This window comes from Podarcis muralis, chromosome 9, assembly GCF_964188315.1.
Source record: "Podarcis muralis chromosome 9, rPodMur119.hap1.1, whole genome shotgun sequence".
Lineage (NCBI taxonomy): Eukaryota > Metazoa > Chordata > Lepidosauria > Squamata > Lacertidae > Podarcis > Podarcis muralis.
Window position 1 is genome coordinate 2,509,937 of NC_135663.1, and position 121,887 is coordinate 2,631,823.

At 48.3% G+C, this 121,887-nt stretch overlaps 2 protein-coding genes and 1 long non-coding RNA gene across 5 annotated transcripts; 2 read left to right on the forward strand and 1 right to left on the reverse strand.

Annotated features, from left to right (window-relative positions):
* The first annotated feature begins 2,954 nt into the window (after positions 1–2,954).
* Positions 2,955–45,938, forward strand: HSPA12B (heat shock protein family A (Hsp70) member 12B). 2 transcript variants are annotated; one of them, XM_028744464.2, is made up of 13 exons: positions 2,955–3,215; positions 14,342–14,403; positions 22,062–22,162; positions 22,850–22,974; positions 24,852–25,038; positions 27,558–27,662; positions 29,958–30,074; positions 33,127–33,298; positions 37,499–37,585; positions 38,483–38,587; positions 40,246–40,504; positions 41,914–42,017; positions 44,489–45,938. In XM_028744464.2, the coding sequence occupies exons 1-13, from the start codon at positions 3,088–3,090 to the stop codon at positions 45,130–45,132; spliced, it is 2,196 nt and encodes a 731-aa protein (XP_028600297.2). In that variant the 5' UTR covers positions 2,955–3,087; the 3' UTR covers positions 45,133–45,938. The 2 variants fall into 2 exon arrangements, with proteins under 2 accessions (XP_028600297.2, XP_028600298.2); XM_028744465.2 differs by having other exon boundaries at positions 3,149–3,246.
* Positions 45,939–46,281: 343 nt separating this feature from the next.
* LOC144328828 (uncharacterized) lies at positions 46,282–52,728 on the forward strand. The gene is made up of 2 exons (XR_013394113.1): positions 46,282–48,442; positions 48,818–52,728. It is a non-coding gene; the product is annotated as an uncharacterized LOC144328828 (long non-coding RNA).
* Positions 49,823–117,471, reverse strand: ADISSP (adipose secreted signaling protein). Of its 2 annotated transcripts, XM_028744442.2 has the most exons (7): positions 117,338–117,471; positions 90,599–90,715; positions 82,071–82,213; positions 69,755–69,893; positions 54,097–54,219; positions 51,870–51,947; positions 49,823–50,585 (listed from the first exon to the last, which is right to left on the reverse strand). In XM_028744442.2, the coding sequence occupies exons 2-7, from the start codon at positions 90,615–90,617 to the stop codon at positions 50,551–50,553; spliced, it is 537 nt and encodes a 178-aa protein (XP_028600275.2). In that variant the 5' UTR covers positions 90,618–90,715; positions 117,338–117,471; the 3' UTR covers positions 49,823–50,550. The 2 variants fall into 2 exon arrangements, with proteins under 2 accessions (XP_028600275.2, XP_028600277.1); XM_028744444.2 differs by lacking the exon at positions 49,823–50,585 and having other exon boundaries at positions 51,727–51,947.
* Positions 117,472–121,887: the final 4,416 nt, after the last annotated feature.

Below are 121,887 nucleotides of genomic sequence, written 5' to 3' on the forward strand. Positions count from 1 at the left end.
CATTGGTCCTAACCGGCTATATCCGACTCCAGCCCGTGTGCTTGAAGTCCGGGAAGGGTTAACCACCAGTAGGGGGAGTCCTGCTGTTGCACATCAACTAGGAACTCCCCCGGGGTCACCGCTTGGGGGCGTGCCTTAGGCCCTCACCTCCTTAGGCTTTGGACAGGGCCACGCCCCCGGAATCCTTTACCAGACTACCCTTCAATATGCAGGGCAGGTGATAGCGCTTCCTCCCCTCTTCCATCTACAGACAATACCAATACCAATGCCTAATTACCAATACCCAGAAAGTTGTGACGATTTGCTACGAGGTAGGTGAAAACCAAGTGGCTGGTGCCAATTTGCCAAGTGGAAAAATTCCTACCAGGCCCCTAAATGGCGACCAACCAAGGTCCATAGCAAGGTCAAGGAACAAAAACCTTAAAGGGCGGGAGGATGGGAAAACAGGAACAGCTGATAGGTGGGAAAAGAGGGAGATCCCCAGCTGTGCCTGAGTTTAAATCAGGCAGGCCATGCCCCCAAAGCCAGACGATTGGCTGGCCAGGGGGTGACGCGGTCAGGGATTCCCCCAATCGCGTGGGGGCTGGATTCTGTGGTGGGACCGTGACACCCGCAATCCCACCTCCTCTGCAGGGCGTAAGTGGCTTTCTTGGAAGCCCTGATGAAACACTCTCCCAATTTGTTGAGTCTTTCGTGACATGATGACCTCAACGTTTTGCTCTCTTGGAAGCATGCCACTGGAATCTGTCCTAGAATCATAGAAGCATAGGACCTCCAGTGAATTGGGGAGGGGATCCCACGACATTCTAAGGTCGTTCATTCCATGGTCAAACAGGAGCTTCAACCTGGATTGGTCGTAAGTGGGCAGCCAATGCAACTGTTATCATAATGCTATCACATGATCTCGGTTCGGATGCTCCCGTCAGCAATCTGACTGCAGCATTCTGCACCAAACGAGGCCCACATGGAGTACCTTGCAGCAAACTGATCTTTGTTTGTATTTTTAATGAAAAACTAACTCCTTCTTACATCTTAGATCGAGACGTGACCTGAAACGCAATTATCCTGCAAAATTCACACATCTCTGAATTTTGTGATGCGGTTCTCTAATGCACAAAAACGCATATGTGTTAAGGGGTGTGCATAGATAATGCCTATATGAGTGAAAATAACAGACAGAAATGCATTCTATTGTGGGACAGTGCTTGTAAAATGCATGTATATTAGTTAAAACAGTATCCAAAAATTCAGAATTTTCACACAGACTTTAAAAAATGCACATGTGGAGAACTGAGAAAACTATGAACTGAGAAAGAAAAAACCTGACAGGTTTGCCCATCCTTAACACAGTGGTCTCACTTTCACCTCCGGTAAACAGGTAATATGAGTTCCAGCCTTGTTCTGAAAGTCTGCCGAATCTGTTTGGCCAGATGTGACAATGGAACAAAACACAGGAGTTCATATACACACCATGGGGCAAACAATGCTTCTCTTCAACTATTTTGTTTCAGCCCTGTAAGAACAGAAGAAGAACCTTGCAGGATCAGGCCAAAGGGGGACCCATCTGGTCCAGCAATCTCACAGGGGCCAATCAGATGGCCCGACGGACAGCCTGTAAGCTGAACCTAAGTTCAGCAGCAACACTCCCCTTCTGTGGGTTCCAGCAAACTGCTTCTGACAGTGACATCCTGGCTAGTAGCCATCAAAAGCCTTCTCCTCCACTGATTTATCCAATCCTCTTCTAAAGCCATCGGCTCAGTAGACCTGTAGGAGCGTCTCCATACCCATCGTCCAGCCCGGGCACTGAGGTCCAGCTTCTGGCAGTTCCCTTTCTGCAAGAAGTGAGGTTACAGAGAACCAGGCAGAGGGCCTTCTCGGTGGTGGCACCCGCCCGAACGCCCTCTCACCAGATGTCAAGGAAATAAACAATCTGACTTTCAGAAGACATCTGAAGGCAGCCCTGTTTAGGGAATGTTTGATGTTTTATTGCGTTTTTAATAAAGTGGTACCTCGGGTTACAGACGCTTCAGGTTACATACGCTTCACGTTACAGACTCCCCTAACGCAGAAATAGTACCTCGGGTTAAGAACTTTGCTTCAGGATGAGAACAGAAATCGTGCTCCAGCGGCGCGGCAGCAGCGGGAGGCCCTATTAGCTAAAGAGGTGCTTCAGGTTAAGAACAGTTTCAGGTTAAGAACGGACTTCCGGAACAAATCAAGTTCTTAACCCGAGGTACCACTGCATTCTGTTGGGTGCTGCCCAGAGTGGCTGGGGAAACCTAGCCAGATGGATGGGGTATAAATAATATATTATTATTATTATTATTATTATTATTATTATTATTATTGCCCTCTCCGCTCCTGCAATTTCCAGCAACTGGGATTCAAAAGCGTTCCTGCCTCCGACTAGCCATTGTGCTTAGTAACCCTCCATTGCCCATGGGCTTAGGTGATAAGACTCTGGCTGGGTGATGCAGAAGATGCTCTCTGTGGTTCTGTCTGTTGCTTCCTATGCACGTTTGAAACCCCCCCCCTCCAAAAAGGAAAAGAAAACAGATCTTGAAAGGCGGGCTATATATGAGACGCAGTTAACCTTTCCCCTCTTTCCTCGCTCTATTTTTCTTGGCCTCCTGCAATTCTCCACCCCAGGCCTCTCTCTCGAAGAATCTGCACTGGGGAAGGGGAGGGTCTTTCCTCCCCGCCCTCCCCACATGTTGTGTCTGCCCTCCACATCTTGCACATTCCTGCAAAGGAATCCAGGGGGGAGAGCCTCCCTATGTTTGGAAGGGGGTGGTATGTTTCGGCAAGGGCTCCCGCGCTGCCCAGGCAAAGGAGAGAGGAGGAGGAGGGAGGTGTTGGGGGTCTCTGTCCCGCAGGGGTGGGGTAGGCTGAGCCTGGCCCCCCCTTCTTCCTCCCACCCCACCGTCCCATGCAGCACATCTGCAGCTGGGCTTGCAATTTGAACGAGAGCCAGGTCTGGGCTGGGCCAGGATAAGGGGGTGGGGAGGAGAGGGAGGCCTGGAGGAAACCGGGAGGAGAGGCAGAGAGAGACTGAGGACCAAGCGGACCAAAGGACTCTCTCTGGGCATGGTCTTCAGCTTGCGAGGTCCAGAAGAAGAGGTGGCCTCAGGGGAAGCAGGAAGGTCAGCTGGACTTGGGGGGCTTTGTCCCGGCCGCGCCATCTGTGGTTCGCTGGCACCGCCCGTGAAGAAGAGGTGAGGCTCCCTTCTCGGCAAATCCTTTCGGGCGAGAAGAGTTTTGGAAGAAGGAGACAGGCAGTTCTAGAAAGCCATGGGCAATGCCAAGGTTGGGGTCGGGGGTGGTGGCTTGTGGCGAACGAAGGATGCAGGGTGGAAGGAGGTTGGAGATTAGGTGGCATCTCTCCTAGCCCTTCATGCCAGGGGAGGGGAGGGTGGGGTGGTGAGTGGGGTGGCCTTGGAGTCAGGGAGGAAAAAGGAGTTGGGTCTCATGCGACCCAGAAGCTTGGGTGCTCATGCGACCCAGAAGCTTGCTTGCTGGCTGGCTGGCTGGCTGGCTGGCTGGCTGGCTGGCTGGCTCCCGGCCTCTAAGCCAGACTTTCTGGGCGAGAGACCACCTCGTAAGGTTGTTGTGAAGATAAACGGAGATACGGGTAGGTTGTAGGTTACCCAAGACTGCAAAAACCACCCCAAGTCCGGGGGACTAGCTTGGGATAAGACTGCAGGTCTTCTTTGACTTACGTATGGATTATCAGGTGCATTAAAAATAAATAAATCTGTTTAACAAAGTTTATACCCCACTTGACTGTAAGAACAAAAAGCTATTTTGGTTTTTTTAAAAATAAAATAATTGAAATTGTCAATAAAGACGGTTAGAACAGGATTTGGAAACATCCAAAAGATGATTAAACAGTAGCTAAAACAGGATAAAATGCATGTAATAATAATGGTGATGGTGATGATGATGATGATAATAATAATAATAATAATAATAATAATAATAATAATAATAATATATTATTTATACCCCGCCCATCTGGCTGGGTTTCCCCAGCCACTCTGGGCGGCTTCCAACAAAATTTTAATATACAGTGGTACCTCGGGTTAAGTACTTAATTCGTTCTGGAGGTCCGTTCTTACCCTGAAACTGTTCTTGACCTGAAGCACCACTTTAGCTAATGGGGCCTCCTGCTGCTGCCGCGCCGCCGGAGCACGATTTCTGTTCTCATCCTGAAGCAAAGTTCTTAACCCGAGGTAATATTTCTGGGTTAGCGGAGTCTGTAACCTGAAGCGTATGTAACCTGAAGTGTATGTAACCCGAGGTACCACTGTACAATAGTCTATTAAACATTAAAAGCTTCCCTAAACAGGGCTGCCTTCAGGTGTCTTCTAAAAGCCTGGTAGTTGTTGTTCTCTTTGACATCTGGTGGGAGGGCGTTCCACAGGGTGGGTGCCACCACTGAGAAGGCCCCCTGCCTGGTTCCCTGTAACTTGGCTTCTCGCAGGGAGGGAACTACCAGAAGGACCTCAGTGTCCAGAAAAATAGGGGTGGGACGATAGGAGTGGAGATGCTCCTTCAGGTATACTGGGCCTTTGAGGCTGTTAAGTTGTTTATGTTTGGGCCGGCTTGCCTAAACAAAAATGTTTTCAGCAGATGCCTTAGAGTGGCTGGACAAACCCAGCCAGATGGGTGGGGTATATTATTATTATTATTATTATTATTATTATTATTATTATTATTATTAAAGAGTACAGTAAAGGCACCAGCCTGGCGTCAACAGGCCGTGAGTTCCAAAGTGTATGTAGGTGCTGCCTTGCTGAAATATTGATTTCTTACAAGTGTGGGTGAGTGTGACATGGCCTTTGTAGCAGGGCTGGTTCTGCAGTTCAGAGATGTCACAGAGTAATAGAATTGTCAAATTGGAAGGGACCCTGAGGATCACCTAGTCCAGCCTGCCCAATGCAGGAATATGCAGCATTGCAGGACTGTGCATCTGTCTCATATGGGGCTCAAACCTGCAACCTTGGTGTTATCAGCACCTCTCTCTATCCAACTGAGCTACCCAGGCCGTATCAAGTGGGCCTATTTGGGGTAAGGCAATCCCATAAGTATTTAGGATTTGAACCCAGGCCTCCCATTCCCCCAGTTCAACACTCTTCTCTCTCCTTCAAGATGCTGAACGCAGCTCCCCAGCTCTGCATTTTATACCCTTAGCAACAATGTGAGGTAATAAGGCCCAGGGTCATCCTATGAGTTTCACAGCAGAAGAGGAATTTGAACCCGGACCCTCTCAAGTCCCAAGTCCAGCCCTCTAGCCAGCACATTTTATTGTTATCTGCTTATTTGTTTTACGTAAACCACTTGAGATTTTTTTTTAAAATACATTAAATAAGGAATAAAGAATAAATACACCACACTGGCTCTCGTGAGGTCTGAGCCCCCAGTCCCAATTCCAGGAGTAGACACCTGAAACACCTGGAGTTTCCAGGTTTGCTTAGCTACAAAATATTGGAGGAAACCTTGGACTTGCAGTGGGATCGTAACTCTTCTTACCTGGGGATCAAAATGTTCTACACCTGCTCTTTAACAGTGGCATGAAAGTTTCTTCGAATCACGACTTCTCAGTACTGGGCAAAAGCTTTTCCTGTTGAATATTTGCTGGTCAGCAACTGGAAAGGGAACCAGTCAGAGGGCCTTCTCAGTGGTGGCTCCCACCAATGTCAAGGAGATGAGTAACTATACAGCTTTTAGAAGACATCTGAAGGCAGCCCAGTCAGATGGATGGGGAATAATAATAATAATAATAATAATAATAATAATAATAATAGGCAGAGGACCCTTGCAGAAACATGGGCCTAGAACAGTTTAAGTTCCCATCTGGAAAATAGTTAAGGGTTGCCCTGGGTATTGGCTGAGCTCTACAGGTCCTCTTGGAACAGGTGAACTTGTGAATGTGTGAGAGGGGTCATGGTGGGGCTTTTTTGTTGACTATGATTCCCAAAATTTCTGAGTCTCATCCCTGCATTTGGAGAAGAGTATAAGGGAAGTCCAGTAGGTAAAAAGGGTGGGAACAGCTCTAGGAAGCAAATAAGTGTATACAGGGAAGAATATTGGCCTGAGACAACAGGGACTGATGTATAATTCCCCACCTTCTTTAATATTCAGAATCAGGGTTTGGGAAGGGTTTATTTCTCCCCACTCACCTTTTCAAGAAGACACACTTTTGTCTAACAGGGAAGATAGTTGTGAAACGAGTAACATCCTGGAAAGTACATTGTAAACACTCCGTATCCCATGGTGCAGTGCTCCCTGACAAATGTCCATGTCCCTGTAGGTTGCTAAAATTTCTTGGTTTAGACTCAAAAGTCTCAAAGAAAAACTTCTTTCTGGGCTCCTGATCTCCATACCTAAACTTGTCCCAAGATGAGAAAATAAGAAGCCAAACTCATTTTAACCATTCAGGGACTTTGAGTGTGGAACATGGTGGTGGTAGTTCTTTGAAATTAATTTCCCATGAACTGTGCGAGAAGAGGAAGATGGAAGGAGAGCCTGATGAGGAGGATATCTGGAGGTGCAGACCTTTCTTTTCTTCCTCTTTCCTCCTGTAAACAGAACAGCCAAAAGATGGACCAAGACCATGAACTGCAAATCTCTAAGCTTCTATTAGCACTTAAGATTGTGATGTCAAACAGTGGAAGAGAGATCCTGTTTGCAGGTTTCCCACGGTCATCTGGCTGTCCGCTGTGAAAAGAGGATGCTGGACTAGATGGGCCATTGGCCTCATCCAGCAGCCAGTTGTTCTTACATTCTACCACCTTAAACAACTGTATGGATAAGCCCTCAATTTCAGCTTAAACTAGGCTTCTCCAACCTAGCACTCTCCAGACATTTAGGACTACAACTCCCATGAGGCTGCGTTGGCAGGGTCTAATGAAAATTGTAGTCCAAGGCATCGCGTTGGGAGAGGCTTGGTCTGATCCTGCAAACAGCCCTTGGTTCGTTTTCACAACAGACTTTAACCATTAGCAAAGTTGGAAAGAAATGCTCTTGAATTCCTGTTCTGCAGAAGTGTTTATTCTGGAATCTAACAAAGAGAGGGTCCCCTGTTCTAAGAATTTGCTATGTTTCTCTCCACCTGCCTCCCCTCAGTCTCTCAGAAGGAACCAACTGGCTGTCCACTTTGGTGACCATGTCTCAATGGGCAGAGCAACCCTGGGAGATTTCCTGCACTTAGTGTCTCTTGATCTGTTGCCGAAAAATGTGCCACCAGACCCTCCCTCTTGACTAGTCAACAACAAACGCTTTCAGTGCTCCTTTATCCAGAAAGCAGGCCGAGTGAGCCAACAGTTTCTCAAGGCTGATTGTGAGAAAAGGCACAATGCTTTGCAGAGCCCTTTTTGCACGCTGAAAACTGCTTCGGAAGCAAATTATGATCGCATCTTGGTGGTTGCTCTCGCTTGGCTTCTGCTCAAAGTTGTATTTTTTTTCTCTCTCTCTCTTTTTTGCAAGAGGAGGTGCGTGCGGGGACAACGCCGCTGCAGCCAATCAAACGCTTGTGGTTCTTTCTGTAGCAGTGCCCTTTGATCCCACAGATGGAAATTATAATCTTATGTATGCTTTGCCTTTTACATCATAGGAAACAAAATACTTTCACTACCAGAAGTCAGGGCAGAGAAGCAAACATATGCAAGGCAGGAGAGAGGGAGAATTCTTGGTACAATCGCTGGATCGGATGTTCTCTCCGTGTTTTAGAAATACTTAAACCCAAATACTGTGTTGAGACTGGTGTGTAGACCGCATACCTTAAATTATTCCTGCATCAGAGGGGGTTGGACTTGATGATCCTTGGGGTCCCCATTCCAATACTACAATTCTATGATTCTGTAAGCCCAGAGAAGGATCTCCAGCAATTCCTAAAATGAAAGGTGCCAGTTCTACTTGAGACTCAACGCTCCTTCCGTGCCTATGAATCCAACTGTGTCAGGGTAATTCTTGTTGAAGAAAAGGCACTCTGTATATGCTCAGGGGCCCTTTTCTTCTTATAACCCATGCTCTGGCACTCATAAGTGGTTTGAGGGCCACACCTGCCTATACCTTTTGTAATAATATCTTTGTCTGTCATCCTGATGGCTCTCCTTTCGTTGTTGTTGTTTAGTCGTTTAGTCGTGTTTGACTCATCATGACCCCCTGGACCAGAGCACGCCAGGCACTTCTGTCTTCCACTGCCTCCCAAAGTTTGGTCAAACTCATGCTGGTAGCTTCCAGAACACTGTCCCACCATCTCGTCCTCTGTCGTCCCCTTCTCCTTGTGCCCTCCATCTTTCCCAACATCAGGGTCTTTTCCAAGGGAGTCTTCTCATGAGGTGGCCAAAGTATTGGAGCCTCAGTATCAGGATCTGTCCTTCCAGTGAGCACTCAGGGCTGATTTCCTTCAGAATGGATCAGTTTGATCTTCTTGCAGTTCATGGGACTCTCAAGAGTCTCCTTTTTTTAGTGATCTATTATTGGATGACTAGTTCTGAAGAAGTAAAAAATATGAGCACCTGAGGATGCTTTGTAAAAGGAAAACCAGGGTCCCAAAGTTTCTTCTCCCCCAACTTTGCCACCTGATACGTAGCAACACACATTCCCATCTAAAAAGTGGGGTGGGGTGGAAATAAGATGGTTAAATCCAGAGTCTAAAAGTAGCATTGCAGAGTACTCCAAACCTCCATGTCCATGAGTTCAGTAATCTTTATGATTGAATTCAGATAAACAATTTATCAAGAAAACCCAAACAATTGCCCGGTCCTTCCATTCAAAAGAAAACCCCCAAAGCAGCTTGCAAATTAAAACCCACACACCGCCCTGTATGAAATACCGGCAGCTCTGTAAATAAATTGCCCTTGGTGAGGATGATAATCTTAAGACTGCTCAGCTGCAAGCTGAGACAAGCCTTGCAGAATCTGAATTACAACAGCTTAGCTCCAATGGCATACCTGCAATTGCTTTGCTCCTGAACTGCTAGAAACTGCCTGGAAACTCAGATCTAAGGCTTTGTAAGCAAAATGGCCAGCAAGCCTTTCGGGAGATGACTACCATGGTGAAATCCAAACCATCCGTTTCAATCTATTTCTATAACCACTTTAGCAGTCATGGAGAATCCTGGGAACTGCTGTTTGTTAAGGCTGCTGACTGATCTCATGGAGCTGCAGTTTCTGGCACCCACCAGCAAACTACAATTCCCAGGGTGCTCCCTGACTGTTCAGTAGTAAAGGTAAAGTTAAAGGGACCCCTGACCGTTAGGTCCAGTCATGGCCGACTCTGGGGTTGCGGCGCTCATCTCGTTTTATTGGCCGAGGGAGCCGGTGCACAGCTTCCGGGTCATGTGGCCAGCAGGACTAAGCCACTCCTGGCGAACCAGAGCAGCGCACGGAAACACCGTTTACCTTCCCGCTGGAGCGGTACCTATTTATCTCAGTGGCGTAGCGTGGGTTGTCAGCACCCGGGGCAAGGCAAGTAATTTGTGCCCCCTAACCCGTGGATTTGCGCCCCCTAACCTGTGGATTTGCCCTAACCCCAGGTGTTGCGCCCGGTGCGGCCGGCCCCCCCTGCACCCCCCACGCTACGCCACTGATTTATCTACTTGCACTTTGATGTGCTTTCAAACTGCTTGGTTGGCAGCAGCAGGGACCGAGCAACGGGAGCTCACCCCGTTGCGGGGATTCGAACCGCCGACCTTCTGATCGGCAAGTCCTAGGCTCTGTGGTTTAACCCGCGTCCCATAATGATACTTTAAATGGAGAATAGCAAATTTAGAACAGAATAGTGAAAAAAACTAGTAAAAAGGTGAACCAGGGCACTATGAACCATATATTTCACAAATTGGTTTGGTTCCCTTTATTCTACTCTGAATAGAGAGCTAATGTCGACACTGCGCTGTGAATCAGGAGGCCTTTGGTTCAAATCTTGCACCTGCCATGAACTCACTAGGTAGTGTTAGTCAAACCCACTCTCAGCCTTGATCCTTCCATCCACAAAATGGGAATAATAATCCCGGTTTACTTTATAGGGCTGTTGTTTGGATTAAAGCTATAAATGCACTGGAAGCACTTTTAAGATGATGCCTCAAATAGTGGAGGCAGACAGGATGTGTTCAGATGTGAACGGGGATCGCCCCAAAGCCCAAAGTTGGTGGGTTGACAGACCGCCAAATTATGCACCACCTTTAACTTCTCTGCATAAGAACATAATCAGAGGCTGCTGGATCGGGCCAGCATCCCGTCTTGCCCTACATCCTGTTCTCACAAGGCCCAGGCAGACGAGGCCCTGGCATCAGTTTGATTGGCGCCCCTGGTCTCTAATGCAGAGGGTGTGCTCTTTAAACCAGCTTTAGAGATCTCCGCAGCTGATATCACTGGAGTCATTCTCCATCCCCTTCCCACCCATTCCTGCGTCTCTATTTATAGGTGGTGCAGCTACGGAAATGTGTTCCTGATCAGGAAGAGCTTGGCAGCTGCAGTTTCAGAATGAGATCTTTCCTCTCGGGACTTCCGGGGTTTGGAGCAGCCCGTTTGGAACACAGGGTGTGGCCCCTCCTCAGATAGCCTGCTCCTGTTGTTTGTGCCCAGTATCTGGCGATCGTTGGCATATCGATTCTGATCATTGAGGCGTGTTTGGTGATAGATCAGCTCCTAGCCAGGGAGGAGCGGAGGGCTGTGTTGATTTCAATTTCTCTCACAGCTGACCTACACCATGAATTTAAGGCACATCTGATGATGATGGTGATGGTGATGATGATGATGATGATGATGATGATAATTTATTATTTGTACCCTGCCCATCTGGCTGGGTTTCCCCAGCCACTCTGGACGGCTTCCAACAAAGATTAAAAATACATTAAAATGTCACACATTAAAAACTGATGCACATTTAAAACACACAACTTTCCCCCATAGAATCCTGGAAACTGTAGTTTCAGTCACACAGTCACAAACTACAGTTCCCAGGATACTTGGAGGGGTGTGTGCTTTAAATGTGTGGCTCTGCTGCCTCGTTTTTCAACTCTTCAGTTTGGCTTGCCACAAATTCAAGTGGACTTGAACGTTCACACACATTCTTGTTCCTACTTTGGCAAGCAATTTCCCCAAAGGGTATGCATTGTATGCTCGAACTCGGGACAAAAGGGGGAAACGTACTAAGAGGAAGGCACACTTGGCAAATCCACACCATGGTCAGCTCCTGCCCAGAAACCAATGTCCTCACTGTGGAAGGACGTGTGGATCCAGAACTGGCCTCCACAGTCACTTACGGACTCACTGTTAACCAGGGGTCAGCAAACTTTTTCAGCAGGGGGCCGGTCCACTGTCCCTCAGACCTTGTGGGGGGCCGGACTATATTTTGAAGGGGGTGAAAAAGAACGAATTCCTATGCCCCACAAATAACCCAGAGATGCATTTTAAATAAAAGGACACATTCTACTCATGTAAAAACACGCTATTTCCCGGACCGTCCACAGGTCGGACTGAGAAGGTGATTGGGCCGCATCCGGCCCCCGAGCCTTAGGTTGCCTACCCATGGTTAAGACCATGTTCATGGAAGACAATCTTACTCAGTTACGAGTGATTGCCAAAGAAGGAGAAGGACCAAATTTTGCAGTCAATGCACATCCCCGCCTGAGACAGATGTTCAATACCACATCTCACCTGCCTTTCGCAATGGCTGCTAATCACTAAAGCTCTTTCCGGTGTGCGTCATATTCTGTTAGACTTCAGTTTATTACATTTTATATGTTGTTAAAAATATGTACCGTATTTTTTCCTCTATAAGACTCACTTTTTCCCTCCTAAAAAGTAAGGGGAAATGTGTGTGCGTCTTATGTAGTGAATGCAGGCTGTGCAGCTATCCCAGAAGCCAGAACAGCAAGAGGGATTGCTGCTTTCGCTGCACAGCAATCCCTCTTGCTGTTCTGGCTTCTGAGATTCAGAATATTTTTTTTCTTGTTTTTCGCCTCCAAAAACTAGGTGCGTCTTATGATCTGGTGCATCTTATATAGTGAAAAATACAGTATTTCATAAACAATAAGCCAAAGCTCTTCACAACAAAAATACATAAAACCACGTGATAAAAACATATTTTAGAAGTTAAAAACAGACGTCAATTAGCCTTTGTGGAAATATGTTTCCTTAATTGCCTACATAGGCCTGGCAGAATAGAAAAATTGTCAGCAGGCATTTAGAATTTAAAACAGAAGGTCCCTTCCAAATCTCTATTTGCAGAGTATTCCACAACTCTGAGGTGATGGCACTAAAGCCTTGATTTTTTCTTGCTGTCAAACGAGCCTCGCTTGAGGGATGGGCAGTGACGCTCCTGCAGAGAATCTCAGGAATTGAGCTGGGATGAAAAGGCTCAGGAAATCCCTGGACCCAAGTTGTTCAGGGCTTTGTAAATTAAGAGAAGGACCTTGAACCTGGCATGACTGGAAGTGGGCAGCTGTTTTCACAATGGCAACACATTCTGTTGGACAGGTGCCCCTGTCAGCAATTTGGCTGCAGCATTCTGCACCAGTTGGAGCTTCCGAACCAAACCCAAGGACAGCCCCACATAGACCGCCTTGAGGTTACCAACACAAGGAGTCTTCAGACCATTGCAGCGTGAATAGAGCGTTCTGAAATATGCAGTGTATGGAGTTCATGGGCTGTGAGCAAACATAATACGCATTTGCCAGCAAGCGACACATATTGATGGGCTTGGCATGATGTTGCCTTCTGAGGGCGGGCAGTGGGGTGTTCAGAGAGTTCTGCCAGCATAATGGCATCTCAGAAACGTTACCATCCTGAAGGAGCGTCTCCACCCCCATAGTTCAGCCCAGACACTGAGGTTCAGCGCTGAGGGCCTTCTGGTGGTTCCCTCATTGCAAGAAGTGAAGCTACAGGGAACCAGGCAGAGGGCCTTCTTGGTGGTGGCACCTGCCCTGTGGAACGCGCTCCCAGCAGATGTCAAGGCAATAAACAACTATCTGACGTTTGGAAGACATCTGAAGGCAGCCGTGTTTAGGGAATTTTCTAATGTTTGGTGTTTTATTGTGTTTTTAATATTCTGTTGGGAGCCACATAGAGGGGATGGGGAAACCCAGCCAGATCGGCAGGGTATGTATGTATGTATGTATGTATGTATGTATGTATGTATGTATTTCATCATCATCAGATGCCATGGACTGTTTGGACACAGATGAATGGTGGGAAGAAGGAACCAGCTGAGGAACCACCAAGGGAACAAGGCTCAGAGCCTGGGGATTGGTAGTGGGACGATGATGAGTGGTCAGATGGAGATGAGAGAGAAGAAGAGAGGGAAGAGGAGGTACTGGAAACTGAAGGGATAACAGGGCTCTGTGAGCAGGGAGACTCTGTGGCAGAGAGAAGTACAGAACCAGAAGCAGAAGCTGAAGCCGGAGAGGAGGGAGACCCAGAGGCAGAGAGGAGTCAGGCTGCTGAAGAAGTCAAGGTGTCTCCCCCTCTCTTGTGACCAGCTCCCCTGCCTCTTGGTCTCCCAGAACCAGGAGAGGTGTGAAGAGGGTGGAGGAGAGGTTGGCTGCACACAGGCTTGGAAAAAACCCTGGAAAGGAGGGGAGTTAGTGGGGAGGCGAGGACTTTCAGTCTGGGCAACTGATGCATGGTAAAAAGGTAAAGGTACCCCTGCCCGTACGGGCCAGTCTTGCCAGACTCTAGGGTTGTGCGCCCATCTCACTCTATAGGCCGGGGGCCAGCGCTGTCCGGAGACACTTCCGGGTCACGTGGCCAGCGTGACAAGCTGCATCTGGTGAGCCAGCGCAGCACACGGAAACATCGTTTACCTTCCCGCTAGTAAGCGGTCCCTATTTATCTACTTGCACCCGAAGGTGCTTTCGAACTGCTAGGTTGGCAGGCGCTGGGACCGAGCAACGGGAGCGCACCCCACCGTGGGGATTCGAACTGCCGACCTTTCGATCGGCAAGCCCTAGGCGCTGAGGCTTTTACCCACAGCGCCACCCGCGTCCCTCTGATGCATGGTAAACTGATGTAAAAATGTGTGGAGTTTAGCATTAGCTAGAAAAATAAAGGCTTGGAGAACCCTGAAAAATTCATTGCTGCTTGTTGGGATTTTATCTTATCTACAAGAAGTAAACACAGGACAGCCTCTCCACAGCACAACATGAAATTTGGCTTCCTTGATGGTTTCAAGTACTTTACCCACCTAATATTAAATCATTTTTGTATATGCTGTGCTGCCTTTTTGTACTTCTATTGTTTTTATTAAATTGGTTTGCTTTATTTACTTGAATAAAATCTTTTAAAATAAATAAATCAGAGGGCAATTTGATTGGGATGTTCTGTCTGTCTTTCAGCCAGAAAAGTGATGTGAAGATGTCAACGCTTGTGGAACCAGCAATGCACACTCTCCAGATTGGTAAGAAATACAGGAAGATAATCAGTGATATGGGAAAACGGGGCATATTCAGCCTGGAAAAATAAAAGAAGGTGGTTGGTGGGCGGATGACCTGGGTACCACTTTCCAAATCTCTGAAGAGGGTGAAGACAATTTCTCTGCTGCCTCAGAGGGGAGTAGACACTAGACCTGGTCATCTTACATTACCTCGCTGTTATTTCCAATGCACTGGGTGGGAGTTCTGTCCAAGGCCAAGGGAAAAGGAAAAATAACACGTTGTTTCAAACATGTTTTGAATTGGCAGCCTTAGCTGTGTTGCGTTCCTGAACTTTCTGAGGAATTGATAAGTGTCACTTCTACAACGATGCTGGGCTTGGGGATTTCTGCAGAATAAGGTAAAGGTAAAGGTACCCCTGCCCGTACAGGCCAGTCTTGACAGACTTTAGGGTTGTGCGCCCATCTCACTCTATAGGCCGAGAGCCAGCGCTGTCCGCAGACACTTCCGGGTCACGTGGCCAGCGTGACAAGCTGCATTTGGCGAGCCAGCGCAGCACACGGAACGCCGTTTACCTTCCCGCCAGTAAGCGGTCCCTATTTATCTACTTGCACCCGGAGGTGCTTTCGAACTGCTAGGTTGGCAGGCGCTGGGACCGAGCGACAGGAGCGCACCCCGCCACGGGGATTCGAACCGCCGACCTTTCAATCAGCAAGTCCTAGGTGCTGAGGCTTTTACCCACAGCGCCACCCGCGTCCCGAATAGCCAGAGGCAAAACAGAGAAGTTGCTTAGGAGGCGGCACTTCAGAATGTGTTGAGAGAATATCAACCCACCTTCCCACTTACTTATCAGGCTCCTTTCCTAAAAAACACACACACAACTCCAGGCATTTCAATTTGACCTTTTTGCTGGGTGAGCAAAGATGGACAAAGGTGCAAAGCCCTTCTATCTACACCTAGGGTCTTGATCCAGATTGTGGTCTTTGTGTTGGCAGTGTGTGTGAGAGTGAGACAGACAGAGAGAGAGCAAACCTGCACTCTTGCAGAACTACACAATCCAAATCAGAATTCATGTTGTTGTTGTTCAGTCATTTAGTCGTGTCCGACTCTTCGTGACCCCCTGGACCAGAGCACGCCAGGCCCTCCTGTCTTCCACTGCCTCCCGCAGTTTGGTCAAACTCATGCTGGTAGCTCCGAGAACACTGTCCCACCATCTCGTCCTCTGTCGTCCCCTTCTCCTTGTGCCCTCCATCTTTCCCAACATCAGAGTCTTTTCCAGGGAGTCTTCTCTTCTCATGAGGTGGCCAAAGTCTTGGAGCCTCAGCTTCAGGATCTGTCCTTCCAGTGAGCACTCAGGGCTGATTTCCTTCAGAATGGAGAGGTTTGATCTTCTTGCAGTCCATGGGACTCTCAAGAGTCTCCTCCAGCACCAGAATTCAAAAGCATCAATTCTTCGGCAATCAACCTTCTTTATGGTCCAGCTCTCACTTCCATATATCACTACAAGGAAAACCATAGTTTTAACTATACAGACCTTTGTTAGAATTCATATGTTTTTTTTAAAATCCTTTTTTATATTCTAGCCTATATAAAAGCTCAGATTTGCTCAGAAAGTGTGCAGGAAGCCCATGCTGATATCTCAGAAGTCAAAGAGGCGTCAAAAATGGATTTCCATGGGTCAGAGAGTATAAGGCAATAAGCGCTCTGACCTTGCCCCCTCCCCATGATCCGCAAAAGCAGAAAAAAATATCCAAAAGTAAAGAAGTGACACTTATTTGCATATTTTAGGCACCTTATGGAATTCCTGTGGAAGCAGAGTGCTTCTGGATCATGTAATCTAGTCTAGCCTCCTGTTCTCACTGTGGGAAAAGGGACACGGGTGGCGTTGTGGTCTAAACCACAGAGCCTCTTGGGCTTGCTGATCAGAAGATCGGCGGTTTGAATCCATGCAACGGGGTGAGCTCCCATTGCCCTGTCCCAGCTCCTGCCAACCTAGCAGTTTGAAAGCACACCAGTGCAAGTAGATAAATAGGTACCGCTGTGGTGGGAAGGTAAACGGCATCTCCGTGCGCTCTGGCACTCATCATGGTGATCCATTGCACCAGAAGCGGTTTAGTCCTGCTGGCTACATGTCCCAGAAAGCTGTCTGTGGACAAGCGCTGGTTCCCTTGGCCTGAAAGCGAGATGAGTTCCACAACCCCAAATTTAGTTGGTCTCTAAGGTGTTTCGACTATTATTTTGTTTCGACTATGGCAGACCAACACAGCTACCTACCTGTAACTACAACCCCATAGTTGCCTTTGATGGGACTTAGCCACCCAGGGGTCCTTTACCTCCTCACTGTGGCCAAAAAGCTGCCCCAATGGGAAGCCCAGATCCTCTGACACGAGACGCAGAGTGTAGCCACCGTTCTTCATGCAGCACATCGTTAAACTGTGGAACTCCCTGCCACAGGATGCAGGGATGGCTGTCAACTGGGATGGCTTTTGAAGAGGATTAGACATATTCATGAAGGAGGAGAGGGCAATGGATGGTTATTAACCATAATGGCTCTGCTGTGCCGCCACAGCTGGAGGTAGCAGGGCTAGAAACCACCAGAGGGGAGAGTGGCGCTTGCGTTCGAATCCTGCTTGCAGGTTTCCCACAGGCATCTGTGAGGTCAGAATGCTGGACTAGAAGAGCCATTGGCCTGATTCTGCAGGCTCTTCTTATGCCAGTGGTCATTCCACTTTTCTTGGGGATGTATTTGGATTGTCTGTGTACGTAATTGCCATTCCTTTCGCACAGAGGGCACACTCCTGAGTGTTTCAACTTACCTGCGGCATGATTTATAATTTACACCCGTGATGTTATTGTTTCCTAAGAGTTTGTGTACCGTTTTGCGAGGCATCCTGTTTGCTGCGTGAGCTCAGTTCCAGCGGCTTTGATCCCAAAGCAGCTATTTGTTTTCATTTCGGCAGAGTGCCTCTTTCATTTCTTCCCTTCCACCCCCCCAATACGCTCAAGTAAGAAGATCTGGGTAAAGAGCCTTCTCTGAGAACATGCTGGTTTCATTTCAAAATCCTGGCTGGTTTCTGTCTATTTTTTGTACCAGATGAAATATTAACATGACAGGCACCCGAGACAGAAAAAGCCACTTAGGGAATCGGAGAGAAGGGTCTGGTGTCGTGTCTCTCCAGTCGCTGATTCTTCACAGCGAGAGTTGCTGAGACTAATCTCTGGAGCTGTATTTGGAAGGGGACAAAAAAAACAAAAACCATCTTTGACAGGCTCATAAAACCCAAGCCTTTTAAAACAACTTGCTTCTCCAGGCGTTCAGCCAGGAGCTGCGATGGAGTAACTCTCTCAAAACTTGTCCTTCTCGGGACGTTGGTGGTCTGGGAAGGATAAGAGGGGCCTACTTTAAAGGGATGGTAATCTTTGGTAATACCGTATATAAAGAAAATACTGTCTGTCTCTGCCTTTGTCAACCTGGGGCAACCAGAAAGATCAAAGAAATGGAACTACTCCTGTAGGGCGAAAGGTTGAAGTTTGGGGACTTTTGGGAGAAAAAGCGAGTGAGAGGTGACATCATAATAATAATAATAATAATAATAATAATAATAATAATAATAATAATAATAATAATAATTTATTATTTATACCCCGCCCATCTGGCTGGGCTTCCCCAGCCACTCTGGGAAGCTTCCAACAAAATATTAAAATACAGTAATGCATCAAACATTGAAAGCTTCCCTAAACAGGGCTGCTTTCAGATTTCTTCTAATAGTCTGGTAGTTGTTTATTTCCTTGACATCTGACGGGAGGGTGTTCCTCAGGGCGGGCGCCACCACTGAGAAGGCCCTCTGCCTGGTTCCCTGTAACTTGGCTTCTCGCAGTGAGGGAACCGCCAGAAGGCCCTCAGAGCTGGACCTCAGTGTCCGGGCTGGATGATGGGGGTGGAGATGCTCCTTCACGTATACTGGGCCTTTGAGGCCGTTTAGGGCTTTCAAGGTCAGCACCAACACTTTGACTTGTGCTCAGAAACGTACTGGGAGCCAATGTAGGTCTTTTAGGACCAGTGTTATGTGGTCTCGGTGGCTGCTCCCAGTCACCAGTCTAGCTGCCGCATATACGTGTCTGGAGGAAGTTGGACAGCAAAGGAGTTTTCTCCCTCTCTCATAACACAGGAACTCATGGGCATCAGATGGAGCTGAATGTTGGGAGATTCAGGGCAGACCAAATGAAATACGTGCTCACTCAGAGCAGATAGACTGTGGAACTCCCTGCCACAGGAGGGAGTGATGGCCACCAACTTGGATGGCTTTAGAAGAGGATTAGAGAAATCTATGGAGGAGGAGAGGGCTATCAATGGCTCCTAGCCATGATGGCTCCGTTCTGCCTCCACAGAGACAGCAATGCTCCTGAACTCCAGTTGCTGGAAGCCATGGGAGGTTAGAGGGCTCTTGTGTTCGAATCCTGGTTGCGGGTTTCCCTTTGAGGCACGTGGTTGGTGTCCCTATTTCCCAGGGACAGTCCTGGATTTACAGAAGCAGTTTCTGAATGTCCCACTTTTCCTTCAGACGTCCCTTTTGTCATCGGAGAAATGTTGGAGGGATGCGGAATTAGATAGGCCATTGGCTTGAACTTGCAGGCTCTTCTCGCATAGTTTTAGGCTACAGACCCCGTGGCCACTGCCAGGAGAGGATGCCAGGCGAGATGGGCGCTTGGCCTGATCCAGCCGCGCTCCTCTTAGGGTGCTGTTTGGCAAGTGCCTGGGCAGACCAGCCTTGCTCAAAGCAGGCCTTGAGATCTGAACCAGCGCCCCCAGCCCCCTTCCAGCTCTGAGAGAGGCCCTCGCTGCTAGGGGTCTCAGATGCCTTGCAGATAAAGTGACTCTCCTCCACCACCTCCTCCTCCTCCTCCTCTCCCCTGAACCAACAGCTGGATCCTGTCAGCCAAGAAGCCATACTTCTGGCCTGGAACGGGGCAGCAGTGATGGGGGGGAGCAATTAACTCCATCCCCTAATTGGAACCATCTGCGGCGCAGGGGAGTGTGGTCTATGCGCCGACGGGACGGAGACATGTCTGCCTCATTAAGTGCGCATTGCGTGGGCGAGACGAGGCGTCCAGCACACTCAGGGCTCCAATCTGCACGAACACCACACATAGCTGTCAACGTTTCCCCTTTTTTTAAGGGAATTCCCTTATTCCGAATAGGATTCCTCACAAGAAAAGGGAAAAGTTGACAGCAAAGCCAGAGGCGTGTTTGTTTCAGATAGCGTAGAGAATGACACCCGCCTCTCTTGGGCTGGAGCAGAGTCCCCTTCTTGGAAAATTGCAGTCTGCAACACACGAACACACACACACACCTCCTTTTTTCAAGGCTTGAGGTTTCTTATTTGCAGCTTGAGTCTTATTGATTTCAACAGAGCAAAAGAACCAGTTTGCACATTTGGGGCAACCAAGTGGCAAAGACATCCCCGGCTTGAGGGTTTTCTTAATAATAATAATAATAATAATAATAATAATAATAATAGATTTTTATTTATATCCCACCCTTCCCAGCCGAAGCCGGGCTCACAGCGGCTAACAACAATAAAAGTAACACAGTTTACATAAAATCACAATCAATTAATTGAAATGCACTCTAAAACCAATTCATTCTAAAATCAATTCAGAATCAAATTCATGGCAACCTTTGGTCTAGAGTTCTGTGAGGATTACAGAAGGAGGGGGTCAGACTGTGCCTTGGCCAAAGGCCTGGTGGAACAGCTCTGTCTTGCAGGCCCTGTGGAAAGATGTCAAGTCCCGCAGGGCCCTGGTCTCTTGTGGCAGAGCGTTCCACCAGATCGGGGCCACAGCCAAAAAAGCCCTGGCTCTGGTTGAGGCCAGCCTAACCTCCCTGTGGCCCGGGACCTCCAAGATGTTTTTGTTTGAAGACCATAAGGTCCTCCGTGGGACATACCAGGAGAGGCGGTCCCGTAGGTATGAGGGTCCTAGGCCGTATAGGTGGTTCCAGGTCAGGCTTTGCCGGCAGGGTAGGTTGAGGACCAGAGTCTTCTTTCTCCTAGGTGCATGACTTCCCAGGTGGACGAGCCCCATCTGCCCCTCACTTCCCTCTACAGCAGCCTTTCTCAACCTGTGGGTCCCCAGATGTTGTTGGACTACAACTCCCATCACCCCTAGCTAGCAAGGCCAGAGCTCAGGGATGATGGGAGTTGTAGTCCAACATCATCTGGGGATCCACAGGTTGAGAACCGCTGCTCTACAGCATGTGCAGAAACCATCTTCTTGGCTGTTGGACCCGCTATTGGTCTTGTCTGCTCAATCCTCAGGAGCCTGTCTTTGCATGCATGTCTTTGCATCCCTAACGCATCTAAGGCAGAAGTTTCCAACCTTTTTGAGCCCACGGCTCCCTTGAGTTCTGTGGCTCTGCTGTGGGGCTCAGGAGCCCAGTTATGTCACCCCTTGCCTGCAGAGCTGGCAACCTCTCACCCTTTTTTGAACACCTTCCTTTGCGGAGTATGCCCTCCTCTCCTCTCCCTTCTTGGGAGTCCTCTGGGCAGCCGCTCCTGCTGTCCCTGGTCTCTGAGCTGCCCCCCACCCTGCCCCAAAGAGAGGTGCTTCTCACAGGCACCATTCACCTGCAGAGCTTATAGCCAGGGCTGCTGCAGTAAATGTCTGTGCAAGTCTTTGGGAGGCAGAGATGCAAGAGGGCACCAGAGGAGGGAGGGAAGGAAAGAGGGACAGAGGCCAGTGTTGCCCGTGGCACCCCTGGCCAGCATTCAAGGCACCCCAGGGGGCCACAGGACACTGATTGGAATCCACTGCTTTAGATATTTGAAGATAGCTATCCTATCTCCTCTGTCTCTCCTTTACCAGGCTAAACATACCCAATTCCTTCAACTGTTCCTCATATGACTTGGTCTCCAGGCCCTTGATCATCATGGTTGCCTTCCTCTGTACATATTCCAGTCTTTCAGTAGCCTTATATTGTGGTGCCCAGAACTGGACACTGGACTTCAGGTGTGGTCTGACCAGGGCAGAATAGAGCAGGATTATGACTGCCTGCGGGATGCAGGTGGCGCTGTGGTCTAGACCACAGAGCCTAGGGCTTGCCAATCAGAAGGTCAGCGGTTCAAATCCCCGTGATGGGGTGAGCTCCCGTTGCTCGGTCCCAGCTCCTGCCAACCTAGCAGTTCGAAAGCACGTCACAGTGCAAGTAGATAAATAGGTACCGCTCCGGTGGGAAGGTAAACGGCATTTCCGTGCACTGCTCTGGTTCACCAGTTACAACTTCCTCCCAAAGAATCCTGGAAGCTGTAGTTTGCTAATGCTGGAAGGAACTGTAACTCTGCCAGGGTCAAACTACCCAGATTAAGGGTAGTTTTTAATAAGGGTTAAATTCCCTGGATTCTTTGGAGGAAGATCGTGTGCTTTAAATTGGCATCAAATGTGCTTTAAACGGTGTGGTTCTTCCTAATCGACCAATGGGGCTGGCTCTGTATCTAAGGCAGCTTCCTTTATTCCTTTCACACTTCCCTTTCAGCCCTGCAAATGAGGAGCCTGAAAGAAAGCAAAGAGCTGATACAATTAAAAATAAATACTTCCCTTCCTAGTCACCTTGAGGGAGATTCCCACTCATTCTTGGTGACCAGGACAGGGGCTTTCGCAAACCTACCTATCTCTTCTTATCCGCCAGGTGCAAACAGAGAGCGATCCCGCACCCCATCTCCCCAAAACTCTCCCCGACTCCACAACGAAAGCTGCAGCATCGCCCCTCTGACGCCGTCCCAGTCGCCGGTAAGCAGGGAGAATGGCATGCGAACCAAAAACCTACCAAATTCAGAGCAGTGCCCTGGGGAGGTTCACAGGCAGGGTGTGAGGGTGATAACCCCTGTTCCCCCTATCCAAAATAGCCTAAGTCCAGTCTATTGCCTGCCATGTCCCTTTGGGTATTCATCCGGCCTTGTTTTAAAAGCGGTTGTCACAGCATCTTGTGGCAGTGAGTCCCAGAGGCCACCTGCAGTGTGCGAAACACGTCCTTTTCGCTTGTCTTAAGCCTGCTGCCTACAACAGTTCTCTGTCTCTTTCCCCCTTTCTCCCAGTTTTATTTACTTAGGTGGGAAGCATTTTTTAAAAGTGAAATGTTCAGATTCCTGCATTGCAGGGGGTTGATCTAGATGACCCTTGGGGTCCCTTCCAAGTCTACAATGCTATGATTCTAAAGCAATCCTCCACCATCTAGCCTGCAATGGAACAGTCTGGGATTCCACCACCTCACTCTGAGAAATGGGTTAAGCCAGTCTTCACCGTTCGGGTGCCCTCCATAGGGTTCGGGCTACAAATCCTATCAGCCCTGGTCTGGGACTGATGGAAGTTGTTGTCCAAATCATCAGCTGGGGGGGGGGGAGGCTAAGCCCACAGATTATTAGTCGGGTGTGGTGAAATTGCCCTCCAGGAACTGAATTCTCTGCCTTCTGTTTCCAGAGGAATGAAATCCGGATGCGCCAAACCACTCCCTTCTCTGTGGTGGTAGCCATCGACTTTGGGACCACGTCCAGCGGCTACGCCTTCAGTTTCACCAGTGACCCAGAGGCCATCCACATGATGAGGTACGTGGCATATAAGAAGGTCAAAATGAATTCCTTGCAAGCCTTGCCCTGCGTTAAACATTCACCTTCTTAAAATCCCCCTCTGTGAGGTTGAAGGGTGAACTGTCAGGCGGCACAGGATCCAACCCCCACGGCTGGTCGCCAGGAATGGATAAGACAAGGAAAAGTTATTACCAACTGCTTTTTATTCAATATTCACAGAGAGAGGCTAGGGAATGCCGCCTCTTGGAAGAATGGCGTTGCCCCGAGTGGGTCTCCACCCACTCTCTCTCTCTCATGCACCATCGCTACGGGTGCTGAAAAGTGCATTCCCTTATTCCGAATAGGATTCCTCGCAAGAAAGGGGAAATGTTGACAGCTATGCCTCTGCCTTTGAGCTCTTTGCTCTCCTACTTTCAAGGCCCGCCGGGTTCTGGGAGAGGGAGGGTCTGGAATGCTTTCCAAAGACTCTGTGTCCGTCAGCTGTGCTTCTTCCTCGTCCTCTCCCATTATTTCCCAGCTTTTCCCCTCATCTGCCTCTGAGCTGTGACCTCCCTCAAATTCTGAACTGTCGTCTTCTTCTCTGGAAGGGTCAGGCTGGGAAGGCGGTCTCCACCAGTCCCTGACATGAATTTTACCTGTACCTGTACCTTCTCTTGTGGGGGCCCAATTAGTGCCAGTGCCTTCCGTTAAGAGTTTGGGTGTAATCCTTGACACCTCCCTTTCCATGGAGGCGCAAGTTACAGCAACAGCCAAGGCGACATTTTTCCACCTTTGCCACATTAGGCCGTTGGTCCCTTACCTTTCCTGCCCCGACCTGGCCACAGTGATCCATGCGACGGTCACCTCCAGGCTTGACTACTGTAATTCGCTCTACACGGGGCTTCCCTTGAAACTGTCCCACAAACTCCAGTGGGTGCAGAATGCAGCACCGATGCTCCTCAAGGGGTCTCTGCCATGGGAGCATATTCACCCAGTGCTTTACCAGTTGCACTGGCTCCCGGTGGAGTACAGGGTCAGGTTCAAGTTGCTGGTCTTGACCTTTAAAGCCCTTTGTGGCTTAGGGCCCTCGTATACGGGACCGCCTCTCCTGGTATGCTCTGCAGAGGACCTTAAGGTCCATGAACAACCATAGCTTAGAGGTCCTGGGCTCTAAGGAAGTCAGACCAGGGCCAGGGCCTTTTCAGTGATGGCTCCGACCTGGTGGAATGCTCTGTCCCATGAGACCAGGGCCCTACAGGATTTAATTTCCTTCTGTCGGGCCTGTAAGACAGAACTATTCCGTCTGGCCTTTAATTTGAATTCAGCCTGATCTTTTATTTCCCTTCTCTCCCCCCCTCCCCTTTTATGAAGATTAACCGCTCTGAGACCCCACAGCTAATTCTCCCCTGGTCTCCTCACTGGCCCAAGTAGGACCAATTCAGCCAGCTAGCCCTGGGGATTATCTAATGCTTATTAGATGGGTTTCCCCTAAATTGATTTGAGAACTTTGAATTTTATTGTTATTCATGTTTTTATACTGTATTTTATGCTGTTTTTACAAATATGTGTTTTAAATTTGTTGTTAGCTGCCCTGAGCCTGGTTTTTGAACCAGGAAGGGCAGGGTATAAATAAAAATGTATTATTATTATTAATAATAATAATATTATTACCTGGGTTTATTGGTGGAGGGCCAACTGCCCTTACAGCTGCCTTGCCTGTGGATGCTCCAGTTGTGTAGCAGGTTGTGGACCAGTGAGGGAAGAGGACTGGGAAGGGGGGGGTGCGACCTCTTTCAGTAAGTCCGTGGGCTGAATAGAGGGGCTTGGGGGGCCACCACCCAGCCGTTGCATCTGTGGTTCCCCACACCTGTTTAGGACACAGACAAGTCAACCCACTTTCTGACCCCTCCTTCCAGGAAATGGGAAGGCGGAGACCCAGGAGTAGCCCACCAGAAGACCCCCACCAGCCTCCTCCTGACTCCGGATGGCAGTTTCCACAGCTTTGGCTACACCGCCAGGGACTACTACCACGACCTGGATCCTGACGAAGCTCGCGACTGGCTGTACTTTGAGAAGTTCAAAATGAAGATCCACAGCACTAGCGTGAGTTCAGCGGCTGAAGCCTCCTTGGGGGGCCAGGCAAGGCACAGTATCCCCGACTGATGGGATATGGAAGCAGTTTCAGGGCAGCCAACAAATTCCTCTCAGCCCTGAGGCTGAATATTTGAGCTCACAAGGACTGTTTGAAGGTGGAATGGTCGAGCCCCAGGAGGTTCTGGACTCTCTGTGCTGGGCCTGGGGGTTAACCCGAGCCACGCGGTCCAGGTCCGGTCCCGAATCCAAGGATTCCGTGAGGAGTCAGTCCGACAGGGCCAAGGCAGGAAACTGGGCTAGGTCAGGTACAGGATCACAGGCAGGTTCTGGCAAACAGCAACGTTGCTCCCGCAACCTGGGGCAGGGTCCGGCAGCCTTTTATCTTTGTCGGGGTAATGGCCGATCCTGATCCCCTGGTGTCTCACCTCCCTGTTTCGCCCAAAGGTGAGCACTGCTCCTGCGAGTACTCAGGTCTCTCCTTCTCTCAGACCTCAGTCTCTGCAGCTCAGGAGACGTCGGTGGGTTACTAGACCCAGAGGCCGCCTCAGCCTCTCCTGACCCAACCGGTAGTGGAGCAGCTGTAAGTGATGGCCCAGCTGGAGGCAACGAGGTCATCCTCGCATCTGGAGCCAGGGCAGGATCAGGCCCCTGACTCGGCCCAGCTGGTGCTTGTTGCAGGGGAACCTGGGCAGACTGGGACTCTTCAGAATCAGGCCCCAGACTAGGTTCAGATGCCGCCTGAGGCAAAGGATCCAGTGCGGACTGAGACTCCTCTGGCTCCGAGTCCGAGCCCAAGTCCCAGGCCATCACACCCTCCTTCCTTGAAGGTTTTTAAGCAGAGGTTGGGTGGCCATCTGTCACAGATGCTTTAGCTGAGATTCCTGCATTGCAAGGGGTTGGACTAGATGACCCCTGCAATGCAGGGATCCCAGCTAAAGAATCCCTAACAGATGCCCATCCAATCTCTGCTTAAAATCCTCCAGTGAAGGAAAGCAATTTGTGCAATTTGTATCCACGAGGCTTCAATCTATTCTGCTGTATTTATTTTGCAAGATGTTTGTTGCATTCTTTGTTGAGAACAACGCAGAAAAGGTGACCTTCAGTTTTCAGTCGCCCACAAGCCTCTCCTGGACGCTGGGTGCTCTTTATCCAAAATGAAAGCAGCCTCTCTCGTTTGTTTGTTTTTTCCTTTCCAAAGAGAGGTCTGATGATTGGTGTTGATATCTCTGAGCTCTCAGAGAGGATCAGGAACAAGTTAGGCAGGTTCTGATAACCCAAAGGCAGGAGTTGGTGATTCTAACCTGTTTGTGCACATCTGTTTTGTTAAGAATGCCATGTGAACACTTTGAATTAAGCTACTAAGAGGAAACCCGTTTGCCTTCAGGGAGATTCTGTCTGTTCCATTGGGCCATGACACAGATGATCTCCCAGGTGATCTTCAAACTCCCATGTGCAATTTGCAGCTGATGGCCATGTTGGAATATGGATAGATGCTAAGAGAAGATATATTTATTAGATACAGTCCTTCCTTCCTCATGTTTGTGAGTTCAGCAGAATGGTATCCCTTTCCATCTTAAAAGGGAAGCTTAGATAGGCTAGTTTTAGTGTTTACTTTTTGTTTGTTTGTTTTTTTATTAAAGATTTTCTTGTTTTACAAAAGTGTTTGCAATATCTCTCTCGTATTTTTTCCCCCATGTAACATTTTTACAAATCAGTTTCATTTGTTGAGACATTGGGAATTCAGGAGGCTTTAAGGCAGACTGGGTTCTCCTAGCATTACTCCATCTCTCCCCCTTAATATAACAATAAAAAACAAGGTAAAATTACATTTACTCACTCAGAATACTTCTTGAAGAGTAACAGAGCAGCTTTGCTCAGGCAGGCTGAAAAGGACAATTCGGTTACAAAGACACGCTTAAGGTAAAGGGTAAAGGGACCCCTGACCATTAAGTCCAGTCATGGCCGACTCTGGGGTTGCGGCGCTCATCTCGCTTTACTGGCCGAGGGAGCCGGCGTACAGCTTCCGGGTCATGTGGCCAGCATGACTAAGCCGCTTCTGGCGAACCAGAGCAGCGCACGGAAACGCCGTTTACCTTCCCGCCAGAGCGGTACCTATTTATCTACTTGCACTTTGACGTGCTTTCGAACTGCTAGGTTGGCAGGAGAAAGACACGCTTAAGACTAGCTTAAAAATGGAGTTGCAATGCCCTTGGGAAACCTGGCAGTCTGTCACGGGGTGGTGGTCTAGGTGGAAGCATGCAGATGGAGAAGGGAATATTTATGAGAGGCTCAAGGGGCCTGTGTATATCCACTTGAGGCTAGAAGCCGGCAGGAGTCCAGGTGAGATGTACGGTAACAAGGGGGCAGGGCGTGTCGGTGGGAGAAGATCAGGACCCTGGTCAGTTCCCCGTGGAGAAAGCCTACAAGGGAAGTAGCAAAGGACAAGCTTGCTCCCCTGGATGTCCAAAGACGGGGGCTGTTGAATGAACTGAGAGCAATCCATCTCTGTTTCCCTCCTCTTTTGCTAGGACTTAACCATGAAAACCGAACTGGAAGCAGTGAATGGGAAGAAGGTGCAGGCTCTGCAGGTCTTTGCGCATGCTCTCCACTTCTTTAAGCGACAAGCACTGCAGGTAAGGGGGGGGAAGAGACACCCAGAGGCGCATGTCCGTCATGCAGAGAAGTCACACAGAGGCAAAATTCGGCTGGGCGTGAAATAACTTTCTGCAATTGCCTGGAGAAGGCATTTGACCGGCTGGTGTTTCTCCTCCACCGAAATAATTTGTTACGGTCTCCTTTTTAGCCTCTCCCACAGTTTCTTCCCCACTCAGAGACCCCTTTTTGCTAATATTTCTTCTTCGCAGACTTGGGGCCCCTGTAGATGGCAGTTCCTTTGCAGGGGTTTTCTAAAACATGTTACTGATACAATAATAGTGCATTCGAGGTGGGTTTATACACCGGACATCATTCGGCTTTATTATATTTTTAAATTTTTATTGGAAATCTTATTTACAACATAACATAAACAGAAATCCTCCCTCATTAAACACGAACATAACAAACTATAAGCATAACATACAACAATACAAACAACCAAATAAAACACTTCCTTTATCCTGTATCTGGCCTCCTTATAAGAAGTAAATACTTATAAGCTGTTTCCTTTATGAATAATTATTAAGATTTTTCTAATTATAACTTAAATATCCACAAAGTCTCCTCCAGACATTAATTGAAACAAGTCCAGGTATGATTTTTAGGGCACTGTTTTGGGAAGTATTCTCTGCATTTTCCCCATGCTTTTTTGAAATTCTTGTCTAGTGTGATCTCTAATTGCCTCTTTTAATCTAGCCAGTTCATCATTCTGCTTTATTAGTTCTTCTGCAGTGCTTCCCCCAATGTTATTGCACTGTTGCCCTCTGGAGGGGCATCCACGCCCTATATTGCAGCTTACCCCCCCCCCCCCCATTACTTGTGTGCTGCAGTTAGGCTTAGAAAAAGCCCTTTGTTGCAATAGAAAGCTTCTTTTCCATTCTAATGCAAGCAGGGAACAGCAAGGTGAGGAAGAAACACTGTGGGATAGGTTTTCAGGACCCCTGTGCATGGACACACACACACACACACACAGCTTAGGACCAGAATAACCCAAAGAGCCACCTTCTCCCCTGTAAGCTTGCCTGATCACAAAGCTCAAATCAGCTACACAGGCCCTTCTCCAAGCTGAGGTAGGTGCCAACCGGAGAAGCAGCCTTTTCAGTGGTGGCCCCACATCTCCGATATCTCCCTCTCCAAACAGATTTGGGAGGCACCCGCGATATGGCAATTTCCAGGGCTGCAGCAGCACAGAAGAATGACTGGATTCAGGCAGTGCCAGGGAGAGAAGGGCAGAGAAGAGGGAAGAATTGGTGTTTGGATGTCACAGGAGGACCTTGAAGGTGGTGGTCCAAATTGTGTGGAGGAGGCAGCATTTGGGCTCCACTGCAGGCAGCAAAATATCATGGCCTGGCCTGGGACATGGCTGCCAGGCAGCTATCTGTGTGTTACCTTGCAACAACCTGCATTCCTTCCAGTTAGAAGTAGCAGTGAATGTCAGTGTTCGGAAAAGAAAAGGTTCTGACCTCCTTTTTACTCCCTTGCCTAGTCCTCAGACCTTAGTTGGCACAAAAGAGTCTTTGAGAAAGAGTATTCTTGCAGAGTGAAGGGACGTGGGTGGCGCTGTGGGTAAAAGCCTCAGCGCCTAGGGCTTGCCGATCGAAAGGTCAGCGGTTCGAATCCCCGCGGCGGGGTGTGCTCCCGCTGCTCGGTCCCAGCGCCTGCCAACCTAGCAGTTCGAAAGCACCCCCGAGTGCAAGTAGATAAATAGGGACCGCTTACTAGCGGGAAGGTAAACGGCGTTTCCGTGTGCTGCGCTGGCTCGCCAGATGCAGCTTTGTCACGCTGGCCACGTGACCCGGAAGTGTCTCCGGACAGCGCTGGCCCCCGGCCTATAGAGTGAGATGGGCGCACAACCCCAGAGTCTGTCAAGACTGGCCTGTACAGGCAGGGGTACCTTTACCTTTACCTTTTTATTCTTGCAGAGTATTGCTGCTTTTATTCTTAAAAAGTCTTCTTTTCCAACCACGGCTGACAGCTTTTACAAACACCAAACACAACCAGCTTTCTACCATCCATCCATCCAACCCAACACCCAACACTAACATTGACCACTCTATATATACCGGTACAATTTGGTGAAAGGTTTCATGAGTCATTGCAGGCCACTGACTCCTGCTGATTTAGTTCTTTTAGCATTAAAGAAACAGTGGCCAATTTTTAGCCGTGACAGTGAATAAGTTTGCCTCTCCTTCCTATGGTTGCTCCCTTCTTCCTCCGTTTCTTGGAGCCTGTGGAGAGTCAATGCCTCCTGCTTTGTTCCTTGTGACTTGCAGGAACTGAAGGACCAGTGCCCAGCCTTGCCAGAGAAAGATGCCATCCGGTGGGTGATCACTGTGCCAGCCATCTGGAAACAGCCTGCCAAGCAGTTCATGAGGGAGGCTGCCTACCTGGTGAGTGAAAAAGCCAATGCTCTTCTAGGCTGCATCAACAGAAGTCTAGTGTCCAGATCAAGGGAAGTCATAGTACTGCTCTCTTCTGCCTTGGCCAGACCACACCTGGAGTCCTCCTGTGTCCAGTTCTGGGCACCACAATTTGAGAAGGATGTTGACGAGCTGGAATGTGTGCAGAGGAGGGCAAGCAGGATGATCAAGGGTCTAGAAGCCAAGCCTTATGAGGAATGGTTGAAGGAGCTGGGTACATTTAGGCTGGAATAGAGGAGATATGATAGCCATCTTCACATATCTCAAGGCCCATCACATGGAAGATGGGGCAAGCTTGTTTTCTCCTGCTCTGGAGGGTAGGACATGAGCCAATGGCTTCAAGTTACAAGAAAGGGGATTCCAACTAAACATTAGAAGATGAGCCATTAAATAGGCCTGAGATGGTATTGTTATAGATGTTGTTGGGTCCAGTGATGGTGTTGTCTGGGTGTATACAGCAGCAAAGTTGGCATCTGGGTTTATTGCAGGCTCTGGTACCAGTGTCCATGTTAAGTCTGGTTGCTGTATTATTGTGGGCGAGGAACTGTTTAAGATTGGGTGGCTGTCGGTAGGCAATGAAAGGTCTTCCTCCCAGAGCTTGAGAAAGAGAACTGTCATTGTCTAGGACAGCGGTTCTCAACCTGTGGGTCCCCAGATGTTGTTGGACTACAACTCCCATCATCCCTGACCTCTGGTCTTGCTAGCTAGGGGTGATGGGAGTTGTAGTTCAACAACATCAGTCATTTTTGCAGTCATTTTAACACTTCAAAACACGACTTCCTTCCTCCTCTTTGTGTGGTTCCTTAAATTTATTTTTATCATTTCCTGCATATTCTAAATAAACTTAAATTATTCTTTTATTAATCTGCTTTAATTATATACTCTTGTAAAACTGCAGGTTGTTACAATAATCCTGCCAACGTCCTTATCTGTTTACAATTTGTTTGTAGATGTTCAATGAACCATTTCCATTCTTTTATAAAAAGTTGGTTATCTTGATTTCTTATTTTTCCGGTACGTTTTGCCATTTCTGCATATTCCATAAGTTTTTTGCATCCATTCTTCTTTCCTTAGGATTTCTTCTTCTTTCCATTTTCGAGCAAACAACATTCTTGCTGCTGTAAAATGCTCCAACTCAGATCCTCCAAGTGTCCCTATTTTCCAGGGACAACCCTGATTTACATAAGCTGTCCCAGTTTCTGATTTTATCTTGGAATGTCCACCTTTTCCTTTGTTGTTGTTGTTTAGTCCTTTAGTCGTGTCCGACTCTTCGTGACCCCCTGGACCAGAGCACACCAGGCACTTCTGTCTTCCACTGCCTCGCGCAGTTTGGTCAAACTCATGTTTGTAGCTTCGAGAACACTGTCCAACCATCTCGCCCCCTGTCGTCCCCTTCTCCTTGTGCCCTCCATCTTTCGCAACATCAGGGTCTTTTCCAGGGAGTCTTCTCTTCTCATGAGGTGGCCAAAGTCTTGGAGCCTCAGCTTCAGGATCTGTCCTTCCAGTGAGCACTCAGGGCTGATTTCTTTCAGAATGGAGAGGTTTGATCTTCTTGCAGTCCATGGGACTCTCAAGAGTCTCCTCCAGCACCATAAACCATTCTTCAGCGATCAGCCTTCTTTATGGTCCAGCTCTCGCTTCCATACATCACTACTGGGAAAACCATAGCTTTAACTATACGGACCTTTGTTGGCAAGGTGATGTCTTAGGGTGTCCCTATTTTCATTGGAGAAATGTTGGAAGGTATGGAGTTGTCAGACCTCTGAGCCATCTGAAGGAAGCCTTGTATAGGGAAGTTTTTTAATGTTTAATGTTTTATTATGTTTTTATATATGTTGGAATTTGCCCAGAGTGGATGGGGCTACCCAGTCAGATGGAAGGGGTATAAATAGTAAAACTACTGTTATGGAATAGGACGTCCTTATTTTCATCAGAGAAATGTTGGAGGGTGGCAAGAGTACTGTTGGCCCAGAAATGGAAGCAAGAAGAAATTCCGATGAAAGAAGAATGGCAGACAAAATTAATGGACTGTGCAGAATTGGATAAAATGACAGGAAGGATTCGAAACCTGCGGGACCAGAGTTTTACAGAAGATTGGAAGAAATATACGAATTATTTGAAGAGCAACTATAATCAACAAATTATGCTAGTAGGACTACAAGAAGTTTTGTAAGGAGGAATATATGTAATATTGCAAAGAAGAGAGACATTAGTTAGGATATTTAAATGTAACAGTGAAAGTATGAAATGTAAATGAAGTGGAAAAGATGGGAAAATTTTCAGATGTGATTGATGGAAGTCAAAAAATTGTATAAGATATAAAAGTATGTTTAATAATTGTTGAAAATGATATGTTAAAAAACTAATATATATATATATATATATATATATATATATATATATATATATATAGTTTAGTCGTTTAGTCGTGTCCAACTCTTCGTGACCCCCTGGACCAGAGCACGGCAGGCACTCCTGTCTTCCACTGCCTCCCGCAGTTTGGTCAAACTCATGCTGGTAGCTTCGAGAACATTGTCCCACCACCTTGTCCTCTGTCGTCCCCTTCTCCTTGTGCCCTCCATCTTTCCCAACATCAGGATCTTTTCCAAGGAGTCTTCTCTTCTCATGAGGTGGCCAAAGTCTTGGAGCCTCAGCTTCAGGATCTGTCCTTCCAGTGAGCACTCAGGGCTGATTTCTTTAGGAATGGATAGGTTTGATCTTCTTGCAGTCCATGGGACTCTCAAGAGTCTCCTCCTGCACCAGAATTCAAAAGCATCAATACTTTGGCGATCAGCCTTCCTTGTGGTCCAGCTCTCACTTCCATACATATATATAGGTGAAGGAATGTTGGAAGGCATGCAAACTGCCTTGCCCAATGAATTCTGCACTGCATATTTCTATGGATGATGTTAATCACTCCTCCAGGAGCGGCTGTTGCCAGGGGCTCTCCAGAGAGATTTTTGGGCTGTCTTCTGCAACGACTCCTTCCTCCCAGTGACCTCTTTTCTCTTCCTTCCTCCAGGCTGGGCTGGTTCCTTCAGAAAACCCTGAGCAGCTCCTGATTGCGCTGGAGCCAGAAGCAGCCTCCATCTACTGCCGCAAACTCCGCCTCAACCAGCTGATCGACTTGAGCTACAAGCCCCAGGCCAACGGACTCATGTCGGATCTGCCCATCGATTCCAGCTTCAGGCAGGGTAAGATGCAGGGATCCTGCGCTCTGGAGCGAGCCAGTGCAGCTGGTATAGCACCAGTGAATGTGATCCTGCGGTGAGGACCCCATAAGGAGTCTCGCTGTGGCATTCTGCACCCGCTGGAGTTTCTGGGTCAGTCTCAAGGGCAGCCCCACGTAGAGCAATAATCCAGTCTGGAGGTGACTGTCGCATGGATCACAGTGGCTAGGTCAGGGCAAGAGAGGTAAGGAGCCAACTGCTTAGCTTGGCGGAGATGAAAAAATGCCGCCTTTGTTATAGCTGCAATCTGCGCCTCCATGGAAAGGGAGGTGTCGAAGATTACACCCAAACTCTTAACAGACAGTGCTGGCACTAATTGCGCCCCCGCAAGAGATGGGAGAATATCTTGTGGCAGTGAGTTCCGCAGGTGGTGTGTGCATCTTCTACCCAGCTCCACCCAGTTTTCCCTCTTGGGCCTCCTATTCTCTGACGGAGTGGTTTTAAAAACAGTAAGAAAAGGGGGAAAGCATCAGAAGACAGTGGTTTAAATTAAGGTTTCCACACATCTGGTCTTTGTTTGATTTTATTAGCAGAACAAACCACAGTTAATAAAGAGCCCGTCTCACTGCAAACAGCTTCGCGGAGTCTTCTGCAGCTCTGCCTGTAGGAAAGAGAGCTGAGGGAGCCTTTCTGGAGTCCACCAGCATGTGCCATGCCTGAAGTTTCCAGGATCTGAACCACAGCGCCCCTCTCCTTCTAAGCAGAAGTTATTCAACCCCTGTCTCAGATCAACAGTCTTGGGACCCTTTCTGAACACAAAACCATAGAGATGATCTGCAGGGCCAGCCCTACAATTAGGATAGAATAGAATTTATTATTTATACCCCGCCCATCTGGCTGGGTTTCCCCAGCCACTCTGGGCAGCTTCCAACAAAGTATTAAAATACAGTGGTCTAAAAAAAATAAATTTAAAAAATACAGTGGTCTGTTAAACATTAAAAGCTTCCCTGAAGAGGGCTGCCTTCAGATGTCTTCTAAAAGTTGACATCTGATGAGAGGGCGTTCCAGAGGGCGGGTGCCACCACTGAGAAGGCCCTCTGCCTGGTTCCCTGAAACTTGGCATCTCGCAGCGAGGGAACCTCCAGGAGGCCGTCAGCGCTGGACCTCAGTGTCCGGGCAGAACAATGGGGGTGGAGACGCTCCTACAGGTATACTGGACCAAGTCCATTTAGGGCTTTAAAGGTCAGCACCATCTTCTAAAAGACAGATAGTTGTTTATTTCCTTGACATCTGATAGGATGTAAAAATACATTAAATTGTCACACATTAAAAACTTCCCTAAACAGGGCTTCCTTCACATGTCTTCTAAATGTCAGGTAGTTGTTGTTCTCTTTGACATCTGATAGGAGGGCATTCCACAGGGAGGGAGCTGTGTTCGGAAACTCCCTTATTTTGGCTGCTGGTCCCTTATTTTCGAGGCTGCTGGTCCCTTATTTTCAAATATGCAAGTTGACAGCTATGTCCCGCACGGATCCCGTTCGCAGCCCAAGCATCCACTGCAATTCTAAAGAAAGGCTTCTGTCTTGAAGCCAAGGGAGGGAAGCCGGAAGCCAGGAGATTCTCAAGAGGGAAGTTGTGGGGAAATGGCCTGTTTCCTGAAACCTTGGCCAGGTCAGGGAGCTTCCCTACATCTGTTTAGCCTTGGGGGGCGGGGGGCGGGGAAGACTTACTGTCCTCAGCCCCGCCACGGACCATCTGGCCTGCACTGTGGTGCTGCTTTTACCCAAGGCGCTCCAGATTTTGCTCGTGGTGACTCCAGAACAACTTCAGATTGCTGAGCATTGCTCCTGGACTTCTGCAGAGTGATCCCAATCTCCCCATTTCCTTGCCCAAACGATTTTTGCAACCATTGGTCCGATGGAGGAGAGAGTCAGATCTTGAGTCTCTGCCTCATTTATTAGTGGTGTTAGCTGTGATTCCTGCATTGCAAAGGGTTGGACTAAATAACAACAACAACAACAACAATAATAATTTATACCTCGCCCATCTGGCTGGGTTTCCCCAGCCACTCTGGCAGCTTCCAACAAAATATTAAAATACAGTAATGCATCAAACATTAAAAGCTTCCCTGAACAGGGCTGCCTTCAGATGTCTTCTTAAAGTCTGGTGGTTGTTTTTCTCTTTGACATCTGGTGGGAGGGAGTTCCACAGGGTGGGTGCCACTACTGAGACTCTTGGGGGGCCCCTTCCATTTCTACAGTTCCATGCAGAGCTTTTTTTCCTGGGGGTACACAGGGGTATGCACCCCCCAAACATTATGTGTATCTTTGTGCTTTTGTCCATTTACTGTATTTATTTCCCCCCCGATTTGAAATATAAAATGTTGGTTTTTTCTTGAGTCAAAATGAGAGTACCCCCAAACATATATATATATATGGTAAAGGTACCCAGTCGGGCCAGTCGTGTCCGACTCTAGGGTTGTGCGCCCATCTCACTTAAGAGGCCAGGGGCCAGCGCTGTCCGGAGACACTTCCGGGTCACGTGGCCAGCGTGACGAAGCTGCTCTGGCGAGCCGGCACCAGCTCAGCACACGGAAACGCCGTTTACCTTCCCGCTATAAAGCGGTACCTATTTATCTACTTGCGCTAAGGGGTGCTTTCGAACTGCTAGGTGGGCAGGAGCTGGGACCGAAAGACGGGAGCTCACCCCACCGTGGGGATTCGAACCGCCGACCATGCGATCGGCAAGTCCTAGGCACTGAGGTTTTACCCACAGCGCCACCCACGTCCATATATATATATATATATATATATATATATATATGAAAAAAGCACTGGTTCTATGATTCTCAGCCCGAGAGGTTTCTGAAGGCAAGAACACCCCTCTGTGTATCTGCTTCTCTCCAGCTCCCTTCTGTGCTCTTCCTAATAAGATGATGCCAAAGGCCAGAGGCAGAGTTCCTGCATTGCAGGGGGCCAGACTAGATGGCCTTTGGGTGCCCTTCTGACTCTAGAATCCTAGGACCCTTTGGAGCACTGGGGTTACATCTAAGCTGAAAAGCATGAAATGCCAACCCAAGAGTCCAGTTAAAACCATACCTGGACACACACTGTGTTTTCTTTCAGCTTTCAATTATTGTTTACCTTCAACTATAATAATAATAATAATAATAATAATAATAATAATAATAATAATAATAATAATTTTATTTATACCCCACCCTCCCCAGCCAAGACCGGGCCCAGGGCGGCTAACACCAGGCATAAAAACAATTGATTGAAATACAACTTAAAAAACAAGATTAAAATACAACATTAAAATGCAGCCTCATTTCAGTAGAAACTCAAATCAAAAACTTTTGGGGGAATGAAAACGTCAAATTTTCACCAAGGCCAACTATCCAGACTGGTCCTACGTGGGCCAGAAAAAAAGCCAGGGAAGTCCCCAAATAGGAGTTCCATCACAGAAGGAGAAAGGAAAGAGGGGAAGGGAATCAAGTTGATTCCAAGCCAAAGGCCAGGTGGAATAACTCTGTCTTTCAGGCCCTGCGGAAAGAAATCAGATCCTGCAGGGCCCTGGTCTCATGAGACAGAGCGTTTCACCAGGCCGGGGCCAGTGTTGAGAAGGCCCTGGCTCTGGTTGAGGCTAATCTGACTTCCTTAGGGCCCGGGACCTCTAGGGTGTTGCTATTTATGGACTTTAAGGTCCTCCGCGGGGCAGAACGTGGAGAGGCGATCCCATAGGTACGAGGGTCCTAGCCCCCCCGCCGAAGAGTTAGTGTGACCTGGAAGCTTGCACCTTGTACTTTCATCTACAACTAGTCCAATTGAAACTCCCTGGGTGACCGTGGGCCAGCGACTCGCTCTCAGTCCAAACTACCTCGCAGGGTTGTTTTGAAGACGACATGGGGAGGTGGAGAGTCGTACGCCACCTTGTGCCGCTTGGAGGACTGGTGGGATATAAATAAATAATAAAGAAAAGAAAAGAATAGGAGCTGGATAGCTCAGTCGGTTACGAGTGTGGTACTGATAATGCCAAGATTGTAGGTTCGATCCCTGTGTGGGACAATCACATTTTCCTCCATTGCAGGGCATTGAAGATCTTCAGGGTCCATTCTATGGTTATAAAACAAAACAACGAAGGGATTATTCCATTTCCTCTCTCTCTGTGTGTGTGTTTTCCCCATCTTGCTGCTGCCTTACTTTCCGATTCATCTCCCTGCAGCCCGAGAACAACTTCGCCGTTCCAGACACAGCCGCACTTTCCTGGTCGAGTCCGGGATGGGAGAGCTCTGGTCCGAAATGCAGACAGGTAGGAAAAGCCAGGGGGGCAATTCATTTCCCCCCCAAAAAATTTCCCCTCCCCATTTTTTTATTGATTTTCACACAATTATAAACAAATAAACATAAATCATAACCTTATTAAAGTTACACTTATTAACATTGTTAATTGACTTCCTCGTTTCCCCTTGGTTGAATTTCAATGTATATCCTTTTAACGGTTTTCCAAATAAAGTTCTTATAAATTTAACTTGAACAATTAACATCCTTGATTCTTTTCGTTTCTAGATTAAACATGTGAATTCTTAACTTAACTTATGTAAAATCCTAAGCCAATCAAGTACCTGCAAGATTTTTCCAATTAGTTTAACTTAACATATTTAACCCCCCGACTTCCTTCAGTTCCAGTCTCTGATTTCTCTGAGAATGCTGTTTTCTGCATGTTACAAAGTTGTATAGATCCTCAAACTATTTAGCTGATTATTATCAATAACAAATGTGTGAATGTTTATTCAAAGCCAGCCAAGGAGTCCAGTTCGCTTTGTTGCGTCTTCAAATACTTTGTAAAGGGTTCCCATTCATCTTTAAAATCTCAGTTATCCTTGTTCCGTAGCTTATATGTCAGTTTTGCCAGTTCTGCATAGTCCATCCATTTTTCTTGCCATGATTCTTTATAGTTGGGGTTTCTTCAGTCTTCCATCCTTGTGCTATTAGAACTCTCGCGGCCGTTGTTGCATACATCTGGACTCTCCTTCCTTGGAGGTTTCTCAGCAGAGGTTGGAAGGCCATCTGTCATGGATGCTTCAGCTGAGATTCCTGCATTGCAGGCGGTTGGACTAGACGTCCCTCAGGGGTCCCTGCTAATTCTATGATTCTGTGATTCCTTTCCCAAACCTGGCATCACCACCTTCTTTCCTTCTTCCCGCAGGGGACCGCTACATCGTGGCCGACTGTGGCGGAGGGACGGTCGATCTGACCGTGCACCAGATTGAGCAGCCGCAGGGGACCCTCAAGGAGCTCTACAAAGCGTCAGGTGAGGGGGGGCTGGGGAGAGTCCACAGAGCAAGGCCACCTTCAAGGAAGTCCAGGGCTGCAGGTGGAGGAGAAAGGCAAACTTATCTCATTCACGCTTTCCGAAACCCTGTGGAATCTGAAACACAGAATTCGTACTTCTCCGAATTTTGCGATGCAGTTCTCCGGCAAAACAATGTGTGCAAGAATGCACGTGACTGTGGTAAAGCGTGGCTAAAACTGCATATAACTATGGTAAGGAGAGCATGGGAAAGGAATCTGCTAGTGAAAACGACATTAAGAAGTTATTCATACTGGGGGGGGGGGGGAATTGCTTTGCAGAAATGTGCAAACAGTTGTACCTTGGAAGTCGAACGGAAGTCTGTTTGTCTTCCAAAATGTTTGAAAACCAAATCACAGCTTCTGATTGGCTGCAAGTAGCTCCTGCAGTCAATCAGAAGCCGCGGAAGCCCCGTTGGACATTTGGGTTCCAAAAAAATGTTCGCAAACCGGAACAGTCAATGTTTGCGGTGTTCAGGAGCCAAAACGTCCGAGTTCCAAGGCGTTCGGGACCCAAGGTACAACTGTATTTTGCAAAATTCCACACAAACATGACCGCAGCCCTGAACTTTCATGTAAGCTGTGCAGTTTTGCAGCTTTGAAAGGCAGCTGGGTTTGTGCCCAAGTTTGTTTCCCACCCAGCTATTTGGCTGGAACGGCCATTCCTGGATTCCAGGGCTGTTTGAAGCTGGCCTCCCCTTTTGGTGTTCTGATGTTAGGGTTCCACCCAGTGGCTGAAACTGAAATAGCAAGCAAGAGGCGAAATAAGAAGGAAAATCAAAGCCTTTATTTGAAAGTGGAAATGCAAATGTCTGGGACTCACTGCATTCTTCGGATAGGTAAAGGTAAAGGGACGCCTGACCATTAGGCCCAGTCGTGACCGACTCTGGGGTTGCGGCGCTCATCTCACTTTATTGGCCGAGGGAGCTTCCGGGTCATGTGGCCAGCATGGCTAAGCCGCTTCTGGCGAACCAGAGCAGCGCACGGAAACGCCGTTTACCTTCCCGCCGGAGCGGTACCTATTAATCTACTTGCACTTTGCTGTGCTTTCAAACTGCTAGGTTGGCAGGAGCAGGGACTGAGAAACGGGAGCTCACCCTGTCGCAGGGATTCGAACCACGACCTTCTGATCAGCAAGTCCTCGGCTCTGTGGTTTAACCCACAGCGCCACCCGCATCCCTTATTCTTCAGATAGGTTGTTCATATTTGCAACAACACCTTAAGGAAGTGCATTCCTTAGCTCAGGGGGCTATCCTAGACAGTGCCCTGACCTTTGGGAGTGCAGAAAACACACACAGAGGCTAGCATCTCTTAGGCCCTGAAAGCCCCATATCCTTCATGCCATTATTATTATTATTATTATTATTATTATTATTAGCCCACCTTTTTCCTCCAAGGAGCTCAAGAAGGCACACATGGTTTCCCATTTCCTCATTCTGTCCCACAAGCCTGCAAAGTAGGCTAGGCTGAGAGGCAGCCCAAGGTCCCAACCAGCAAACTGCATGTTGTGAGGATTCGAACCCTGGCCTCTGAAGCCCTAGTTTGACACGCTAGCCACTGTGCGGTGCTGCCCCTCTCCCTTGCTCCTTTGACCTTCCCTCTCCCGTCGCTGCCTTCCAGGAGGTCCTTACGGGGCCGTGGGGGTGGACTTGGCCTTCGAGAAACTTCTCTGCCAGATCTTTGGCGAGGACTTCATCGCCACCTTCAAGGCCAAGCGCCCGGCGGCCTGGGTTGACCTGACCATCGCGTTCGAGGCCCGCAAGCGGACGGCTGCCCCTCACCGCGCCAACTCCCTCAACATCTCCCTGCCCTTCTCCTTCATCGACTTTTACCGGAAGCACCGGGGACAGAACGTGGAGACGGCTCTGAAGCGCAGCAGGTGAGGGTCCCAGAGGGTTGGGTGAAAATGGGGGTTGGGATAGATGGCCACTGGGGTCCCTCCTCACTCTCGGATGACCTTGGCCCTGGCAGGGATAAAAGGATCACAATTCCACTGCCCCACCCCAAGTTCTTTCCCCTTTTGTTAAAAAACGGAGGCCTTCTTTCAGTAGGACACCATCAGGGCAGTGTAGATTGGTCATTGCAATTAGACTAAAACAGCATAAAATGAAGCAGAAAGATTGAATGGTCTCAGGATCTCGGACATACTATCTGTTATGTACTGAAGTTCTCACCCTGGGCCAGCAGGGGGATACTGTAGATAGTTTTCACTCAGGTCCACATATGCAAATAAGGGATCGAAAGTGACATTCAGTGATCGGATAGTTACAGAAAGTGGTTACTGTTGCGTTGTAGTGGAGCTCTATATAAGCAGGCTGGCTGAACCCTTCAGTTCGGTTCTGTTCTGGCCTGTGAATAAACAAGAGCTGTTTGAAGAATCGCTGTGTCGTCTGATATGTTCACCCACAACTTAACACTATCCATCTAGAGCAATGGGAGAAACTCTGGCGAGAGGATATACGATTTACTGCCTCATATACAATTAAAGAAAATTTTGTAAAGATGTTCTATAGGTGGTACTTAACGCTAGTTAAGTTGGCAAAGATATATAAATTGAAATCCAACCTCTGTTGGAGATGTGGTGGAGAAATAGGAACAATACATATGTGGTGGAGGAAATTAAGAAATTTAGGATAGTAGTACATGAAGAACTAAAGAAGATGTTGAAAATATCAATAGCAAAGAAACCACAGACATATCACCTTGGATTGATAGATGAAGAGATACCACAGGGGGAAATTGCTGCTAGGTGGAAGTCACAAACTATACCTACAAAGGAGGAATGGATTTGTAAACTAAATGAATATTTAATTTTGGCAAAATTAACTGCTATAATAAGAAATCAGTCAAATCAAAAATTTAAAAAGGAGTGGAAATGTTTTGATGAATATATGGCAAAATATTGCTCAAAAAAAGATACGCTAATATGCCTAGATTAAAATGTGAAGCACTGATTGGAAGAAAAATTAGTAAGGAAAGATAACATGACTATATAGATGATTTGAGAAGACTGTAGAATGGAAAGATTATTGTAAATTGTATAATGTGGAGGAAATCGAGTGGGGGCGGAGGGAAGTGGGAGGAAGGAGAAAAGAATAATATGATGCTTTGGGGAAATATAAATGTAAATTTAAGGGGGGATGGGGAGGAAATAGTATTGGTTTTGGTACATCTGTATTGTAATGTGATATGTGAAAACCAATAAATAAATAAATAAATAGCAAAAATTACACAAAAAACACAAAACAAATAAAAATGTATAAGTAATCTCTTTTCTGGCTTCTCCAGCGTGAACCTGGTGAAGTGGTCCTCACAAGGGATGCTGCGCATGTCCTCTGAAGCCATGAACGAGCTCTTCCAGCCGACCATCAGCCAGATTATCACACACATCGGTGAGTCCCCCAATTAGAGTGCTCGGCTGCGTGCAGAAACTCAAGCTGGGTGCCAACCCTCTTTCCCCTGTGGGCAATGCCCTGAAATGGGCAAAAGGACAAAACGTGTGTCAGTTTGTGAGTGTGGATAGCTTCGTTGGTAGAGAATGAACCACTTAAACTCAAATGTTGTGAGTTCGAGTCCCGCATTGGGCAAAAGATTCCTGCGTTGCAGGGGATGGACCAGATGATCCTCAGGGTCCCGTCCAATTCTATATTGATATCATTTTGCTGGTCAGTTCCACCAACTTGCAGCCTGATCCTGCGGACAGCCGCAAGGCCCAAGTGTGAGACTCCCAAAGTCCCCCTGGCCTGTGCTCTTGCTGCCCTCCAAGTGTCCATATTTTCCAGGGACAGTCTCGGACTTACAGAAGCCACCCCGGTTTCTAATTTGATCCCAAAATGTCCCACTTGGACCTTCCTATTTTCATCAGAGATTTGTTGGTGGGTATGGAGTTATGCAACCCACAAGCCAAGGAGATAGGCAAGTATACAACTTTTTAGACACTTTTAGAAGACAGTCTTGTATAGGGAAGGCGGTTTTTTTATATGTTTAATGCTTTATTATATTTTTATATAAGGGACACGGGTGGCACTGTGGGTTAAACTACAGAGCCTAGGACTTACCGATCAAAAGGTCGGCGGTTCGAATCCCCACGACGGGGTGAGCTCCTGTTGCTCGGTCCCTGCTCCTGCCAACCTAGCAGTTCGAAAGCACGTTAAAGTGCAAGTAGATAAATAGGTACCGCTCCAGCGGGAAGGCAAACAGTGTTTCCGTGCACTGCTCTGATTCACCAGAAACGGCTTAGTCATGCTGGCCACATGACCCGGAAGCTATACGCCGGCTCCTTCGGCCAATAAAGCGAGATGAGCGCCGCAACCCCAGAGTCAGCCACGACTGGACCTAATGGTCAGGGGTCTCTTTACCGTTTACCTTTATATTTTTATATCCAGTGGTACTCTCAAACTTAATCTGTTACGGGAGTCCGTTCGACTCCCGAAACCGTTTGAAAACCAAGACACGGCTTCTGATTGGCTGCAGGAGCTTCCTGCACTCAAGCAGAAACCGCGTCGGACGTTCAGCTTCCGAGAAACGACCACAAACCGGAACACTTACGTCTGAGTTTGCGGCGTTGGGGAGTCAATTTGTTTGACAACTCAGCTGTTCGAGAACCAAGGTACCACTGTATGTTGGAAGCTGTCCAATCGGATGGTTTCATACAAGTAATAAAATTATTATTTTCATGGAACAGGACATTCCAATTTTCACCAGAGAAACGTTGGAGGGTATGCAGTTGGGGGCAGCAATGCTTCTGAATCCCAGTTGCTGGAAACTGCAGGAGCGGTCTTGTGTTCAAATCCTGCTTGCTGGTTTCCCGTAGGCATCTGGCTGTGAGAACAGGATGCTGAACTAGATAGGATGTTGCCCTGATCCTGCAGGCTCCTCTAAGGTTCTTTCTGCTGACAGTGAGCCTACCAGTCAGGTGTGGAGGGTCAGAAAAGCCTCAGCTCTGCCCCAGAGCCTTGACAGAATTACTGTTTTTGGGGGACAGGAGGCGGGCGTGGGTGGAGGACTCCCTGGTCCTGAATGGGGTCACTGTGCTCCTGAAGGACCAGGTGTGCAGCCTGGGAGTCATTTTGGACTCACTGCTGTCCATGGATGCACAGGTCAATTCTGTGTCCAGGGCAGCTGTCTACCAGCTCCACCTGGAACGCAAGATGAGACCCTATCTGCCTGCGGACCGTCTCGCCAGAGTGGTGCATGCTCTGGTTATCTCCCGCTTGGACTACTGCAATGCACTCTATGTGGGGCTACCTTTGAAGGTGACCCAGAAACTACAACTAATCCAGAATGCGGCAGCTAGACTGGTGACTGAGTGGCCGCCGAGACCATGTAGCACCGGTCTTGAAAGACCTACACTGGCTCCCAGTATGTTGGTGCTGACCTTGAAAGCCCTAAACAGCCTTGGCCCAGTATGCCTGAAGGAGTGTCTCCACCCCCATCGTTCAGCCCAGACACTGAGGTCCAGCGCTGAGGGCCTCCTGGCGGTTCCCTCACTGCGAGAAGCCAAGTTACAGGGAACCAGGCAGAGGGCCTTCTCGGTGGTGGCACCTGCCCTGTGGAACGCCCTCCCACCAGATGTCAAAGAGAAAAATAACTACCAAACTTTTAGAAGACATCTGAAGGCAGCCCTGTTTAGGGAAGCTTTTAATGTTTAATAGGTTATTGTATTTTAGTGTTTTGTTGGAAGCCGCCCAGAGTGGCTGGGGAAACCCAGCCAGATGGGCGGGGTATAATTATTATTATTATTATTATTATTATTATTATTATTGACAGTTACTGGCTTCAAAATGGAACCTTGCCAAGTTTTTCCACCCTCCTTTTGACCCTGTGGCCTGTCCACCTCCCACTGTCCCCTCTCTCCCTTCAGGTGACCTCATGAAGAAGCCGGAAGTCAAAGGTATCAAGTTCCTCTTCCTGGTGGGAGGTTTTGCCGAGTCCTCGATGCTGCAGCACGCGGTTCAGTCGGCCTTCAGCGCCGTCTGCCGGGTCATCATCCCGCAGGACGTGGGCCTGACCATACTGAAAGGCGCGGTGCTCTTCGGCCTGGACCCCACCATCGTCCGCGTGAGGCGCTCCCCTCTGACCTACGGCGTGGGGGTGCTCAACAAGTTCGTGGAGGGCAAGCACCCCAGGGAGAAGCTGCTGGTCAAGGAAGGGAAGAACTGGTGCACCGACATCTTTGAGAAGTTTGTCTCCGTGGACCAGTCCGTGGCGCTGGGCGAGGTGGTGCAGAGGAGCTACTGCCCCGCGCGGGTCGGGCAGCGGAAGATCATCATCAACATCTACTGCTGTGGCACCGACGACGTGGTCTACATCACCGACCCCGGGGTCAGGAAATGCGGTACCATCAGCCTGGACCTGGATGAGTTGGAGGAGCCCAGCTCTCCGAAGAAGAGCAGGAGGGAGATCCGAGCCAGCATGCAGTTTGGAGACACTGAGATCAAGGTGGCAGCCATGGACGTCCAGACGTCAAAGACCGTGAGAGCTTCTATCGATTTCCTTTCCAACTGATGCCCTGGACATTTGAGGCCTTGGAGGAGGAAGAAGAAGGGGTTTGGCTAAAGTCCTTCTCCTCCTCTCCTCTGTGGATTTTTCTGGTTGAGTCATGTCAGACTTGGGAAGAAATCCAGCACAGGTCCAGAAACACATCCTCTTCGCTTCAACTCGCCAAAGAAAGGAAAGCTGGAATACCAGGTGGACCCTTTCATCTCTCCCATCGTTAGTCTTGGTCTTTGGTGGTGGCAACTGGATCACAGTCATGTATTATCTTCTCAGGACTCTAGAAGAGAGCAGAGGGGTGGGCAGCTTTGCAGGCCAGCAGTAAAAAACGCCAAAGAGAGAAATTCTGCTGCGGTTGGTCCCATAACCTTTCCTTCCATTTCCCTTCAGGTTTTGGAGAGACAATTTTGCGTGCAATGATGGGCCTTGCAGATGGAATGGTCCTGGATGCAGCAGCAGCCCTTCATTCAAGACCATAATTTAACTAACGGGGAGTTGGAAATTTCACCTAGCAGCGTCATCATGGGAAGAAGAAATACGATATCCACATTCCATTCAATGCAACTCCCCCACTCCTAGGAATTGCCATATTTCAAAAAGTAAAAACTAGGACATTCCGGAAAACCCCAAAGTTGTTAAGCTGTTTCTTCTTCTTCTTTTTTTACAAAAACACCAAAAAAACCACTGCAATTTTTCAACTGTCTTGCCTAAGATCCAGGACAAAGCGACGCCTTCCGGAGACATGAAGTGTTTACATAATAATATCCTTAAATATTGTTGGGTTCACACACACACACACACACACACACACACACACACACACACACAAAGCATCTCAATGCACAAGGTGTTGGATAATTAACAAAACTGCACAAGCAAAAAATGGAAAGATTCTGTGCTTTTGCATGGGGAACAGGATAGGCATTTAAGCCAACAGTGAATAACAATGTATGTCTGAAGCATGTATATTTGGACCTACCTTCCATTTTAGAGGAAGACTGGCATGGCTTTAGCTGGGTCTCCCCAACCTGTGTCTTGGACTGCCAATCCCATCGGCGGCATCCAATGGGTACCAGTGTGAACAGCAGGTGGAGCAGTTTCTCTACTTATCGTGCCTTAATCCAAATAAAAGCCAGTTCAGCTTCCACCAACCTGCCCACAAAGCTGTAGCCCAGCCGTCTTGAGTCCCCCAGAGCTATATTTACTTTTTAGAAGTTATTTCAGTGAGCGGCTCCTTATAGGTCCTTTCCGTCTAGTCCTCTTGATGTAAGCAGAACTGGAGGGGGGTGGATATCACAGGTATATCTAGGTCATGGGTGGGCAAACTAAGACCCGGGGGCCGGATCTGGCCCAATCACCTTCTAAAACCGGCTTGTGGACGGTCCAGGAATCAGCGTGTTTTTACATGAGTAGAATATGCCCTTTTATTTAAAATGCTTCCTGGAAATGGGAGTTTTTTTCTAAGTGTCCAGCTTGTCTCTTCAGAGTCTGGGCTTTTAAACAACTGATGCTCGAGTCTTGAGAACTGCTTGTGTCCACTGCATCTTTGCAAAGGATGGGGAGGAAATCAGAGTAAATTGACTGCCTCCAGTGACACCCCACCCTCAACAGCTCGGAGTCCTTTTAGCTGGCCTGCTCACTGCTCCATCAACCCTCTGTTGCTCTCCAACTAGCCAGGCAGGATTGCACCGTTCTCTGGAAGATCTGGCTGAATAAACTGTCCACATCACCACCCTGCCCCTTCCAAACTGCGATAAAAAGCTTTTCTGGCCTGTCCTTTGAGCCTCTGTCCTGCCTTCTTAATGCTTGTAATATGCCGCTTTGTAGTAACCCACCCAAAATTTTATTTTTCTATATTGTGTATAAACCCGCACTCTCACTCTCTCTTTCTCCCCCTCGGGAGAACGGGTGGACATTCATGAGCTTGTTGCGGCCAGTATGGCTTTATTAGAGAAAAATAAACGGAAGTGATTTTTGCTTTCCTCTTCTGCGAGATGAGTGTTTGGGCCCCAGGTGCGAGTGGGCATGGAGGCTTCAGCTGTGATTCCCCTTGGGGGGTTTTCCTTCCAATTCTACATTTCGTTGGTCAGGCAGGAGGAATGCTTGGCAGGCAGATCTGCTCTTGGCTTCCTGAATCGCAGAACTCTGACTGGAAGGGACCTGAGGGTCATCTAGTCCAACCCCCTGCAATGCAGGAACTGGAGTTAAAGGATCCCCTTTTTTCTGTGGAAAATGTTCTGCTTCACAGATTAATTAGTAACTGTGAATGCCAATTACAAATAAGTGTTAGACAAGCTGGCAATTTCTTTTTTTTCTCCTTTAGATCACTATAACGCTTTTCTGATTTTTCTAAGTGAGCCCGTTCAAATTTCCTGGAAAACCCACATCACTACCTAGGATCATTTTTCAGACACTGCCATCTCCTTCAAAAGATTCAAGAATTAGGAAATAAACCTTATTGTGGGTTTTGTAATGTAAATTTTAGACAAATGGCTGCCTAGTAAGCTACCCCTCTGGATTTCAGTCTGCAGCACATTGTGAAAGGATGCAGTATCTCCTAGTAGAAGCTTTAAGTTTTGCATCAATATGACAAAAAATTCTAATCTCAGCGATGAGAAGATGTATAATCTCTTGGACCTTTCCCAATTTTATTTGAACATATATTAAAAGGTTCCGTCACATTTTGAAAGATTCATTTTCCCCTGATCTCTGGCCGCCGCCCAGAGCTTCTCACACGCCCTTTGTTGCCCAACTGCATTGCAACAGCCCTGCTTTCCATGGGTCTAACTCTCCAGGAACTGTTGTCACCACCCTCCCACTTCCTCCTGCAGTCCCAGGAGAGAGAGAACCTGGAATGCACTAAAGCAATTGTTTTTAAAAGGGTTCTGGACTAGTGTCCCAGCACTCCTCTGCTCAACCTGTACCTTTACTCACCTGCCACGGAACAGCAGTAAAGTTGGGTGTTTTAATTTGTTAGAAGCTGCCCAGAGTGGCAGGGGCAACCTTGTCAGATGAGTGGCATATAAATAAATAAACAATTATTATTATTATTATTATTATTATTATTATTATTATTATTATTATTATTATTATTATTATTATTATTTAAAAAGGAACTGTAGTTAAAGGATCCCCAGCAGGTGAACTAAAAGGATGCAGGCAGAGGATGGCTGGGGAAGACTTTCCATTACTGGGGAGCCTCCATTATCCAGAGGGGGTTTGGCTTGGGGGGCCAGCAATTTGCAGAAAAGCAATTTCACATATAGAGGAGTGATTCTGGGGGCAGTGAAGCGACGCCAGTCAACTGAATTCTGCTGGATAGGTGGGGAATAATGTAAAGGTAAAGGTACCCCTGCCCGTACGGGCCAGTCTTGACAGACTCTGGGGTTGTGCGCCCATCTCACTCAAGAGGCTGGGGGCCAGCGCTGTCCGGAGACACTTCCGTGTCACGTGGCCAGCGTGACATCGCTGCTCTGGCAAGCCAGAGCCGCACACGGAAACGCCGTTTACCTTCCCACTAGTAAGTGGTCCCTATTTATCTACTTGCACCCAAGGGTGCTTTCTAACTGCTAGGTTGGCAGGCGCTGGGACCGAGCAACGGGAGCGCACCCCGCCGCAGGGATTCGAACCGCCGACCTTTCGATCGGCAAGCCCTAGGCACTGAGGCTTTTACCCACAGCGCCTCCCGCGTCCCTAGGTGGGGAATAACAACAGGTAAAATTGCTTTCTTGCTGCCTGGCCCTGAACAAACTAGACCGGGGGTCCCCCAAGTTTTGGAGGCCACGGCCGTCTTGGTTCCGCACCCCCAGGGCCTCCACTACGAAAAGCATGGTCCCAAATAGCAGTTTGCACAACCCATCGAGGAAGATAATCGCGCACAGTAAACATCTGAAACCACAACCATTAATTGCAGCATTTACTCAAAGCCCAGTTGAAGCCAGTTTGCTTATTTCAGCAAACTTAGCTGTGCGTATAGTTTTAATTACTCTGCTAAGGATAAACTGTTTTGCACTGTTCATTTGTTTGTTTCTATGTTTTGGCAATTCTTGGTTTTTATCTGTAAGCCGCCTTGAGCCCCGTCAGGGAAGAAGGCAAGGTATAAATAAATTTCCAGTAGTAATAGATGACCCAGCGATACCGGCTTTTCAAGGTCTGCTAATCATGTCCCCTCGCCTTATTTATTTAATGTGTGTGCTGCCCTTCATCTGTAGATCTCAGGATGGCTCGCAACATAAAAATAAAATATAAAACGCAAAATGCATGATTAAAACAAGGGGGAAACCACACACCCTCCCACCTGCAGGGGGCAGTGCCACCCAGTTTGGGGACCTAGACGGGGCTCCAGAAGAGACGCTGGACTGGGCTCCAGCCTGTAGGTGGCAGCAGAGCAACTCCTGGCCTCCCACCCACAAGATTCAGACTTTGCCAACGGGGCGCCCCCTTCAGGCGCTTTGCGGTACTGATGGGAGCACAGCCTGATGGGAGTTGTAGTCCACCTGGAAGGCCACAGGCTGGAGGTAGCCGGGTGCAGAGGACAAAAGACCTCATTGCAAAAGAGAAAACTTAAAACCCCAACCACATCCCCAGTCATTCCACACAGGACAGCAGAGGAGGTTTTTTTGTTCCAACTGAAGTTTATTGTTTTCCTTTAGAGATTTTTTTGCTTTTAAAAAACCCAAAAAACACACAAGTTTATTTGAATATATATATATATTTATGTATATATATGTATATGTATATAGGCACATAAAAAACCCATTGCTTTCTTTCTTAACTATATCACATTCCTGGTCTTTGAACTATGAATCTTTTTTGAAAAAAGAAAAAAAAAGTGAGAGAGGAAAGAGAATGGTTAAGAAAACACATCTGGGAGAGGAAGCGCCGTGTTTAAAGACAAGGCTCCAACAAGTGAACAGAACATCTGCAGCTCTCCAGATGTTGATGGGCTGCAGCCCTCAGCAGCCTGAGACAGCGTGGCCCAATGGTTAGGGACAATGGGAGTTGAGCAACACTGGAGGGGTGCCCACCTCAGACAAATGAAACAGGTGTCAGCCATGAAGAATGGATGAGCCTTGGGTCTCATCCTGCGCCCTCACCTCCCTGCTGCTCCAGAGAGGGCAGTGGTCTAGTTATGGGGTTGCCGAGGCAGGAGGCACATCAGACTGCCTCCCTCCTACCGCCGGAGCAGATTTTTAAATTTCAAAATCAGGAGGTTCTGCTGCAGGAAGTGGAAAACTTAAAATTTAAAAGAGAAGGGAGAAGAAAGTAAAAAATCTAGCACATCAGTCTGTGGCAGTCTAGCTCCCTGAAGAGCTACTTTTCCAGTTGCAGGGGACTGCTTTGGGGTTGGGGGGCGAAATCCAAAAGTCAACGCTCTTCAACCTGCCCTCTTAAGCCACGCCGTGGGTAGATTTCGCTAGGAAATGCAACTCATTCCTTTCGTGTCGGGAGCGGAGGGTCCGAATCTTGAACATGAAAAAGACGTTAAAAAGCAAGCAAACTGCAGCAGGAAGGTAGAGAGAACAAAACACATGTTTTCTGTGACGCGGGGGTTTCAAGACACCGTATGGCTTGCAAGAAGAAGAGATTCGCTCAGGGCATCTCTGGAAAGGCAACGGAGGGTTCAAGCCTTGGGAAGGAACAAACCTTCTCAGGCTACAGCTAAGCAGAAACAGGAGTTTTTTTGTGGGGGGAGAGACACACTCTTGCAGGGCAACCGGGCAACTTTTTCACCTTTGGGGACTCTCCCACCTTTACCGTTCCAAGCAGAAACAATGGGCTGCCTTGTTTGGCTCTGCCAGAAGCTGATCTGCCTGGGGGAACCTTCCCAGGAAAGTACCGCCTTGAAGGCTTGTTTGCCCTGAGGACAGGGAAGTGGGAGGCGAAAGAAAATAAGAGCACCCAACCCAAAGGCAGGGGGGCTGTGTAAAATTGGTCCCCAGCAACTGATGCAGCCCTAAGTCAGCCTCGCCAAGCCAGCGCTCTCCAGATGTTTTGGACTAGAATTCCCATCAGCTGGGAGTTGCGGTCAAGAGGGTGCTGGCTTGGCAAAGGCTCTCTAAGAAGTAACCCTGACCTATCTACAGAAAGGCAGCGAAACCTTAAGTTATCCGAATGCCTGAAGGAACACAGATTTCCTCCGAACAGCCAGCCGAAGCAGCTGTTTGGGAGCAGCCAGTTGCTGGCTGTTTAGAGATGGCTGCTGATGCGCTCGGCCGCTGCGCAAGCCTTGGGAAACTGAGGCTCGCAAAAGGGCGCCTGCGGGAAACGCTTTTGCAGGCAGCGAGACAATGCTAAAACCTGGAGGAAAATCAACACACACACAACTGGTCTCTGGGGGTCCCCCGCGCATGTGCACCCGCTTGCAAAAACTGGGGTGCGCAAAGGTCTTTTTGACAAAAAGCCACACATCCACAGACGCAGTTTGAAGGCCGGAGAGACGGCTCTCGCCTTAAGCCACAGAACCCGCCTTTTTGAAACGGGCGGGAGGGTGGGGGGTGGGATTAAGCGCAGCACCCCCAAAAACCCACAAGACAAGCGCCATGGGGGCGGGCACAAAACAAGCACGATCTGCGTCAGGCAGCCAGCGAACGGTTGGGATGGGCATTCTCGTTTCAAGCTCTTTATAACCGGAAAATATTTATACATAGAAAAGCCTTCGAAGGACGAGCGGGGTTTGAAGAAGAGGAGGAGGAGGAAGAGGAGGCGGTGGGTTGGGGGGCAGGCCTAGTCGAAGCCGTGCCACTCACTCTGCTCCGAGTCGTACTCCGCCTCGGCTCCGATACACTTGACCCCTTCCAGCAGCATGGGGGTGCCGTGGTGGCGGTCTGCAAGGCAAAGCAGAGAGGTAGTGAAGTTAGGAAATTTCAGTAGACAAACTTTGGTCAAGCTGAAGAAAAGCACTATGGGAAAACCAAAGGCCAAAGGATTTATGGGAAATGTATATCTGTTGCTTTAACTAACTGACTCTAGGAGAGTGAATACTTATCTCATGCATCTGCAGGAAGGAAAACTTCCAGGTGATTAGTGGTGATTTAACACCTGGTTACTAAGTGCTGCCCCTGTGTGAATCAGGGCTATCAAGCCTCATTACAGGAGAAAGGAGGATCTGCTGTGTCTCTGAGAAGTTTGGGAGGAACTCTTTGATCCCAAGGTTTTGGGAATAAACAAGCTTCAGCTGTCACGAGCTGAGTTATTATCCAACTCGGTGACCTTTGGTAAATTTTGAATTAATCAGAAATTCTGATTGGTCCTTGGGGGTCTGATAAAACGTGGGGTTTTAAGGATAAAAACCTTAGGAAAGGAGCCTGCAAGCCGGCAGCATCCATCCGCCCTTCTGCCAGATTCACCACCTTGTCGGCAGTCGTCATTCATATGCCTGTTCCTTATAATGAAGAATTCCTGTTGTCTTCTTGAGATGCGGATTCAGCTGAGAACTTTACGAACTGCCTTAACTTTTCTTGTGCCCTTGTTTTGTAAGTACCGGTACGTTTAGGTAGCGATGCTTTACAATGTTGTTATTTTCCTGTCTGAACCATATAAGAGATGTGCCTACTTTTAAGTATGTTTAATCTTGTTTTTTAAATAAATTTTAAAAGGCGGATTTTCCTATTTTGTTCTGTGTGCCTTTCTGGGGAAAGTCTGAATCCAAAGTCTGACCACTTAGCCTCCTACTGAACCTGTTGAATTTCTGCCTTTAATTTATGGAACCTGTTGAATTTCTGCCTGCAGTTTGTGGTGAAGCAATGCAGGGTGGGGCAGCCGACAACAAGGAAGAGTAACCTTCTCCCTTGGGTTATTATTATTATTATTATCATCATCATCATCATCATCATCATCATCATCATCATCATCATCATTATTATTATAAAGGGTCTGCAAAAATTGTCGGTAGGCAGAACTACCGATCATGCCTTTTGTAAAAGAAATTTTATTTTGGGTAGCTGGAAAATAACTTCATGCTCCACCTCGAGGGGGCAGTTATAGCCATCATGAAACCCACTCTATCATTTCCCTTTTATTATTTCAGCTCCTTTCCTGCGCTTATTAAAAACAGTGCCGCACTCATTTCGCCCTCTGCAATCTTTGCTTTGATCTCCTGCAGTCAAGGGATGGAGAGCAGCAATCGGAGTCCTTATCTCTGACGCCCCCCCCCCCCCCCCGCCTCCAGCAAACACTCATTAACCCGAGAGATAACTATTCCAACACACTGCAAGCGAGTTTAATTTCCTGAGCAGCGGAGGCTCTGCACCAGAGGAGGATATTAATTCAGGGATATATGGGCTCAGATGCTGAGAGGTGGCATGTCCCAGGGGCACCCGGCCGGTGTGTGGGTGCAGTTAAACAGGAGATTTATGCGTTAAAATGGGGGGGGCAGGGCGGGAGGCCAGGGCTGGCCCATCGACACTTGCAGAGAGAGGATGCCTAAGGATCCCATGCAACGTCACAGCAGAATAGAATAGAATAGAATTTATTATTTATACCCCACCCATCTGGCTGGGTTTCCCCAGCCACTCTGGGCGGCCTCCAACAAAGATTAAAAATACATTAAAATGTCACACATTAAAAACTTCCCTGACCAGGGCTGCCTTCAGATGTCTTCTAAATTTCATATAGTTGTTTATTTCCTTGACATCTGGTGGGAGGGCGTTCCACAGGGCGGGTGCCACCACCGAGAAGGCCCTCTGCCTGGCTCCCTGTAACCTCACTTCTCACAGCACGGGAACCGCCAGAAGGCCCTTGGAGCTGGACCTTTGTGTCCGGGCAGAACAATGGGGGTGGAGACGCTCCTTCAGGTCTACTGGGCCGAGGCCATTTGGGGCTTTAAAGGTCAACACTTTGAATTGTGCTCAGAAACGTCCTGGGAGCCAATGGAGGGCTTTCTCTTTTGTGGAAAAGTGGTGGGAGTCTTCAGGTCCTCCAACGGCTTCCACAGCCCCCCCAAAAAATGTAGGCTTGAGGAAGGGGGACACTTACCCATCACCCTGGCTTGCACGACCACCTTGATGGAGACTTTGTCATTGGTCTGGCTGTGCAGCACCATCTCCTCCCGCAGGACCCCTTCTTTGTGGGCGGTGTACTCGCATTTGATGTTGTAACCTGAGCGGCAGGGGGGAGACAAGAGTGGCAGGCGTCATCATATAACACCCCCGCGAGGATCACAGAAACGGCAGACAAAGAGGCAGAGGGAAGCATTTCCTTGACACGGCAGGTCATTAACCCGGGGAACTCCCTGCCACTGCTACGCAGAAGCTCAGCTGCAACTCTGCACATGCCCTGGGACTAGGCGACAGCTTTGGTTTTGCTTCAGACAAAAAATTGCTGCGGTACCGCAACATCACAAAGGAAGCACACAGGTATACAACCCGGGCGCAACTGGCATATATAGTTAAAGGATTGAGTCCTAAGTATTGGCATTGTGGTCAAGAGTTAGGGGTATATGCACATATGTGGTGGGAGTGTATTTGTGTAAAGGAATATTGGCAAAAGATTATAAAGGTTATTTCTGATGTATTCCAGGTTAAGATAGAAGTCAATAGAGAAATGCTTATCTCAGGAATACTGGGGAATAGTAAAACAGAAAGGAAAGAGCCATTCTCTGTTAATAATTCATTCTCGAATTGCCCCCCCTTAAAAATAATTGCCCCCCTGTAGGGCATGTGCCCCACCTTGGGAACCACGGATTTATATCGTACCCCTTTCCTCCAAGGAGCTCATGTTGTCATGCATAATTATAATAATGATGCTGGTGATGATAACACCAATAATTTGATTACAGTCGTACCTCGGAAGTCAAACGGAATCCGTTCCAGAAGTCCGTTCAACTTCCAAAATGTTTGGAAACCAAAGCACGGTTTATGATTGGCTGCAGGAACCTCCTGCAGCCAATCAGAAGCCCCGCCGAACGTTCGGCTTCCAAAAATAGTTCACAAACTTGAAATGTCACTTCCAGGTTGCAACGTTCGAGAGCCAAAACGTTTGAGAACTAAGCTGCTCGAAAACTAAGGTACATCTGTATTTGTACCCCACCCATCTGACTGGGCTGCCCCAGCCACTCTGGGCAGCTTCCAACATAATAATAATAATAATAATAATAATAATAATAATAATAATAGTTTATTTATACCCTGCCCATCTGGCTGGGCTTCCCCAGCCACTCTGGGCGGCTTCCAACAAAATATTAAAATACAGTAATGCATCAAACATTAAAACCTTACCTAAACATATATGAAAACACAATGAAACATTAAACAATGGTTTAAACATGGATCTCCCCCCTCCTCACTTAATCCACACAACAACCCTAGGAGGTAGGTGAGGCTCAGAGAGGCAGGGACCGGCCAGAGCTCACACCCAGCAAGCTTCACGTCAGGATTCGAACCCAAGTCTCTTCCCAGGTCCTCGTCTGGCACTCTTAACTGATGCTACAGCGCTCTGGTCAAAGCGGCAGGTCCAGGCCGACCCCCCCCCCCCAAATTACAGACCCCGCTTCTTCAGAGAGAGAAATTGGGGGGGGGCACCTCTTCTAGCTGATACAGGTGCAAAGCCAGGTGCCTTTCCTAAAAAGCCGTCAAACACTTTTAATAAAATATGCTTGCTAATTCAAGCACTCGCTCCACATAGGCGGGGAGGGGGGCATGATTGGGAAAGAAGCCCCCCCCAAAAAAAATCCCTCCAGCAATAGAAAAAAAAATGACCCCCCCTCAAGCTTTTCAGCAGAGCAAAACCTTTTTTATTTTTTTGTCACCGGTAATAATTTCGCTTGACTCAGAGGAAGATAAACACAGTCATTCATCTGGGGAGGGGTGTAATAATTTGGTGCATTCAAGGGGAAGGTTTCCAACGATCAGGAAAAATGCCTAATTTCCGCACCTGAACAATGACGGGACTCGCTGGGCGTGGGAACAGCGCTTTGAAATTTTTCACAAATGACTCGCCTCCTACGTGTTAAATCGGCAAAGCTGGAGGGGTGTATTTAAAACTATAAGCCATTAAAGAACACATTAATTTGGGGAGCGGGGCAAGGGGTTTGCCTAAAGATAGAGGCAATCTTTCAATAGGTACCTGAGGTTTGGAATATAGAGGTCTTTGGTAGAGGGAAGGATCTCACCATAATGGTTATTACACCTTATACGATGTGGGGTTTTTAATAAACCAAACCTAGCTTTTCCTACTGGCATGTTAAAAAGTCCAGGGAATTTTTTATATTGGCATTAATTGCCTTTGGGCAGCTACCAGCAATTCAATTTACCCCCACGCTCAAAGAGAGCAGTTCCTTCGTCTCCTTCAAGCCTTCTACTCTCCTCCTGTGTGCTAAACCTTGCACTCATAGGGTATAAGACCCCCTTGCCAGGGGAATTAAAATGGTAATAGGGGTCCTGCAGCCGCCAACTCACACCAGCCCCCATCTTCCAGGCCAGGGATCCTGGGTGATGGGAATGCACAGAATTGCAGAGTTGGAAGGGATCACATTCACCCAGTGCTTTTCTAGTTGCACTGGCTCCCGGTGGAGTACAGGATCAGGTTTAAGGTGCTGGTTTTGACCTTTAAAGCCCTATGCGGCCTAGGACCCACGTACCTACGGGACCGCCTCGCCTGGTATGCCCTGCGGAGGACCTTAAGGTCCACAAATGACATTTTGGAGGTCCCAGTTCGCAAGGTGGTTAGATTGGTCTCAACAGGGCCAGGGCCTTTTCAGTACTGGCCCCAACTTGGTGGAACGCTCTGTCACAAGAGACCAGGGCCCTGCGGGTCTTGACATCTTTCCGCAGGGCCTGCAAGATGGATCTGTTCCACCTGGCCTTTGGTTTGGACTCAGTCTGACCCTTATGTTTTCCCTCCCCTTATGGTTTTGATCTATGGGCTACTTTTAAAATGAGGCTGCATTTTAACCTGTATTTTAAATTGGGTGTTTTTTTCTATTATGTTTTTATTGTAATTTTACTAGTGTTAGCCGCCCTCAGCCCAGCTCTGGCTGGGGAGGGTGGGGTATAAATAAAAATTATTATTATTATTATTATTATCATTATTCTTCTTATCATCATCATCATCATCATCATCATCATCATCATGCAATGCAGGAATCTCAGCTTGAGCATCCATGAAAAAGGGCCACCCAACTTCTGTTTAAAACCCCCCAAGGATGGAGAGTCTACCACCTTCCAAGGGAGTCCGTTCCACTGTCAAACATCTCTTACCGTCAGAAAGTTCTTCCTGCTGTTGAGCCGCAAACATGGAAAAAAAATACACAACTGCAATGTAAGAAAATAAAAGATAAAAGCACACAACCAACCTCAACACCTTCCACATCCATCACAGCAAGATCTAAAATAAAGACAGCGCACGAACTCTCCTTGCTTGGAGGTTTTTAAGCAGAGGTTGGGGGGCCATGTGTCACGGACACTTTAGCTGAGATTCCTGCAATTTCAGGGGGTTGGACTAGATGACTCTGGTGGTCCCTTCCAACTCGATGATTCTATGAAACAAAACACCCCAGCCCACAAGTCTGCCCTTTATCATGTCGGTTGCCCTCCTCTGACAGCTTGTCAATGTTAGGAGCGTCCTACTCTCGTGTAGGACCCTGGCAGAGACACATGCCCAGCTGGCATGTTCTCTCCCTCCTGGTCGATCGTTCGGGAGCATCAAAAGCTTCCTTCTGCCTGAACATCACAGCGACCGATGCCAAAAGGCATTAGCACGCTTAGGGATCCTGCAGAGTATTCGCAGTTTGCATAACAAATTCAGTAGCACAGCATTTGGGCTAATACAGTCATACCTCGGGTTACAGACGCTTCAGGTTGCGCGTTTTCGTGTTACGGACGCGCCAAAACCCGGAAGTACCGGAACAGGTTACTTCCGGGTTTTGATGCTCACGCATTGAAAAAAGTCATACTTTGTGCATGTGCAGAAGCGCCAAATTGCAACCCGCACATGCGCAGACTTGGTCTGCGGGTTGCGAATGCTGCAGGTTATGAACATGCTTCCTGCACGGATCACACTCGCAACCCAAGCATCCACTGTATGGACTTAACAGTCAATATCCTCCTTAAACGGTGGCACTCAGAACTGGACACGGTACCCCAGAATAGAGTCAGAATACAGAGAGGAACTATTGCTTCCTTTAATCTGGACACTAGACTTCTGCGAGACTTCTGCGGATGCAGCCTTTATTCGCAGTAGACTTTTTCTGCTGCATCACACTATTGACTGTCGCAAGCCGTAATTACAGCAGCATGCCCATCGTCAGGACGGATGGGGTGCCTGCGGAGGAGAATGCACATATCGCAAGGACATTTAAGGGGTGCCCCATCGGTGCATCTCGACCCCTTGCTTGGCAGACCAGAAGGACCCTCCCCGGCCTCGGAGGAGCTGGCTGCCAGCCTGGAGCTGTTGCCACCAGGACGGGTGCCCAACTACAGCCTTGGCCATCTCCAAAATGGGGGGGGGGGTGGATGGAGAAAGGCGTTGCCGCCTGCTGCAAGCCAGCCTTCTGAAAAGGGCAGCGCATCACCGAGCAAAGTATTCCTGGCACGTCCGGAACACTCTGCAGAAGATCAATGCCTTGACTCAAATGCCAGAGGGCTGCCTCTCTGTGCCAATCAGAGGCAGCCCTGTGCGGCAGGTGAAATGTACGGCGCACCCTTAATCCATCTCAGAAGGGGTGGAAATGCATGCGTTTTGTTTTCTCGCTGCAAGAAGCCACAGGGCGGGGGGAGGCAGCCAAGAGATAAAAGGAGCAGCAATGTTTGAATCACTGCATGGTAGAGGTGGAAGGGGCCAGAGGGGGCATCTATTCTAGTCCCACCCCCAGGAGTTTGAGCTTAGGAGTCGGAGGGGGCTCTTCCTTGCTCCCCCTTTCAGAAAAAAGAGACACACTGCCCAGACTTGCCCCCCCCCCCCCGGGGAGGTTGCCTCTGTGACTTCACCCCCGGAGGCACACTCCACTGTCTCTCAAGGCAGACAGATGCCAGCTTCTTTATGCTGCATACAGCTAAACCGTGGAACTAGCTGCCACAGGAGGCATTGATGGGCACTGACTTTGTTGTTGTTTAGTCGTTTAGTCGTGTGACCCCCTGGACCAGAGCACGCCAGGCACTCCTGTCTTCCACTGCCTCCCGCAGTTTGGTCAAACTCATGCTGGTAGCTTCAAGAACACTGTCCCACCATCTCGTCCTCTGTCGTCCCCTTCTCCTTGTGCCCTCCATCTTTCCCAACATCAGGGTCTTTTCCAGGGAGTCTTCTCTTTTCATGAGGTGGCCAAAGTACAGTCATACCTCGGTTGAATGCGCTTCAGGTTGAGCGTTTGCGCCGCGGCAACCCGGAAGCAACGGAGCGTGTTACTTCCGGGTTTCGCCGCTCACACATGCGCAGGCGCTCAAAATGATGTCACGTGCATGCACGGAAGCGTCAAAGCGCGACCACGCACGCACAGTCGCGTCTTATGTTCTATTCAGGATGTGAACGGGGCTCCGGAACAGAGCCTGTTCGCATCCCGAGGTATTGGAGCCTCAGCTTCAGGATCTGTCCTTCCAGTGAGCACTCAGGGCTGATTTCCTTCAGAATGGAGAGGTTTGATCTTCTTGCAGTCCATGGGACTCTCAAGAGTCTCCGACTTGGATGGTTTTAAAAGTGGCTCAGACACATTCTTGGAAGGGACGGCTACTCACGGCTCCTATCCATGCTTTGCCCTCCACAGTCCGAGGCGGCAATGCTTCTGAAACCAAAGGAGGAGACAGCGCTCTGGGTTCAAGTCCTGCTTGCAGGTTTCCCAACGGGGCAAACGTTCAGCCAACGTTAAAAACAGGAGGCTGGAGTACACGGCCCACCAGGCTGATCCAGGAGACCCCTCTTATGTTCTTCAAACGCCTGGAGGGCACCAGGTTGGCGAAGGCTTCTCTGAGCACACCTCTGGCAGCAACTCTTTCAGGGAGTGAGGAGCCTGCGAGGGGTGGCTGTGTTTAGCGGCTGTGAGCTGCTGGGTGCATCTCAACATGCCGCCAAATTCCCTGTCGTCACAATCCTCTTCCATGTAGCGTATCATTAGTCACCCTCCGAGGCTAAATATAAAAACAAACTCAGGAGTTCCTGGACAGGATCCATCATTGCACAGAAGCCAGAAGGCTTCACGATCTTGAATCCTTCTACCCCGTTTGAGTCACGACTGAAGAGAAACCTCCACAAATGGAAGCGTCTCCTGTTTTCTCAACGAATGCATTCTCCCAGCGCAAGACGTCTACTTGTTTTTCAAGGGGGTAACTGGGAAATAAGCAAAACGGGATTCGGCATATAGGTTAGGGCTGCAATCCAGTCAGGATTTTCGGGACATAGCTGGCATCCGGGCGGAATTTTCGGAAGTTGATTAAAATATCGGGGGGGGGGGGGACGGGACTGGGAGTGTGGCAGCTCATATCGAAAGTGTTGATTTTGGGGGTGAATTTCTGAAAAGTAGCTAAAAAACATGAAGATTTTGCAAAAGCAAAACAAAACCCTGAACCCCCAAACCCAACAACTTTTGTGTCCGGATTTTCCCTTCTTGAAATATGGCAACACTAATAATATACATTGATCTAATCTTTTATCATGTTGCACTTTTACAGGGTCCCTTGCAGACATTGCTGCTTGCTTCCTGTATAGGGAAGGGTTTTTTTTTATTTAAAAAAATGTTTAATGTTTTATAATGTTTTTATATATTTTGGAAGCCGCCCAGAGTGGCTGGGGCAACCCACTTAGATGGGAAAGGGGTACAAATGATAAAATTATTATTATTATTCCTTCCAAAAGGAAGACACCAGAAGAGAACCAGCCTCTTTCCACTCATATACCCAACATGACTTGGCTGGAGAACTGTATTGCAACGCTGAGAGATGCAAAAATTTCGAAGGAGGGAGGCTCCTTGCATCTTGTTTTGTGAAGAGCCAATTACCGTATTTTTTGCTCTATAAGACTCACTTTTTCCCTCCTAAAAAGTAAGGTGAAATGTGTGTGTGTCTTATGGAGTGAATGCAGGCTGCGCAGCTATCCCAGAAGCCAGAACAGCAAGAGGGATTGCTGCTTTCGCTGCGCAGCGATCCCTCTTGCTGTTCTGGCTTCTGAGATTCAGAATATTTTTTTTCTTGTTTTCCTCCTCCAAAAACTAGCTGCGTCTTATGGTCTGGTGAGTCTTATAGAGCGAAAAATACGGTATGTAAGGCCCACCTTTCCACGCAAATCGAATCGAATTCCTCTCCCCTTCGTGAGTTACACAGAATAATAGTAACTTACCTATACCCTTGCCCATCTGACTGGGTTTCCCAAGCCACTCTGGGCGGCTTCCAGTACATATTTAAAAAGATGCACAGAATCAGAAGGCAGATGGGTTCTGCTTTGCCACACTTGGGACCGTGTGTGTTTTTGTGCGTGAAAACAAGACAAGGCCCCAACAGCTGAATCATTCATTCAGTTTGGTTAAAGGTAGAGGCAAAGACTGAAAAAATGAAGGCACAAAGAACAGAAAATAGAGGGGAACCAGAGGTTGGAAGAAATACATTCAGAAGAAAACATTGAGTCTATACTGGCTGGGACTGATGGGAGTTGTAGTTCAACAACATCAGGAGGGCACCGGGATGGCAAGGGCAGCTTTTCACCCTTAGGTAAAGGGACCCCTGACCATTAGGTCCAGTCGCGGCCGACTCTGGGGTTGCGGTGCTCATCTCGCATTATTGGCCGAGGGAGCCGGCATACATCTTGACTTGTGGCCAGCATGACTAAGCTACTTCTGGCGAACCAGAGCAGCACACGGAAACGCCGTTTACCTTCCCGCCGGAGTGGTACCTATTTATCTACTTGCACTTTGATGTGCTTTTGAACTGCTAGGTTGGCTGGAGCAGGGACCGAGCAATGGGAGCTCACCCTGTCACAGGGATTCGAACCGCTGACCTTCTGATCGGCAAGTCCTAGGCTCTGTGGTTTAACCCACAGCGCCACCCGCGTCCCTCTAGACAAGCTTACCCAGATATTTAATCTGCTCTTAGTTTATTGCGAGTTTTAAAACTGTTTTGAGCTTACTAGTATTTTAACTTTTCGAAGGTCTTAAATGGTCTATTCTCCTTACTGTCTTCCCTGCACCTGATGATCTCAGATGTGCGAAGGCAGGTGGTTGTGGTTCCCCTTTCCACCCTTAAAGGACGATGTATGGCAGGCATCTATCTACCGGTAGATCACTGGATGTCTGTGGTAGATCACTGGCTCCTCCCCAGAGAAGCTCCACAACTTTGGCTCCCCTGAAAAAAAGCTCAAAAACTTTTCCCTGCACCCCTTAAAAAACAGGGCTTTCCTTCCTAACAAAAGCTCAACAAGTTTGACCTGAACCCCCAAAAAGGAGGTAGATCACTGCTCGTTTTTAACTCTGTGAGCAGATCACATGTCTCTTGGGAGTTGGCCACCCCTGATGTATGGTATTGCCTTCCCAAATGATCCAAACAGATCCAAACAGATCCAAACAGTCAGCCATTGGCCTCGAAAACAAATCACTTCCACCCTCCAGTAAAGGCCACCTGAGCATCTCTTGATGGCTCTTCAAGGTGCAGATAGGAATACAAAGAACTACTCAGCAACACAATCTCCTTGGCCTTGTCTGGCGCAAAGCACCAGGTACCCCTAGCTGAGCAAAATGCACGATAAAGCATAAAAACGTAATTTGAGGCTTCAACAAGGACTAGAACCCCCAGGCGCCTTTTATCTGATTTGGCCATCTTTTGTGCCCCACACAGCGGAACCGTCATTTTCGAGGCAGCCCTCGTCACAAGGCCTGGCAGATCCAGAACGAGACCTGATAATCTGACAGCGCTGATAGTCTAGTTGTTTTAACCCGTGTGCACTCATCCTGCGCTCCTCTTTTATGGATTTGCTTTTAACCTTTTGCTTTTTGCCTGTTGCTCTAATTGTTCTCTCCGTTTTATGCCCTTTATAAAACAAAGCAGAAAGCTTTACAATAAAAAGATAGCAAGCGACACAACCCCTTGCACAAAGCATCGGGTGCCCCTAACTGAGCAAAATGTGCAATTTGCATAACAGCAAAGCTGGCCCCATATATTTTGGCAAGAGAAAACGGAAGGGGAGAGCGAGCGAGAGAAAATTAGCCGAGTGACTGATTACTCCGCAGAGATCTGGCAATTCCAGAGGGGCTGGAAGAGCACATCTTGTGCACTTCTGGGATCACAACACATCCAACCTGCCACGGATGACGCAGCCGAAGCCACTGCAAAGATTGCAGAAATGATCTAATTATCCAATTCTGTGCAGAGAGCAGACCTGCACCCTGTTTCTGCCGCTGCAACAGCAGGGAGAGATGCGAGCCGAGCCGTTTTGCCAGCAGCTGCAAAGAGTAAACATGCAAACCGATGACTCATCTTGTCACATTAAAACTTGCGCACCAAAGTGGCCTTCCTTTCGCAGAGCACGGCAGGATCCCTTGATAATTAGAAGCATCTCAAGGAAATTGGGGTCGGAAAGACACAGTTTCGCAGAGCACAAATCGCTAGGTGGCTCTGCGTTGCCTCCACGGTTCAAGGCAGGAATGATTCTGAATCCCAGTTGCTGGAGATTTCTTCCAGTTTCATTCCCATTCCAGTGGGAAGAAGGGAGAGTTGCTATTGTGCTCATATCCCTCTTGTGGGTTTCCTACAGTTGGCCACTCTGAGAATGAGATGCTGGACTAGATGGGCCGATGGCCTCATCCAGCAACCTCTTCTTATGTTCTTAGACGCAACGGAGTAGCCTTCCCCAACCAGATGTTTTCAGCTGCTGCTCCAAGCTGTGCTGGCTGGGGGCGATGGGATCTATAGCCCCAAACATCTGGAAGGCAGCAGGATGCTACAAAGGAACTTTAATAATAATAATAATAATAATAATAATAATAATAATAATAATAATAAATTTATTTATATCCCGCCCTCCCCAGCCGAAGCCGGGCTCAGAGCGGCTAACAACAGTAAAATAATACAGCATTCTAAAATCAATTCATTCTAAAATCAAATTAATGGCAACCATTGGGCTAGAGTTCTGTGAGGATCACCAAAGGAGGAGGTCAGACTGTGCCTTGGCCAAATGCCTGGTGGAACAGCTCCATCTTGCCAAATCCCGCAGGGCCCTACTCTCTTGTGACAGAGCATTCCACCAGATCAGGGCCACGGCCGAAAAAACCCTAGCTCTGGTTGAGGCCAGGCTATGTGGCCCAGGACCTCCAAGATGTTTTTGTTTGAAGACCATAAGGTCCTCCGTGGGGCATACCAGGAGAGATGGTCCCGTAGGTATGAGGGTCCTAGGCCGCATAGGGCTTTAAAGGTCAAAACCAGCACCTTGAGCCTGATCCTGTACTCCACCAGGAGCCAGTGCAGTTGGTATAGCACCGGGTGAATGTGATCCCGCAGCGAGGACCCCGTAAGGAGTCTCGCCGCGGCATTCTGCACCCGCTGGAGTTTCTGGGTCAGTCTCAAGGGCAGCCCCACGTAGAGCGAGTTACAATAATCAAGCCTGGAGGTGACCGTCGCGTGGATCACAGTGGTGAGCTCAGGGCGAGAGAGGTGTGCCTTCATCAGCCAAATCTGGTTCAAGGGACATCCTGGGTTCCTTATGTTGCTTACTTAGTTAAATGCACAGCCTGTCCTGTCCTGAAGAAGAAGGGAGGGCACCAGTACACAGAGATGGATCATAGGATTGTAGAGCTGGAAGGGACCCCAAGGGTCATCTAGACCAACCCCCTGAAATGCAGGAATCACAGTGAAGGAATCTCTGACAGGTGGCCATCCAGCCTCCAGCGAAGCCCAGCGAAATGGGTTCAAATGGCACCGGATGTGGCCTTGCTGGGTTGTGTCTCATTGATGGCATCCATCTCTCGAGCGAGAAACAATGGAGTGCACCTCTGGGGCGCTGTCTCATGAGACCAGGGCCCTGCAGGATCTGATTTCTTTCCGCAGGGCCTGTAAGACAGAAAAGCCAGGGAAGTCCCCAAATAGGGGTTCCATCACAGAAGGAGAAAGGAGAAAGAGGGGAAGGGGATCAAGTGGATTCCAAGCCAAAGGCCAGGCGGAACAACTCTGTCTTGCAGGCCCTGCGGAAAGAAATCAGATCCTGCAGGGCCCTGGTCTCATGAGGCAGAGCGTTCCACCAGGCCGGGGCCAGTGTTAAGAAGGCCCTGCCTCTGGTTGAGGCTAATCTGACTTCCTTAGGGCCCGGGACCTCTAGGGTGTTGCTATTTATGGACCTTAAGGTCCTCCGTGGGGCATACCGGGAGAGGCGGTCCCGTAGGTACGAGGGTCCTAGGCAGTGAAGGGCTTTAAAGGTCAAAACCAGCACCTTAAACCTGACCCTGGACTCCACCGGGAGGCAGTGCAGCTGGAAAAACTCCGTGAGGACCCTGTGAGGAGCCTCGCTGCAGCATTCTGCACCCGCTGGAGTTTTTGGGACAGCTTCAAAGGCAGCCCCGCATAGAGTGAATTGCAGAAGGCCCTCGGAGCTGGACCTTGGTGTCCAGGCTGAACGATGGGGGTGGAGACGCACACCTGCCACCCCCACAAACCCCGACCTACACCCTGCTTCAAGCGAGAGATAATCCCAAACAGGAAGACAAGGCTCTTTCTTCCCAGCCGGATTCTGCAGGCCAGCCTGCGCTTCCCAGATCAAACCTCCCTCGCATTCCACCCGGCTGGAGAAAACAAGCGGGCCCCTGATCGCTCACATCCATCATCGGGTTTCTCCACCCTACACAGCTTTCTCAGAGGCTGCATGTTTCCCGCATCCGGTCTCCTGCGGGCACAGCACGCCCAAAATCGTAGGCTTCAACAGAGCAAGACAACTTCTCACTGAGGAGCAGTAAGACACCCAGCAGCGTCTCTCTTGCAAAATGCCAAAGAAAGAGAATCTTGTGTTGTTCCTCCCCAGGAAAGAGGCGTGCGAGAGCAACCCGTAGGACATAATGTCCCGGGGAAAACAGTGTTTGCAATGCGGGAGGTTGCAAACCAAGCTGAAAGGCCCCAAAACCTGTTGTAAGCAGAGTCAGGCCCCTTAGGAAGTTGCCTTATAGCCAGGTTGCCTTGGTCTGGAAACCCAGCCTTATGAGGAGCGCTTGAAGGAGCTGGGTGTGTTTTGCCTGGAAAAGAGGAGGCTGAGAGGAGATGGAAGAACCATCTTCAAGTATCTCAAGGGAAGATGGAGTGTGGGGGGGGGGGGTAGGAACCAGTCAATTCAAGTTACAGTGGTACCTCGGGTTAAGAACTTAATTCGTTCTGGAGGTCCGTTCTTAACCTGAATGAATGAATTTTATTATTACGGTCATAGACCAGTTCCGGGTCACTTACAATATCAGGAAAATCATAAAACACAACAGGAATACATTGAATTGCAATTGGGTATAACAGAGACAATTCAGATATAGTGGCAGTTTAAAATATATATATATTAAATCACTAAAAGATAACCTAAAATTGTCATTTAAAACCTTAATCATTTTGGTAGTACAGCTTGTTCCCTAAGTTTTATGGCAGTCGCACAGAATTTGGCCACCCTTAGCGTGATCTCCAGATCCTTGTCCTCTACCAGGGATTTTAGACATTGAAGTTCGGACCCATTTGGATATTTTTGTATAACAGGAGTGATAAATACTGAGTGTATATCCCCGTAGAAACGGCAGCCTAACAAGACATGAGAGACAGTTTCTACCTCCATCAAGCCATAGGGGCAGACTTGTTCCACGTCCGGTTTACCCTCGAATCTGCCCTGCAATGAGGCAGATGGCAGCACATTGAATCTAGCGAGGGTAAATGACTGTCTATATTTGGGTATTGTTCTTAACCTGAAACTGTTCCTAACCTGAAGCACCATTTTAGCTAATGGGGCCTCCTGCTGCCGCCGCCGGAGCACGATTTCTGTTCTCATCCTGAAGCAAAGTTCTTAACCTGAGGCACTATTTCTGGGTTAGCGGAGTCTGTAACCTGAAGCGTCTGTAACCTGAGATACCACAGTACAAGAAAGGAGATTCCGACAGAACATCAGGAAGAACTTTCAACAGTGAAACAGTTTCCCTCAGAAGGTGATGGAATCGCCTTGCTTGGAGGATTTTAAGAGTTTGGGTGGCCATCTGCCATGGATGTTTGAGCTGAGATTTCTACACTGCAGGGGGTTGGACTAGATGACCTTTGGGTGCCTTTCAACTCTGAGATTCTATGAGATATGGACATCCTCTTCGTGGCCAACCAGAAGCCCATTAGGGGAGGCCCGCAAGGAAAATCCAAGCACAAGAACACTCTCCCCGCTCGTGATTCCTAGCGTTCCCTCTGACCGAGTCAGACCATTGGTCAGCACTGCCGATACCATTGGCTCCCAATTCTTTTCAGGGCACCTCCTGCTTGGCTCCATGAATTCGTCCACAGTGCCCTGCTTAATCTTACAAACCGCTCTCAAGTTGCCTCTTGCCTTTTCTGCAAAGTAGGAAGTCCCAGAGAGGAATCGTTCCACCTCCTTGGTCATTTTAGTAGCTGTTTCCCAGGTTGCACTGAGCCTTTTCGAGCTACACAACATCCCTTTTGAGGCAAGTCAGCCAGAACTGTACCTTGTACAGTGGTGCCTCGCAAGACGAAATTAATTCGTTCCACGAATTTTGTCGTCTTGCGATTTTTTCGTCTTGCGAAGCACGGTTTCGGGAAAGTTTTGGAAAAGCTTCAAAAATCACCAAAGTCTTCAAAAACCTCAAAACAGGCTACCACACCGCGTGCTATGAGTTGCTCCTCGAAGTCAAGTCGCAACTGTATTAACGGTGTTAAGAAAAAGGAAACAAACTTGCAAGACGTTTCCGTCTTGCGAAGCAAGCCCATAGGGAAAATAGTCTTGCGAAGCAACTCAAAAAACCAAAAATCCTTTCGTCTTGCGAGTTTTCCGTCTTGCGAGGCATTCGTCTTGCGAGGTACCACTGTATATTCCAAACGCGATCGCAGCACAGATTCGTACAGAGGCAAAGTCAGAACCAAGAGGGGAAACACTGGGTGTGTGTGTGTGTGTGTGTGTGTTTTTAAGAGGATCAATAAAACAGGTGGAAGAAGACTGGAAGAAGTTTAAGGAATATTTGAAAAAATATGTTAATATTTAAATCTTAGAATAGCTTTGGAACTGGATTTAGGCTGTAGGGTTAGAAGTAGAAGACAGTGTATTTTAAAATAGTATTATTTGTAAGTGATAAAATGTGAAGGTTTTTATGGTTAAAGTAAGTGCGATAAAAAAAATGGTTAGAAATTATGATATATGTACCGTATTTTTCCCTCTATAACACGCAGATTTTTCCTCCTAAAAAGGGAGGGGAAATGTCTGTGCATGTTACTGAGCGAATGTGTGGTCCCTGGAGTCGATTGGGGCAAGTGGAGGCAAAAAAAATCAGGCAAAAATCAAATCGCGCCTCTCGGAGAAGGGAAGCCTGAAAAGAGGAAGCGGCTGCTTTCCTGCATTCTGCCTCAGGGTCTTACTGCCCACCCTCCTCTGTTTCCTTGCTGTGTTTGCTCAAACGGAACAAAGAGCAGGGAAAGCCCCTCCCCTCCAGGCAAGCAGAGGGGAAAGAGAGCGTCCTTCATTCTAATTCCTCTCCGTGAAAACATGCAGGAGGGAGAGAGAGAGAGCGCGCAAGCCGGCTGGCTTGGGTGGGTGAGTGGGGGAAAACTTTTCCCTTCCTTTCCTCCCTCCCGTTATACCCCTCTCCTGCATTCTTAGCCAGCTGCTTCTCTGCACACCCCTCTCGTGCTCCTTTTCCCTTCTGTGTTTTTCCTTCCCTCCCCACTTAAAATGTGGTTAAAAAGCATGGATCCACATGGATCCTCAGGATCTTTGCATTGGGTCAGCCCAAATTCACCATCAGAGCACATAGCATGTCCATGGCTACAGCCTGCCCCCCAAAAATCACGCACCCACTGTTGCCTGGGGCTGCAATGGTGCAAAAATGTGGTTAAAAAGCATGGATCCACATGGATCCTCAGGATCTTTGCATTGGGTCAGCCCAAATTCACCATCAGAGCACATAGCATGTCCATGGCTACAGCCTGCCCCCCAAAAATCACGCACCCACTGTTGCCTGGGGCTGCAATGGTGCAAAAACGTGGTTACAAAGCATGAATCCACAGGGATTCTCAGGATTTTTGCATTGGGTCACCCCAAATTCACCGTCAGATCACATGTCTGTGGCCACAGCATGAAGCACAAAAATGATACATCCACTGTTTCATTCAGAATGTTTTCCCCTTGTTTTCCTCCTCTAAAAACGATGTGCGTGTTATGGTCAGGTGCGTGTTATAGAGCGAAAAATACGGTAAACTGCTAAAGATGAGGCAAAATGAAAATCAGATAGGGGGGACTTGGGGAAGCTCACCTAACAAGGTTTAGAAAAAAATAAGGATAATACAAGAATCTGTTTGTGTTGTTTGTTTTTCTGTTTGTGTTGTTTATTGGTGTTATAAAATGATTATTATTTTTTTGAAAATAAAATAAAACCAAACAGGGTTTTCAGGACATAAGGAAGAGCATTTTAAGAAACAGAGAATCTCAAAACCACAGGAAAGTATCCCCTTCAGATACACCCATCATCTCACAGTGCGGAAGGTGATGCAAGGCAGAAAGACCTTACCTTCCCTTGCAGGCGCTATGCTGGTCACGCGGAGATTCAGGTTGGCCAGCTGAGCAGCACAGACATCCTGCCCCAGCCGCTGCACAAAGGGCAGGTGGAAGGTGATCTCGTACTTGTGCAGGATCTTCAAGAACCCAACCTGGAGAAGGAGAAGGGGCAAGGGAACCAAGGTACCACTGTAATAATAATAATAATAATAATAATAATAATAATAATAATAATAATAATAATTGCACAAGTGCATTGCCGCAAACTCAGAAGTGACAGGAAGGGGGGGGGGCGCTCCACAAGATGACCCAGAATGCAACCCCCACACAAATCAGGGGGTGTCTAATGCCATTATAATATTGTCAAGTTATACTTCAAATTCCTTTCCTTATACAGTGGTACCTCGGGTTAAGTACTTAATTAGTTCTGGAGGTCCGTTCTTGACCTGAAACTGTTCTTAACCTGAGGTACCACCTTAGCTAATGGGGCCTCCCGCCGCTGCCATGCCACCACCGTACGATTTCTGTTCTCACCCTGAAGCAAAGTTCTTAACCCGAGGTAATATTTATGAGTTAGCAGAGCCTGTAACCTGAAGCATCTGTAACCTGAGGTACCACTGTAATCCCTAGAGTGGAGTCTGCCTTCTTCACAGCCCCCCCCCCCCACAGTGGGTCTACATCTTCATCGAGCTATCCACTGGGGCCCCCAAGGTCTCGTTCCTGGTCCATCACCTCCAGTTCAGACCCCATGGGCGAATATGCAAAATTAAGATTAATTACCCTGCATCGCTGTGCCCTCATTGACATGAAACTGCATTTCCTGCTTTTCCACCCATTCGTTCCGTTTGGAGAGGCCCTTCTGGAGCTCTCCACAATCTCTTTTTGTTTTAACGGCCCTGAAGAACTCAGCAACAATTTATCCTGACGCACAATGTTTTCAGGGACGCCCACACAGCAGTTGGCTGTGAACCCTCTGCGACTCATGCACACCAATGTTTTCTGTGGCACCCCCGCAAAACACCACCATCAACAAAACACCGTCGTCTCGTACAAATCTGGATTTTACCCTTCCCACTGGCTTTTCTTCCTGATTGGATTTTCAGGGGAAACGTTGAACCGGGATTAAACCGGGGCGTGCGGGTTGCGTTATACGGGACGGCCTTTTGCTGAAGGCCATTGGCAAGAAGTTTACGCCCAGATTTGAGGCCCCTGATGAAACAGGCGGACTGGAAACAGGGTCAGTGAGAGAGCCAGCCTGGGAGGGTGTAAGGCCGGCAGCCCTCCCTGCTTGCCTCTGAGCGGAAACACATCACCCGGTTATGGCAGGTGGAGAGAGCTGGATGCACGGCACATTAGGCGTAATCGCGCAATTACATCCGAAAGGCAGAAACTAGGCATAATTTATATAATTGCTTCGAGCGCAGAGCTTGGCTTCCCAGGGCAAATGATTTGAGGCAGCGAGAAAGGGGATGAAGACGTCTTGGGCTGCGGTAAGACTCACACGGTCCTTTTTTTAAAAAAAAAAACAAAAACGGAACGGCAGGCGATGAGAACACAAAGTACAGTGGAGCCTCCGGATACGAATTAAATTCGTTCCGGGGATCCGTCCACAACCCGAAAAGTCCATCGGCAGAGGCGCCGCTTCTGCGCACAAGCGCAGCGCGATTGAGCGCTTCTGCGCACGGTGCTCAGATCGCTTCTGCGAATGCGTGCGCGGTTTGCAGCGTTCATAAACCGAAAGTTACGTATCCAGAGCGGTACGTAACTAGAGGGTCCACTGTAGTGCCAATGGGAGCTGTAGCCCTAAATATGTGGAGGGCACCAAACTGGCAAAGAACGGGCATCTTCAGCCAGGAACCCCCAAGGGGGGACGCTGAGGATCATCTAGTCCAACCCCCTACTCTGCAGAATTATGCAGCTGTCCCTTACAGGGATCAAACCTGCAACCTTGGCGTTATCAGTGCCATGCTCTAACCAACTGAGCTATCCAGACATAGGATGTGAATCAGACGCAGGCCTGGTTAAGGCCGCTGAAAGCTGGTTCCTGCATAAAAAGTCCGGAAACCAAGGCTTTTGAGGAAGGGATGAGGGAGTTGGGAGTGTTTAGCTTGGAAAAGTGGAGACTGAGAGGAAATAGGACAGGCATCTTCAAATACTGTATCTGAAGGGCTGGATCCATGGAAGATGGAGCAAGCTGGCTTTCTGCTGCTCCAGAGGACCCAAATCAATGGATTCAAATTACAGTGGTGCCTCAGATTTCGAACAGCTTAGTTCCCTAATAACTCAGAACCCAAACACTGCAAACCCGGAAGTAGGTGTCCCGGTTTTCAAACTTTGTCCCGGAAGCTGAACATGCTCCTGAGCTTCCATTTTTCCTGTTGCGCAGGAAATTTGAGTCCCCCGCATAGTAATTAAGGCTTATTTGCTCCCGTTTCTACCCTTAGGCGGCAAATTTAAGTCATCCCTCCCCCAACCCTAATTAAGGCTTATTTGCTCCCGTTTTACCCTTAAGCAGCAAATTTTAGTCCGTCCCCCCCCCTCATAATTAAAGCCTTCCACTTCTGATTGCAATGTTCTGAGGTGATATTCAGTGCGTTTGTTTTTGCTATTTCTTGCGTTTTTGTTTGTGTGGCTTTTTCATTTTTGTGTCTATGGCTTGTTTTTCGTTTTATGATCGATTGATTGATTGTGTGACTGCGGAAATGGATAAAAGCCCCCCATCCAAACAATGACTATAATCAGCGCAGGTAAGAAAAAAATTAAGTTTAATTAAGTTTAATTATCTACAATACTGTCTTATTTATTTTATAGCACAGAACATTTGATTATTGCTTTCATTTTATGGATCAATGGTCTTGTTAGATAGTAAAATCCATGTTAAATTGCTGTTTTAGGGGTTGTTTTTAAAAGTCTGGAACGGATTAATCCATTTTGCATGACTTTCTATGGGAAAGCGCACCTTGGTTTTGGAATGCTTTGGTTTTGGAATGGACTACCGGGACGAATCAAGTTTGAAAACCAGGGTACCACTGTACACGAAAGGAGATTCAGACTAAACGGTAGGAAGAACTTTCTGACGGCAAGAGCAGATTGACATTAATGAGACCGACTGCCAGTGGGTGAGTGGAAGGTAACAAACTGTCCTTCATTGGAGTGGTTGGCTGGGCATCTGTTCAGGATTCTTTGGCTGTGATTCCTGGATTGCAGGGGGTTGGACTAGATGTCCACTGGTGGTCCCTTCCAACTATTTTATGGTTCTGTGGCTGGGACCAGGGCGGTTGGGTCCTCCATTTCCTAACGAGCCACTCAAAGCATGTACTACTACTACTACTAATAATAATAATAATATATTTATATCCTGCCCTCCCTGGCCTGAGCCGGGCTCAGGACGGCTAACACCAGTAAATTTACAATAAAAACATAAGGGGGGGGGCAATTTAAAATACAGGTTAAAATGCAATTTAAAAGGCAGCCTCATTTTAAAAGTAGCCCATAGATCAAGACCATAAGGGGAGGGAAACAGAAGGGTCAGACTGAGTCCAAACCAAAGGCCAGGTGGAACAGCTCTGTCTTGCAGGCCCTGCGGAAAGATGTCAAGTCCCGCAGGGCCCCGGTCTCTTGTGACAGAGCGTTCCACCAAGTCGGGGCCAATACTGAAAAGGCCCTGGCCCCGTTGAGACCAATCTAACCACCTTGTGACTTGGGACCTCCAAAGTGTTGTCATTTGCGGACCTTAAGGTCCTCCGCGGGGCATACCAGGAGAGGCGGTCCCGTAGGTACGTGGGTCCTAATCAGGATTGGCGAAACCCTTTCCAGTCCAATAGCCACGTCCTCACGTAAGATGAGTCCACTCCACCCAACAGCATCATGTCTCCCAACCCCAAAGGTTGCTGCCCTCAAGACACAAAAGCACCTCTCTGCTCTGAGCCGGATGTGGCAAGAGCCAGATCAGGAGCAAAAATCTCTCTCTCTCTCTTTCTCTCTCTCTCATGATACCAGATTCACACAGTTTTCTGCTCCAAGTATGAACAAGCAAAGATGAGGCGGGCGAAAACTGCTCTGCAAATGTCCCAAAACATTTCCAGCTGCACGTCGGCAGCTGTTAAGCTGCACCAGCCTGGCTGCCTTCGCAGTTTCTTTGATCGCGGCGAGGCCTTAATGTGTTAGCAACGCCGCGCATCAGTAAATGAGATTCGGTGCCTGAAAAGAGCCCAGAAGGGGGGGGGGGAGTAATCTGGGCGACTCGTTGGAAAGCAGATCTGCTTCTGCAGAAACGCCTCCGCCCAGGCTGAGAAAGTGGCTGAAGTCTAAAAGCAGTTTAATAATAATAATAATAATAATAATAATAATAATAATAATAATAAGATGTACTTCACAGGCCTTCCCAATAAATGCTTTGCTGCGATAACACTTAGGTCTGCTTAATAATAGCCTTGATGAAGGGAGTGCTGCACTTAAGCAGCCCAGATCCTGGCCAAGTCAAGTGTCATTTTGCAACCGATGTAGATCACACACTCCATATGGCAAGCGACTCTAGCTCAGTGGGCAGAGCAGGTGTCTGGCATGCTGATGGCCCCGGGTTCAGTCCTAGCACCTCCAGTTAAAATCTCACTTCACTTAAGACCGAGGAGAGCCACTAACAGAGCAGATAAAATAGGCATGAACAGGCAACGTGCTAAATAAACCATAGTTTAGCAAGCCGTGGAGGGGAGTTCAGAATCTTTCGTTTCGCTTTCGGCAAGCCACAGTTTCCTGTGCTATCGAAACCCAGAGCAATGGCCATCTAACTGTAGTTAGTTAACAGGCTTCAGAAACTGTGAAATGGCACTGGCCTGCTTTAAGCTAACTGCAATTAGGGGCAGTCTGTCAATCTGGGCCGCATGACGAATCACAGTTAACTCAGGAGGAGGGGACTAGGCTGATTCACTTCTCTCTGCCATGGTTTAGGGTAGCGCTCCAAGGCAGCCTAGCCTAACCTGGGGCTTCCTATGTCCATCATAAAAAGAATTCAGTGGCATTGTGTGGAGACATAACTCAAGTGCTTTGAACACAGGAGGCCCCAGGCTGAACACACAGAACCTCTGGCTAATAATAATAATAATAATAATAATAATAATAATTTATTATTTATACCCCACCCATCTGGCTGGGCTTCCCCAGCCACTCTGGCCGGCTTCCAAAAATATTAAAATACAGTAATGCATCAAACAGGGACGCGGGTGGCGTTGTGGGTTAAACCACAGAGCCTAGGGCTTGCAGATCAGAAGGTCGGCGGTTCGAATCCCCGCGACGGGGTGGGCTCCTGTTGCTCGGTCCCTGCTCCTGCCAACCTAGCAGTTCGAAAGCACATCAAAGTGCAAGTAGATGAATAGGTACCGCTCCGGCGGGAAGGTAAACGGCGTTTCCGTGCGCTGCTCTGGTTCGCCAGAAGCGGCTTAGTCCTGCTGGCCACATGACCTGGAAGCTGTACACCGGCTCCCTCGGCCAATAAAGCGAGATGAGCACCGCAACCCCAGAGTCGGCCACGACTGGACCTAATGGTCAGGGGTCCCTTTACCTTTACCTAATGCATCAAACATTAAAAACTTCCCTAAACAGGGCTGCCTTCAGATGTCTTTTAAAAATAGGGTAGCTGCTTATTTCCTTGACATCTGATGGGAGGGCGTTCCACAGGGCGGGTGCCAGTACCGAGAAGGCCCTCTGCCTGGTTCCCTGTAGCTTTGCTTCTCGCAGTGAGGGAACCGCCAGAAGGCCTTGGCGCTGGACCTCAGTGTCTGGGCTGAATGATGGGGGTGGAGACGCTCCTTCAGCAAAAAAGGGAATTTGGAGAGTGGTGCTCAAAACAACTACTGGTCGTATGGACTTGGAGAGCACCTGGCTACCTAGTCCACACCGGGCCACCTGCCTTCTTTGACCACTGGCCAATTTAGGTGGGGCTGATGGGAGCCAAGGAATTCGAAAATATCTGGAGGGCTACAGGTCCCGCTCCCCCAACCCACCGCCAAAAAGTCCTCAAATAAAGGCAGCTTCGTAGTTCTGCCAGCAGGCAAGATCTATACCGATAAATATTTCAGTGCCCTCGAAACGGCATTTAATCCTGCCTGAGACAGAATAGTATCTGAAATGGCTTTCTCTGAGCAGAAGGAAATTAAGATCGAAAGCTCTGGGACTGGGGGGCCGAGAGGGATTGTAACCTTAAAACACACACCCAACGACCAAGTGAAAAAGCCCATCCTCTGTACGTTACTGGAGAACTAGAGAGCCAGGAATGAGATAATACCCAGCAACTAGCTCCAATTTCGCTTTTTCCACCCTGCTGGTTTCACGCCTAGCAAGGGAAGAATAAGAACGCAGAGGCGGAAGAGGCTGCTGTAATCAGGCTGTTCCTGGAATGAAACTTGGATAATTGGTTTTTATGTCCAAAATGCCAGAAGTAATTAGGCTTGGCAGGAGTGCCGCACAGATAAAAATGGGAAGGCCTGGCAGAGAAGGGGGGAAAGGGAGCTTGATGCCATCTCGTAATTGCAGGCCAAAAATGCTGCAAGTCAAGCAGCCTCAGCCTCGTCACCTCGCAGGCAGGGTCACGACTCCCAAAAACCCTGGTGTATGCGGGCGTGGGACTTTGTGTTTGAGGAGACGCTCTGCCCATGCTCAGAGACACGTGGAGGCTCAAAGACCGAAGGCAGTTCTGAGATTTGAGTTCCTTTAGCTAGGCATGTGCCTTTGTGTGTGTGTGCCATACAAACTCCCAGCTGCCTCTGAAGGCCGCAGCACATCTAACACGCAAGATAAATATCATTACACAGCAAAGAGGATGCAACAAGGAGGGTATCCAACGTGTAGCGCTGCTGGATTGGGCCAGGGCTGAGAGGAGATGTACTCTAACAATACTCTATTCTGCCTTGGTCAGACCACACCTGGAATACCGTGTCCCAATTCTGTGCACCACAATTTAAGCAGGATGTTGACAAGCTGGAAGGTGTGCAGAGGAGGGTGACCAAGATGATCAAGGGTCTGGAAACTAGACCTTATGAGGAACGGTTGAAGGAGCTGGGTGTGTTTAGCCGGGAAAAGGGGAGACTGAGAGGAGATATGGTTGTTGTTTTTTAGTCATTTAGTCGTGTCCGACTCTTCGTGACCCCCTGGAGCAGAGCACGCCAGGCCCTCCTGTCCTCCACTGCCTCCCGCAGTTTGGTCAAACTCATGCTGGTAGCTTCGAGAACACTATCCAACCATCTCGTCCTCTGTCGTCCCCTTCTCCTTGTGCCCTCCATCTTTCCCAACATCAGGGTCTTTTCCAGGGAGTCTTCTCTTCTCATGAGGTGGCCAAAGTCTTGGAGTCTCAGCTTCAGGATCTGTCCTTCCAGTGAGCACTCAGGGCTGATTTCCTTCAGAATGGAGAGGTTGGATCTTCTTGCAGTCCATGGGACTCTCAAGAGTCTCCTCCAGCACCAGAATTCAAAAGCATCCATTCTTCGGCGATCAGCCTTCTTGATGGTCCATCTGATAGCCATCTTCAAATATCTGAAGGGCTGTCGCATGGAAGGGGGAGCAAGTTTATTTTCCCCTGCTCTGGAGGGTAGGATTCGAACCCATGGCTTCAAGATACATCAGGAAGAACTTTCTGACAGTAAGGGCCATTAGACAGTGGAGCAGACTCCCACAGGAAGTTGTGGACTCTCCTTCCTTGGGGGTTTATGAGCAGAGGTTGGGTGGCCATCTGTCATGGGTGCTTTAGCTGAGATTCCTGCATTGCAGGGGGTTGGACTAGATGACCCTTGGGCTAGATGACCTTCCAACTCTTCAATTCTATGATTCTGTGAACATCTGGAAGGCCAGAGGTGAGCTGTGATGCAACAGATGTTGTGGGTTGTCCACTGTATGTGAAAGCTTATTCTTCTCAGTCGTGAAAAGTGAGGAGAGGGTGAGCACACTGGGCCGTGGCACCCCAAAACTTGGTTGTTTGATTTTACCAGGGAAACCATGGCTTGCTGCTAAGTCTGAACCAGGCCAAAGACTCCATCTATGGCTGCTCTGAGAGCGGGAAACGTAATAGGAATTAGAAGGGCCCCACACTGCAAAAGGGACACGGGTGGTGCTGTGGGTTAAACCACAGAGCCTAGGACTTGCCGATCAGAAGGTCGGTGGTTCAAATCCCCGCGACGGGGTGAGCTCCCGTTGCTCGGTCCCTGCTCCTGCCAACCTAGCAGTTCGGAAGCACGTCAAAGTGCAAGTAGATAAATAGGTACCGCTCCGGCGGGAAGGTAAACGGCGTTTCCGTGCGCTGCTGTGGTTTGCCAGAAGCGGCTTAGTCATGCTGGCCACATGAACCGGAAGCTGTACACCGGCTCCCTCGGCCAATAAAGCGAGATGAGAGCCACAACCCCAGAGTCGGCCACGACTGGACCTAATGGTCAGGGGTCCCTTTACCTTTACACTGCAAAAACCACCTGCCCTCACCCACTCCCACTGGGTTTCCTAGCAAAACCAGGTGCTGTGGCAGGAAGGGACCCCCACACCTGATGAAGCAACGCCACAAGCCAGGCGACAGATCTTCCGCACATCCGGCTTTCCACCAGCACGACATGCAAGGACTCTCCCTCCCGTCTCTTCCCCAGATGTGATTTTGCTCCAGGGGGACAAAACGTTGGCAAGAGAATGAAAACGAGAGGGACAGCTGCTTCCAGAATGGGATCTAAAGTTCTTGGCAGTGGGATGGGGAGCGGGGGGACTCCTTGAAGTCTACACTGAGGACTTAATTACTGTTAATTAAAAAAAACAAAAGCCACAGGCTGATTCCCTTTTGCAGGAAGGAAACAGCCATTGCAGGCGTCTGGAGCAGCTGGGAGTCAGTGATGTGGGTGAAGAGAAAGGGGGAGCAGCAGGCGCCTGCGCATGGATTAAGTCACACAGTGGGAACCCCAAAGCAGGTGTGGCCAAGGTGGTGCCCTCGGGGTGTTTATTTTATCGATCCCAGTGTGAGTGCATCTGAGCCAGGGGGTTTGGCACCAGGAATTTCGCGTATACAGGAAAACTGTGCACACCCGACCCCTTAGCTAGTGGGAGAAGCCAGGAATTCTCGTGGGGATTCATGCGCCGTCGTGAAACCTCATGAGAGCATCCCAGAGCCAGCGCATTGAGAAGGCCTTGAGCCCCGCCCCGAAGCAAGGCTCCCAGCCTCTCCATTTTGAAGCTTTCTGCACGACACAAACCTCCTGATCTGCTGTGTCTCAACGTCCTCCGACACCCGCAGTGAAAATAATACAGGTGAAACTCAGAAAATTTGAATAACATGGAAAAGTTCATTTATTTCAGTAATTCAACTTAAAAGGTTAGTTTCACCTTTTAAGTTGAATTACTGAAATAAATGAACTTTTCCACAATATTCTAATTTTCCGAGTTTCACCTGTATATAATAATAATAATTTATTATTTCTACCCCTCCCATCTGGCTGGGTTTCTCCAGCCACTCTGGGCGGCTTCCAACTGAATATGAAAAAAAATACAGCGTCAGACATTAAAAACCTCCCTAAACAGGGCGGCCTTCAGTTGTCTTTTAAAAGTAAAATAGTTGTTTATTGCCCCTGCTTCAAGAGTTACAAAGAACTGGATGCTCTCCGTCTCCTGACAATTTGCTAGCCAAAGCAGGAGAAGGAAGCAGGGGAAGTCCTGGTAAATTGGTGCTAATTTGGGTAAGCTCTGAGTCAACAGCAACTAAGCCACCAACGCTACCAGTCTGAAAATCTTGCCTGATCCCCTTTGCTTGGACAGCTTCCAAGCGCCAAGGGCAAAAGCGAATTAAACCGGTAATTCCCTGAGCTACGAAAAGGACTTGCTAATTTCAATATGCTATCATCAAGGCAGGATCTGGACACACAGGGTTTATATATAGCTCGCCCTTCCTGGAAAGAGCATTGTTGGGAGAGGGTGTCCCCTCTGGGAACCTGGAGGGATCTCAGTTATAGGGGTCAAAGAATAAAGTTGAGAGAGAGAAAAACCTCTTGCAGAAAGTTCATTAGAAACACAAGGTGCGATGCTCAACACAGAAGAGTTTTGCATTCAGAAGAGCTCAGCGTTTTGCTGCTGCTAGGTTTGTGGGGTTTAAAAAGCGTAACAATAGGAAAAGTTAGTACAGTGGTACCTTGGGTTACATACGCTTCAGGTTACAGACTCCGCTAACCCAGAAATAGTGCTTCAGGTTAAGAAATTTGCTTCAGGATGAGAACAGAAATTGTGCTCCAGCGGTGCAGCAGCAGCAGCAGTGGGAGGCCCCATTAGCTAAAGTGGTCTTCAGGTTAAGAACAGTTTCAGGTTAAGTACGGACCTCTGGAACGAATTAAGTACTTAACCTGAGGTACCACTGTAATATTGTTAACAAATGAGATAAAAAATGGATAGTAAAAAATGGTTCTAGGGGTTGTTCATGCGTAAGCCTGTGCCCACACCTGGCTGGGTTGCCTGAGTGAACCTTTCCTGTCCGGACAGCCACTCACCCGTGGCTGTCTCAATCGCTGGCAGAATCCGTCAGTGGGCGTTTCTTGAACTTCTTCCAGCAAAGAAGTTCTTTGACGCCCAGTCTCCTCCTACTCTCCCTGCACGGAAGCCTCCTGCGCAAGGAGGGCGTGGGCAGCGGAGGACCCTTCCTCTCCCCGCTGGTCCCCAGCAAGGAGTCATGTGACCGCCTCTCTGATTCCCCCATCTGCCCCCCTTCTCCACTGGAGCTGAGCTGATACCCTTCCCCAGAAGATGGGCTGCCTCTCCCAATCCCGGGACGCTCTCTGGGATCCCTCTGGAGCTTGCTCTCTCCCTCCGGCACTGATGGCAGTTCCCTGACAGATAGGCTGAAAGAAAAAGGGATTGACATTGGAAACCAGAGGGGGGGTGGGAAGTCTAGGGCTTCTGAGAATCCTAAATGTGATGGTGAACAATATGTGTAAACTGAAATATCTTATATAAAACTCAATAATTTTTTTAAGCATGTTCCTAGTCCTCACTACTACTACTACTACTAATAAATTTTTATTTACACACCGCCCTTCCCGGTTCAGAAAACCGGGCTTAGGGAGGCTAACAACAAATTTAAAACACTTAATTGTAGAAGCAGAATAAAATACAGTATATAAAAAAAGAATAACAATAAAATTCAAAGTTCAGAAATCAATTTGGGGGAAACCCATCTAATAAGCATTTGATAGTCACCAGGGCTAGCTGGCTGAATTAGTCCTACTTGGGCCAGCGAGGAGGCCAGGGGAGAATTAGCTGTGGGGTCTCAGAGCGGGTGATCTTCATAAAAGGGGAGGGAGAGGGAAGAGAAGGGAAGGGAAATAAATAAATAAATAAATAAATTACTGCGCAGATAGGGACGGCAGCATATAGGCATGGCTTCTGGTAGGTGAAGGACTATGATGGAAGTAAGAGCTGGACCACAAAGAAGGCTGATCGTCGAAGAATGGATGCTTTTGAATTCTGGTGCTGGAGGAGACTCTGGAGAGTCCCATGGACAGCAAGAAGATCAAACCGATCCATTCTGAAGGAAATCAGCCCTGAGTGCTCACTGGAAGGACAGATCCTGAAGCTGAGGCTCCAAGACTTTGGCCACCTCATGAGAAGAGAAGACTCCATGGAAAAGACCCCGATGTTGGGAAAGATGGAGGGCACAAGGAGAAGGGGACAACAGAGGACGAGATGGTGGGACAGTGTTCTTGAAGCTACCAGCATGAGTCTGACCAAACTGCGGGAGGCAGCGGAAGACAGGAGTGCCTGGCGTGCTCTGGTCCAGGGGGTCACGAAGAGGCGGACACGACTAAACAACTAAATAACAACATGATAGGAGCACCAACATGCAGCCCCCCCTCTAGACTCCAGATGCACAAACAGACGCCTGGCCTACTAGTAAGGTAAAAGGTAAAGGAACCCCTGACCATTAGGTCCAGTCGTGACCGACTCTGGGGTTGCGGCGCTCATCTTGCTTTATTGGCCGAGGGAGCCAGCATACAGCTTCTGGGTCATGTGGCCAGCATGACTAAGCCGCTTCTGGTGAACCAGAGCAGCGCACAGAAACGCCGTTTAACTTCCCGCCGGAGCGGTACCTATTGATCTACTTGCACTTTGACGTGCTTTTGAACTGCCAGGTTGGCAGGAGCAGGGACTGAGCAACGGGAGCTCACCCCGTTGTGGGGATTCGAACCGCCGACCTTCTGATCGGCAAGCCCTAGGCTCTGTGGTTTAACCCACAGCGCCACCCGCATCCCAACTAGTAGTACATGTGAAATGGATCTAGGGGTCTCAGTGGACCATAAGCATGACGTAAGTCAACAGTGCGCTCTTACCTTCACCAAGAAACTGCCATCTTTCTCCTGGGTGACCATGACCACGGAGTCGTGGAGCTTTTCGTCAAAGTGAACATGGCTGGAACTCCCCTCTGCCGGTTGAGGCGGGGCGAAGCGGACACCTCCCACTTTGGACTTGGTGCCTAGAGGAGACACATCAAAGCCAAACAGGGATCAGGTGCCAATTTCAGGAAGAGGAATCCACTAGCAACATTAGACAGAAGTTGGAGCTGCTGATTTGCAGCTGGCTTGGTCTGGTGAACACAGGATCAGGCCCACCTAACCCAGGATCCTGTTCTCGCAGTGGATAACCAGATGCCCCAATAGGATTGTACAACAATAAGTAACCAAAGAATTAAACCCCTGTGTTGCAAATCGTTCAGTCCAGACACTGAGGTCCAGCTCCGAGGGCCTTCTCGGTGGTGGCACCCGCCCTGTGGAACACCCTCCCACCAGATGTCAAGGAAACAAACAACTACCTGACTTTTAGAAGACATCTGAAGGCAGCCCTGTTTAGGGAAGCTTTTAATGTTTGATGCATTACGGTATTTTAATATTTTGTTGGAAGCCACCCAGAGTGGCTGGGGAAGCCCAGCCAGATGGGCGGGGTATAAATAATAAATTATTATTATTTGTATAATATTGGCAAGTTTGATCTGCCCGGCATTTAGGCTGGATTGAGAAAACCAGATTTGGCTTTGCACTGAAAGCTCCTCCTCCTCCTTTTCATCATCTGGTCTTGTAGCCAAGCAAGTATAAAAGCGGTATAAATAAATTATTATTATTATTATTATTATTATTAGTCTTTGGGGTTGGTGGAAGGGAAGAGAGGCTTGCACAAAAGACACCAAGGAGCTGAGGTTATAGAGGCTTTCACCACAATGCCGGCATGCTATCAACACTAGCAAAACAACAACCTATGGTCACGTAAAGCATACTCAATAAACACACGAGACGTAACGGCTGTGCTCTTTAGATAAATAAGTTTTACTATTCATAGTATCAAATTATAAATTTCAATGGAAGTAACTCATAAAGTTCAACAAACAAACAAAGAAGAAGACCCAGTGGATCAGATCATTCCTTAGTCAGGTCCGTCTGTATAATGGTGCCTATTCCATCTGTCTGTTCGTAAAATCCAAAAAGTCCACATGAAAGGTTGTTACAGTTCCACAAAAATCCTTATACAGAGTCTAGACAAGGATTTCCAGAATATTGGCCTTGCTTCGCCGTCTTGGGCTTCATCAGTACTTAAAGCTCTAAATAATGCTGTTGTTGTTTAGTCGTTTAGTCGTGTCCGACTCTTCGTGACCCCCTGGACCAGAGCACGCCAGGCACTCCTGTCTTCCACTGCCTCCCGCAGTTTGGTCAAACTCATGCTGGTAGCTTTGAGAACACTGTCCCACCATCTCGTCCTCTGTCGTCCCCTTCTCCTTGTGCCCTCCATCTTTCCCAACATCAGGGTCTTGTCCAGGGAGTTTTCTCTTCTCATGAGGTGGCCAAAGTACTGGAGCCTCAGCTTCAGGATCTGTCCTTCCAGTGAGCACTCAGGGCTGATTTCCTTCAGAATGGATCGGTTTGCTCTTCTTGCAGTCCATGGCATTCTCAAGAATCTCCTCCAGCACCATAATTCAAGAGCATCCATTCTTCGGCGATCAGCCTTCTTTATGGTCCAGCTCTCACTTCCATACATCACTACTGGGAAAACCATAGCTTTGACTATACGGACCTTTGTTGGCAAGGTGATGTCTCTGCTTTTTAAGATGCTGTCTAGGTTTGTCACTGCTTTTCTCCCAAGAAGCAGGCATCTTTTAATTTCCTGACTGCTGTCACCATCTGCAGTGATTATTTATTTGTAATGCAAATAAATACAATATCATGATCTCACACATTTTACAGCAAAAATAATATAAAACTATAAACAACCTTATGCATGAACTGACTAGAGAATGATCTGATCCACTGAGTCTTCTGCTTTGTTCATTTGTTGAACTTTATGAGATACTTCCGTTGAAATTTGATACTATGAATAGTATACCTTATTTATCTAAGAACACAGCCGGTTGCGTCTCGTGCGTTTATTGGGCTTGCTATCAACAGGCAACAGCTGCAGCTCTCAGAGACAACAATGCACCAAATGGCAGAGATAAGTTTGGTGCTTAGGAGACAGTGAAAAGGGTGCACGGTTCGACTGATGAGCAGAGGCGTGTCAAGTGGAAAAGATCCAGCTCTTCCTTTTGCAGAGGGTTTCTGCCAAGGAAACTTATTTATAAATGTTTCCAGGGAGCCCGCTTTGGATAAGCACCTCCGCTATGAAGAAGACAAAGACAACGACAAAGAAGAGGACAAAGACAGAGAAGAAGACAAAGAGACAAAGGAAGAAGACAAAGACATTTTCTAATGGAACAAATTATATATTTAAAATATGTTTATTTTGAAGATACACATTTTAAAAAGCCTGCCTGGCGTCTTTCGTTTCCACACCTGAGAACCGACAATAAACCGTTAGCCTAGGTCAGGGGTCTGCAACCCGCGGCTCCGGAGCCGCATGTGGCTCTTTTACACCTTTGCTGCGGCTCCAGGGCGGATACTAGTGAGGGGAGGAGGCGCATTGTGCGCCCTGACACTCCCCACTGTGGCGGGCGCTGTACTGGCTGTGACGTCGCATGGGGCCGGTGCGTGCGTTAGTCACACACCGTCCCGACGTCACCTTCCCGCCCGCCCGCCCGCTACATTGTAAGGGGCATGTACGCTGGTCACTGCATTGAAAGGGGGCATGTACGCTGGTCACTGTTTTGAAGGGGAGTGAAGAACACACACACACAAAAAGGTAACTTGTTAATTTAATGTTTATTTCTATGAGGAGGAGTAATTCTGAGGGGTCAAACAAAGAAATAATAAAAAAGTGACAAAAAAGTTATTTTTTTATTGACGGGTTTTGCGGCTCCCAGTTTTTTTTTCTTTGGAAACGGGTCCAAGTGGCTCTTTTTGTCTTAAAGGTTGCAGACCCCTGGCCTAGGTCCTAAACTGCGTTACCTAGCCTGATCGCCTCTACAGCCAAACCTGTTAAGATTCCCCCATCCCCCAAACTAACCCAACAAGCATCACTCATAGCCCGTATCAGCCCATCACGCAGTTGTTTTCTTTAAAAATGTGGAAAAGTTCAGAGCAACGGGTCACTGCGTATCTGACGGACGGAAAACATGATATTGGGCAGGTGCTTAAAAAACAAAAGGTCAGGGACACGAGCCCCAGCAAGCTGAGACAAGAAGGCGGTGCCCATAGCTGGAGGGAGAGGGCTGCACAGCTGTGGCCGAGTCCTCTCCACCCCCAGGGTGGGGTTCGGCATTAGCAGAGCATTGAGCCCAGCCACTGGGAAGCAACCTTTCCATCAGGCTGCACCAAAGGCAGAGGCCAGCTGTCCTAGGCTCTCCTGCATCTGATCCCAAGCAACAGCCATTCCATCAGGCTCCCCTGAACTGTTTCCAGCCTAGCTGCTCGCTGCAAGAGCTCTGTAACCTGAAGCACAGGTACCCTAAATTTGCTCTTTCCCCCATTCTCCTCCCTCCTTGTTGCTTTTTCCTTTTATGCTGCGTCTGCTCAACTGCAGGAATAGGGGCAGGCCTGTTTTTCACCGAGCTGAAATCCCCTTTCAGGTTTCTCCATGCCACGAACCATATCATAAACTCCGGTCGTATCCCCAAAGATGTGCTCCTGGCTTCTGGCACCAGGCCCAACTCTGTGACACAAAGATGTCTGAAAAAGTGGCACAGAGGATGGCGACATCAACCACACCGTGTGGAAATCCCTTTGCAGACAACTGCAGTGCCTGAAGAGAGACCGTCAGGTCGTGCATCCGTAGCAGTGACCGGAGGAGAAATGACCACTGGAAGGAGCACAGAGAGAATTAACACCTTGGTTATGGTTACCAGATTTTTTTCAATGAATCTGGGGACACTTTTTTTTTTTGGAAGCTGAGTAGCAACAGGGAGTCAGTAGTGGGGATGATGAGGTGCAAAGCCCTTCTTTCGCACCCTGTGAAACATAAAATGCACAGATTTTTTAAAAAACTGGGCAATGCACGCCGCACGCCCATGACTCCTGAGCCTTCCCTGATCTCCTTCCCCCTTTCTTCTGACAGATCGGGGGAGGCTTGGGAGTCACGGGCGGGCAGCCGTTGCCCAGGAGCGGTACAAGGCGCGCAGTTTCTCTGCCAGGGAGGGTGCAAAGCCCTTCTTTCGCACCTTGTGAAACATAAATGCGCAGTGTTTTTTAAAAACTGGGCAATGGCCGGCCGGCTGCAACTCCCGAGCCTCCCCTGACCAGTCAAAACAAAGGGGGAAGGGGGCAGGAAATCTGTACTACCGGACATCCCAAGTTCCCCTTTGGCAGCGACGGCGGCAGCGGCAGGCAGCAGCCCGGAGCCAGCCTGGTAGCGCAGTTGGCCCTGGCTGGCTTCAGGAGCTGCTCGCTGCTGTGGCGTCCGCCATTTTTTCTTGCCAGAAGTTTCGTTTTTGCAAATCTGGTTTTGCAAATCTGGGGACATTCCAGAGATGGAATTTGTCCAGGGACAGATTTGCAAATCCGGGGACTGTCCCAAGGAACTGGGGACATCTGGTAACCCTAGCCTTGGTGCATCCGCAGCAGCACAACCAGATGCCTTCATCTGCCCCTGCTGCAACAAAACATGTCTCTCCCCTATTGGTCTCTGCAACCACAGCAGGCGCTGCAACTCTCCAACTGATTGACCTCACCCCCAAAGGAGCCCTCCTCCTTTGTCTCTCAAGACAGATGCCAACAATATCATGTGGCCTCTTACCTTTTCTCTAAACCAGTGTTTCCCAAACCCGGGTCTCCAGCTATTTTTTGGACTACAACTCCCATCATCCCTGGTTACAGGACCAGTGGTCAGGGATGATGGGAACTGTAGTTCTGAAACAGCTGGAGACCCAAGATGGGGAAACCCCGCTCTAAACTAAAAAGGCCCTAGAGGAGCCACTCCATCCCCTTGTGGGGCATCTGGGGGCACCAGTGACAGAGGAAGAATGTGAGGCTGCCGGTTCAGCAGATTCAAGACACAGCAGTCGTTTATTTCAGCAGCCAAATGCTTCCTCTACCTTGCTCACTGTATTCAGAAATGCAGACAGTTTAGAAGCGAAGCAATTCACTATTCACTGACTGCACTTATGATCCCATCCTTCTGCAAGGAGCTCATCCAAGATTCTCCCCCATAATTTAATAATAATAATTTCTATTAATTGTACTCCGACTATCTGAGCGGGTTGCCCCAGCCACTCTGGGCAGCTTCCAACATATATATATAAACATCATTAAACAACATCAAACCTTAAAAAGCTTCCCTATACAGGGCTGCCTTCAGAGGTCTTCTAAAAGGTATATAGCTACTCATCTTTTTGGCATCTGATGGGAGGGTGTCCAAGGTGGGTGCCAACACTGAGAAGGCCCTGTGCCTGGTTTAATCCCAACAAACCTGAGAGGTAGGTTAAGCTGCAAGGCAGTGGACTGGCAGCCCAAGGTCACAGCCAGTCAGAGTCATGGCTGAGCCAGGATCTGAATCCTGATCTCCCGGGTCCTAGTCTTAACCACTACTCCAGCCTACTCACGACAGCAAGCAAAAATGTGAACCTGGATCTCCCAGCTGGCTGTTTACTACTACACCTTTCTCTCCTAACCTCGTATTAATGTCTGAGTAAGCAAAGGATTCCTGACTCCCCGGTTGTTCAGCAATTGCAACAGAAATGACTCACCCACTGACAGTATATCATAGCTGGAATGAAGAAAGTTGGGGCAAAGGACAGACCATGTTTATGGTGTGTGTGTGTGTGTGTGTGTGTGTGTGTGTGTGTAAGGGCTGGGCTCCATTCAGTTCTGGTCCTCAAAATCACTCCTGTGCTGAAAATTATTGAATCCTAAGCGTACGTCTTTCTATACCAGACCCCAGTTGGTGGATTTAAGGGTCCCAATAAACTACAGTGCAATAAAAAAGCATATCTTGCAATGGCTGAAGTCCCCTCCAGCGCTGATGAGTTTACAATTATGCCCCAGGCAGGACGACTAACTTCTGGGAGGCTTCCCTCCTCCTGTCCAGCAAGGTTTTCCGCGTCCCCCTCCCAGGTCAAAGTACATGGACTTGCCTTTCCAGAAACTCCTGTCCAGCAAAGGAGGAGGAGGAGGAAAGAGGAGGGTGGGTAGCACATTCCAAATTCTGCCCATTAGCCATGGATCAGCCACTGAGGCTGCAATGATGGGACTGTAGAGTTGGAAGGGAACCCCAGAGGTCATCCATCCCAACCCCCCTGAAATGCAATCCTACATCAACCTCCCTCTGCCCCACTGAACTCAAGAAGCCCCTTACCTCTGAAGAGACAGGGAGATACAGTGGTACCTTGGTTCTCGAACAGCTTAGCTGTCGAACAAACCAGATCCCGAACACCTAAAACCCAGAAGTGTGTGTTCCGGTTTCCGAATGTTTTTCGGAAGCCGAACGTCCGACATGGCAGGAAACTCCTGCAGCCAATCGGAAGCCGCGTCTTGGTTTTTGAATGGTTTCAGGAGTCTTCCTGAACGGATTAAGTTCGAGAATCAAGGTACCGCTGTGCATGACTGTGTTGTCAATAAGGCCAAATAATGGGGGTTGAGGCCACTGGGAGTTGGGGGAGAAAAGGGTTGTTAACGCAGAGAGGTTTCGGCAGTGGAAGGCAGGAGAATTAGAAGCAGCGATTCTTAGGAGACTCCAGACGTCTGCTAATATTTTTTTTGCAAAAAAAAGGCAGGCGTGCCTTGCAAAGCTGCAGAGCTGGTCTGTGGAGGCATCTGGTCACTGAGTTTATAAGCGCAGAAGAATGTGAGAAGGGTCTGCCGGATGAGGCCAACGGCCCGTCTAGTCCAGCATGCTGTTCTCACAATGGCCAGCCAGGAAATCAGTAATCAGGATTCGTGCACAAGAGCTATTCTCCCCTCCTGTGGCTTCCAGCATCTGGGATTCAGAAGCATTGCAGCCTCTGACTGTGGAGCTATTTTATATCTATCATGGCTAGTAGCCATCGATAGCCGTCTCCTCCTCTAGGAATCTCTCTCTACTCCTCTTTTAAGGCCATCCAGCTTGGGGCCACCACCACCTGCGGGGCAGTGAGCTGCACAGTTTCACCATGTGTTGAATGCAGAAGCATTCCCTTCTTCCAAGGAGCTCAGGGGCTATCCAGTCTTAGACCCTCCAACGACCCTGCAAGGAAGGCAAGCCTGAGACGCAGCCCTCTGCCCGCCAAGCCAGAGCCAGAAGCGATTTGAACCCGTCCCCAGTTCAGGCAGTCACGGCGCTGCCCTCTGCACCAAACTGGCTCAAACCCCTTTCATTCAGGTTTTTGCTGCGGCATGCAGATTTTCCTCGCCGGAGACGTTCTGAACCGATTTGCATCCGCTTTCTGAAACGGATTATTAAAGGGAGGCAAGGATTGAATACAAAACACAGAAAGGCAGGCAGACATGGAGCAAAAGATTCGAGCCACTCGGCCAGGTATTTCAGCCAGCTCCGTTCTGTATGTTTGGGACACAACAGCCCCCTCCCTGCCCAAGAACAGCTCTACTGCCCTTTGATGGGCACGGGGCTTATTTGCAAAGAATATTATTCCCTCACCTTTCCTACCTCCGGGTGCAGTGATGGATGTTTGTTTGGACATATCACAACCAAAAAGGCTCAAGACAGAATTCGTGCGACGTCAGCATAGCACAGCCTTTGCATAGCACAACCTGGAGCAATGCCATGGTTTTGGACTACAGTGGTACCTCAGGTTACAGGCGCTTCAGGTTACAGACTCCGCTAACCCAGAAGTAGTACCTCGGGTTAAGAACTTTGCTTCAGGATGAGAACAGAAATCGTGCAGTAGCGGTGGGGCAGCAGCGGGAGGCCCCATTAGCTAAAGTGGTGCTTCAGGTTAAGAACAGTTTCAGGTTAAGAACGGACTTCCGGAACGAATTAAGTACTTAACCTGAGGTACCACTGTACGACTCCCATAAGCCCCAGCCAGCACAGCAGTCGTAGTCCAAAACCTCTGGAGGGCACTGGATTAGCGTGGGCAGGAATTTCGTCCAGCCCAGGACTATCGCAGCTTCCCCAAACTTGCAAAAGGGAACGCGTAATGTTTCAAGCGCAATCCTGATCATTTGTGCTCAGGCTGCTCTGCATCGTCTCTGCGTCCTGTGCAACCCTGCAAAGTAGGCCTGTGGTGGCTGAAGCTGATGGGAGCTGGGATCCAAAAGAGTTGGAGGGCACCAGGTTGGCGAACGCTGTGCCAGCGACCCTCCAGGTTGCAGGCTGAGAGACTGCAGCTGCCTGGACTCGACCTGATCCAGCAGGGAAGCTCTGGCATTCAAACTAAGAGCAAGGAGCCCTGCACTCCAGGAACATGCCCTATGGAAGGGCCAAAGCAGCCCAAGACCACCCAGGATGCTCAGGTCGCCGTGGCAACGGGCATCCAGCCCCACTCGGGTACCACACACCGGCCACTCACCCTTGTTTGCAGTCGCCATTTGACCCAGGGAGAAGTTCCTCCGGCTCGCTCTGCGTCGAACTTCGGCCAGCCCTGTCAGCGAGGGGCCATGCTCCGAGGGGGTGCAGCGGGCTGCCTCTGAAGACAAAGAGGGGGTGCACAAAGGGGAGCAGGAGAGGGGGAAAAGACAGGCAGGTTGAGCCACAGTTAAAAGACTTCTCTCTCCCGACAAAAGATCTTGCACAGGGTAGGGAACCGCCTTGCCCAAACAGTTCTCCGAAGCGTTCCCTCTGGGTCCTAAGGGCTGACATGTCCAAGCCCATACCAACAATTTTCTTCATGGGGGGGGGTGAAGAGGAGGAGGAGTGGGCAAGCAGGCTAAGCGTCCTTAGGGAAGTGAACCGTCAACCCCAATCGCAGATTCCGTGACCCACACGCGAAAAGACAAAATGAGCTCAGGACAAAAGCTAACACACCCCTATAGCCCCCCCCCCCAAAATTGCAGAGAGTTTTCCACAAGCAAATATCCAGAAGGCCCATTTGCAGGAATTAGACCTTGACTAGAGCCTAAGGTTACCATACGTCCCCGTTTCCCGGGGGACAGTCCCCGGATTTACAAATCAGTCCCCATACAAAATCCACCGGAGTTGAAGTGTGTCCCCGGATTCCTTGAAAAAAATTGGGGAACCTTACTATAGCAGCACCAACCTTTGGAACTCCCTGCCACTGCATACTGAGGTAGGTACCAACTCTACCATTTCATTTGCAAACTCTTCCTCCCTTTTTCTTTTTGCAAGCCTTTTAAAGGCTTGGAAGTTTCTAATTCCATCCAGTCTTTCTCTACTGGGACTGAAATTGTTTGTTTGTTTGTTTGTTTTGCAAAGTTTTACTGTTGGTTTTTTAAATTATTCTTCTTAATAAGAAACATATGTTTTCGTGGGAAGCGACTCGTAGGCACCTCCTCTCGGTCCCATCAGCATCAGAAGCAAGGCTGGTGGTGCCACGAGACACGAAATTCCCTCTTCTCAAGAGAGGTCAGGCTTGAACATCTCCTCGCTTTTCTTCCACCTTCCTCTCAGACAAGCCTTTGGGAACTGACATGTAGACCAGGGTCTCCCAAACTTGGGTCTCCAAGTTTCTGGACTACAAATCCCATCACCCAAGCTAACAGGTAAGGGATGATGGGAACTGTACCCCCAAAACAGCTGGGAAACTTTGGTCTAGACCAAGCTGATCGCTGGACTACTATCAGGACAAACTGGATTTTAATAGCTGGTTCTAAATTTATTAATCTCATAAAATGTATATACTGCTTGATTGTAAAACAACAACAACAACTCTCGAAGCGGTTTACGAAAGGGGTAGGACTCCTATTTTGGAACGTAAAAGGTAAAGGTAAAGGGACCCCTGACCATTAGGTCCAGTCGTGACCGACTAAAAGTTAAAATACTAAAACAGATTCACATTACCTCAACTTTCTAAGTCTCTGGGTGGACTTGTCCAAACAAGAATGTCTTCATCATGGCACCGAAAATAATACAGTGGTGCTGCCCCCTTGATATCAATAGGCAGGGAGTTCCAAAGTGCCATATTAAAAGATGGATTTCTTACAAATGCGGAATGAGTATTATGGGGCACCTGTAGCAGGGCCAATTCCTCCGACCGAAGTGGCCGAGTGGGCATCTGTGAGGTAAGGTGATCTCACAGGTAAACTGGTCCCCAGTTGTTAGGGGCTTTATATGCTAATAACAGCACTTCGAACTTGGCCTGGTAGCAGATGGGCAGCCGGTACAGATCTGTGAACACGGGAGTTATACGCTGGCAACACCTCCCTCCTGTCAGCAATCGTGCTGCAGCATTCTGCACCCACCGAAGCTTCCAGATGAAGCGTGAGAGAACCCCCACACAAATGCATTTTCATGTATTTTAATTATTGCTTTTCAGCTGGTTTGTTCTTACTGCTTTGTATTTTATAATGCCTCTAAGTGCTGTTAGCTGCCTTGCAGGAGTCGTCTGGAAGCTGGCAGGATCTCCTTCCTTGTGGTTTTTGAAAGAGAGGTTGGGTGGCCACCTGTCAGGGATTCTGGAGCGGTGGTCCCCGCGTGGCAGCAGGTTGGGCTAGATGACCGCTGGGGAGGCCCCCCCCCCCAGCTCTACAATCCTATGAGCCAAACGCCGACATGGGGGAAAGGCAGGCTATAAATACAGTCATACCTCTTGTTACTTTCAGTTCAGGTTGCGTCCCGCGGCAACCCGGAACTACCAGAAAGGGTTACTTCTGGGTTTCGCAGCTCGCGCATGCGCAGATGCGCAAAATGATGTCACGCGCATGCGCAGAAGCGGTGAATCACGACCCGCGTGTGCGCAGACATGGGTTGCGTTCCTCTCAGGTTGCGAACGGGACTCCGGAACGGATCCCGTTCGCAACCAGAGGTACCACTGTACAGTAAACAAGAATAATCGAATAAAGGGCATGCGCACTGCCGCCGATTCGAACGCTCAGGAATGCCGGCCCATCACCAGCCCCTGAGCTCATAAACATAAATCTCATTAGCACGCTTTCGTTCCCCGTTTTCTCCAGAGCCTCTTGAGCCCCAAACAGGTTGTGCAAGATGCCGGCACGCCTGGGACCTTGGTGTCAATTGTGGAGAGAGATGTGCCAGATATAAAAATAGAGCCTGCTTTGAAGTTCTCACCTCCTCCTTGGCTTCTGAACGTATTATCTTACAGAGCCTTTGCATCAACAGCATCCCAGTTCTTAGACCCATTTTTAAAAGAAATGGGAAGGGGCAGGCACACAGAAACACGGGAGCTGCAGTCTTGAGAGCTCGGCAAAAGAAAGCAAGCTAGTATAAAGCAAAATGAGAGAGCGAGACCAAGAAGGCAATGCACCAGGCAGCCATTGCCAACCTGGTGCCCCTCAGATGTTCTGGACTTCTTCATGAAAGTGCTTCTTCCTGCATGCACCGTTAAACTATGGAACTCATAGGGATGGCCATAAAACCTAGATGGGTTTAAAAATCAAGCAAATTCATGGAGGGCAAGGGCTACTGAGCCGTGTTAGAAACTGAGATATGAAAGCTAGGAGCTTAATGGCACCTTAAGCCGAGGTTATGAGCGCAACAATGAAATGGGCGCTTTTAATAACAAGAATGCAAAGCTGAAAATGAATGAACTGCAGCTAAAATATTATGCTCGTTTTTCACATGGTCTAGTCCAGGGGTGCCCAGCTTCCAAGAGACTGCGATATATTCCAACGAAAAAAAACAAAACTGGCAGTTATCTGCCCGTTGTATTGACCAAAGTTGTTGAGCTTTTTGGGGGTAGCGCTGATCAGAATTGTTGAGAGGAGGAAGTACCAAAGTTGTTGAGCAATTTTTTATTTTTGAAAAAGTGGTTGGGGGTCCCAAGATCGGCCAGGATCGACCAGGGGCACACCCCGCGATTGACCAGTAGATCGTGATCAACCTGTTGGACAGCCCTGGCCTATACTTCTCCTTCTCTCTCTTCTCTAGTCTTCAGAGAGCAGCTGGAAGCACGGAGGCAGAAAAAGGTCATCCTTTCCTTCCACTCTGCAGTTTTAATCTCAAATCTTAGGCCCAGTCCTGTGCCCAGAGCTCAGAAACTGCTTGGACTAATGACATTTCCTGTCGCAAAATGCGCCGAGAACAATGGGAATTACGGACGTTGCCTTTGAGGGCTACTAGACAGGGTAGCTCAGTTGGTAGAGCATGAGACGCTTAATCTCAAGGTCGTGGGTTCAAATCCCGTGTTGGGGAAAAGATGACTGCACCTGCATGTTTGTTGTTTTAAATCAAGTTATATAATACTAATAATTTATTATTTATACCCCACCCAGCCACTCTGGGTGGCTTCCAACTGAATATTAAAAACAATACAGTGTCAGACATAAAAAACTTCCCTAAACAGGGCCGCCTTCAGGTGTCTTTTAAAAGTAAAATGGTTGTTTATTGCCTTGACATCTGATGGGAGGGCATTCCACAGGGCAGGCGCCACCACCGAGAAGGCCCTCTGCCTGGTTCCCTGTAACCTCACTTCTTGCAGTGAGGGAACCGCCAGAAGGCCCTCGGTGCTGGATCTCAGTGTCTGGGCTGAACGATGGGGGTGGAGACACTCCTTCAGGTATACTGGACCGAGGCCGTTTAGGGCTTCAAAGGTCAGCACCAACACTTTGAATTGTGCTCAGAAACATCCTGGGAGCCAATGTAGGTCTTGCAGGACTGGTGTTATGTGGTCTCAGCAGCCACTCCCAGTCACCAGTCTAGCTGCCGCATTCTGGATTAGTTGCAGTTTCCGGGTCACCTTCAAAGGTAGCCCCATGTAGAGTGCATTGCAGTAGTCCAAGCGGGAGATAACCAGAGCATGCACCACTCTGGCAAGACAGTCTGCGGGCAGGGAGGGTCTCATCCTGCGTACCTGATGGAGCTGGGAGAAGACAGCTGCCCTGGACACAGAATTGACCTGCGCCTCCATGGACAGCTGTGAGTCCAGAATGACTCCTTGCTGTGAACAAGAATCATATGCAGATCTGCTACAAATCACCCAGAGATCCACCAGCAGGTCCCAGCCTACCCTGATCCCATTCTCAGTCCAGGGGCACCTGGGGAGGGAGCCCTGAGCACACTCCAATCCGGATCCCATCGTCCGCTCCAGCGATTTGGCAGAACCACCAGGCCCTGGGCCAACTTCTCCCCCAGCCTGGGACCATCTGGTTCTGCTCATCCTCCAGAGGAGGAGATGTCCTTTTAAAGCACGTCAGGCCAAAAAGTCCTTCGGAGCTGAATTGAGAAGCAACTTCCAGATGGGCCCCTGTGTCGGTCTCTAGCAGAAAAGAAAGAATCACGTCGCAGCACCTTTTCTTAAAAAATAGCCAATTTATTTGCAATGAAAGGAGATTTCGTCTAAACGTTAGGAAGAACTTCCTGACAGTGAGAGCCGTGTCTGGTTTTCAAATAGAGGCTGGAGTGCCGTCTCTCATGGATTATTTAGCTGCAATTCTTGCACTTCAGGGGGGGGCTGCACAAGATGAAACTTGGGGTCCCTTCTAACGCTACGGACGTGAAAGATTTCACTAGGAATTATGAGCCTCAGAAGTAAAGAGTGTGGGCATGTGCAGAGTGCACGTCCCTCGCCAGTGAGGACCCTCTGCATTTAATAAGATGATTCCGTTATGCAACAATATTCCTTGTTTTATTCAAATTCTACGATTTCTAGTAATGATGAATGATGATTAGCAAATGTTGATTATAGAATCATAGAATTGTAGAGCAGCAGCCCTTCAGATATTTGAAGATGGCTCTCAAATCTCCTCTTAGCCTCCTCTTTTCCAGGCTAAACATACCCAGCTCCTTCGACCGTTCCTCATAAGGCTTGGTTTCCAGACCCTGGGTCAACTTGATTGCCCTCCCCTGAACATGTTTCTTGACTTTTGATTTCATTTACATTCCTAAAAACCTTGGGTTGACGACAACTTTATGAGCTCATCAATAAATAAAATTTATTATTATTATTATTATTATTATCATCATCATCATCATTATTATCAAGGGGCCGATGAACTCTAACGTCTGAGGAACCCTTTTTGGAACAAAGAACTTCCAAGCGGAAAAAATCCCCTCCTCTTCCAAGAATTAACTGATTGCAAGTTTCTTCAGTATACCTGAAGGAGCGTCTCCACCCCCATCATTCAGCCCACACACTGAGGTCCAGCGCTGAGGGCCACTCCGCACCCACCCCAAAAAGTCTTAAAAGCAGGTTTGGGAGTTGAGTTGGCACGGGAACATCAAACTAAGGGTTCTGTTGGCGGGGGGTGAATGAAAAGAGGTTCACAGAACGATGATGATGATAGGGAAAATGCAGAAAGGGAAGTTCATCTCCCTCTTTCTAGGGCCTTATTATTATTATTATTATTATTATTATTATTATTATTAACCCAGCCAGTCTGGGTGGCTCCCAACAGAATATTAATACTAATAATAAAAGCGACAAAACATGAATTCACACAGGCTTTTACAGTAGTGTTTTAAATCGGGGCTGTTCTCATGCCATCTGTTACAATAGGGTGGGTGGTGGGTACATTTTCTTTTCTTTATTTTAACTGCGATATACTGCATTTTCAGGAATGCAACCACATAAAATTAAAAGGAAGGGCTCCACAAAAGCAAACTGAGGGGGCTTGCTCTAAGTAAAGCGCTGTTTGCTTTGTTCCTTGAAAGAGTTTTGGGTTTTGTTTTTTTCCCCCATCAAGAAAAGAATGGATCTCCAGTCTACTGTCAGCAGCATGTCTACATTCCCTTTTTTTCGAAACCATCCCTACCTGCCATTCAGTAAATTTACTGGCAAGACTCAGGCAGCTCACCCCCCCCCCCCCCACGGCCTTCAAACAGATGGGTTTATGACTGAGAAATGGAGATGGGAGGATGGGAGGGAGAAATCGAAGAAATATCCATTTTTTTCCAGGCGGCGAGGACCATAGCTCAGAGACACAGCAGCTGCTTGGCTTGCAGAATGCCTCGGGTTCAATCCCTGGACAACAAGTGATGCAGAGCGGAAAATTTATTTATTTATTCAGGCTTGATAGCTTCACGGTTCTTAGCTCTCTCTTCCTTGCATTCAGGAAACAAGCAAGCTAAATCAGATCACTCTCATTTTTTTTAATATTTTGAACGCAAGAGGGAAATGATCCTAATCTGCACAGGAAAAGCCCTCCAGAAAACCCACATGGGTGTCTGACACTGGCCATTACTTGCTAACTGAGACCCTGGACCAGGGGTCAGCAAACTTTTTCAGCAGGGGGCCAGTCCACCGTCCCTCAGACCTTGTGGGGGGCCGGACTATTTTTTGGGGGGGAGGAATGAATGAATTCCTATGCGCCACAAATAACCCAGAGATGCATTTTAAATAAAAGCACACATTCTACTCATGTAAAAACACGTTGATTCCTGGACCACCCGCAGGTCGGATTGAGAAGGCGATTGGGCCAGATACGTGCCCTGGGCCTTAGTTTGCCTACCCAGCACTGTATAAGGCAGCATCACATATGGCTCAAATCCTGCATTCAGAAGAGCTCAAGGTGAACCAAGGGCAGGAGGCTGTACTCAGAGCAGGTGCAGAAAAGTGAGGAGGAGGGATCCCAAAGACCTGAAATCGAGGTGAACTGCAGACATGTTTTTTTGTGTTATCATCACATGTGCATTTTATGCACAGAGGAATAATAATAATAATAATAATAATAATAATAATAATTTTTATTTATACCCCGCCCTCCCCAGCCAGAGCTGGGCTCAGGGTGGCTAACACCAGTAAAATTACAGTAAAAACTTAATATGGGAAAAAACACCAATTTAAAATACAGGTTAAAATGCAATTTAAAATGCAGACTCGTTTTAAAAGTAGCCCATAGATCAAGACCATAAGGGGAGGGAAACAGAAGGGTCAGACTGAATCCGACCCAAAGGCCAGGCGGAACAGCTCTGTCTTGCAGGCCCTGCAGAAAGATGTCAAGTCCCGCAGGGCCCTGGTCTCTTGTGACAGAGCGTTCCACCATGTCGGGGCCAGTACTGAAAAGGCCCTGGCCCTAGTTGAGACCAATCTAACCACCTTGCGACCTGGGGCCTCCAAAGTGTTGCCATTTGCGGACCTTAAGGTCCTCCGTGGGGCATACCAGGAGAGGCGGTCCCATAAGTACGTTGGTCCTAGGCCGTATAGGGCTTTAAAACATAGGGAATAAAAACAAACCACATTTCTAGCATTCCCAAAAATGGCAGAGCAAAATAGATTGTGCCTGGAAGGGAGGGAGGGAGGGAATGAACATACAGGGAAAGGATTGTGCTAACTGAGGGTCTTATGGGATTAGCAAGAAAAGGAAGGGATTAGGGAAAATCACCTTGGAGGCAAAGGCTGCAATCCTACGAGGCAGGCTTGCCTTCAAGAAGCCCCCATTGCACGCAAAGGGAACCACATCCGAGTCAACACCCTATAGGGTTGCCCCACTAGGCTGCAATTTGACCCCCACTATCCACTGGTCAGAATGGGGCTCACTTTCAAGGAAACATACTTAGAACCGGGTTGCAAATTTGTGGAGGAGGAGAGGACTATGGGTGGCTCCCAGCCAGGATGGCTCTGCTCTTGCTTCCACAGGAGGGGAGAGGGATCTTGTGTTGGGGTCCTCCTTGCTAGTTTCCCACAATGGACACCTGGTTGACCCCTGCGAGAACAGGAGGCTGGAGGGGGTGGGCCACTGGGCTGATTCAAGCACAAAACCAGCCCTCTCCCATCCTGTGGTTTCCAGAAAGAGGGATTCAGAAGCATTTCTGCCTCCAACCGACCGTGGAGGCAGCTCAAGTGGGCATAAGGGCAATCGTATTTATGGGACCGTCTCTCCTGGTCTGCCCTGCAGAGGACCTTAAGGTCCATGAATAATCATAGTTTTTAGAGGTCCCAGGCCCTAAGGAAGTCAGACTATCCTCCACCAGGGCCAGGGCCTTCTCAGTGATGGCTTTTTTTCAGTGCCTTCTAAAAGCATTCCTGTTTAGACAAGCTTAAAGGTAAAGGGACCCCTGACCATTAGGTCCAGTCGTGGCCGACTCTGGGGTTGCAGCACTCATCTCACTTTACTGGCTGAGGGAGCCGGCGTACAGCTTCCAGGTCATGTGGCCAGCAGGACTAAGCCGCTTCTGGCGAACCAGAGCAGCGCATGGAAACGCCGTTTACCTTCCCGCCGGAGCGGTACCTATTGATCTACTTGGACTTTGACGTGCTTTCGAACTGCTAGGTTGGCAGGAGCAGGGACCGAGCAACGGGAGCTCACCCCGTCATGGGGATTCGAACCGCCGACCTTCTGATCGGCAAGTCCTAGGCTCTGTGGTTTAACCCACAGTGCCACCCGCGTCCCTCTAGACAAGCTTACCCGGATATTTAATCTGCTCTTAGTTTATTGCGAGTTTTAAAACTGTTTTGAGTTTACTAGTATTTTAACGAAGACAGGGGTGCCTGGCGTGCTCTGGTCCAGGGGGTCACGAAGAGTCGGACACGACTAAACGACTAAACAACAACAGCAACAGTATTTTAACTTTTCAAAGGTCTTAAACGGCCTATTCTCCTTATGATCTTCCCTGCACCTGATCATCTCAGATGTGCGAAGGCAGGTGGTTGTGGTTTGGGGGAAACGGGCCAAATTAGATCTCCGGTTGGGGCAAATTAGAGCCGCGGGCCGCAGACTCACCACCACGACAGCTCAAACTTGGCTTCGTGTTCCTCGGTTTTTAAAAAAACAAATGGGGCAACTCTGTGTGTTTGCTGTCTCTCCAACAGCTGCCTTCCTCCATCTTACTACGCTGAACACTAAATAGATTTCTCTCCCCACGCCCTTTCCCTCCTCGTGGAAATATTATTTACCGAGCCCATTTCCATTAGGAAGGGAGCTTCTTAAAAGCCGAAACACCCCAGGGCTTGGCTCTCAGCCGCCAGACTATATAATGCCTTTTTCACTAACCACATCCCTCTGCCAAAATGGTGCAGACATACGGGGTTATAGCCGTTGCTGTGCTTTCGTGCATTGAAAGATCACAGCCATTTCTCATGCTCCCTCCTCGCTGAATGTGTGATCCAGGCTAGGCTTGGGGGGGGGGGTTCGTTTGGTCTGTGCTTGCTTCGCATGGAACGCAATGGCTGCAGCCGCCGCAGCACCACAAATCCTGGCTCAGCCCCGGAAGCCACCGAGACAGATAACAGAATTGGGTCTACATGGTGCGTGTAAAATCTCAAGAACTGCGTGGATGATGGAGCAGCTACCCTGCGAAGAAACCTCACAGTGATTGGGACTTTTGAGCTTAGAGAAGAGGCCATAGGAGGCGACACGACAGCCGCTTATAAAATTACATGTGGCATAATAGTAATAATTTATTATTTATTCCCCAGCCACTCTGGGCGGCTTCCAGCAGAATATTAAAATACAATGATTCGTCACATATTAAAAGCTTCCCTAAACAGGACTGACTTAAGATGTCTTCTAAAAGTCAGATAGTTGTTTATTGCCTTGACATCTGCTGGGAGGATTTTCCACAGGGCAGGCGCCACCACCGAGAAGGCTCTCTGCCCAGTTCCCTGTAACCAGAAGGCCCTCGGCGCTGGACCTCAGTGTCTGGGCAGAATGATGGGGATGGAGACGCTCCTTCAGGTCTACTGGGTCGAAGCTGTTTAGGGCTTCAAAGGTGAGCACCAACATTTTGAATTGTGCTTGGAAATGTACTGGGAGCCAATGCAGGTCTCTCAGGACCGGTGTTATGTGGTCTCAGTGGCCACTCCCAGTCACCAGTCTAGCTGCCGCATTCTGGATTAGTTGCAGTTTCCGGGTCACCTTCAAAGGTAGCCCCACGGAGAGCGCATGGCAGTAGTCCAAGCGGGAGATAACCAGAGCCTTCACCACTCTGGAGAGACAGTCTGTGGCCAGGTAGGGTCTCATCCTGTGTACCAGATGGAGCTGGGAGACAGCTGCCCTGGACACAGAATTGACCTGCACCTCCATGGACAGCTGGGAGTCCAAAATGACTCCCAGGCTGGGCACCTGGTCCTTCAGATGCATTGGAAGATTCGGGACACAGAAAAGGAAGCTCTTCTTTCACGCAGCGACTGGTTAAACTGTGGAACTCCCTCCCACAGGATGCCACAATAGCTAGTAATCTGGGTGGCTTTAAAAGAGGATTAGGCAAATTCATGGAGGAGGAGAGGGCTCTTGTGTTCGAATCCTGCTTGCGGGTTTTTCACCGAGGCATGTGGTTGGCCACTGTGAGAACAGGATGCTGGACTGAAAGGGCCATTGGCCTGATCCTGCAAGCTCCCTCTTTTGTCCTTATGGTAACCAAATATCATAACTGAACATTGGGTTTTGTTATGGTCCTTCTCTATTCTGAACTGGTTAAAGCCCACCTGGAGTCCTGTGTCCACTTCTGGGCATCACAATTTAAGGTGGTTAAAAGTGCATCCCATCCCCACCTGTCCAGTTTTCTATGTACTTTCAGGACAACTAGACAAATTGGTGTTTATCTCCCTAGAAAAACCAAGAACAAACTGGCCAGCTTCCACCCTGTGTGTGCTGTTAGCATTAAATATAGCAGAAAGGAATTATTTCCCAAACAGTAACGAAACTGCTCTGTTATACTAAAAATAAAAATCCAACTCTATACTTTTTTTGAGAGCAATTGCATCCTACTCACTGGGGCAAGCTTCTGAGCAATAACCCTTCCGGGATTTTTGCATTGGGAGTGTTTGCTAGAAAATTTCCCTCTGCAGAATTAGAATAATTTGCATTGGGAACTGGCCTCATCTGAAAATTTGTAAATGAAGCGAGGTACCAAACTTTGTACGATGAAAGACAAGCTGCGAACCTTTATGTATTCAGCAAATATGATATCCAACACTGAACAGTGATTCTGAATATTGACTACTGTTTCATAGAATTCTTCGTCAGCATCTGGCATGAGCGCTGTTCCATAGCATTTGATATTTTCATTTATATACATTCATTTGAAATAAGATGGGTTTATGAAGCAATTCTATATCTTCCCACTACGCTGACGAAGAATTCTACGAAACAGTAGTCAATACAGTGGTACCTCGGGTTACATATGCTTCAGGTTACAGACTCCGCTAACTCAGAAATAGTGCTTCAGGATGAGAAAAGAAATCGTGCTGCGGCAGCACAGCAGCAGTGGGAGGCCCCATTAGCTAAAGTGGTGCTTCAGGTTAAGAACAGTTTCAGGTTAAGAACAGACCTCCGTAATGAATTAAGTACTTAACCCAAGGTACCACTGTATCCACAATCACTGTTCAGTGCTGGACATCATATTTGCTGAATACACAAAGCTTCACAGCTTGCCTTTCATCGTACAAAGTCTGGTCCCTCGCTTCATTTAAAGATTTTCAGAGACTTTGAAACTAAAGATCTCATTTTGTTATGGTTTGAAGGAATTCTATAAAGATTGTCTATCGCGTATGTACATGGTCATCGTGTTGCCTAGGCATTGTTGGCCACCCAGCTGTAGGTCAGAGAATCTCAGAATTGTAGAGCTGGAAGGGTCCCACGGGTCATCTAGACCAACCCCCTGCAATGCAGAATTCCTGTCCCTGGGTGGACTTGAACCACCAACCTTCTGGTGAACAGCCATGCAAACTGACCCACTGAGTCACTGGGGGCATAGTCTAGCATCCTGTTCTCTCAGTGGCCAATCACATCCCTGTGGGAAACTCAAGAGCAGGACCTGAATTCAAGATTACTGTATTCTCCACACTAACAATTCCCAGTGGAGGGCATTCAGAGGTCTAATTCTCCATGAATTTGCCCAATCCTCTTTCGAAACCACATAGGGTCTTGGCTAGCACTGCCTCCTGTGGCAGGGAGTTCCATAGTTTAACTGCGCGCTGCGTGCCGAAGTATTTCATCTTGTCTGCCCAGAAATCTTCCTGCGCTGAGCTTCGTTGGAGGTCCGTGAATTTTAGCAACGTGGAAAAATATTACCCTGGCACAAACTTTAAAAGATAAACGGAGAAACGTGAAGTGCAAGGAGCAGCCCCTTCAGCTGTACCCAAAAATTTCACGCCAGCCAAATAAGCCCAATGAAACTTCTGGCAAAGAGCTCCATGTCTTTGGGGTGGAAATAGAATTTAAAACCCAATAATTCATTTCCCCTTTGCACCAATTCCTGTAGCCAACACAAAGAAAGTACTAAAGATTCCATGCCTTCTGTCTTTGAAAAGAGCTTACGGATTTAGAGGATACAAGTTCCCAGCTTCCTTCCATATCGGAAAGTTATCCTTTTCAAAAGGAGATTTTGAAAAATCCATTTTGCCGGATGCTTAACATTCAGAGCAGCCCCTAACAGGATCAAGCTGCTAGATTTCCGTCATCGGCAGCAGAACCATGAAAGCCTGCTCTGCACACACACACACACACACACACACACACACACAGCCGAGTTTATTTAGGGTACTAATTTGTCTTGCAGAGACAGTGTGGGAGAATTTAATCGCTGCCTTCCAACAGTCAGCGGCAGACCGAATCCTGCCCTGTCTCATGCAGCTGGCACCAAGCCAAGCACGATAATCTTGTCAGCGTCGTGTTGGGGTGCAGGGAATGTTGTGCATTACTGTACTTTGGAAACGTAAGCAGAAAAGGCAGCCCCCACCTGCCCCACCAAATCCTCTATTTCCCAGGTAGGCAGGGAACCCAGGGGTGGCAGGGCCTGGCACCAGCCAGACAAGAGACGTCAAAGGACAACCGTCTTCCAGAAGGCAGCAAAGAGTGCAGGTCAAATGCTTGCCTTGGCGCTGCGCATGACGTCATGCAAAATGTATGGGGATTTTGAAGCCATGCGGTTGAGCGGAGCAGGGAGAGAGCAGTGTTAGAAACTCAGATATATAAGCCGGGCGACAAATCGCTCCTTAAACCAAGGTTACAGTCGCCAAAACAGAACGTCTAGTTGCCATTTTGGAGCCAGACACCTCCAATGTCTTATCCATGGGCAGGCAACCTAAGGCCCGGGGGCCGGATCCGGCCCAGTCACCTTCTCAATCCGGCCCACGGACGGTCCGGGAATCAGCGTGTTTTTACATGAGTAGCATATGTCCTTTTATTTAAAACGCATCTCTGGGTTATTTGTGGGGCATAGGAATTCGTTCATCCCCCCCAAAAAAATATAATCCGGCCCCCCACAAGGTCTGAGGGACAGTGGACCGGCCCCCTGCTGAAAAAGTCTGCTGACCCCTGGTCTTACCTTTCAAATGATGTACTGATTCTCAGTTAAACATCTGGCTAGATCAGAAGGAAGGTTAAGAGCTTTGAGAACTTAAAGAAGAAAAATCACTTGGAACTGGGATAGCCCACATAGAGTGGAACCTCGGTTCTCGAACGTCTCGGAAGTAGAACGGTTTGGCTTTCGAACACTGAAAACCCAGAAGTAATTGCTTCGGTTTTCAAACGCTTTTCAGAAGTCAAACGGTCTTCCAGAACAGATTGCGTTCGAAAACTGAGCTTCTACCGTAATTGGCCTATTCAGACCTCTTTTTCCTTAACGTTCATATGGACCATTCATAACGCAGGAATATTCTTCACAGCTGTGAGCAAGACAATGGGGAAGGGGTAAGTGAAGGCAAGCTGCAACAATTCACCATAACGTTGTTCACTGCTCCTGCTCAGGCTGCAGAGAGAATGAACTTTTGGTTCCTGAAAATCTTTCTGATTGTACAGATAAACGATGACTGATAGGATTCTACAGGATGGGGTACCAGCGTATTAAAACAGTCGAGATCCAAGGATCCCCAGGCATGTACCTCCAGGTAATGGGAGACATCAGGAGCCATCCTGACGCCCGGGCATTTTCACTTGGTCGCAAGCGGCCGATAGTGAAGTGCAAAATGCGCCAGGCAAATTTCGAACACTGCCTCCAGGTGTCGTTGGACTCCGATTCCTGTCACCCCAATCACTGACCATAGGTCCTGCGGATGATGGGAGTTGGAGTCCAGTTGAGAGTCCCATGGACTCTCCGTTCTGAAGGAAATCAGCCCTGAGTGCTCACTGGAAGGACAGATCGTGAAGCTGAGGCTCCAAGACTTTGGCTGCCTCATGAGAAGAGAAGACTCCCTGGAAAAGACCCTGATGCTGGGAAAGATGGAGGGCGCAAGGAGAAGGGGACCACCATCGATGCAAACACAGAACACCATCCCTGAAGAGAAAGGTCCCTGCCTCAAGGAGCTTGCAAAAGTTCTGAATTAAGAAAAGGTGCAGCTGCCGCCCTCATCAAACCTTCAAAGTTCGAAGAAGGTTTCCAGGCATGTCGTCGTCGCTTCCGTTGCCGCGGCAACGGCATCGTCTCACTTCCATCCATCAGGATGCAAAAGGCAACTTCGCACATGAGGAATGCTTTTCCTTGCACAAACCAGGAACCAAAAACATCTCACCGAAAGTCCAGGGTCTCACTGTCAGACCCCTTCCCTTCCCCGGGGCTACAACTGTTTTGCACAAAGTCACGGCAACTTGGGCTTTCAGAGGATCTCCTGGGTGCTGTGGCTTTTCCAGTCACCAAGGCCATGTTAAAATAGGCTGTGGGACATAGACTGCCAGGAACTCATCTCAGCTGCGGGGGAAAACATGTTCCCCTCTTTATTTTCGACTCTCTTGGGCGCAGGAATTTAACCTTAATTATTTACCATTTTTGTTCAACCCGCAAGAAGGAAGGGCTTTTTCGCTGGCTAGGTTCAAGTGTAATCCTTCTGACCTCCTTTGGGGTAGGTTTGTGGGGATGGCAGAAGGAGACAGGATCTGCCCATGTGTTGCTCACCTGGTGGAAACTCTAGCTGACATGGCCCTTAAATGTAAAATATATTTGGAAACAAGAAGAATTACCGACGAAAGAAGAATGGAGGATGAAGTTGATGGACTATGCAGAATTAGACAAATTAACAGGAAGGATTCGAAACCTGCGGGATCATAGATTCTTAGAAGACTGAAGTAAATATATGAACTATTTGGAAAGTAATTGTGATGAACAGATTATGCCAGTAGGACTGCAAGAAGTTCTGTAAAGTGGATTATTTGAAATACTGCAAGAAAGACTATGAAGAGAATTATAGTTAAGGACAATTAAATGTAATATAGAAATTAAGAAATGCATAATAAGTGATAAAGAACGGGAAATCATCAGAGGTGTTGACGGAAGTCTAAAATATTGTATAAGATGAGAAGATATGTTGTATGGCTGAGGGGAACTGATATGTTAAAAAAAATCAATAAAAATGTATTTTAAAAAATAAATAAATGTAAAATATATTATGATCTCCGCCAACAATTCTTAGACCACCTATGTATCCCAACATGGAAACCAGAGACAGAGGTTATGCGCTTCTTATTACAGGGGAGAGACCAGGAGCTCACCAAGGCAGTAGCCAAGTTCCTCTATTTGATTTTCTTCCGCCCAAGTACGCTACAGGATCCTGCCCTTGCTGGAGACCCACAGAGGTGAAATAGATTGCTCGCCTCTTCTTCTCTTTGGCAAATGACTGTACGGTTGAAATGGTGACGAGCCAATAAAGGTTTGATGATGATGAAAGTCCACACCCTCGCATGCCTCTGGCAGAATAAAGGAACTCAGCCGAGACAGAGGCGAGGCAAGCGCCAAGCTCTGCGGACGGCGCAAACCCTAAAATGAAAAGGACCTGCTCCATTTATTTGGCACAGAAAGAGAAAGGAGGTTATTCTGCTTCCAGCTCTTCAACAAGGTCACCTGGGGCGGGGGGGAAGGTTTTCTATAAAAATGATCTAGTTTTAATGTCCTCCCCTTGCACACAGGCTGCTGTTTTTGACACTGGAGGCTGGGAAGGACAAGCAGAAGGAATTTTAGCTATTAAGCATCAAACCTTGATGGCTGAGTCCATGGGTAGGCCAACTAAGGTCCGAGGGCCAGATCCAGCCCAATCGCCTTCTCAATCCAGCCCGCACACGGTCTGGGAATCAGCGTGTCTTCACATGAGTAAAATGTGTCCTTTTATTTAAAATGCATCTCTGGGTTATTTGTGGGGTATAGGAATTTGTTCATTATTTTTTTCAAGATATAGTCCAGCCCCCCACAAGGTCTGAGGGACGGTGGACCGGCCCCCTGCTGAAAAAGTTTGCTGACCCCTGGCTCAGTCGGAAGAGCCTAAGACCCTTAATCTCAGGGTTGTGGATTTGAGAACCACGTTGGGCAAAGGGGTCCTAAGGGGGTTGGATGAGACGATCCTTATGGTCCCTTCCAACAATTCTATGATTATATGAAACTGACGGGTGAGACACTGGTCACAGAACTGCAGCGCTGGAAGGTATCCTGAGGGTCATCTAGTCCAACCCCCTGAAATGAAGGAGTCACAACTGATCCCAGCAAGCCTGGTGGATATAGACTCCCTGGCTCGATTCAGAGGCAGACTTCCCAGGGAGTCAATTGCAAACACGATCATGTCCACTTTCTATGTGACTACTGTATTTTTTGCTCCATAAGACGCACTTTTTTCCTCCTAAAAAGTAAGGGGAAATGTCTGTGTGTCTTATGGAGCGAATGCGTAGTCCCTGCAATCAAATTGCCCAGGGGTGAAAAGCAGATCATGTTTGTTTTTTTAAGAAAGAGGGAAGGGGGTGTTGAAACAAAGCCGCTGAGCAGCTGATCGGCAAGCGATTAGGAGGGAGATAAGGGACGCTAGCGATAAAGGAGGCTGCTTGGGAGGGGGGAGGTAAAAGCACATGGAACCTCAGGATTTTTGCATTGGGCCACCCCAAATTCACCATCAAATCACATTGCATGTCCATGGCTACAGCCTGCACCAAAAAAACCACACATCCACTGTTTCGTGAGGCCGTAATGGCGCAAAAAAAGTGGTTACAAAGCACGGATCCACATGGATCCTCAGGATTTTTGAATTGAGCTACCCCAAACTCACCGTCAAATCTCATGTCTGTGGCCACAGCATGAACCACAAAAATCATACACCCACTGTTTCATTCAGAATATTTTTTCTCTTGTTTTCCTCCTCTAAAAACTAGTTGCGTCTTATGGAGCGAAAAATACGGTAAATTTTGTAGGGCTAGATGTCCCTTGGCGTCCCTTCCAACTCTACCCTTCTATGACTCCCAGAACACAGCTTTCTCGTGTGAGCTAGACAGAAATTTCACACCCAGAAAGTGCCGACGGTGCACAGACCCCTTGCTCCTCTTGCAAATACGTTTGTTCTTGCCTCCGAAGGCGATTCCCTCTTTTGCAGCCAGCGCATTCTGGGCTGTTCCCCGGCGGAGTATAAAAATTCCAGAGGCGAACAGAGAGAGCCTGGCAAGGAGGGGAACCGGGGTTTGTTTCCCTTTAAAATAAATTAAAGCCAATGTTTGGCTCAGCTCTTGGGCGAAGGCATCCCAGCCAGATCTCCGGCGAAGATTCAGGAGGCGAAGAGGACAAAGGCAACATCAGCAACAACCGGCTGGCAGCCGGCTCATCGGCTGCAGAGGCTGGCACCGCGCCCGCCCTGGCACACCCTCGCCTGCATAGGGTGCACTCTGATTGCAAGATCTCCCACCCTTTCCTTTTCTGTGTTGGCAGAAGCCCATGGCGGACGGCTTCTGGGACCCACCAGGATGCGAAGGGGCAAAAACCAGCCGCTTTGGCGAATTTAAAGGAAGAAGAGGCAGAAGAATCTAGCTTCCTGGACAAGGAAATCTATCAGTGGTTATTAGCCACAACAACCACAACAACACAAAGCCTCCTCTTGAGATACAGTATACCTGTAAATACCATGGAAAGGTCACTTTGGCACTGCTAATGCGGTGGTTTGACTTGACCCCCGGAGGCAAACTCCATTGTCTCTCAAGACAGACAGGTGCCAACCAACCAACCAGGGTCTGGATGTTTTAGGTATCACAAACACTAGAGACTTGCCCTTAAAAAAGGAAGCTGGGCATCTGGAGAGTGTTTATTTATTTTATTCCATTTCCATCCCAACTTCTCCTCCTAGGAGCTCAAGGTGGGGTACAGGGGTCTCCCCTCCCACATTTAACCCTCAGGCTGAGAGGCAGTGACTTGGCCCAAGGTCACCCAGTGAGCTAAATAATAATAATAATAATAATAATAATAACAATAATAAAATTTTATTTATATCCCACCCTACCCAGCCGAAGCCAGGCTCAGAGCGGCTAACAACAATAAAAGTAACACATCATTCTAAAATCAATTCATTTTAAAATCAATTCAAAATCAAATTAATGGCAACCATTGGCACCGGCTCACGGCCTCTAGAGCGAGATGAGCACGCAACCCTAGAGTCGGACACGACTGGCCCGTACGAGCAGGGGTGCCTTTACCTTTACTATTGGGCTAGAGTTCTGTGAGGATTACCAAAGGCTTCACGGCCAAGTAGGGATTCGAACCTAGCTCTCCCACGTCCTAGCCAGACACTCTAACCACTACACCACCATTGCCCTGTGGAGAGAATCAGAACTTACAGGGTTAAGAAGTTCTGAGTGACGTCTCACATTCTGAGGCGTGGCTTTGTCCACAGAGGGGAGTGTTTTCTCTGTGTGTCAGTGTTGTTCCGTTCTGTTGGCGTGAGCAGGCAAAATGAGTGCGCTCTCACCGGGAGTTTAATGATTTGTTTTTCTACACGATTAAAGACTGGAAAGAGATAAGCAAGAACGCGAGCGTGCAGCCTGATTTATTACACACACACACACAGCAACAGCAACAGTTTCTACGCTGCGTACACTCTGCTACAGGTAGCTGACGGGAGTCCTGAGAGGAGCGCACAGAGGAAGCGTGTGGACCCCAGCCAAAGGCTACATACTTCCATATGCCCCTTAGGGTTCATGCAGCAGACACACACACACCCCGCATCCTCTGTCCCTACCCAAGGTGGCTGTGCTGGTTAACGTGAGCCATTCCCACACCCCTGGAGTCAGGCGAAAGAGCTCAGAAGAAAGCTTATAGATACCTAGGGTTGGAAGGGAACCCCAGGGGTCATCCAGCCCAACCCTCTGCAATGTCATAGCTAAAGGATCCCTGGCACAACCAGCAAGCAGTGTTTGAAATTAGCCAGGCGCATTTTGCGACCAAGTGACGGTGCCTGGGTGCCAAGATGATGCCTGACATCTCCACCCTTTGGGGATCCTTGGATCTTGACTGTTTTCCCACACAAAGACCCCATCCTGTAGAATTCTACCGGCTATATCAGGCCTGATGAGGAATGGTCGAGGGAGCTGGAGAAGATATGACGAAGAGATGTGAGGGCCATCTTCAACTATCTAAAGGGCTGTCACGTGAAAGATGGAGCAGACAGGTGGATTCCAACGATCAGGAAAAAGATTCTGATTGAGTATCAGGAAGGACTTCCTGAAGGCAAGAGCCATTCAACCTCCTTTTTTGGAGGTTTTTAAGCAGAGGGACGCGGGTGGTGCTGTGGGTAAAACCTCAGCGGCTAGGACTTGCCGATCGTATGGTCGGCGGTTCGAATCCCCGCGGCGGGGTGCGCTCCCGTAGTTCGGTCCCAGCACCTGCCAACCTAGCAGTTCGAAAGCACCCCCGGGTGCAAGTAGATAAATAGGGACCGCTTACTAGCGGGAAGGTAAATGGTGTTTCCGTGTGCGGCTCTGGCTCGCCAGAGTAGCTTCGTCACGCTGGCCACGTGACCCGGAAGCGTCTGCAGACAGCGCTGGCTCCCGGCCTATAGAGTGAGATGAGCGCACAACCCTAGAGTCTGTCAAGACTGGCCCGTACGGGCAGGGGTACCTTTACCTTTAAGCAGAGGTTGGGTGGCCGTCTGTCAGGGACGCTTCAGCTGAGATTCATGCATTGCAAGGGGTTGGAATGGATGACCCTCGGTACCCCAATTCTCCTATTCTATGACTGCAAGTGTGTCTACACATCGTGGGGAAAGCTTCCTCTCTTTTGAACCGCTTTCAGCTCTCTTCAAACCAATCACCTGTCTGTGGGCCAAATCTAACAGGAGTTTTGTAACACCATCAGGGAAGGAAAAAGATGTTCGGCGACATAAAGAGATGGCGTTAACCAGATCTGGACTGAAGCCAAGTCTGGTATACATGACCTTGTGGATATAGTTACAGAGCTGGGGTGGACGCACAGAGCTATGCAGAAACGGGAGTGACCCCATCCCCTTGGTGTGGGGAATGCTCTGCAGGCAACGTAGATAAGATTATTTTTCACACACAGAGGAAAGGACGACTCCTACCCTCACAGACGAACTGCCCCACGTCGGGTCTGAAGAGGAAAAGTGGGAAGAGGTGGTAAACACAGAATAAGGCAGGTATCAGGAAGTGTTGATAGAACAGCTGGCGAAGCAGGGGAATTGGAGGGTCAGAAAATTGTAGAGTTGGAAGGGGCATCAAGGATCATCTAGTACTGCAATTACCCCTGCAATTAACTATACACTGCTCTAAAGAAAAACCCCAAAAAACCACTATACACTGCTCTGCATTGTATTCATCTATAGAGATCACGCAACGGGCTCACCTTGGGCGAAAGATTGCATGTTTATTTATTTAATAAAATTCATATGCCGCTTGATTGTAAACAAAACAAAACACCCTCCAAGTGGTGTTTACAAAATACAGTCAAACCTCGGTTTTCGAACGTCTCGGATGCCAAACGTTTCAGAAGCCGAACGCCAAAAACTCAGAAGTGAAAGCTTCCATTTTCGAACGCGCCTCAGAAGTGGAACGGCTTCCGAGGCTCGTTTCTCAATTTCCCCCATTGGACTTGCTGACAGCCCTTTGATCCTCGGTTTTCAAACGTTTCAGAAGCTGAACGGACTTTAAGAATGGATTGCATTTGAAAACCCGAGGTTCCACTGTATAAAACATTGAAATCAAGACATACTGCTTTAAAACATACAAAAGTTAACAATACTAAAACAGATTAAAATTCCCTCAACTTTCTTAGCGTCTGGACAGGCTTGTCTAAATAAGAATGCTATTTAGCAGGGACCGAAAAGAATACAGTGAAGTCACCATCTTGATCTCAATTGGCAGGGAGTTCCAAAGTTTATGCGCTGCTAGACTAAGCGACCGAGAGCTTACTGATCACAGTGGTTGAGGGTGCACGTGTGGGTTTTGGTGATCTTGCCCCGGGGGGGGGGGGGTCAAAACGCATTTGGTGTCTAGGGAGGAAGCATCCATTCTTTGTCTAGGCATTGTTATGGGTAAATGAAATCATCTATCAGTGCTATTTGGGTAATTTTACCCCAATTATGGTGCTGGAGGAGACTCTTGAGAGTCCCATGGACTGCAAGAAGATCAAACCTCTCCATTCTGAAGGAAATTAGCCCTGAGTGCTCACTGGAAGGACAGATCCTGAAGCTGAGGCTCCAGTACTTTGGCCACCTCATGAGAAGAGAAGACTCCCTGGGAAAGACCCTGATGTTGGGAAAGATGGAGGGCACAAGGAGAAGGGGACGACAGAGGACGAGATGGTTGGACAGTGTTCTCAAAGCTACCAGCATGAGTTTGACCAAACTGCGGGAGGCAGTGGAAGACAGGAGGGCCTGGTGTGCTCTGGTCCAGGGGGTCATGAAGAGTCGGACACGATTAAACAACAACCACCCCATTCTATGTTCTACGTTCAGACCATTTTATGGGCTCAAAGTTGAATTTTACTCTTGGACACTTTTTGGCAGCATTCACGCACCTTTTTTGTTCTGAGACAAGGTGCGCATGGAGACATTTGCATGCAGCAATGCTACACGCAAGCAAGCAGCCCATGGCTGCAAACAACACATGCCACCAAGCCCAAACAGACGTTCGTTGGTTTCTTTCCATTTCCCACTTTGTGCATGAAAATGCAGAATGTGTAAAGCAGGCCTTGGCCTGTAGAAACACGAGTCCTTGTAGCAGCACCTCAAAGAGCTCGCTGGCATAAGCTTTCCTCCCACCCACCCCAGAGAGCCTGACCCACTGCCCCAGAAGCTCAGGCGCATCTCCTAACAACGGACCCCCCAACCAGCTCCTCTGCATTTTCCACTCATATCTTCCGCTTCTGCCTCCATTTTCTGCCTCCCAGGATCTTTGTCAACTAGAACTGTCGGCTGATTAAAGGATTTTTAGACTGCCAACTAAAAAACTGCTTGGCTTCCAGATGTCCCCAAGCTGGTCCCTTTGTGTATTTTGGACAAAAGCCCCAGCCAACACAGGCAGGTTAATATATTTGAGCACATTTGTGTATAACACAAAACCTCTTCGGAATTAGTTGTTAAACTGCCTCTCATTGGCCTGCTTCACCCAAGACACGAAAACATGCTTTATTAAGCTATGATTTCCTAAAGGCGTGTCTTAGGATTATGTGTGAATTTTACCTGACAACTTAACTATGGTGTGTTTACTGCCCACAAACCACCATGTGAAGATATGGTTTGTTTTTGGCTGACAAATCTTTACTTTCAACAGCTGCTTTGAGTTATGTGCCAGTCCAACATCCTTCCTTAACCATGGTTTGTTCAGCAACCCCGTCCAAAACAAAGCTACAAAGGCATGAAGGAAAAGCAGATGGACAACTAGTCATTACTTTGGAGAAAGAATGGTCCTTTTTTAATTGAAATGTTAGCCGTTAAACAAACCATGGCTTAGAATTATGTGTGAACCAGGCCAATAAAGCAAAGATCATCTGTTTTAAACTGTTTTAAACACTGATTGGGAGCCGCCCAGAGTGGCTGGGGAAACTCAGCCAGATGGGTGGGGTATAAATAACAAATTATTATTATTATTATCTTTAATATTTTTCTTCCTCTCACTTCCCGTACAGTTAAAAAAAGGACCAAAATAACGTATAAATAAAAAGAAGTATGGCCTTAAGGCTCAAGTACACTAAGATCTGATCATGCCAATTAATCAACTGATGCTTTTTTTCACTTCGTTTGCCGATTAAAACCTGTTATGTGAAATCAGTCTTCTCTTCGTGCCATATTGCAGTACCAAAACAAAACAAAGGAACTGCTTGTTAAAAACAAAGGTGTTAATTGATTGATTCTCCCACCCAAATCAGCCCGAATTTCACAGGAATATCACAGCCTATAAAATGCATTTGGGGCAGAGAGAAATGAAGCATTCTCTCTCTCTCTATCCTCACCACCACTAGGTCTTTTCCTGCCTTTTCCTACCCTCTCTGTGCCAACCTGGCCCCCCTACAAATATCTCCCCAAAGGCAAAGACAGCAAGGAGCAGGCCAGAGATCAAAGAGGAGCAGGAATCAAAACCAGCAGGAATTTTGCTCAGAGGTAGGAGCCAAGGCAAATGGGTTTGGGCAGAAAGGCCCCGTGGTGTCCAAGGCTGTATTGCACCAAACACAGTGTCACTGGGAAAGGGGCAAAGGGGAGCAGGTTCGTGGGCAAGGGAGCCACTCATCGCCCACTCTACGCCTGCCTACTTGAAGCAGGAGGCGGCAAAAGGTTGATAATATATCAGGAAAAAGGCAGGGCAGCACAAGGCAGGGAGTATGGAACAGCTCCCAGAAAGCTGTTAAGAGATGCAGCAGCTGCAGAAAAGGGAAATGTTTGGACTATAGGATGGGTGGTTAGGGTGAAAGAGAGGAAGAGGAATATACAGGTGCTCCCCTCCATCTTGTGCAAACCCCCCCCCCCAGAACCCCCTTTCCAAAGTTATTGCCTAGCTCTAGCTCACACTGAGGTCCCTGTATTAAACAACACAATCTAAACCAGGGCTTGCAGGATCTTCTAAAGCCCCAAGATCCATCAAGCATAGCCTGACGCAAAGGGAAGCAGACTCGGAATTAAAAATAAGTTTGAGTCAAAGAGCTTCCTATGAGCACCAGAATCTGATGGTGTCCGCGGATTTTCCGCAAAAAAAAAAAGCAATTCCGAGATTCCTTCATTTCAGAAGCACAATTTGGGGCAGGAGGGTTGGCGCTTTGCTGGTGTGCTTAAACCATCGGGGCCCCAGAAATCCCGTTGCAAAATCAACCAGAGATCTGCTAGGGAAACCCAGCCAGATGGGTGGGGTATAAATAATAATAATATAATAATAATTAATAATGCAGATCTGCACCCCTGATCGAGAAGCAACCACTCTGCCCCTCACACCTGGTTCTACGGATTTTGGGCGAAACATCTTTTCAAGAAGCCTGGCAAGAGAAACTGGAAGAAAATGGAGGGCACCTGGTACCATGGTACTGCTATGAGGAAGAGGGGGAGAGGAGGGAAAACAGGGGTGCTGGAAGCAGAAAGCGGGCACAAGAGACCCCCCCATCCCACCCTCTGTGCACCCCCTTTTATTGGCCGTGTGGCAGACTGCAGGTGGGAGGGAAAGGTTGAGGAGGCGCGGGGGCTGGCTGGATCAGGAGGGCAGGTGTACACCTTAGATATACCCTACCACTAGTAATAATAATATAATAATAATTTATTATTTATACCCCGACCATCTGGCTGGGCTTCCCCAGCCACTCTGGGCAGCTTCCAACAAAATATTAAAATACAGTAATGGATCAACAACCTCAGATATGCAATTGACACAACCTTGATGGCAGAAAGTGAGGAGGAATTAAAGAACCTTTTAATGAGGGTGAAATAGGAGAGCGCCAAATATGGTCTGAAGCTCAACCTCAAAAAAACGAAGATCATGGCCACTGGGCCCATCACCTCCTGTCAAATAGAAGGGGAAGAAATGGAGGCAGTGAGAGATTTTACTTTCTTGGGCTCCGTGATCATTGCAGATGGTGACAGCAGTCACGAAATTAAAAGACGCCTGCTTCTTGGGAGAAAGGAGATGACAAACCTAGACAGCATCTTAAAAAGCAGAGACATCACCTTGCCGACAAAGGTCTGTATAGTTAAAGCTCTGGTTTTCCCAGTCGTGATGTATGGAAGTGAGAGCTGGACCATAAAGAAGGCTGATCACCGAAGAATTGATGCTTTTGAATTATGGTGCTGGAGGAGACTCTTGAGAGTCCCATGGACTGCAAGAAGACCAAACGCATCCATTCTTAAGGAAATTAGCCCTGAGTGCTCACTGGAAGGACAGATTGTGAAGCTGAGGCTCCAATACTTTGGCCACCTCATGAGAAGAGAAGACTCCCTGGGAAAGACCCTGATGTTGGGAAAGATGGAGGGCACAAGGAGAAGGGGACGACAGAGGACGAGATGGTGGGACAGTGTTCTCGAAGCTACCAGCATGAGTCTGACCAAACTGCGGGAGGTAGTGGAGGACAGAGGTGCCTGGCGTGCTCTGGTCCAGGGGGTCACGAAGAGTCAGACACAACTAAACAAAAAACAAACAGGGCTGCCTTTAGATGTCTAGTGCAATCACAAAGGGTGCTGTGGTACCCAGAAGACTGCTCAGTTTATTGCAGGACCCGCTTGCGAAAGCTCACAATCTCCCCACAATAACATCTAATAGCAGGTGAGAGGGAGAGAGTTGTACTGCAACCTGCCCTGGAACCTTAGGGCAAAGAGCAGGTAATAAACAAATTAATAATAGTAATAGTCAGTGCTTTTTCCCCCTATAAAAAAAGGTTTAGGGGTACTCTCATTAAATCACCATTTTATAGTTCAAATCAGGGAAAATAAATACAGTAAATGGACATAAGTACAAAGATTCAGAAAATGTTTAGGAGTACGTGTACCCCCGGAGAAAAAAATTGGTAATAATAATAAAAAAAAAATTATTTATATCCCGCCCTCCCCAGCCGAAGTCGGGCTCAGAGCGGCTAACAACAGTAAAATAATACAAGATTCTAAAATCATTTCATTATAAAATCAGTTCAAATAGTAGTGATAACAGTAGCATAAATACAGAGGCTTAAAGCTGCATTAAGAAGCACGGGGAAGAGCTAGAGAAAGGAGGAATCACAACGGCAGGCGTTAGCAGGATCCAACCTAGTTATCCCCCTCCCTTTATAATAAAAACACACATACACAAAACCTGGTAAAGACAAAACGAGACCAGGGTCCTCTGAAGCACGTGGCTGCTGTCAGGTCGCCCCTTAGCCTTGATACTCAAACCCCCCCCCCCAAAAAAAAACCCCACAAATCAAACTTTGATTGCAAACTCCTGCGGGGCAGAGACCCTTTTCCCAGACGCTTATTGCTACCGTTACCCCTTAATAGCGCAGACACGTGAACGCTGGCGATCCAAGGCAGCTGAACGTGTGAATGCGATCGGGGGCGAGCAAGGGGGAGGGGGAGGAGGAGGAGGAGCAAGGGGTTCGGTGCACTCACGGCTGGTGCGGCGGAGGGGTCGGCGGCGTGGCCGGCCGCGTCCTTCCTGCTCGAGCCTCTCTCCCACCCGGAGAACCAGAGCTCGGAGACGCCCCGCCCTCGCCGACGCTCATTGGCCCGGGCAACAAAGAGGGCGAGGCTCTTCTCGATTGGCCGCCGCCGAGAGGCCCTTCGGCCAATGGCGGGCGGGGGAGGCGGGGCCCGGAGGAAAGGCGGGGGTGGGGCGAGGGGGCGGGGCGGGGCCGAGGCGGGAAAGGCTCGGCCAATGGCAAAGGCGGGAAATGTTGCAGGGCGGGGCGGGGCCGTTCGCGTGTGCGGCTGCACGTGGGAATGGAGCGCGCGGGGTGCGAAAAGGACAAGACAGTACAACAACCCCTGACTCTTTTCCGCGTTGATCTGCCGGCCGGGAGCGTCCCCGCTCTGTTACTGCACCTTCTGCCGCAGGGCGCTTCGCGGGGTCCAAACAAAGCCAGGCTGGATTAGTCAGTTGTTGTTGTTGTTGTTGTTGTATATTTTATCATCGAGGGCGGGGGTTGTTTGAGCAGGAACATGGGGGAACTGAGTTCTCCCTTTGCCTTTTCTAAATTAAATAATTCCTCCACCAACACCACCCGGAAGGGCTGAAACAGGATATGCACCCAATGCCTGAGCCAAAAACCCACCTATAATAACAATAATTAAATAAAAAATAATAAATTTTATTTATACCCCACCCTCAGGGCGGCTGAACACCAATAAAATCACAGTAAAAACATAATAGGGGGAAAAGGAAAAAACAACAACCCCAATTTAAAATACAGGTTAAAATGCAATTTAAAATGCAGTCTCATTTTAAAAGTAGCCAATAAATCCAAGACCATAAGGGGAGGGAAACATAAGGGTCAGACTGAGTCCAAACCAAAGGCCAGGTGGAACAGCTCTGCCTGCGGAAAGATGTCAAGTCCCGCAGGGCCCTGGTCTCTTGTGACAGAGCGTTCCACCAAGTCGGGGCCAGTGCTGAAAAGGCCCCACTATATCTGTAATGGCCATTTCTAATTCAGATCGTTATCTGCTTGAGTTTATTCATCACACATTTAGTCGCTGCATGAACCTTGTGGTGAGTTCCTCCACCTTTTTTCCAGAAAAAAGCGCTGTTAATTACGGTATTATTACTACCAATTTCGTCATTTATTAAATCTGCATACTGCCCTTCTTCCATAGATCTCAGAATGGTTCACAGCATAAAAATATAAGATGTAAACACAAAATGCACACACACACCCGGCTCCATACGCATCATTCCAGCAGCTAAACCTGCAACCTTAGCACTGTAAACATCACACTCAGTTGGTTAAACTGAGCTATGGCAAGCAAGACCTAAGAACCAGCAGAGGTGCCCCTGAAGGACCAGGTGCGCAGCCTGGGAGTCATTTTGGACTCACAGCTGACCATGGAGGTGCAGGTCAATTCTGTGTCCAGGGCAGCTGTCTCCCAGCTCCATCTGGTACACAGGCTGAGACCCTCCCTGCCCACAGACTGTCTCATTAGAGTGGTGCATGCTCTGGTTATCTCTCGCTTGGACTTCAATGCGCTCTATGTGGGGCTACCTTTGAAGGTGACCTGGAAACTACAAGTAATCCAGAATGCGGCAGCTAGACTGGTGACTGGGAGCGGCCGCGAGACCACCTCCATCGTTCTGCCTGGACACTGAGGTCCAGCTCTGAGGGCCTTCTGGCGGTTCCCTCACTGTGAGAAGCCAAGTTACAGGGAACTAGGCAGAGGGCCTTCTCGGTAGTGGCACCCACCCTGTGGAACACCCTCCCACTAGATGTCAAAAACAACTACCGGACTTTTAGAAGACATCTGAAGGCAGTCCTGTTTAGGGAAGTTTTTAATGTTTAATAGGTTATTGCATTTTAGTGTTTTGTTGGAAGCCGCACAGTGTGGCTGGGGAGGCCCAGCCAGATGGGCGGGGTATAAATAATATATTATTATTATTATTATTATTATTATTATTATTATTATCATTATCATCATCATCATCATCATCAACAACCTTTTATTCGACCGTCAGTCAAAAAAAGTACATTTGTCAATACACAGTTAAAACATCCAGGAAGATTTTAGAACTTAGCCAACACTAAAATGGGCTAAACAGATAGCCCCATATCAATACAGTCAATTATAGTCTTACGACGCTTAAAAGCTAAAAAAAGAAATTTGGCCACCAAGGAAGGTATAGCTCTAGTGACATTATTCAGCAAGTGTAAAGCCTGGTTTTCTCCGGGTAGGAAGCTAAATTGACATAGGAGTGGGTCTATAAAATTTTGTCTAAGCTCTGCATAAGAAGGGCAAGTCAAGAGAATGTGTTCGGTGGACTCAACCACACCCATGGCACAATGACAGGTTCTCTGGGCGTATGGTACTCCCCTGTACCTTCCCCACAATATCGCAGAGTCAAGGACATTTAATCTAGCCGCTGTAAGAAGTCTGCGGTATTCCACATAGTGGATTTCTGCAAGGTAGGGGGCTGGTATGGTCCGATAAATCTGGTCCCCTAGGAACATCCCTGGTTTTACCTGGGCTATGTCCTCTTGTCTGGCAATGTCACTCAGTCTCCGGGAGATCACAGCTCTAGCTTGATTGTACGTCATAGACTCAAAGTAAAGATGAGACAATCCACAGGATTGAACCTCGTTAGTGACCTCCCTTTCCCACGATGATTGGAAATCGTCCCTCAATATCAAGGGGGCAATACCCACTGGTTTAAAACAAAGCTTGAGCCATAGCCAGAGCTTCGTCTTCAAGGCCACATACCGTAGAGCTTGTCAGCCGACCTCTAATCTCATAACCGCACCCACTACCGAGGGAGGAATCCTAAGGATGGCTCTAAGGAATCGCGTTTGAATAGAATCCAGTTTCAAAAAATCCCTACGGGAGCCTAAAGAGATGCCCACCAAAAGAAGGGGGAGGACTTTCATTTGAAAGAGTCTCAAAGCTATCTTCACTGATTGAGCCTGATTCTTAGCATATAGAGATCTAATCTGGGTGGCTGCTTTAGATGCATTAGTTGTTATATAGTCTCTATGGGCCAGAAAAGACCTATTTGACCGTATTACTTATCCCAGATATTTAAAGCAGTTAACCTGCTCTAGGGGGATCCCGTTCATCGACCATCGATGGAGTCTCGGTCGGGCAGAGAAGACCATGATCTTGGTCTTAGCATAGTTGGGTTGGAGCTCATGCTGATCACAGTATTCATGTAGAGCTTGCAACATTCTCCTCAGTCCAATAGGGGATCTGGCAAGAAGTGCGGCGTCATCCGCATTCAGAAGAACATTCAGAGATTGGCCTGCTAATTTGGGGGGGTGGAAAGCATCATTGGCCATGTGAGTCACCAGTGAGTTAATGTAAAAGCTAAACAATGCTGGGGCCAATAGACAACCCTGTCTTACCCCTCTAGTGGTGGTAACAGGGTTGGAGACTAGGCCTTTATTGTCTAGCCTGATTCTCAGAAAGGTGTTTGTATGGAGGCTGATAATCAGATGAAGGAGACGACGATCGATCTTTGTAGCAGCCAGTTTTGTCCATAGCTGCTTTCTAGAGTATTATTATTATTATTATTATTATTATTATTATTATTATATGGGGGAATAACCCCAGTGCTTCTGCTAGCTGAGAGCTAGCAAAGCAGTCCTAGCTAGAAGCTGATCCAACAAAGAAGGAAGTGAAAAAGAGAGAGGTGTGCTGCGTGACTCCTTTTGTTACCTGGACAGGTAAGGTCACGCCCACCTATCACATGCAAAAGGAAGGATGATCCAACCAGGAAGAACAGGAAGTTTCGACTGGCTGGACCAAACATTCCCTCGCATGTCTTCTCTAGCATTACACGGAATGTTGTACTTGACTGCTCCCAGTCTTGGTTTCTATTTCCCTTACTGAGCAGCAAAATGCTTGTCACAAGACAATGTTTACATTCCACAGTTCATAGTTACTGTTGGGTTCCCATGGGAATGGGAGACTGGATGTGACGTACACTGGTTTTCTGTTTTTCAGTGTTCTCTCGGTTTCTTTGTGTCGAGAGGAGTGTGTTTGTATGCTCTCACAGAGGCAAGATGTGTGTTTGTATGCTCTCAGCATAGCTTGTAAATAAACTTCAGCATGTGGCACATTACCTGCTTATCCTTTCGTTGCGGGACTACACTCTGCTTGGGCTCAAGATAAGACGAGCCTGTACCAGCTTCAGATGGGCCGGAGCTGGTCAAATCTCACACCCAGTGGATTACCATACATCCCATAGCTTTAGCTGTGAGCCCTGCATTGAAGGGGTTGGACTCGATGACCTTCAGGCTCCCTTCCAACTCTACCGTTCCAATTAGTCTATAAAAATGCCCCCATGTCAAGCGTTGTTGTGACGACGGTCTGCCTCTGCAGCCAGTCACCGAAATGTGCTTTGTGCAACCCCATGCCACCCCACCACACTTGAGAAAATAAATTTGTCTCCCAGAAGCGGCAAGGAGCGATCTGTTTTCTGCTCCCGGCAGCCCAGAATAACTTGGGTAATCTCATCA

What these genes read in the sequence shown, in the direction of transcription:
- HSPA12B (XM_028744464.2), top strand. Translation starts at nt 3,088, where the DNA reads ATGGTCTTCAGCTTGCGAGGTCCAGAAGAAGAGGTGGCCTCAGGGGAA. An exon ending in GCACCGCCCGTGAAGAAGAG is followed by an intron (nt 3,216 to 14,341) that starts GTGAGGCTCCCT and finishes TCTGTCTTTCAG; the next exon opens with CCAGAAAAGTGATGTGAAGA. An exon ending in ACGGCTCTGAAGCGCAGCAG is followed by an intron (nt 40,505 to 41,913) that starts GTGAGGGTCCCA and finishes TGGCTTCTCCAG; the next exon opens with CGTGAACCTGGTGAAGTGGT.
- ADISSP (XM_028744442.2), bottom strand. An exon ending in ATGGCAGTTTCTTGGTGAAG is followed by an intron (nt 69,894 to 82,070) that starts GTAAGAGCGCAC and finishes CTCCTTCTCCAG; the next exon opens with GTTGGGTTCTTGAAGATCCT. An exon ending in CATAGCGCCTGCAAGGGAAG is followed by an intron (nt 54,220 to 69,754) that starts GTAAGGTCTTTC and finishes CCTGCCGCTCAG; the next exon opens with GTTACAACATCAAATGCGAG.